Source organism: Micropterus dolomieu, linkage group LG01 (assembly GCF_021292245.1).
Source record: "Micropterus dolomieu isolate WLL.071019.BEF.003 ecotype Adirondacks linkage group LG01, ASM2129224v1, whole genome shotgun sequence".
NCBI lineage: Eukaryota > Metazoa > Chordata > Actinopteri > Centrarchiformes > Centrarchidae > Micropterus > Micropterus dolomieu.
The window spans coordinates 50,990,945-51,100,399 of record NC_060150.1 but is presented as its reverse complement, the minus strand read 5'-3'; the positions used below and the strand labels follow the sequence as shown (position 1 = coordinate 51,100,399).

General features: G+C 41.7%; 3 protein-coding genes and 1 long non-coding RNA gene across 11 annotated transcripts; 2 read left to right on the top strand and 2 right to left on the bottom strand.

Moving 5' to 3' along the window:
• Nucleotides 1-4,077: 4,077 nt before the first annotated feature.
• Nucleotides 4,078-25,963, top strand: gtpbp2b (GTP binding protein 2b). 3 transcript variants are annotated; one of them, XM_046046202.1, is made up of 13 exons: nucleotides 6,958-7,327; nucleotides 8,435-8,461; nucleotides 10,560-10,744; nucleotides 11,131-11,242; nucleotides 13,400-13,597; nucleotides 13,729-13,903; nucleotides 15,941-16,160; nucleotides 18,099-18,234; nucleotides 20,273-20,331; nucleotides 21,484-21,655; nucleotides 23,172-23,336; nucleotides 23,421-23,639; nucleotides 23,717-25,963. In XM_046046202.1, exons 1-12 carry the CDS (start codon nucleotides 7,142-7,144, stop codon nucleotides 23,613-23,615), a joined length of 1,830 nt encoding a protein of 609 aa, XP_045902158.1. In that variant the 5' UTR covers nucleotides 6,958-7,141; the 3' UTR covers nucleotides 23,616-23,639; nucleotides 23,717-25,963. The 3 variants fall into 3 exon arrangements, with proteins under 3 accessions (XP_045902167.1, XP_045902158.1, XP_045902148.1); XM_046046211.1 differs by lacking the exon at nucleotides 6,958-7,327 and adding an exon at nucleotides 4,078-4,107 and having other exon boundaries at nucleotides 23,421-25,963; XM_046046192.1 differs by having other exon boundaries at nucleotides 23,421-25,963.
• Nucleotides 25,964-27,710: 1,747 nt separating this feature from the next.
• Nucleotides 27,711-64,527, bottom strand: LOC123969086 (apoptosis-stimulating of p53 protein 2-like). Its single transcript, XM_046046186.1, has 18 exons — nucleotides 64,468-64,527; nucleotides 51,973-52,120; nucleotides 51,751-51,864; nucleotides 48,318-48,394; nucleotides 47,740-47,841; nucleotides 46,491-46,668; nucleotides 44,058-44,263; nucleotides 38,117-38,281; nucleotides 37,704-37,923; nucleotides 37,473-37,589; nucleotides 37,051-37,157; nucleotides 35,727-36,120; nucleotides 34,622-35,394; nucleotides 34,381-34,518; nucleotides 33,745-33,878; nucleotides 33,198-33,364; nucleotides 29,277-29,476; nucleotides 27,711-28,755 (listed from the first exon to the last, which is right to left on the bottom strand). Exons 1-18 carry the CDS (start codon nucleotides 64,474-64,476, stop codon nucleotides 28,714-28,716), a joined length of 3,291 nt encoding a protein of 1,096 aa, XP_045902142.1. The 5' UTR covers nucleotides 64,477-64,527; the 3' UTR covers nucleotides 27,711-28,713.
• Nucleotides 64,528-68,404: 3,877 nt separating this feature from the next.
• On the bottom strand, nucleotides 68,405-71,686 carry LOC123969013. Of its 2 annotated transcripts, none has more exons than XR_006824607.1 (2): nucleotides 71,508-71,686; nucleotides 68,405-70,400 (listed from the first exon to the last, which is right to left on the bottom strand). It is a non-coding gene; the product is annotated as an uncharacterized LOC123969013 (long non-coding RNA). The 2 variants fall into 2 exon arrangements; XR_006824609.1 differs by having other exon boundaries at nucleotides 68,405-69,690.
• rrp36 (ribosomal RNA processing 36) lies at nucleotides 70,377-78,009 on the top strand. Of its 5 annotated transcripts, none has more exons than XM_046046075.1 (8): nucleotides 70,377-70,684; nucleotides 72,155-72,648; nucleotides 73,599-73,731; nucleotides 73,815-73,881; nucleotides 73,967-74,071; nucleotides 74,162-74,239; nucleotides 75,655-75,772; nucleotides 76,869-78,009. In XM_046046075.1, the coding sequence occupies exons 2-8, from the start codon at nucleotides 72,210-72,212 to the stop codon at nucleotides 77,006-77,008; spliced, it is 1,080 nt and encodes a 359-aa protein (XP_045902031.1). In that variant the 5' UTR covers nucleotides 70,377-70,684; nucleotides 72,155-72,209; the 3' UTR covers nucleotides 77,009-78,009. The 5 variants fall into 5 exon arrangements, with proteins under 5 accessions (XP_045902031.1, XP_045902023.1, XP_045902039.1 ...); XM_046046067.1 differs by having other exon boundaries at nucleotides 70,378-70,684; nucleotides 72,178-72,648; XM_046046083.1 differs by lacking the exon at nucleotides 70,377-70,684 and adding an exon at nucleotides 70,706-70,846 and having other exon boundaries at nucleotides 72,178-72,648.
• The last annotated feature ends 31,446 nt before the right edge of the window (nucleotides 78,010-109,455 follow it).

The window sequence follows — 109,455 nt, the reverse complement described above, 5'->3', positions numbered from 1 at the left end:
CCATGGTTCTGCTCGAGGTTTCTGCCTCTTAAAAGGAAGTTTTTCCTTGCCTCTGTCGCCTAGTGCTGCTCTTGGTGGGAACTGTTGGGCTTCTGTAAGTAGCATCATAGAGTATGGTCTAGACCTGCTCTTTTATGAAAAGCGCTGTGAGATAACTGTTGTTGTGATTTGGTGCTATATAAATAAAATTGAATTGAAAATTGAAAGTGTGTGCTCGTACGCGTGCTCGCTTGAAATCATGAGCGAGCATAATCCGAAATACAACCGCTTTCATACAGAAATCCTGTACTAAATGCAGAAACACCTGCATGCAGGCTGTGGCTTTTCTCCAGACATGTTCAGGCTCTTTTACTTCAACGTTCCCGGCTCAGAGGCAGATCATCACCGGCGCTGTACCTCTCATTCAGCGCAGTGAGCCACATATTGGCACAATACTCCCGAAAAAAGGCAGAGTGACAGCGGCTATAGACAGACAGGGAGAACAGACAGAGCTAGAAAATCAGGTGAACTCCCACCGCAACGTTACAGTAATGTTTTTATCAGCTTGATGTTGAACTAATCCATGCTCGTTACATGATAATGGTACAGTGACTGCATTCAGCCGACGTGCTACATCGTTAGCTCGCCTGCTGCTTTCAGTAACTATCTTTACTATCTGTGTATCTTTTACCGGAGGCTCAGCAATGTCAGCACAAAATTATTGGGTGATAATGAAACGGTTAGTGAGCTGGACTGAATATTATAACGAGATTGTGTCACACTTTATAACAGTTAGACCGCAGTAAGTAACTTTACCGTTAACTAGTGTTAGTGGATGGCTCTTCCTCTGTGTTGTGTATTATGTGGGTCTGGTTAGTTACAGCGACTGAGAGGTGGAGAAGCTCTGTATCTGAGTATTGGTAAAAGGCAATAAAATCTAAATTGAACATTACGAAGCAAACAGCGGCAGGTCCGAGCTAATGTTGCATTAGCTGGCTGCTAACGTCATTTCTTGCAGGCTTTGACACTTTGACATAATACCAGTGGTACACAGGAAAGTAACATGGGTCGCGTTAGTTGGTGAAGTAATGTGGAAAGCGATACAACTTTGCACCGGATAACATTAGCAACTGCTCGGTGTTAGCCGGCGAGCTAACGTGACTTTCTCTGTGTTTCTCCAGCTTTACTAATGCTCACTTTGTTCTTACTGGACATCATCTGAACCTGTTTGGTCTGATGGGCTTCAGCACATAAACCTTTATTGTTGTTTTGTGGCCTTACGTGGAGCCCGTGTTTTACTGTGAGCCGGTTATGTTTATGCTGTTAGTGGACGTCATGTCTTTAGCTGCGTGTTGTCGCTGTAGCGTGAGAGGCTCGGGAGCGCGCACAGGGCTGAATCCGACCCGGTGTCCTCACATTAAAAGCAGAATAGTGGCTGATGTAGGCAACGGAGAAAACAGGCGTGCTTCATTACTCTTGATCCTGATACAGCACATCCTAAACTCATCCTGTCTGAAGATGAGAAAAAAGTGAATCATGATTATTTAAAGAAAAAGCTCCCAGAAAACCCAGAGAAATTTTCTGTTCTGTCCTGTATGTTTGGAAAGCAGAGTTTCTCTTCAGGCAGATTTTACTACGAGGTTCAGGTTAAAGACGAGACTGACTGGACTTTAGGAATGGCCACAGAGTCTGTAAAGAGGAAGGGATACACCCCACTAATCCCAGAGGAAGGTCACTGGACCATATGGTTGAGAAATTGAAAGGAGTATGAAGCTCCTGATGACCCTTCAGTCTGTCCTTCTCTGAAGTCTCGGCCTCAGAAGGTGGGGGTGTTTGTGGATTATGAGGAGGGCCTGGTCTCCTTTTATGTTGTAGATGCTGCAGCTCTTTTCTACTCCTTTACTGGCTGCTGCTTCACTGAGAAACTCTTACCGTACTTCTGTCCTGGTCTTCATTATGATCACCTTCACTCTGATCATCTCTCCTGTCAGTCACACTGAGTAGATCATGTTTTTAATGAAAAGGGTTTTTGTCATGAACAGAAACATATCTGGTAATCTACAGTGTAAACTGGTTTTCTGCAAAGTTTTTTCTTTTGTTTATGCTTTTATTATGTCATTGTTCCATTTTACGTTTCTCTTTACAGCAGCAACAAGTAAATTTCTGAATCATTAATCTCTTCCCCCCAGACCTGTGGATCCATCATAACAAACACTGAGATAGAACTGGTAAATATGTTTGTGTTAAAACACCAGAGCTGTGTTGGAACATTAACATACATAATGTATGCAATCTTTCCCTGTTATAAACGTTGAAACAGGTTTGTATCTTTTTACTTTAAGGCAACTTACAGTAAAGGTAAACTGTAAGAGGATAATCGGGGTTCATATCAAAGCTTCTGGCCATATTTTCCATTGCTTTGCCATTGCCATTTTACTGCCCATAAAACTTGCATCCTGCTCACCATCAATGTCCATGTTTTGTTTTGGCTTCCAAGCAAACACCTGATGTAAATCTGACCTCATAGGAAAATTATTAGGGGGTGAAGGAGGGTGAGAAAGTGGGGAGAGGTAGCCTATGTATTTGTTTTTGCTGAAGGGAGGATTTCTTTCCCAAATATTTCCTCCATTCTTCCCTTATAAGCTTTATTGAAAAAACAGAAAAGTATCAGAAAGGGTGCCGAGTGCACAGGCAGGAAACAGGTTTTGGACCAGTAATTAGTTAGCTAATGTATTCAAGCAAAAGACAAAATGAGCAACTTACGGTCAGTGTCCAAACACATCCACAGGATGCAGTCTGACAGAGGCAAAGAAAATCCAACAAAGGAAATGCAACAATCCAAAGTGGCAGTTAGGTGGGAAGTGGACAAACAGGCAGGACACAGAACGACACAAGACATGACTGGCAAACATGATAAACGACAGCGGACCCAACATTCAATTAATTGAATATTGTCAAACACACAAAATGAGTGTTTTTGTTTGCGTGAACAGAATCCTAAAAACATATTAAATCCATAATGCTAACTACCTTCTAGATACTTACCTAGAAAATGCTCTCAGACTGCAGCCAAGGAGGCAGTTTAGTGAGGAGTGATGGTTAAAATCTGTTACTGTAAATGGAACTCTGATTATCATGAAATATTAATCAACTGTTTTTTACACTATAATGCTTTTGCACTGTTTCTGTGCATGTGACACCTGTAGTTACTGGTGGTAACAGCAAATGCTGTTTAATACTGCAGGTCACAGAGGTTTGGGGCAGCTAAACAAGCTATTGTCAGGCAATTATTGGTCTATTCCCATAATTGTGTGAGCAGTCATGATCTGACTATATGCTGCACATGACATGAGTCTACGAACACCAAACGTGAAAGGAGCAGGTTACCTAGCTGAGAAGGTGGAGGTGTGCAGCCTGTCGCCTGTAGCTCTTCAACAACAAAGAAACAGGCTAAAGGCTTCATCAGAGAGCCGGAAAAGAAAATCTCTGAGCTTACGAAGAGTAGGACTCAGGTGGAGCAGCTCTCACACTCTGAAGACCACCTCCATCTTCTCCAGAGTGTCCAGTCCCTGAAGACCCACCATCCACCCACCAAGGACTGTAGAGAGGTCAGTGTCCGTCCATCATTGTATGATGAGACTGTGAGGAGAGCTGTGACTCAGCTGGAGGAGACATTCAGTAAAGAGATGAAAAAACTGCTCCCTGAGACTGAGCTGAAGAGGGTCCAGCTGTATGCAGTGGATTCTGATATAGCACATCCTGAACTCATCTGATGATGGGAAACATGTAAGTACTGTTAAAGTAAAGAAGAATCTTACAGACAACCTTTAGAGGTCAGGTAAAAGGTTAAAGAAAAGACTGAATGGACTTTAGGTGTGGCCAGAGAGTCAATCAACAGAAAGGGAGAAATCACACTGAGCTCACAGAATGGTTACTGAACTAAATACAGAAACTGTACATTGTATAAAAAGGTTCAGAGAACAATCACCTACAGAAAGAGTTTGATGTAACCATGGTAGCAGTTTGCCCCTGCTTCCAGTCTTTGTGTTAAGATGTGCTAAGCTATGCTAAGCAGCTCATTCGATACATTCTACACCGATCAGCCGTAACATTATGATCGCTGACAGGGTAAGTGAACAACACTGATTATATGTCATTACAATGGCACCTGTCAGTGAGTGGAATATATTAGGCAGCAAGTGAACATTGTGACTTCAAAGTTGATGCGTTAGAAGCAGGAAAAATGGGCAATCATAAGGATTTCAGCTACTTTGACCAAATTGACCCTTCGCTAAGCCACGCCCCGAATACAAAGCTGACCAATTACAGCGCAGTATAGGACTCGCTCTAACTGAGGTCCGACACTGCGCTCCATTGACTCTAATGCAAAAATAGTCGTTTTATAGGTTTTTTTTCGCTGTATTTTTCCAAGATATGAACACTGTTCCTGGGGCACTTGTAATATTACAGTCGCTACCCAGAGAACTTGATGGGAGAAGTACGATTTATTCTCTTTCCAAAACCTAAAATAAATCCAGAAAAATGGCGGCTGTGGGTTGTTCCTAATGTAATGTTAGTTAGCTAACTTCCTACTGAATGTAACGTTATAAAGCCCTACTGTTCTGCTTTTTAATGAATGTAATAATGAATAGAAGCCTACCCAGCTTTACAGGAACATTGTTGATCCTTAATATTGTTGTCTTTTGTCTCAATCGTAGGGGGATGTGGTGGTTCACTTGTACTGTGTGATTGGTAGGCTTTAGCTTCTATAATTTTTTTCACGCCTGTTTGAGTCAGTTTCACAGCCTGAATACAACCTTCAAATGTATAATGCAACTGCAAAAGTGTCGGCTTCTTTGTGAGATCGCTTTTTCCAACAAATCTGACAATATTTCTCAGGGGAGTGCTGTAATAGACAGTGGCAGCGGTGACAGTTTGTCGGCCTTAGTAACAGTAACTAAGGGCGGCGGGGCTTAGCGAAGGGTCAATTGTGATGGCTAGACGACTGGGTTGGAGCATCTTAAATAAAGTCTACGGTGGTCAGTACGTCTAAGGAAGGAAAAGCTGTGTGACTGGCGAGAGGGTCATGGATGCATGAGGGGAGCGAAGGCTGGCCGGTGTGGTCCAATCCAACAGACAAACTACTGTAGGTCAAAATGTTGATAAATTTGATGATTGTTCTGATAGTACGATGTCAGAACACACAGTGCATGATGAGTACAGTGCATGCCTCAATAGGTCAGGGCTGTTTTGGTGTGACTTTCGGTTTGGATGAAAGATTCATATTTCATCAATGTTAAATTGTAGTAGCAGAGGCTTAATTTACACTCAACAAAATTATAAAGGCAACACTTTTGTTATTGCCCCTGTTCATCATGAGCTGAACTCAAAGATCTAAGACTTTCTTTATGTACACAAAAGGCCTATTTCTCTCAAATATTGTTCACAAATCTGTCATCTTGATATCTGTGTGGCATATCAAGATGCTGATCAGACAGCATGGGTATTGCACTGGTGTGCCTTAGGCTGGCCACAATAAAAGGCCACTCCAAAATGTGCATTTGCAATTGGCATGCTGACTGCAGCAATGTCCACCAGCGCTGTTGCCTGTGAATTGAATGTTCATTTTTCATCTCCAATGGCGTTTCAGAGAATTTGGCAGTACATCCAACCGGCCTCACAACCGCAGGCCACGTGTAACCACACCAGCCCAGGACCTCCACATCCAGCATCTTCACAAACTGTCAGGAACCGTCAAAGGGAATCTCATCTGCATGCTCGTCTTCCTCATCGGGGTTCCCATGCTGTCTGATCAGCATCTTGATATGCCACACCTGTGAGCTGGATGGATTATCTCGGTAAAGGAGAAATGCTCACTAACACAGATTTTGACAGATTAGTGAACAACATTTGAGAGAAATAGGCCTTTTGTGTACATATAGAAAGTCTTAGATCTTTGAGTTCAGCTCATGATGAGTGAAGGCAAAAACAAAAGTGTTGCGTTTATAATTTTGTCCAGTGTATGTAAAGCGATCAGAAGCGCCAAAACTTTATTTGCAAGTCCAGGATTTGAACCCAGGATCTCTCTCTCCCTAATAAAGAATCAGATCCCTTGACCAACAAGCCACAGTGTGTAGATTTTAGTGGCATCTAGGTGTAAGGGTTGTGATTTGCAACCTTATTGAAACCAACTGCTCAGAAACCGCTCACCCTTGCCTTTACAAGCACGAAGGAGAAACTACAGTGGCCGACACACTCTGTCGGCTCTTGTACTTAATAATACGTGTGGTCCTCTATTTGTCCAAATTTTACATCTCGTCTTACTTATAACAAACCAGACGAGTACTACTACTACTACTACTACTACTACTACTACTTCTTCTTCTTCTTCTTCTTCTTCTTACGTATTCAATGTAATTATGAAAAGCGCTCTGTAGAGCAGTTTGTCTGTTTGTTCTACTATAAATGTCTCATTCTAAGGTAATCTAGTGGGTGAGGGTTGAAAATTTCAACCAGCGGCTCATTGTGCATTCAATTGCTCCTCGGAAGAAACAAGTACTTTATAATAAAATAATTAATTTTAATGGCAATTGTAAATTCAGCAGTAAAATACCTAACTTTGTACCTTTTCCATGAATTTGTACATTATTATCAAAGCTGTGAAAACTGTCAACATATGGTACTTCATAATAAATGTATGAATTGTAATGGCAATTGTAAATTCAGCAGTAAAAAACTTAACTTCGGACAGTTGGGGTTAAAATCCGAAAATTGTCAGATCTCTGTCAGTTAAAAAGATGAAATTAGTGGTCATAATTAAATGGGGCTGTAATGATTCAGTGTGCTTTCCACCACAGTACCACAGCAAACCAATCTCAGCGACTGATGTGCTTTTACTTTGAAATGTAAGCTCTTTTCCTATTTAATGAACCTGCTGGTGAAATTATTTTGAAAGTTGTATCCGGAAGCTGTGTTGACAGCGCTGGTGGTGCTGAGGAGAGAGCATCCTCCGCTGCAGGGCTTCACCCAGGCAGGCCGTTTGTTTCGGTAGACTGTGATGTTATTATTATTATTACATGTGATTTCATCACCGTGAGTCCAGACTCTGCTCCCGGTGATCTCACGGTTTCAAACGACCGGTGACTCTCGGAACTCGGCGGCGATGGTGGATTTATCCGACGGTGGTGCAGCGTCGCCTGGACACAGCAGACACGGACAGGGCTCCGGTAATAACGGGAAGAAAACGGCGAAAAAGTCGCGAACGAGAAGAGGCAAACGAGGCCGGAGAAGAAGGAATAAAAAGAACAACAGGAACAACAAAACACCGCCCCCGTATTTCCCACCGGAGGTAGCTTCCGTTCTTTAGCGCGGGGATTAACGGGATATCCTGCAACGCTAAACTAGCCAGCTAGCTAGTGGTACTGCCGCAAACCCTAGGTAGTTTCAGGCTAGTTACTGACAAATTAGTTCACACCACACCTATAAAAGATCTATAACACGGCGTGGAAATGCTGTTATTGGGATTCAGACTTTTATATAGGAGCCTCTCCCGCCAATATACTACTGTTCTCTCGTCTGGAGAAGGTAGTGATAACGCCACGCCAAACTGCACCCAAATATCTCACAATTTAAATTATTTTAACTGAAAGGCTAAAATAGAAAGGCGGTTGAAGTTGTCTCAATGTGTTTTCTGAAATAAAAAAGAACAATTAATAATTCGGCATATCCTCCAATAACAAGTAGTGGAGTTTGTTCTACTATTTTTAGCTTCCAACTTGAAGCTACCGCTGCTATAAAGTTATAAGTCATTCGGTGGGAGAAGCCAGGAATTGCAGGGGAAACAGTTCCGGCAATTTCAAATTCAGGCAAATTAACAGTATGCCGAATGAGGTAAGATTAGTCGTTATAGAAAATTGTGAGACTTAAGCAGTATATATTAAGTGCAGTTACGTTTATCTGAACAAACGTAAAGTTTAGAGAATAGTCAAGGAAAATTGGTTGATTTTATATCCTGAGCAGACAAGGGGCTGTGGTGTTAGCTAAAAACATATTCTCACTTAGTCTATCACCATGTCTCTGGCAACTGTCTAAAATATAAAAGAAGTTACTACAGCTGAATGTATCACATATTAAATGATACCCAGAATTAATAGAATTATAATTATTACTAGAAAATGTTCATAACATTTGAATCCAATACACATAATGTGTCTGACAATGATGTCATATATGAGCCAGCTTTTTATTTTTTGGGCGATTAAAAATGGGAATGTTAAAAAATCAGTTTCATCTGTGTCCAGTACAGACAGAAACAGAATCAGACAGAAAATACACTAAAGTATGTGATTAGTTACTACATACTTTTTGTCCATAGTGTATAAAATAATTAAACCTGTCTCTTTGACATTAATTGTGTTTAACTGTCCTCATCTGTCGTCTTTTCTTCTATTTCCAGGCAGAAGAAGGAAACATTGAGTACAAGGTAACTCTTCATTCCCTGCTCTGATTTAGCGAGGTGGAAAATAATCAGCAGATGAATTGATATTAAAAATAATTGATACAGTCCCCTCCAAAAGTATTGGGACGGTTAGGCAAATTCCTTTGTTTTTGTTGTTCACTGAAGACATTTGGGTTTAAGATCAAAAGTATGAGACGAGTTCAGAATTTCAGCTTTTATTTCCTGGAATTCTCATCTAGATGTGTTAAACAACTCAGGACATATCACCGTTTGTTTGAATCCACCCATTTCACATGTGAGCAAAACTATTGGAACATGTGACTGACTGATGTTTCTTGTTGCCCAGGTGTTGCCTTTTAGCTTGATTGTCCAAACATTAAATAGCTCTGCATGACTAGTCTAAGTTTTCTTGGTTCAAACCTATAAAGACTACATTTCCTGTTAAAGAGGATAAACCAACATGAAGACCAGAGAGCTGTCTGTGGGAGAAAAGCAAGCCAATGTCAAGCTGAGAAATGAAGGAAAATCGCATTGGACAAACATTGGACATAGCAAGCACAACAATTTGGAATGTCCCGAAAAAGAAAGAAACTACTGGTGTACTGAGCAACAGACGTCCATAAGGTCAGCCAAGGAAAACAACTGTAGCTGATGACAGAAATATCGTGAGAGCTGTGAAGAAAACCCCCAAAACATCAGGAAGTGACATCAGCAACAACCTCCGCAGTGCAGGGTGAAGATATCACAATCCACTGTTGGAAGAAGACTCAGAGAGCAGAAATATAGAGGCACACCACAAGATGCAAACCACTCATCAGCAGCAAGAATCGGAAGGCCAGTTTGAAATGTGCAAAGAAGTACAGAGATGAGCTGCAAAAGTTCTGGAACACAATCTTATGGACTGATGAGACCAAGATTAATCTCTAGCAAAGTGATGGAAAGGCCAAAGTGTGGAGAAAGAAAGGAACTGCTTATGATCCGAAGCATACAAGCTCATCTGTGAAGCCTGGTGGAGGTGATGTCATGGCTTGGGCGTGCATGGCTGCTTCTGGAACAGGCTCATTAATATTTATTGATGATGTAACTGATGATGGTAGCAGCAGAATGAATTCAGAAATGGACAGAAAAATTTTGTCTGGTAATTTACGGAGAAATGCATTGAAACTAATGGGGTGGAAGTTTATCATGCAGCAGGACAATGAGCCAAAGCACACTGCCAACAAAACAAAGAACTTCATTCAATTCTATTTATATAGCGCCAAATCACAACAACAGTTATCTCACAGCGCTTCATCAGGGGAAAAAGTGGAAGGTTTTAGACTGGCAAAGTCAATCAGCTGACCTTAACCCAATAGAGCATGCATTTCACCTCCTTAAGAGGAGACTGAGGGGAGAAACACCCTGAAACAAACAAGAAGTGAAAGAAGCTGCGCTAAAAGCCTGGAATAGCATCACAAATGAAGAATGCAACAGTTTGGTGATGTGGATGGGTCGCAGGCTTGAGGCAGTTATTGCAAGTTATTTACTTTAAGATTATTTATTCCATTACTTTTGCTCACCTAAGAATGCTGTGGTCTAATACAAACGGTGATATCTCCTGAGCTGTTTAACACATCTAGATGTGAATACCAGGAAATAAAAGCTGAAATTATGAACTCTTGTCTCATACTCATCTTTTGATCTTAAACCCAAATGTCTTAAGTGAACAACAAAAACAAAGGAATTTGCCTAACCGTTCCAGTACTTTTGGAGGGGACTTTAGTTGCAGCCATAATTATTATACTGCTGGGAAGATCTGACAAAAATGTGATATAAATTCCAGTACATTAATGCACTTTGTAAATCATTTAAGCCTCATAGTCCATACACTTGGTTCAGTATGACCATGAAACAGGTATTAACAGGTATACATAAGCCTGCAGGTATTTCATTCTGTTGGTTATTAAAATATCTTTTAAAGTCTTTAACTTATCTTTGTACCTTGCAGACACCATATTTTCTGTTTGGCCACCAGCCTAATGTTACTTTTAATAATTTGAGGTAAAGCGTTGTTTAAACTATGAGCTCTGTGGCTGTTTACCTCCTGTACCATTATGCATCTCTGTCTCTGCTGCTGTCGTAGCTGAAGCTGGTTAACCCCACTCAGTATCGCTTCGAGCATCTGGCCACGCAGCTCAAGTGGCGCCTGCAGGAGGGCCGCGGTGAGGCCGTCTACCAGATTGGCGTGGAAGACAACGGCCTGCTGGTCGGCCTGACCGAGGCTGACATGAAGGCCTCGCTCAAGACCTTAAAGAGGATGGCAGAGAAGTAGGTCACCTGATTAAAGAGTCTGTATCAACAATAAAATACATGAAACATGTGTGTTAGAGAAACACCTGGCCTCATGCAAGACCATTTCTGTATTCTTCTCCTAAACTTTCTTTTTTCTGAGGTTTGCCGGATTTACCGAACTCCCTGAACTGGACGAACTTGTTGTTTATTGCTTGTTTCAGCCTGATGAATGTCACCTGTTCACCATCAGCATTGAACAGTGTCATTTAATGCGGCCTGTTTCTTGGTAGTTTTATTTACATAAATATTACCAGAGAGTAAAAGCAGATAAAATGTTTATCAGTCAGTTTACGGGTCCCGAACCAATTAGAACACGTTTCGAGGATGTTGTGTAATCAGGCTTTAATTCATTGTCTCGTCAGAGTCGGTGCCGACATCACTCTCCTCAGAGAGAGGGAGGTGGACTACGACTCAGACAGAAACACCCGCAAAATTGCAGAAGTCCTGGTTCGAAAAGTTCCTGACGATCAGCAGGTGAGACTCTGTCCCCAGGTTCTGGTTTCCCTGCTGTGTGTATATAAAACCTTTAGTTTGTGTTCTCTGACCTGAATCAGGGGATGAGTCATTGCGTTTTCCTCTTGGTTCAGTTTCTGTTCACAGAGAACAAATAAAAGCAAAACGCAGGATACAGTAAACCCAAGAAGGAGGTCCTATCTGTCCAGCTGTCTGTCTAGGTCCAAAAGTCTCGTCCATGTCAGATACCAAATCATTCTGCGGTGAGCTGCTAGCAACTATTTATTTAATTTGAAATCATCCGGATCCCAACAGCGTTCTCTTCGTTCAGATCAGAATAAAAGAGTCGGACCATGAAGGAAAAAAATCAGACACAGGTTTGTAATGATATTTAAAATTACCCTAACATTTATTTATTTAGTTAACCAGGAGAGTCACATTGAGATTAAGAACCTCTTTTGCAAGGGTGACCTGGCCAAGACAGGCAGCAGCATATAACAAAATACAAACACAAGTACAGACAAATAACACAGGAGACTAGTAAGCTAACATTTCATTACAAGTCATTTTAAATCATTTTTACAATCTAAGAGCATTTACATATTAAGGCATCTGCCTCTAAGTCTTTCATTTTTGATTTGAATGTGTTTAGCGAGATTAATTCAGTGAGTTTCAAGTCCTTTTGCAACGTATTCCATGCTGAAGGTGCAGAATACAGAAATGCCTTCTTTCCCGTTTCCATACGGATCTTTGGCACAGAGAGCATAAAGAAGTCCTGAGAACGCAAAGAGTGTCGCCCATTGCTTTTCTGCATGATATGAACACATAGGTAGCTTGGCAGCAGACCCAGAATTGGCTTATATATGAAAGTGTACCAATGACATAGCCTTCGGGTGGCTAGAGGAGGCCATCCAACCTGAGAGTATAGCTCACAGTGGTGAGTCAGCGCTTTGCAATTTGAAATGAACCTCAAGGAAGCATGGCAAGCTGTATCAATCATATGAAGATTCTGTGCAGAGGTATGCATATATAAAAAATCACCACAGTCCAGAACAGATAAAAAGTGGTGGCCACAAGTAACTTTTTTACATTAAAAGAAAAACAACTTATTTCGAAAATAAAAAAACAGTTTTAGCCTCAGCTTTTTCACCAGGTACAGCACGTGGCTTAAAAGTCAGGGAGTCATCAATCAAAAGACCCAGGTATTTATAGGAGTTAACAACCTCTATTTCATTTCCCCCCAGAGTGATAACTGGAGGGATGCATTGTGGCCTGGTCCTGGATTAAATGACATGGCATTTAGCTCAGCTGCAGGCCCTGTAAACACATACATGCAAACATGTCACTTTTCGGTGAAATTCGCCATTTTCTATCAAAATATGTTATTCACATGAATCGTGTAGATCCGAGGAGTTTTTTATTTTGAGGGGGATGTCTAGAGGAGCGCCGCTACGTAAATTTCCCACGGTAACACTCGACGCTTGGCTAGCTTTCTCTCCTCATTCTTCAACGAATTTCTACCTGACAGGTGCTGTTATAAGAGCAGCGTAATTGCAAACGAGTCCTTTTAAGCTGATGAGGAGACGTTTCTTTTGGATTTTAATGTGCAAAATACAATGTTTGCTAATTTTACTGAAGGGAGTGAAGAAATATCCTTGGTATTACCTGTTGCCTATATTTTATATGAATTAGGCTATTACAGATAAATGCCAAAAGCTGTAAATTAAGACACAAAAGGCAAACTTGAACGGTCCTATCTAATGGCCGAGGTCATATTAACAGGGTTAATATAAAGTAATTGAGGAGAGCATCAAAACTAGCTAGATGCCTTTTCCCATATCTAATAGTTATAATTTCTCCCAGTATTCTTTCGAAAGTTTAGCTTTCTGGGTGTTATTTATGTACACATAGGGGAAACACTTGGGAAAATAGTAATTAAAATAAACACAATGTTGCAGCCATCTCGTCTTTGAAGTGGAAACAGTTAAAAAAAACAACATTATTCTCTTCTCAGAGGACCAGAATTCTTTGTTTACATGTTGAAATCACAAAGATTTTCTTTTTCAGAAGGGTCGCAAATACGTCACCTTTTTTATCTGAGTTTGCTTGTATGTAAACAGACTTATATTAGAGACTATGAGTCCTTCTCCTCCGTCATGTTGTTTTGGACTGGGACAGTTCCTGGATCTGCGGGTGGCGGTTCTGGGGAACGTGGACTCGGGGAAGTCGACGCTGCTGGGCGTCCTGACACAGGGCGAGCTAGACAACGGCCGAGGCCGAGCGCGGCTCAACCTCTTCAGACACCTGCACGAGATCCAGACGGGACGCACCTCCAGCATCAGCTTCGAGATCCTGGGCTTCAACAGCAAAGGGGAGGTGAGAAAGCCGAGGATGGAGAGAGGGAGATGATATTAGCTTTAGTGTTGAGTATGTGAAATCCAATGTAATTAAAATATCTTCAGAATTTTAAAAACCCGATGACAGTACGCGGGCTGATATCAATGCAGGTTGTGAACTACAGCGAGTCCCGGACAGCCGAGGAAATCTGCGAGAGCTCCTCCAAGATGATCACCTTCATCGATCTGGCCGGACACCACAAGTACCTGAAGACGACCATCTTCGGCCTCACCAGCTACTGCCCCGACTTCGCCATGCTGGTGGTGAGCGCCAACACCGGCATCGGTGAGCAGCAGCCGCGCTTCACGTACAGGAAGCAGCAACATCAGCACATTTATAACCGTGTGTGACGCGAGGCATTCTTCTACGGTGAAAACGCCTGTCAGTATAGTGGTGTACAGCAGGGTCAGACAGTGTGGCATAAAATCAGTGCCCTTTATCAAAATTCTTCAATAATCCTGTTTCGAGCTGCAGCTCATTTCTCAATTAGACAAAATAGTTGCGATTCATTTTCTGTCAATCAACTAATCAGTTAACAGAACTAAACCTGTGAATCCATCATTATCTATCTACATTATCTACATTATCTTTTTTGACTGTTGTCAACAGTCAGAACAGTCTGTAGCCCAGCTTTACACCACGTCAGCTCTCAGCTTTGTGTTTGACATCTTTCCATATATGGAACCATACAGTGTCTGCAGCTTTAGTTCTAAATGATTTCTTGAAGCAAAATGAGGAAGTCCCCCTCAGCTCTAGTGTTGGGTATTGTTTGTATTTTATCATTTCTGATTCCAGTTATTATATTACAACTTATGAAATCCGGTTCTTATTGAATCTCGGTTCTGAGACCAACTCTTTCACCACAGATCTTTTTGTCAGCGCTTGGTGACCTTCATCCTTCATCTTCTTCACTCATCTTCCCCTTTATGGCTAGTTAGGAACCGATAAGCAGAATCCAAACACACGGGTCTTATCGAATCTATGGTTCTTGGAATTTGGAACCGGTTCTCGATACCCAATCCTACTGTGCTCTCAGTAAAGAGGCCGAGCAGGTTCAGTTTAGTGATTTAATAATGTCTCATGGGGCAAAAGCAGCCCGAGATGAAAAACCAGGTAAGCAGTCCAACATAAGCAATCAAATCTGACAGGAAGGGGGAAAGAATCGAAATCTAAAATCCAAGCAAGTCCACATGAAACGAGGGGGGGATTGGCTGGAACGTAGTCAGACAGAAAGACTAAATACACCAGTGAGGATAAGATGATACGACACAGGTGAAACATATTAAACCATCAGGGAGCACACACACAGGAAGGAAAGAGGTTTACCAAAATAAAACAGGAAATACTTGCACAAAAACCCCAAAACCGTGAGACAGAGTGCAGGAGGAGAACAAAGAAAGTCACCACCAGAGGTCAGAAGCGATCAGTGTTTTAAGATGATTCAAAGCTGGTTCACACTGTGACTGCAGACTGTGCACGTTTTAAAGAGTTCACAAGTGTGATTCTAATTCTCATTCACACCTGCAAACTATCACATGGTTATTTCATATATGAGACACTTGAGGCAATTACGGTTGTAAATAACAGTGATATTTATTATTCTTTAATCTGCCAATAGTGACAAATAGAGACTAATTCACTAATTTGTCTAATCAACAGTCCAAAACCCAAAGATATTCATTTGAAAAGCTAGAGCCACGGCATTGTTTGCTGTCAAAGTACTTTCAGATTATTTTTTTGTCGATCTGCAAATCGATTAGTCATGTGATTCATGCAGCTCTGGTCTCTTTTTATTGAACAATAATTATTCTTTCTCCAGGGTATCTACAGCAAGGCTGCAAGTAACGATTATTTTCACTGTCGATTAAATCGATTAGTTGTTTGGTCTATAAAATATCACAAAAAAAGTGTTTCCTAAAGCCTTTGTCTTTGTTTTGACCACAACCCCAAGGTATTCACAGTTTGCTGTCACAGAGGAGGAAATAAAAAAAATATTCACATTTAAGAAGCAGGAATCAGAGAATTTATGTTATTATATTTTTTAACAAGAGAAGCAGTAAGCGACGGTTGTGACGGTGGATTGAGCTGCAGGAGGCTGTTCAGTCAGACTGCAGCTCCAGCAGGAGGTCATCAACTCAGAATAACTTAAATTAGCTTTAATTAATTAATCATTTAGAATCAGAGCGTCCATCCATTTTATGCTGCATAGCTTAGTCGCATTAACTTAATTAATTAAATCATAGATTATTAAAATTTTCTCCTATTGAAATGATTTATTTAGATGTCAGCATGTTCACAGTGTTCCTGCTTTCCTCCCTCCAGCCGGTACGACCCGGGAGCACCTGGGCCTGGCCATGGCGCTGAAAGTTCCCATCTTTATCGTGGTCAGTAAAGTGGACCTGTGCTCCCGCGGCACCGTGGAGCGAACCGTCCGGCAGCTGGAGCGAGTCCTGAAGCAGCCGGGCTGCAACAAGGTCCCCATGGTGGTGTCCAGCCCCGACGACGCTGTGACGGCCGCACAGCAGTTCACTCAGTCTGCATGGTGGGTACAAATACTACTGATACTACTACTACTACTGCAGTTCACTCTGTCTGCATGGTGGGTACAAATACTACTGATACTACTACTACTACTACTACTGCAGTTCACTCAGTCTGCATGGTGGGTACAAATACTACTGATACTACTACTACTACTGCAGTTCACTCTGTCTGCATGGTGGGTACAAATACTACTGATACTACTACTACTACTGCAGTTCACTCTGTCTGCATGGTGGGTACAAATACTACTGATACTACTACTACTACCACTACTGCAGTTCACTCAGTCTGCATGGTGGGTACAAATACTACTGATACTACTACTGCAGTTCACTCAGCCTGCATGGTGGGTGCAAATACTACTGATACTACTACTACTACTACTGCAGTTCACTCAGTCTGCATGGTGGGTACAAATACTACTGATACTACTACTACTACTGCAGTTCACTCAGTCTGCATGGTGGGTACAAATACTACTGATACTGCAGTTCACTCAGTCTGCATGGTGGGTACAAATACTACTGATACTACTACTACTACTGCAGTTCACTCAGTCTGCATGGTGGGTACAAATAGTACTGATACTACTACTACTACTACTACTACTGCAGTTCACTCAGTCTGCATGGTGAGTACAAATACTACTGATACTACTACTACTACTGCAGTTCACTCAGTCTGCATGGTGGGTACAAATACTACTGATACTACTACTACTACTACTACTACTGCAGTTCACTCAGTCTGCATGGTGGGTGCAAATACTACTGATACTACTACTACTACTGCAGTTCACTCAGTCTGCATGGTGGGTACAAATACTACTGATACTACTACTACTACTGCAGTTCACTCAGTCTGCATGGTGGGTACAAATACTACTGATACTACTACTGCAGTTCACTCAGTCTGCATGGTGGGTACAAATAGTACTGATACTACTACTACTACTACTACTGCAGTTCACTCAGTCTGCATGGTGAGTACAAATACTACTGATACTACTACTACTACTACTACTACTGCAGTTCACTCAGTTTGCATTGTGGGTGCAAATACTACTGATACTACTACTACTACTACTACTGCAGTTCACTCAGTCTGCATGGTGGGTACAAATACTACTGATACTACTACTACTACTGCAGTTCACTCAGTCTGCATGGTGGGTACAAATAGTACTAATACTACTACTACTACTACTGCAGTTCACTCAGTCTGCATGGTGAATACAAATACTACTGATACTGATTCAGTACAACTACTGCTGTTTCTTAAATACCGCTACAAATGCACCAGTGTTTTTCTAGCCATTCAAAGATGGCCTCTGTGTTGCCGTCCATCTTTATAAAAGCACAACCACGTCAGCAATAATAGCAACCTGGAAATGTGTCTGACAGTGACAACAATCTATAGCTTCTCATTCCTTCGTATGTGCCTCCTCATTGATAATAAAGGCCAGTTTATCATTTTGAACAGGAGGAACAACGGTGTGTAGAAGCTTTACTTCCAGTCATAAATCTTAATGCACTATTATAGACACTATCCAACAATGATTAACATCTGTCAGATGGATAATCTAAATACCCAGAAACACCTCCAGTATCAACAAAACCCGCATTCCTGACAAAGAAAAACTAAACACACAACAACACAAGTTAGATGAAGTACGGGAAATATACATGAGCTTAAACACGTGTCACTTGTGAGTCTTTGAACGCATCATCACTATCAGAGCACTCATTTACACGATCAGGGCCTGAGGATTCATCATCTTACAGAAATAATAGCTGGTCAGTTTTAGATGAACAGACACTGCTCATACAACAGTGGACAAAATATTAGAAACACCTGTCAGTATGATTAAGGTTTCCATTGTGTGTGTGTGTGTGTGTGTGTGTGTGTGTGTGTGTGTGTGTGTGTGTGTGTGCAGTATCACGCCGATCTTCACCCTGTCCAGCGTGTCTGGAGAGAGTCTGGACCTCCTGAAGGTTTTCCTGAACATCCTCCCTCCACTGAGCAACAGCAAGGACCAGGAGGAGCTGATGCAGCAGCTGACTGAGTTCCAGGTACGCACGCACGCACGCACGCACGCACGCACGCACGCACGCACGCACGCACTTGTACTTGCAACATAGTGAGGACCGGAACACGCGTTTAACCAACAGAGTGAGGACATTTTTGGGAAGTGAGGACAATTTGGCCGGTCCTCACAACTTCAAAGGGTTGTTTCAAGGTTAAGACTTGGTTTTAAGGGTGAGTTTAGAATTAGGTTTTGGTTAGGGTCAGCATTGTAGTTGTGATGGTTAGGGTAAGGGTCCAGGAAATGCACTAGCCAATGTCAGTGACAGTCCTCAGAAAGACAGAAGTACAAGTGTGTGTGTGTGTGTGTGTGTGTGTGTGTGTGTGTGTGTGTGTGTGTGTGTGTGTGTGTGTGTACGTGCACTCTCTCTCTCTCTCTGAACGTCCCTCTGTGGCGTGCTGCTGCTGGTTAACACCCGCAAATGAACTTGTAATGTGATTTAACTCACCATCTTTTACACTACAAGTCAGTATTTCTAACGTGTTCCATTTGCAGACGTAGTCATGAATGATAAGACTGGGAAAAGGTTTTTATAAAAAGTCTGCTGCTATGTGATTGTGTGAGCTTTGGTTGATTTATAATAATATCTTTACTTTTATTACACCTTTTTTTTTTAAATATTAACTACAACGTGTTTCACATAAAGGAAAAATTAATCAGTAGAAATAAAAGATTGAAAGACAACAAAAAGATAATTATTGTACATTATAGGGTTGGGCGATGTCTACAAAATTTCCATCGGATGATGTCTACATTGAAACATCGGGATGGACGAGGGGGAGGGATAGCGGTCGTCTTATGTGCATGTGTTCACTCGCAGACTTCACTCGGTTAAAAACTCGGTAGCCTACGTGTGTGTCTGTGTGTAGGGAGAAGAGAATTCCAAGGAAGGTGCGAAGCATATTTAAAATGTATAATAATATTTGTGGTGATTAAAACCTGCTTTCACGGTATTATGTGAAAAATAAAATGCCGGGGGGTGGGGTTTTACAATCACGATGCCTACTCAACCATTGACCATCTGTCAGCTATCTCCGATGGACGATGGCATCGTCTGTCGGCCCAACCCTAGTACATTAAAGAGGTGATATTCTGCTTTTTGGCTTTTTCCCTCTCCTTTATTGAGTATACCTTTTTTGTGCATGTAACAGGTTTGCAAAATGAAAAAGCCCAAATTCCAGCCCAAAGGGAGTTCCCATCTCCCACAGAAAACTCTGCTCTGAACTGCCTGAAAACAGCTTGTTTGTAGTCCAGCCGCTTCCCTTATATGAGGCGCATTAAGCTTTCATCCCTGTGACGTCACAGGGATGAAAGCTTAATGTGCCTCATAGAACACTCGCCAAGCGGCTACTCCGACACGCCCTCAGAAACAGGGAGCTGCAGCACACACCTCTGCTCTCCCTTCCAAACACTAGCTACCCTCCAGGCTGTCAGTGGACAGGAAGTTGTTACTGTGATGTAGAGACAGAGCTCAGTTAAAACTTTATGGATGAAAGATACTTTTGTTACAGATTAATAACTCACCACTCTGAAACTCTTGTTCCAGTCCATGTTGCCAAGCTGGTCGGCAACATGTACAGCTGAACCGAAGCTGTTTACAGTCTTCTCACTGACCCGCCCTTCTCTGCTTCTGATTGGCTAGTAGTCCTTAACTAGGAACTGCGCATGTGCAAGTCCCAACAAAGATCATTTAGAGACAAGATTTATCACTACATAGCTAAAACTAAGCCTTCAACACAAGTGAAAAGAGGAGCTGCAGCAATGTGCAGTATGACAAAAACTATGTGTAAACCTGTTCTGGTACAACCCCTAAATAGGATTATGAACCTTAAAATAAGCAGAATACCACCTCTTTAATAATAAAATTCAACTGAAATTCTCTGCAATAATAATGTTTGTGTTAAAAGATAAAACCCCAGAGCAGGTTTATAGAAGTGCAGCTTTGAGGAGACGTTGAAAGGAGATTATTGATCCGGCTGACCTGATAGGAGATTTCCTTTTCCTTTGTGTGTGTGTGTTTGCAGGTGGATGAGATCTACTCGGTTCCTGACGTCGGGACTGTGGTGGGAGGAACTCTATACAGGTGAGAAAACAACACACATCATATAAGGGTTTAGAAAGGTTTGATTAGTTTTTCAAGGTTTGGAAGATGTTAAAAAAAGTCTGAAATTTATTTAGTTTTTAATCCTGTCATTGACCTGGACGTATTTCACACATTCACACAGATCATATTATCTGTATACTTTAGTCAGCAGTCATGTGATAAACCTGCCAGTGTATATGTATTAAATCCAGGCAATATCCTCAAATCTCTGAATATTTAGCTAAATACAGAACAAAAACAACAAAAATGTCTTAAAGGATGAAATCATTATTTATTTATTTATTATTTATCTGAGTTTGTCTGATAATCAATCCGACAAATAATCTCTGTTATCAAAGAAATTCCCGTTGCAGTTTAGGATCCTTTCATAAGACTTACTTTGCACAGCAGAGCCACGGAGAGGGACACAATCTGAGATTCTGAGAATAAAAAAGTGAATATATTGAGAATGAAGTTATAATTGTTTGTAACATTTTTAATAAATAAAATAAAATAAAACAATATATACAGTTATTTATATACATATATACAGACACCCAGAACATTCTGCACTGCATTTTTTCAGTTTTCCTCTGGGGTGAATGTAAACAGCAGCAACCACATGATAATAAGAGTTTCATCTTCACAATAAACAGTCTGACATTTGGGAAACAGAGTCCATCTTGACTGGGTTTGATCACAAAGCATCATCCATGTGAAACGCAAAGCCCACCTCCTCTCATCTGGCCGGAGTCTTGTGCTGACAGCTCAGAACATGGACCACCTGCCGAGTGCTTGATCCTGGATGTTGATGGGGCAGGTCTCTGTAACGATTTGGGCACAACAGTCTCTGAATTCTGTTGTTTGGTCGATATGAGTCCCATTTTGTCCAGACCTTCAGGAGCAGAATTTAGTCCAAGCTGGGCCAGCGTGGCTCCTATCCCAGCTCAATTTACTCTCCTCTGAGCGATCGCCCCACCGGCCGTGGTGATCCTGGCACCCTCCGTGGTGCCTGATCCGGTTGATCAGGCCCAGTGGATCGTTTAAGGTCTTTGATCCAAAACTCCCTCCTCATTTTCCAATGACTGCAATTCTGCAATAAAGCCTGAAAAAACAGATGAAAAGCAGCTGCAGTAACTGTGTGTGTTTCAGCGGAGTGTGTCGGGAGGGCGAGCGGCTGGTGGTCGGTCCGACTGACGAGGGCCGTTTCCTGCGTCTGAAGGTGGGCAGCATCCAGAGGAACCGCTCGGCCTGCAGGGTGCTGAGGGCCGGCCAGGCCGCCACGCTGGCTCTGGGAAACTTTGACCGCTCGCTGCTGCGCAAGGTCAGAGGTCACATAGCCTAAAGACTTTGTGTAGGAGTAAGTCTTTATGAGAAGGTCTTTATGCTGTTAGAGTCCAAAGATCCTATTGTTCTGGTCCTGATCCAGGTTTCCATCCAGCACCTGTCACAGTCTGTCAGGTGACGTTTAAGCACTTTGTACAGAACCTGGTAAAAGAGGACGTTCTTTCTTCTTCTGTCTCTTAAATCATTTTGCTGCCGAAAGTTTCCTCTCTGGGAAAAATTTCAAACCCAAAGGTCAAAGGTCAAACCCAAATAAAATTAGAGTCCCCAGCCACGCTAGCTGCTCTGTGAGGCGTGCTGACGTGCTCATGATTAACAGGAATCTTTGTAACGCAGCAAAAGTTGGGACGTTAACATACAGTAAGCTCAGAGCACGGCTGAGACGGAGTCAGAGTTGTCCTAAAATGGCCACTGTACGGAGAATAAACAAGTTTGACAGGAACAGTTTACCTCCCTGCTGGTAAAGATCTAAGAAAAACAATATATATATTTCTTTATATTTTTCATCCATCCAACTTTTCTGTTTAGTGGGGCGGCTGTGTCTCAGGAGCACAGGCGTTTATTGCCTGTGGGCAATAAAATTTCTTAAGACCAGTTTTTGAAGGGGACACAAAAAATACAACCAAAATTGTACTTGTAATGGATATGTGGACACAGAGGAATGCATTACTACTATTATTAGTGCAGCATGGAGACTGTGATTTTACCACAGTACCAAAATATGAAGACTTTTTGTTCTTTGTGAGTTTTGATGCACTGACGAATGATCTTATGGCCGTTTTTCTTTTCTCTGTCAATTTATTTGACCAACAATACAAAGTGATTGTTTAATTAAGAGTCAGGTGCACTTAGAGAGGTCAGAAGACTAGAAAGGTGCCATGCCATGACTTCACAGCTGCGCCACTTTGACTTTAGACTTAGAAAATATAAAACCTACGCCTGCCTGTCAGCAGAGTTAAAGACTGCGGGTCAGTTTATTTATTTATTTTCATACTTTATTGATCCCCGAGGGGGAAATTTGTTCTTTGCATTTAACCCGTCCTTATTAGGAGCAGTGAGCAGCCATTGTGCATGGCGCCCAGGAGCAGTTAGATGCTGCTGCATCAGCTCCTCCTGGTCCTTTTACTTTTGTCCATGATGAACCTGAACTGGCTACTCTTCGGCTCCCGAGCCAAGGCCCAATCAATTTTGAATTGACAGTCAATAAGATAAGAGTATGTGTGCAACAGTACATAACGCAAAACACAAAACATCTACATCATACAATCGTTCTGATGTTTGTTTGCAATTGTTTCCCTTGAATTGTAATTCTTGGTCTTGTCTGTTTTAATTAAGTTTTGTATGTTTAAAGTATATTGTCGTTATTTGTGCGTCTACTGTACATGTTAACTTGGGGCACAGCCTAAAAAGAGACTCTGGTCTCTCAGTCTCTTCTCCTCGTTGAAATAAAATAAATTTCAGCGTGTGCTGACGGTGGTGTCTGATGGTTGTTGCAGGGCATGGTGATGGTCAGTCCCAAGATGAACCCGACCATCTGCTGTCAGTTTGAAGCCGCCATCGTCCTCCTCTTCCACGCTAAGACCTTTCGCCGGGGGTCACAGGTCACCGTGCATGTTGGCAACGTCAGGCAGACGGCCACCGTGGAGTGCCTTCACGGGAAGGTCGGTGTGTAGACAGTGTGAAGCGTGCGATCAGTTCACCATCTTGTGGCCACTTGTGTATAACTACAGCTCTCTCCGCTGCAGGACGAGCTGCGAACGGGCGAGAGAGCCGTGGTCCGCTTCCGCTTCATCAAACACCCAGAGTACCTGCGACTGGGCGCCAAGCTGCTCTTCAGGGAGGGTGTCACCAAAGGCATCGGCCATGTAACCCGCTTGCTGCCCCCCTCCCAGAACCACGATCAGAACCAGAACCATGACCAGAACCTGCAGGAGCATTAAAGACCTCCACTTCTTTGTCGGATGGTGAGCTCTGTGAGAAGACATCATCAAGCACCTCTGATCGGGTTTGTTGTATTAATCCGCCCGTCCCTGATCTATAGATCTGTCCTCATTCGCTCCTGCTGTGATGTCAGAGTCCACCATCATCTTCCTCCCAGCAGGCGTTCGTGTCTTCATTTAAAGCTGGCTGACCTCGGTGGACTTCAGCCCGGACAGTTAATCTGATGTCATCCCACAGTTCGATTTAAGAGGCTTCTTTTTCTCGGCTGTCATGAGACGACAGCAGGATTTATTTTTGAATTTTAAAGTGGCGCAGCACTTCCACCTAGAGCGACGAGGAGATGTAGCCCTAGTTCTCTGCTGCACAGGAAGGACTGACCTCTGTTCCACACAAGTTCTCCACACGCTCATACTGAATGTGACTTTTGAAGAAGATTATTTCCAGGAGGAGTTTTGGTTCCTGAGGTGGATTTCTTGGTGATATTTGTGTCGGCTCATCAAACATTTAGGACCATAATGTTGATTTTGCATGTTTCAGCACATAAACTTCAAGAGGCATTTTCTGTGGAGCACGGTGGGGGTCGGTTCATTTTGTGTGGACAGACGAGACGTACGTGCTGCTGAATCAGCACCAAGTTACTGTAGATGGAGGGATTATGGAGAGAGAGATGTGGAGACACTTTAGACCTAAACAATGTTGTTCTTTTAATTTTCACGTAAGAGTTGAAATTTGAGATATGAATTTGCGCTATAATAATAAATAAAAGTTCAGGAAACTAGAAGTTCCAGAGTGGACGACGCTTTTATATTAGCTGTTACACTATCGTTTTTTTTGCCCTGCTCTGCTGGAGGTCCAACTGCAGTCGATGCTACAAAGACGTCTCTTCATTAAACTGTGTTTACCAAGCTAACCGCTTTTTTGAAAGTGAGCTGTTGTGGCTAGCTAACACGTTACATTGCTTAGCTCTGCAGAAACAGTAGCCCAGCGAGTACTCAGTATGTTACGGGACACGTGGACGAATGTCACTGTGCTGCTTCCGGATTATTTTCACGATTAGTCTATAAAATGGCAAAAAACTGTGAAAAATACTTGTCACTATTTTCCAGAGCCCAAAGTGACGTCTACAAATCGTTTCTTTTGTCCAACCAACAGTCCAAAACTCAAAGGCTCTTCATTTACTGTCATAAATGACAAAGAAAAGCTACAAATCTTCACGTTTAAAAAGATGAAACTAGCAAATGTTTGACATAAAAGCTTTAAAAAATGACTGAAATGATTAATCAATTATCAAAATAGTTGACAATTTTGTTTCAATCGACTAATCGATTAATCGTTGCAGCTCTTGTGTGTGTGGCATTTGTTCATTGGTAACATAACTTACTTGTTTGTGCGCACAAGCCACCAGAGTTTAGACTGATTTGATTTGACGCTCCAGTTTTTATATTATTCTGTTCCTTTGCACTTAATTCACTTTTAATCATCATTACGAATCTCTTCTGTTCAGGCAGCATCGCTCTGTGTCACCTCCAGATTCTGAAACGGACACCAGCTGACACTTTCTCCTGTTGTTATTGATTAGCAGTCCAGCCAGCAGCCAGACGTTTTGTTGCATTTTGTTGGAGGCTGAAGTGTTGATGAATGATTGGAGGAAGCTGTTGGTTTCAGTTTGCATTATGTAAAAGTTTCATTCCATCTCTGAACAATGATTTTTGGACGGTTTTCTCACAGCCTCACATTCAGTCTGCTCAGCTCTTTAAACTCGAGTTGCTTTTGAACTGTTGATGCCTGTACGTTCAATAATCTGCATTTTCAAAAGACTTCAAAAGATATTTGCCTCTTCGTTTCCAGTTTGTTCCGACTCTCCGTTCATGTTTAATAACGATGATATTTTAAAAGTGTGTAGGTTCGATGTACCAGGCAGCTTTTTGCAGCTAAACATAACCTGCATGCTCTCTGACCGGCAGAAAAAAACTTCTCATTCAAAATATGAAATGTATATCCAGTGTTGAAACGTTTTTTTGAGGTTCTGTGCAATTGTAAACCTAAATATCGAATGTACTTTCCATGGATCCTGTGTAGCATTTTAAAATTACTGCTTACTGTTCAGATGGAGTTACTGTTGACTTTGCCTTTTGTATTCGGATTCTGCACGAGTGTTGATGCCAGCGAGCAGATCTGCTGATTCTGCAGAGGGACGAAGATGCTGAGCAGAGAGGTCGAAGGTTGAGACGACCGTCTGACTCAGAAATGCTCTGAACTTTTAAAGCGTTAAAGAGTGGATTTATCAGTTTGTTTCTCCTGACCGTCCCTCTAGCTAATCAATAAACTGTTAATGCGAAAACTCAAACAGCCTGACTGAAATAGATTCCTTCTGTTATTTCTGTCTTTACAGAAAGTGAACTCAAAGATCTAAGACTTTCTATATGTACACAAAAGGTCTATTTCTCTCAAATATTATTCACAAATCTGTCAAAATCTGTGTTAGTGAGCACTTCTCCTTTGCCGAGATAATCCATCCACCTCACAGGTGTGGCATATCAAAATGCTGATCAGACAGCATGGGTATTGCACAGGTGTGCCTTAGGCTGGCCACAATAAAAGGCCAATCCAACAGTTCCATCACACAGCACAATGCCACAGATGTCACAAGTTTTGAGGGAGCGTGCAGTTGGCATACTGACTGCAGGAATGTCCACCAGAGCTGTTGCCTGTGAATTGAATGTTCATTTCTCTACCATAAGCTGTCTCCAAAGGCGTTTCAGAGAATTTGGCAGTACATCCAACCGGCCTCACAACCACAGACCATGTGTAACCACACCAGCCCATGACCTCCACATCCAGCGTCTTTACCTCCAAGATCGTCTGAGACCAGCCACCCGGACGGTTGCTGCAACAATCGGTTTATAATAACCAAAGAATTCTCAGGGAAGCTCATCTGCATGCTCGTCGTCCTCATCAGGGTATCGACCTGACTGCAACTTCACACAGCCATTGAAGAGGAGTGGACCAACATTCCATAGGCCACAATCAACAATCTGATCAACTCTATGCGAAGGAGATGTGTTGCACTGCGTGAGGCAAATAGTGGTCACACCAGATACTGACTTGTTTCTGGACTACCCCAGACCCCCCCCAGTACAGTGAAACTGCACATTTTCGATTGGCCTTTTATTGTGGCCAGCCTAAGTCACACCTGTGCAATACCCATGCTGTCGGATCAGCATCTTGATATGCTTGATTATCTCTGCAAAGGAGAAGTGCTCACTAACACAGATTTGACAGATTTGTGAACAATATTTGAGAGAAATAGGCCTTTTGTGTACATAGAGAAAGTCTTTGAGTTCAGCTCATGATGAATGGCGCCAAAAACAAAATTTTGTTCAGTATATTTATAATTGGTGTGAATTGATTAAAAAATGTAATCAAGTCAATCATAATAATAGGCTAACTTTAAATGAATTTAAAATACTAGTATTTACCTGTATTTTGTGGGGGTAAAACCAGTGGTGGACGAAGTATTCAGACAAAGGGTCTGAATACTTCGTCCAACTTAAGTTAAAGTACTAATACCAAATGTGCTGCTTTGGAAATATTACCTAAGTAAAACTCAGTAAGTATAATCATGAAAATTTTCTTAAAGTATTAAAAGTAAAAGTACTCTTATCTTTCTGTCCCGAGAGGATTAGTGAAATTGACTCCCATCCCACTGGAATCCCGAACAAGCCGTATTTAGCCTAGCTTAGCACAAAGACTGGTAGCAGGTGGAAACTGCTAGCCTATCTACCTCCATTAAAAATTAAAAAATACACCTTGAATAAGTTTTGGAATTTCAGCTGATCAGGCTTTTATTTTAGAAAATGTAATTATCTTATAAATTTAACCTCCAATAGGAAAGAGTTTCCACATTTTAGGGTTTTTGTAATGGACTTGGGGTTTCAGCACAGGGCAGTCCAATATGGGATTCAGAATTAAACTGTTTACCAGACAATAACCTGCTGATCTGAGGAATTTAATGAAAACACATAAAATTGGTTTCTGAATTTACTTTTTAACCTTTTAAAAAAATGACAGACTGTCTGCTGTAGCACACCATAAATTTTGTAAATAAAATTTTATAACAAAAAATTTCAACAACTCTCTCAAAACAAGTGCTAATCCTGTAGGAGTTTGGGTAACATAAGAACATTAATAGCATAAGTATCAAACTGATATTAACAAATGGCCGAGCCTGTCTGCAAACGTGCACAACAAAAACAAGCTGAAATTTATTTAAAAAAAAAAAAAACTCCAGGTAAACCTTAATCTGGAGCCCGCAGAGAAACAAAAAGATATTTCACCAACGTGGTGCCATAAATTACAATCATGTTCACACATGTTATTATCTAATTTGCCAACTTATTATCTTGTTCACATTAGTTACTATCTTCTACACACAAATAATATTTTTGGTGGCTTTGCCAAGTACACAAAAAAATTACTTTAAGATACACTCCAAATTTGGTATAAAACCTTCTAGATTTGTGTTTTGTTGTAATTGCATTATTTTCTAAATTTTTTGGTAGCTGTAATAAATCATGGGATTGTACTTTTAAATACTTTAAAAATGACAAAACAAAAAGATAGTGGGCTCGTAGTTAGAACACATTGTCCCCAGTTTGATTCCAACCTTTGGGATGCATGTCTACTCTCTTTCTCTCCCCAAATTTCTTGCCTTTACATCAAATGTCCCTGTTCAGTAAAATAAAATAAAATCTTAAAAAAGAATATTAAAAAGGACCCCAAATAATTGTCACATTTTGTTTTTGAGGCTCTCAAAGGAACAAAAATCATCTGCAAAAGTCAAATATCTGCTGATACATTTTGGTAAAGTGAGAATCTGTTCATTTTACCGTCTCTCCAGCAGTTCATTGTGACATTCTTTGTGCTGAGGTTGAAAAACCAATCAAGTCCACAGGCAGTTCAGAAAACATCTGTCTCTTTTTTTTTCAGCCTCTGATATTTTGTGTCCGTGCAGCACGAGTCCAGAGGTTTATTCATCTGCTCCTCCTCCTCCTCCTAAGAACTCTACGGTCTTTTGAAGGATTTGTAAGCCGTCGGTTAAGCCAGGCTTCTCTGCCGTGGCTTGATCCTCAGATACAGCTGGGAAATAAAACAGAAGAGTTTCTCATTAAGATACCACTGAAGTACTGACACTTCTTACATAAGATTGTTGAGTAACAGGATTCTCACAGCCGCTTTTAAACGCGATTAAAAAACATTGCGATTTACTGGAAGAAAGAGAAGATTGACGCCGGCAAGGTCGACGGATCAATTCCCTGTGAAGCTCAAAGAACAGAGCCGGACGTCATACTGTATCTTCCCTCAATCTGTATACATGAGGTCTGTTGCAGCTATTCAAACACTTTATTTTAGGGTCCCACTGTTTTTTAAATCATTTCCTACAACGGAACAGTTGTAATCAGTAACGTGAAGTTCCTAGAAAAAACTGTAATTTGGTAATGACTACAGGGTATACTGGAGAAAGGGTTCAACTGTTGCACGTCATATTAAATTAATTTTAATTGGTAGTGTAACCTTTATCATACATACAATTCAACAAATATGGAGCCCTAGTTGGTCAGCGGCTCTGTGAGAAGATAAACTTGGCATAGTCAGCTCACCCCCAGCAGGTTGCGGGGGATGTAGCCCTCACGGTCACCACATCTTGCCCACCACCACTCTGTCTCCACCTCGTCCTCCCGTCTCAGCACCGTCATGCAGTCGCCCTCGCTGAAGCCGAGCTCGTCGTCGCTCTGAGGCTCATAGTCCCACAGGGCGTAAACCACGCCACGGTTCATCACGCCCATCTTCTCCTGAACACCTGTCAGAACCCAAACGGAGAGGAAGAACCCTTTAAAACTGTATATTTGGAAAGCTGTTCCTACTGTAATCAAACAGTCTGAGTCTTGCTTCAGAACAGACGTGAGACTTTATGGCTCGTTGGTCTAGGGCTATGATTCTCGCTTCGGGTATGAGAGGTTCCAGGTTCAAATCCCAGGCAAGTCCGTACCAAGAAGGGGTTGTGGTTTGTTTACGCAGCTCACACGCCACACCTTGTATTTCTCACACTGAGAAGTAAGTTAAGAGATAACGCCCTCAAAGTTGTTCCGCTATATTCAATTAATGGACAGTAATTTTTCTGCCAAGTTCATAGCTTTCTCTGTAATGAATGCCAGAGCCGTTAAGCTAATCAGAAATTAAAATGTGTTCTTTCCGGGTAAATTCCGTGATTCCGCTGAAAGCACGTTCGTTACTAGGCAACATGGATGCGTGTGCACACACGGAGTGAAAATTGGACGCACAAGACCCGATGAATGCGGTAACTGCAGGTTGTTTTTTTTTTTTAGTATTTTGATTTTATGATTCCTGGAGGAAATCGCTTGCCTGTGATCAAAGGTAGTGAGAGCGGCTGATGTTGGGTAGTACATAATTGATGCAGTCAAAAACTCTCCAACCTCTTTGCAACCAGAAGCTTTGGCTTTTTTAGCCAGTGGTGAACAAAGTAACTTAGGTCTGTTCAGAAAATTACTAATACCTCACTGAAACAATACTCTGCAAGTACTGCATTGAAAAAATTAAGTAAAAGTATGTAAGTGGGCTATAAGCAGGAAAATGTAGAAGTAGGCTATTAAAAATAAAAGTAGCCTACTCAAAGCAGAAAGAAAAATGTCCAATATGACTATTATCTATTATATTATTAGATTATTTTTCCTCATGCATTAATGTAGTTGGTTGAGGTACTACTATTTTGTATCAAACTTCAATTACACATTATTTTTAATAAGTATTAATCAGCTGATTATTTTCTATTTTAATCGTAATACATTATGAAAATAGTGAGAAATGTCACAGTTACGCAGTGGCTTAAGTGAAACCTTCACAATGCTTGTTTTGTTAGTGTGAACCTCAAAATGATGGAAAATACTAGGGCTGACCCCCAATAGTCGAAGATTCGATACTTGGATGGGCTGAGGCTGATTCGACTGTCAATCTCACAGTCGAAGCATCGCAGTGAAAAAAAGGATCATGCCATTTAGGCGATATGGGGGTGCTCAACATCTGATTTTACATAGAACTACCAGTTTTCTCCCAATAAGTTAATATACAGCCTATTACAATATACATTTCAATGCTTAATGCGTAAAAAGAATAAAACTTTCAATAAATGTTTTTGAAGTGTGTGAATAAATCCAAAATTGTAACCCTAACCCTGGGTCGTCAGTGGGCATGTGTAAGCGTAGCGTGTATGTGTGCAGTGGCAGTGGAGGAACGCTTGCTGAAGAGACGGAGCCCCAGCTTCCCTGGTGTTGTGCCGAGTTGTCCACACAGTGCGGGACTTTTGGATAAGTTATCACCATTGATGAACCACATAAAGAATATTTTATCGTTTTTAAATAGCCAGCTACTTGAAATAGACCCGCGGGGAACTGCGACGCGCATGCAGTTGTCGGCAGCAGTAATGCACGTAAAAGTCTGCACAAGACCGGTGAATGACAGGCGAGAGAGAGAGAATGAAAAAAGGGTCTTCAAAAAGCCTCAGTTTAGCTGGAAATTTACAGTGTAAGTTGAATGAAAAGAGACTGTAGCTCTGCAGCTTCTCAAGCGGAGCTACCGTGTGTAACACACCCCCCCGCTTGCAATTGCCGCGCACAGAAACACACACATGATTCCACTATCGGTCGACTATAGGCATGACTTCACAATTCTGATTCGACTATGTAAATCCTTAGTCGGGGACAGCCCTAGAAAATACATTAAAATAACCAAGTAAAAGCAGCAAATCTTCATGTTTGTGAAGAATGACTAATACCAAAAAAGTTGCCAATTAGCCTAACTGATGTAGTTCTACTAGGTGGACTTCTATAAACTGTTAAGTAATTTAATTTATATAAAAACATCCTATTTTTTAAAGTCTTCATACGTTTCTCTGAACATTTGTATTGAATGTATCGGATATGTCTGGGAGCTATTTAGCTTAGCACAGAGACTGGAAGCAGGGGGAAAAATCTAGCATGTTTCTAGCAAAGTGATGGAAAAAGGAGCACTTCCTTTTGCGTTTTTTTATGCAAAGCTTTTACAACTATAACGCAAAAGTTAATAAAATTGAATCTCTCTCTTCGAAACACAAGATAAATTTTGTGGCTTGCTGGTCTAGGTGTATGAGTCTAGCTTTGGGTGTGAGAGGTCCCGTATTCAAATCCTGGATGAGCCCTTGCCAAAAACATTTTGTGGTTGGTAACACTGTTACTGCTACCAATAAGAGCTTAACAGAAAGTCTGGAAGCGACTGCTAACATGGTTCCCGCAAAGTGATAAGAAAGGACCACTATATTCAAAGCTATTCCTATTATTATTAAACAGTGATGAAATCTGAGTGTTATTCACAACGCAGACAGATTCTTGTGGCACATTGGTCTAGGGGTATGATTCTAGTTTAGGGTGCGAGAAGTCTGGCTTCAAATCCCGGACGAGCCCATGCCAAGTAGTGTTTCCGGTTTGTTTACAGAAATATACATTCTTGGTATATGAGAGACTGGTTCTTTGAAATTTATGTGTATCATATCGGATGCGGATCGGACTGGTAGTGGGCAGGGACCTGCTAGCAACCAACAAAATCATTAAAAATTGGAAAGCTGCTAATACTGTAATCAAGCAGTGATGAAATCTGAGCCATACTTTAGAAAAGTAACAGGATTTTGTGGCCTGTGGGCAGTGATCATCCACTGGTGGCCCATGGGCCACATCCAGACCACCAAAGTTTTCAAAGTATTGCAATATTTATATATTTGCAGTATTATGAACTGTGCATCTGTGGCAAAACTCACAGAAAAAATGCTGTATTAAGTTATTGCTAATGCAATCTGAACATTTCCTGCTGCTGCAGCTTCACATTAAAAGCATTTAAATGGTGAAACACAAATTAAATGATATTACGGAGTAGTCACAGGAAATGCAGTGTGTTTGTCTGTGAGATTAGCAGTGACTGCTCTCGTTCATGAAAATTTGTCTTTTTCAACATTTGACATTGACAGCGGACCACTTTGAAATATTGCAGCGAGTAATGCATCAGCTGTTAGGTGAAGACAGGCGACAGGCCGCACACCTTTACCTTGTCAGCCGGGTAACGTTAACCAACTCCTTTCACTTTTGTGGTTTGAAGACGTATGTCTTGTGCAGCATAAAGTCAGATCATGACTGCTCACATAATTATGGGAAAATATCAATTACTCCCTGATAATAGTTTGTTTAGCTGCCCCAGACTTCTGTCACCTGTAATATTAAACTGCATTGCTGTTACTATCAGGTAACTATAGGTGTCACATAATTTCATAATGCATAATTATATAATATAATAATTGCGACAAACTAGGCCTACTCTTGCTCTTCCTGAACTCTTTCAATGACCTCCAGAGATCATGTAACCTCTGGAATCCTCAAAACCCCATCAGGGATCACCTTTTCTAGAGTGAGGTTTGATGTTAACATGCTACATGACCAATGCTAAGGAAATCTACAGTGCGACACATTATGTTTTTGTCTCACCGTAGAGGAACTGGGAGCACTGGGCGTAGCCTTCCTCCATCTCCTCACATTTGTCGGCAGCTGTCTGCATATCGCTGTATGTGGTGGCGAACACCGCCGCTCCCGACTCCACCAGGAACTTACAGACCTGAACGTTGTTACAGGAGGCAGCACAGTGGAGGGGAGTCCTGGAGACGAAGAGAGAGGGAGGAAGAAAGATTTGAAAGAATGGTCCAGACTGATTAGCCTGATCCCAGATGTCTGTTTCGCCTTCCACATCTCAGCTTTGCTCAATGATTGAAATAGGTCCGTTGTTGTGCTAACTGAAACCTGTTTTCTCGGGGGGAGAAACAATCAAGCCAATCGAGAGTTTTGTGGGAGGGATTAAAAAATGGGGACGCCATCTTCCTACATTGCTACCTACCTAGCTATATCCATGAAAATCAGCGACAGAAAGATGGATGAATATGGTCACAGCCAGTAAGTCTTACAAAAATAACAAAACCTTTAAATAAAGATGGGTGGGTCAGCGGGCCTGTTGCGTGATGATATTCTGGTTCAAACTCACCAGCCATCGCTGTCAGCAGCGTTGGCGTTGACACCGAACTGAACTAGAAACTTTACGATCTCAGTGTGGCCGGCGCAGACGGCGTTGTGCAGCGCCGTGATGCCCTCATCGTTCGGCATGCTGGGGTCGTCCACCTGCAGAATTCACATGCGATCATGTATTTTTCATGTAATCTGGAGTCAATCTGTTGATTTCAAGCATTTTAGGGCTTTTAGGATGAAAAATGTTGAGCTCAAAACTTTCCATATACTGTACACACATTAATCTCACTTACAAGGCTAACACTGAAAATCTAAATTGACATAATAGCAGATTTGAAATTTCACATTATGAAAGAAGTACCTGAAAAACAGTGACAACATTAACAGCACATTTAAATACAGAATAAATGCACCGACCAAAACCCTTCATACCTCTCACATTCTATCCACTTTTTTTATCTGTCGTTCAAGAGCTGTAGCACTTTTTATATAACTTATCAAATCTAAGATGTAAGGAACATTTTACAGTAGCACTTTGTAGAGATCACTTGTTCTTCTGCGTTTGTGAAAATGTGAGTACATTTGTCTCTGAGTTGTATCAAACTAGGCGACTCTCTCTCTCTCTAGTGGATCTACAGAGTAAGACCAGACTCACATCATAGATGACCCTCTGGACGAGGTCGTACTCGCCCTCCAGTGACGAGTCCAGCAGCAGAGCCAGAGGGTTAAACTTGACCCGCACGCTCCGGTCAATCCGCTCCAAGCCAGCTTTACGAAGGATCGACCTCTTACCCTGAGAGGCCGAAGAGAAGGAGACAGAGGAAATAAGAAGTGAGCCTTTAATAAGCAAAGCTGTAATCAGAATCTAAATGTTGTTGTAAACTGTTGACCCTCACCGGGGGCGCTGTGACCTGTCCTGTGACCTCTGGCGGCTGCAGGTTGGGGGCATCATCTCCTTGCTCCCCGTCACCACAGGTAGGGTAAGGTGGGGGCGGGTAGGGCGGGAACTCGTCTGCAAAGTAGTCCTGGAGGGACGAGGCGGACGGACGCACCTCTTCCTCCTCCTCTTCCTCCTCTTTGTCCTCCAGAGGGGGGGGCAGTAAGCGACAGGAGGCGGGGTCTGCGATGGGTGAGCGTGGGGGCAGAGGGGGCGGAGTCAGGCTGTCCTCTGGGCTCTCAGCGAGCGGCTGGTTGAAGCCCGCTCTGGTGTTGTCCTCGACTCTGGACGCTACATCTGCACCGCCCATCCTGTCCTCGTGAACGCCACGAGGACCACCTGTCTCCATGGGGATGGTCTCCATCGCAGCCAGAGTGGTTTTCTGATACAGCAGCTTCTGGATGTTTGGTCCAGCAGGGCCTTCCGGCTCCGTGATGGAGTTGCGTTTCTTCAGGGGCCGGGGAGCGTGGTGCAGCCGGCGGCGCAGGGCCTCCAGGTCGGCGTCACTGGGGTTCCTGTGGGGGTTGGACAGGAAGGGGAGGAGCTTGGTGGGGCTGAGTGGTCGCGGGGTGGCTCGTTCCGCCGTCTCTGCTCCGAAACCTTCGCCGTTACCCAGGCAACCGCTGTCAACCTCACTCCCGCCCACCACGCAAGACCCAGAATTCATGATTGGGCCATCTGAGCCGATAGACTGCTGCCCCCCGCTAGCTGGGAGAACTGGTTTGCCATACACTGTGAGGGGGTGGAGACAGCAACACCAACATCTGTTTTAAAGTTGAATCGATTACTAAATTTATCGATTAGTCAATAATCGTTTGGGTCAAATATACTCTGCTTCCAGCTTCTCCCGATTTTCTCTTTTGTTAATCTTATATGAAATCACTTCACATTATTATATTTCTTGATTTTTGCCTCAGACCAGATTCTAAATACTAAATGTATTTATAATGAAATAATAAATAAATTATTTAACACAGGGTGTACTGAACCAAAGTGGTGCCACATGTTAATAATAACCAACAGTGATGTCATTGCTGTAAGTATCAACCGTATTAGTGCATCACCTCTGGGCTGGCTGCGAGGCAGCGTTCCCTGCCCGCTCGGCTGGTAGCCCTTCCCCGGCGTGGCATGCTGGGTGTACATGGAGTAGATGGACGAAGCCGCCAGAGTCTGAGGCTTCTGCAGCACAGGGGGCGGGGGCTCTGAGAGGTCGGGGGTGTATGGTCGTACGGCGGCGGCTGGCGGACTCTCCTGCTTGTTGGGCAGAGGGAGGGTGTGGCTGTGGCTGGAGAGGACTCCCAGAGCCCTGAGGTGGCCCCCGACTGGCCGCACCTTGCCAGGAAAGGTCCCAGTGCTGTAGAGGGGCTTGGAGAAAGTTGGTGGGCCAGTGGAGATCGGTTTGGGCTTACTGGGAACTGGAGGTGGCGCCGCCATCTTGGACTGACCTTTACCTGAGACCTAAAGGTGAAACACAGAGTACACAGAAATAAAGACCATTATACTCAGTGGAAATGAATAAAATAACTTCTATAAATCAGCTAAATGTAATATTGTAATGTAGATACCACGGCCTACTGCTACATACAGAATTTGTTTGTTTTTTTAATTATGAACTGAAATGCTATATAGGCTTAGGTAGAAACAAAGATGAGAATTCAACAGCTAAATACCATTTTGATAAATTGCACATCACCTTGCACCAGAGCTGCTTTTAAAGTCTGATTATACTTGACTAGCTGCCTGACATGCACACTCAACACAGCACAGCCTGGTTCTGTTTGAGGTTTCTGCCGGTTAATGGAGGTTTCCCTTGCCACTGTGGAAAAGTGGTTGCTCATGGTGGGAATTGTTCGGTCTTTGTTAATAATATTAAAAAGAGTATGGTCTAGACCAGGGGTTGGCAAGTACGTTTGGCTTCGGGACAATTTTTTTAACCCATTAGATAGCGGGTCTGTAGAGTGTGGGACGCTTAACCTCAGATTTGTGTGTTTGATCCCCACACAAGCAAATATCTTTCCTCTTCAACAAAGTAATTATGAAGAGACTGTTTCACATGCTCACAATAAAGCATGTGTTGGAGTGTGGGCGTCCAGTTGATTGGTCCACATCAACCTCTGGATGCTTATTTTCATTTCCCCATCATCTCCAGGCAGAGGAAATTCATTCAGGGGAATCCAATCCCACATTTCAGAGGTGTCAAGCGAGCCACAGACTCTTTTGAATGTCCTTCAGAACTTTTCCATCATTCAGGTCATTGGAGCTGTTGGTTCACTATATTTCAACACATCCACAATACTGATAATTCTTTAGATTTCACCTCACTAAAGGTTTAATGAACTTGATGTTTGTTGTTGTTTAGTAAGGAATGGGCGTGGGAGTCTTTGATACCTGATTGTCCCTGAGCAGGTTGTCAGTGATGTGATTGGTCCGTGAGGGTACAGTGGGTGGGATGTCAGACCCAGAGAGGCTCTTCTGGTCCGTGAGGGTCTTACCACCTACAAGAGGGGCAATCATCATCATCATAACACAAACGTCTTCTCCTCTGTGGCATTTCTTTTAATCTTGAAGAACGAACATTGCTTTATTCCTTTTCTTCTGGGTTTGATCTTTTAATAAAAATCGCTTGTGAATGCATTCCTTTCAAGCAGCCAAATCAGGAGTGTCTTTGAATGCATCAACAGAGACACTTATGAGATTGATAATTCAACCGTGACAAAATATAATAATAAAAAGGCAAAGAAATGTTATATCCTTCTTACTGGTACCTAAAAACAACTTCATATGTTCTGGACTCTATAGAAATGACTGACCTGAGTTGTGGCAGCTGAGGCCGGACATGCGAGGCAGGGTAGAGGCGTGGCCGTTACCTCTACTGGATTCAGAAAATGAGCTGCTCCAGTCAGAGAGTTTGGTTATTTTGGTGAAACCTATAAAGAGCAGAGAAATGGACGGAGCGTCAAAGACATTATGTTTGAGATTAAATAAGTTAAAACTTAAAAATATTGTTCTTTTTCTTTCAATTGTAGCTTTGCATTGAGCACCTGAGGCTGGTTTGGCCGGTCTGGGAGGTGGCTTCAGGGACGAGTCGGGCATGGGCAGGGTGGCAGTGCCATCCGGGTACGCCGGCTTCACCAGAACATCCTGGCGGGCCGGCACCTGAGGCCCTTGAGAGCATGTTGTGGAAGATGACTGGATGTACGGCCCCACTGCCGCCACTCTGGAGCCCACGCCATGGTGAGGGGCCATGCTGTCTGAAGCCACCTGGAGGGAATGGTGAATGTTAAGTTTAATGTCTGCAGGTAGATGCTAGTTTCTAGAGGTTACTTGGAGGTAATTCAGTAAATAAGGCTTTTTCTGATTTTCTGCTCATTACAAGTTGCTCCAGTATAAAGGGTCAAACTCCCTTTAGAACTAAACATGTTTCTGATTTATTCTTTTGATTTTGTGCACTCACTGGCAGGTTCTCCTTCTGCTGCAGGGCCGCCTTCTTCTTCCAGAGCCGCTGCCGAAGCTCGGCCAGCCGTCGGTCCATCGCCGCCACCTCTAGGTTCCTCTTGTTCAGGCTGTCTCTCTGCTGCTGCAGCCTGCCGCTCTGATCCTGGTTCAGCTTGTTCCTCAGCTAGGAGGTCAAAGATGAAGAACAGGTGAGAATATGTAAGACATGAGGACGGTGATATTGTAAAGTCTATGTTAGCCAGTTAGCCTAGCCTTCCTGATGACTAAAACTACCCACACTAGCTTGTTGTGGTTTAAGAAGCTAGTTAGCCTGATGAAAGACCTAATTGATTGGCTTTTTCTGAAATTTGCACTCCACAGGTGACGTTGGTATAGCCTCGTGCCCATGAAGGGATTTTTACCACTGTTCAGTCTGATAGCGAAGTTTCTTTTAAATGTTCAGTGTTCCCAAATACACAAAGTCTTCTGGGTAATTAATCGTGCTTCATGAAATCATGTTTTTCACCTCAATTTGGTGTTTGTAATGGCTCTAAAGACTGTGAGCTGTTGCTATAAAGACTGTTTTAGCCGTAGCTTACGGAGGCTAATGTTAGCTAATGTTAGCAAACTCTGATAGATATTGCTGTGTAGCTGATTTCACGGCAGACATGGGGACTTGAGTTTAAGACTGGGACTCGAGTCCGACTTAAGTCACACACACAGTGACTTCAGACTCAACTTGAGTCCTCAAAACTTCAGACTTGACTCGGACTCGATGTGTGTGTTCGTTATAAAAAGATGAATGAGCACTTGTTTACTTGCCAAACTTGTGGTGGTTGATTAAGGTAATCATTTACGTCGATATAATGTTACACTGGGTTTGAGAGTCTGGGGGGTGTGTTGACTTACAGTAGCATTGTACATTAGGCTACATGGTTGTGCTCTGTAAGCGAAAAACAGGTTACAGGTTTATTGTTGATCATGTAACGTTACAGTTTAATTTAGTTAACGTTACACTGGTTTGAGATGACTTACAGTAGTTAATAAGCTGTCTGTCACGAGGCCCCAGCTGTGAGCCTGTTCTGGGAGCTGGGGGCGTGCCTGCTGCGGGCTCTGCACTCACCTGAAACCCATCCGCAATCAGCACACCTGCTCTGTTTCCCGCCATCAGCCACCGCCTAAATAGGAGGCCCAGACATCCAGTCCTCGCCAGATCGTTGAATCTCCACACGTATGTCGTGACGACCTTTGTAACGCCTACTACCTGGTCAGGATTCGTCAGGGGGACGAATGGAAAACGGCGTTTAACACCTCCTTGGGCCATTTCGAATACTTAGTTATGCCCTTCGGTCTAACGCCCCAGCTGTGTTTCAGTGCCTCATTATTATAATAATAATAATAATAATCTTTATTTGTAGAGCACTTTTCAAAAACAAGTTACAAAGTGCTTTAACAAGTGTAAAGACAATAATACCCAAGAGACAATAATGACAATTATACAATAATAACAATTAATGACGTTTTAAGGGATATGCTGGGGCACTTTGTTTTTGTGTACCTCAATGACATCTTGATTTTTTCCAAGGACGACACTGAACATGTCCAGCTTGTCCGCCAGGTCCTGCAGAGGTTACTGGAGAACCGTCTGTTCGCCAAGCCGGAGAAGTGTGAGTTTCACGTTTCCACGGTCACCTTCCTGGGCTACATTGTCTCCAAGGGGTGGGTCATGATGGACTCGTCCAAGGTAAAAGCGGTGCAAGAGTGGCCCAGCCCTACAACCAGAAAACAACTCCAGAGGTTCCTTGGGTTTGCTAACTTTTACCGGAGGTTTACCCGGAACTACAGTCGTGTGGCTGCTCCTCTTACCTCTCTCACTTCTCCCAACAGACCCTTCTCCTGGATTTAACTTCTCTCTGACTTACAGACCCGGCTCTCAAAACATTAAACCCGACGCCCTATCCAGAGCCTTCAACGAGGAGGTAAATGTGACCCCAGTTCCAGACACACATCCTGCCCGACTCCTGCATCATCGGAGCAATCACTTGGGACATCGAAAACAAGGTGAGAGAGGCTCTCCGTAATGACCCTGGTCCTGGTAATACTCCACCCCGCACCTTATTTGTTCCACCTTCTGTCAGATCAGCAGTTTTAACATGGGCGCATTCCTCCAAACTAACCTGCCATCCCGGAGTTTCTCGCACCCTTTCTTTCTCCACAGGCATTTCTGGTGGCCCACTATGGAGGCAGACACAAAATCGTTTGTTTCTGCGAGTTCCATCTGCACCCAGAATAAGGGGTTGAACCAACCCAGCACCAGACTGCTCCTCCCCCTCCCAGTTCCTCGACGCCCCTGGTCTCACATTGCTCTAGATTTCGTCACTGGCCTACCTCCTTCTGATGGTAACACTGTCATTCTCACCGTGGTTGATCGATTTACTAAATTTGCTCATTTTCTGCCCCTACCTAACCTTCCCTCTGCTAAAGCTACTGCCGAGGTCCTGGCAAAAGAGATTTTCTGTGTCCATGGTTTGCCCTGTGACATTGTCTCTGATCGTGGCCATCAGTTCACCTCAGCTCTTTGGAAGTCCTTGTGCCTCGCCATCGGTGCCACGGTGAGCCTAACTTCCGGTTTCCATCCTCAGTCCAACGGTCAAGCCGAGCGTGCCAACCAGGAGTTGGAAAAGACCCTTCGCTGCCTGGTCTCCTCCAATCCCTCCTCCTGGGCCTCCCAACTCCACTGGGTCGAATATGCCCACAACACCCTGCCCACCTCGGCCACAGGTCTGTCCCCCTTTCAGTGCTTATATGGTATTCAACCTCCTCTGTTTCCCTCTCAGGAAAGGGACGTCATGGTACCGTCAGGCCGGGGGCCGGGGCTTCCAGTACCTTGTGGACTGGGAGGGGTACGGACCGGAGGAGAGGTGCTGGGTCCCTCGACGCCGGATTCTGGACCCTGGTCTGTTGAGGGAGTTCCATCGGAGGTACCCAGGGAAGCCTGGTGAGCCGCCAGGTGGCGCCGTCGGGGGAGGGGCCCCAGCCAATCTTAGAATCAGTTTGCATGGTGATTATTGTCTGCTCCAGTCTAACCTGTGTTTCTCTCTGTCCCAGAAGACCTCCACCGCCTCAGCAGACAACCTGCCAGTAAGCTCTCGGTCCAGCCCGCAGCCTGGACACTTCCCCGCTCACGGATTTCCCTCATCCTCCTTTGAATAAAATATCTAAACTCATATCTGCGTTTGGGTCCTCTCTGCCTGAAAACCCTGACACTGTCATTAGTTGCATTGCACGTTACATGGTTGTGCTCTGACTTGACTTGGACACTAGCTCAGAGACTTGAGATTTGGACACTAGCTCAAAGACTTGAGACTTGGACCCTAGCTGAAAGACTTGTGAGCATCTCTGTGTCACGGTCAGTGTTGGGGTAGTTACTCAAAAAAGGTAATGGATTACACATTACTAGTTACTTTTTTTAAAGTAATGCCTTACTTTACTAGATTACTCACTGCTGAAAGTAACTAGTTACACTACTAGTTAAATTACTTTTGGATTACTGCTTAACATCACCTGTGATGCACAATAACAATAAAGTTACACCTCATATATGCACAAATCAACACAAATTCTTATTATAATGCGGACATACACAGGATCTCTCTTTTATGCTCTTTAATACTACAAAGCTGCGAACATCAACCAACCTTTGTCAAGAGAAGAACAAGGCTAGAGTGCAGTACTATAATACTTAGAACTTCAATTGATTAATTTAATTTCATTGGAAAATTTATTTTTTAAATATTGAATTTCATTACTATACAACATAACTTAAAATAGGTTGTCCTTCCAACCATCTAGTGCAAATATTAATTTGTTGAAAATAATATCAATAAAAACACTGGCCCTCATCAAAATATCAGATGATGCTGAGACTTCAAAGGAAAACAGTGAGAGGGAAGAATTTAGAAAGTTGTGTGACGCTGTGGAAACCCCCCAGATGCAGTAGTTCACACGCTGGGCAGGAGTCTCTCAAATCGTTTGTCAGACAACCTGTTCCTCCTCGGAGTCAGCACAGCACTGCCCAGGCTAAAGAGCCTCGCCACAGGCGCGCTAGAGGGTTAAGTAGGCTAATACCTCCGCCCATCAAAATCTTTAGCAGCTCTGCAATTTCTGCAGCCTCATGAACTGGCACTAAAGTCAAAAGTGAGGTTGGAAAAGTGTTATGCAAACACGCACGAAAAGGAACGTTTTATATATTTTTCTCCTCCCGTTATGCAGATAGTCTAAGAACCAGTTCGGAAGTAACATGATGTTATTAGTAACTGTAATGTGATTACTGAAGTTACAGTAATGCATTACATTACTGCGTTACAGACAAAAGTAATCTGATTACAGTAATGCGTTACTTTGTAACTTTATCAAAAGTACACAGGCTCAGTTTAACGTTCAGGACTGATATGTCACACTGTGGGCGTGTCTGTTCTGTTTTGGTCTGTTGGTTGTCTTCAGTCAGTCATGTTATTTATAGTCTGTTTAGTATCTGTCTTATAGTATGTTGAGTTTTGGGTTCTGTACTGTCTAGTATCCAGTATCTGTTATATAGTTTGTCTGTGTTTTGAGTTTCAGTTATTTCTTGTGTCCAGTTACTCTGTGTGCTTGTGCTGGTTGGTCTGTGTGTCTGGTTGTGGGGTTATTATCTGTCAGCTGGTGTTTAGTGGTGGTTTGGTATTTTCCTGATTTCAGTTCTGTTCCTGTCTCATGTATTAGTTCCGTACCTTCATGCTTGAGTTCTGCCTGCTTGTCTATTTATGTTCTCTGCCAGTTTCAGTAATCTGATTTTGTTCATTCAGCTCTAGTCTCTGTTTAGCCTTTATTATTATTCATCCACATCTTACTTAGTATCTTTCTTGTCTCGCATCTTAGTTCTTAGTCCTGTACCTTAGTTCTTAGTATTCACTCCTAGTTCTTGTTTACATTATTTTGGTTTAGTCTGCTCTGTACTCTGTGTTCTAGTTCTGTGTTCTCGTTTAGGTTCTGGTACTTTGTAATATGTGTGTGTTTCTCTCTTTGTTGTTTATTAATTTTGCCCATGTCTGCCTGTGAAGTGTTTTCTGTTTTCCCCTGCTCTCTCTCTCTGCCTGCCTGTGCCTCATTAACCTTGATCTCTGTCACCTATGTTGCTCACGTCCTGCTCGTTAGTCCTTGTGTGTGTGTGTGTGTGTGTATACCTGGTGTTTCTGTTTAGTCTTTGTCCGGTCATTACCTTGCGTTACCTTGTGCTACAGTGTGCATTTTGCTCGTCTGCTCAGTCTCATTTTGCTTGTCCCCCATCAGTCGTTTGGATTTTGGATTTTGACCTGTTTCTGGATTTTTCTGTTGGATTACCCTGTTTGTGTTGGATTGTGTAATTTTGAATTTCCTGAACTCAGCCGCTCTTGTAAGTGTGCTCGCCCTTTGTTTATTAAATCATTGAACTATACCTGCTCCGCTCTGTGTCCTGCGTTTGGGTCCTACAACCTGCTTCACCACACACAAACCCTGACAAGATACCATCTACGGTCAGGACCTTCAAGACGGTATGCTACTGGTTGGTCAAGTTCACCAAATAGAGCTCCAACAATTAGTTATTTTATTGATTAGTCAATCTCTAGAAAATAATTTAGCAACTATTTTAATATGCAATTATTATTTATCCAAAAAAACCCTGAACAAACGTAATTTGCAGTTTCCAGCTTCTAAAATGTGACGTTATGCTGACTGACTATTGTAGATGGAATATATTTTGGGATTTGGACAGTTTGAAGACCACAGATTAATCAATTAATCATGAAAATAAATTATATCATCTTCAGTTGCAGCCCTAATGCTCTTATTTTTCAGGTCCGTGTGTTGTTTGTTTTGATGCTTGAACCAGGAGAGTTTCATGGTGACAATTTGCTAATGCAGATACTCTACGGAGATCTCACCTGCAGCTCTTTGTAGAGGCGCTCCAGCTCTGCTGTGGAGGAGGAGGAAGAGGAGGAGTTGTGGTGATGAGGAGGAGGAGGAGGCTCCAGCCTGCTGCTCCTCAGCGCCTCCAGCTGGTCGCTCAGCTCCTCCACCCTCGACACAGCGACCAGCAGCTCCCTCTGCTTCTGCTGGAACAGGCCGGTCATCTGCTCAATCTCCTCCACTGACACACAGACGCAACACGATCAATACGAGTGCCAATACCTGGGCTTCAAAAATAAGCTTGTCCTTTCTGTTGCTTTTCATTTTTAAAAAAAATTACTTTAGGGTATTTTATTTCCATTTTATTCATGTATTAGAGTGTTTGTCTGATCTTATGTCATTGCAGACCTGAAATGTTTTTGTTCCTGGTTCAACGTTGTAACTTTGTTTTGAAAAATGCTGTATAAATAAAGTTTATTATTATAAAATATAAGAAAACAAAAGTATATCTGAAGCTACGTGGTAAAAGACAAAGTCCCTGAACACACATGCAGCTCAGCAGATGAAATAATCACACTTACATTTCACATAGAAAGCAGATCCTTAATTTCCATAATGATGACCCTGAGTCCGGGTCAGATCTGTTTAATCTGATTTGGTCCATGCTGGTCTGTCGGCACACATGGCTGTGGAATGATTTCTGCTGACTGGGCAGATGTACACTGATTTTACACAGTTAGCTGCTGCGATGACCCAGTTTAATTACAAACTGCAAGTGGTAACCCAAAATTCATTACCCAGAAATCCCGTGAGGTGAAGTTCAGTGAAGTTGTGTGAGCCAATGATCACAGCTGACCGAAGTCAAAGCCAGAGTACACATCTTTTATTAGCTTGTAAAACTCATTTGTTTTCTTTGGCTTCCTCCTGATTTTACACCATTCAGTTTGCGGGTTGTAAAATTAATTCTGCTTTTGTTTTGTTCTGAAAAGCAAAACCAACAAGATTCATTGAAACCATTTTTCTTTTCACTGAATATGCAGGCAACAATGGAGTGGATCCAGTGCCTGATTTACAAAGGCAGCAGCTCATCGGACTTGGTATCGAGAACCGTTTCCAAGTTGGACTTGGACTGGACTGTCCAAGACCCGTGCGTTTGGATTCTGCTTCTCGGTTCCCAACTTCCTACATATCTCAGCTCCTGGCTGAACTGCAGTGAGCATTTTACAGTCCATCAAAGTGTCTCTTATCTGCCAGGAGCTGCTACGCCGACCTAACGTCACCTCATTTGTTACGTCAAAGCATGAAGAAGAGATTCCTTCCGTTTCCAGTCCTGTTTCCAGTCCAACACGGCGTGAATCTGAAGGAACGCATCGTGTTCAACGTGTCGCACTCTCCCAGCTACAATGACGCCCCAGATCCAGCTAACGCTAACAGCAGCAATGTCTCAGGTACACAGGTGAGCTGACGTTCACCTTTTATACTGAAGGGAAACCAACGATGGCTACAAATGATTCAATAGATATTTTTCTTAGAGACGAGTCCCCAGAGATGCCCCTATAAGTTGGATTTCTGACTCGGAAAGTCAGGAGAACCTCACCAAACCCGACCTCAAAATCCAAGAAGGCTGCTCCTGGAATCACATCAGTGAAAACTGTAGTAACTTACTGTTCATTGCCCATCTGTCTTATTTGTGTTTCATTAAACACAGTTCAGTCCATCTTATGTCTGTAGACATGATGCTACGATGTTTGTATGTGTAAAATACGACATGATGCCTTGTTATGAGCTGGTTTTGCTATCAGTGGCCAGAGGCATCAATATTGGTTTGACTTAAATCTGTTGTTCCAAAGGAACGCCACCAACTCAGATCAGGTGACGTCATTCCCAGCTCTGACCTCCGACTTCCGAGATAAATTGAACGCACCATAACTCTGATGTCGTTGGGACTTCTCTAGAATAATGACAGTCTTCTTTCCTTACATTCCCCTTCTGGCAGAGTTAAATCTCCTTTGCACTGTGTTTACTGCTGCTTTTCAGAGGCAGAACATTTTCCTCGCAAAACGGTCACACAAATCACATTTCAATCACATCAATCCAGTGAACTGTAATGAGGAGCGAGACGCACCGTGCAAACACACACAAATGACTCAAACTGTGACTCCGGTGTGGAGCGCCTTGTTAATAAAAATGGTGAATGTTTCTAGGGCAGAAATCATCACCGCTGCTCCTGAAAAACAGACTCAAGTCTTACTAAAAATGGCCTAGTGTGTCTCAGGATGCCGTTCCCCTAAAAGCCACAAGATGCTGCTCTAAGAAAAGTGCATTGAAGTGAATGGAGAAAACCCGAACTTCAGGCTACATCAGGATGCTGTCGATGCTGCAGCCACACTTTAAACCAATAAAACCAAGCTTTTAACAGAAAAAATTCCACCAACACATCCAGCCACCCAGACCTCCGTCACACTGACCTAGTTTGCTGTTGCTGAGGCGTTTCTGCTCCACCTGGCCCCTGAGGGCCCGGACCCGACGCAGTTTGGCCTCCTGGTTGTGCGCGTTCTCTCTGAGCTGCTGCAGTCGCTCCTGCTCAGACACCTCCTGCTGCTGCTGCCGCTGATCCTGTAGCTTCAGGTATCGCAGCTGTTGCTCCTGCAACATCCAGTCACCCGGAAAACACTCAGTCAGTCGATTCGTACATCTGTGTCAGCTCAGAGCGAGCTGCAGCCTGCAGGGCAAGGCACTAACGTCTGGGGTGAGATTGAACACCAGTAGAAAGAAGTGGAGGGAGGGAGTTTCAGACTCTGCTAGTCCACAGGTAACAGAGAGAACAGGGGGGTCTGTAAGGGCCCCACAGATCATTTTGGCAGGTTAAAAACAAACAGTAGGAGCCATAATGTAATACTGGTTTGCTAGTAGAAATATAGATAGATTGTTTTCAGAAAATCTGTAGTGGCTGAATTTGATGGGTTTTGTGAATTTGTAGACCGGGGTGCGTTTAGCCAGTTTTTACTTGAGCCGTATTTAAAGTGAGGACATGAAAGTAATGTCTCTAACTAAAATATGTACAGGATGTGATGCGTCCCTGGGAATAATCACTTTGGATCTAAAATAAACAGTTTTCAAAATATGACTGTCCATGAGAAAGTGGGCCCTCTAAGGAGTAAGTTGAGCCACATGGGTGTTTGTAGACGTCAGTGTAATTGTGTCTCACAAACTCAAATGCCAGTTCACAACATTTCATTAAACTTCGATAGTGAAACGTTGCAGCTCCCAAGTTATTTCATATTGGTGGATCACTGAAAAGTCATCCTGTTGACATATGGACTTCCTATTCTATACCACTCCCACCGAGCTGTCCAAATCCACTAGAGGAGTTGAAGCCCTGTCTGTCTTCCATTTATAGAAGCATGACATGATGGTTTCTGGTCTAAAATTCATAACGTCACATCATTTTGGTGATGCGTAAGAATGCAATGTAGAATTACAGTCAAACAGCTGCCTCAACTTACCCCATGTATTTTGGCTCAAATTATCCCGTCCCTGCCATTTTAACAAACTTGTGTCATCCAACAGTTTAGAGCTAATGTCATGCTAATAGTATAGCCACATGTTGTAACTTCCTAAAGCACATGCGTGAGAATTTTTCAAACTTGTCTGTAATTGTTTAGACGCACAAATCAGGACTCCTTGAACTCCTTGAACTCCTTGGGCGTGTTGTACCTTGGAGGCCAACAGCTGCTGCTGGGCATTGATCTGCTGCTGCTGTCGGGCTGCCAGATCCTGCAGGTCGCTCAGCGTCACGTCCAGACGAGCAGCTGAGACCTGCAACACACACAGTCAGAGTTCACCTTCAAGTGGACGTGAACAACCTTTAAGAGATACACACAGTGCAGCCTTCACACCACCGCAGGATTTAAAGCTGCAATACTCAACTTTCTCTACATTCAAATTACAGCACAGGTAACAGAGGCTCTAGTTGGCTGTTTGTAAAGTTGTTTCCCTTGTTTTACTAGTGAAAAGTGCAGTGAAAATTTTACCTTACTAGTCACCAATTCATCCAACAATAACTCCAAGGCTAACTGATGCTAAATCCACCATGTGTCCTTTTCTATTTCCACACCTGTTCAACATACAACATGTAAATCAGAACAACTTTAAGGTTTTGATTTAGTTGATTTCCCCCTGCTTCCAGTCTTTCTGCTAAGCTAGGCTAACCATGTTCTGGACTTCTTTCTTTATTGTATTACAGAGACTGCTATCTATCTTCTCATACGTTTCTCAGACAAAACGTCTCTCACCCCATTCTCCACAGATCTCTCCACAGAAGCTTTCACCTGGTCCCTCTTCATCATCTGTTCTGCAGCTCTGGATCCACCTGGACAAGAAAACAAAGTTAGTGTTGATGCTAATTTATACAGTTTTAGCCATGATAGTGGCTCTAATGTTAACTGGTCCAATGCTGATGGAACTTTCTGAACAACTTTTTAATGGATTGGATCAAGGAGCTGCAGAGTTAAATGTTTAGTTTAGAGAATGTAACACAGTCTTGTCTGAACATCTCTCTAACACCATTTTGGTCTTTGGAGATGGTCACTGTGTCAGTGAAGGCAATCATAGTCATGGACTCCTGCCATGACGTGGCTGATGGAAATTGCAGACTACATGTTTGACCTCAACCAACTGGCTCAACTTGCTCCTGATGAGGGCTAAGGACTTCCTATTCAGAATCAGAAGGAGCTTTATTGCCAAGTACTGTTTTACACATACAAGGGATTTGTTTTGGTGATGAGGTGCTACACGTAGACAAACATACAGATGACATAAATAAATGTAGAAATATATAAATATGGAATAGACAATGCAAGTTATATAAGAATAATTAAAAGAATAGAGAAAAATGAGTGTCAGTGAGGGTCCCGTGTCTTGCTGATGAGTCTAGCTGCAGATGGGAAGAAACTGTTTTTGTGGCCTTTTGTTTTTGGGTCCTGATGGACCGCAGTCTCCTGCCAGAGGGGAGAGTCTGAAACAGTTTGTGTCCGGGGTGGGAGGGGTCAGCTGCAATCTTTCCTGCTCGCCTCAGAGTCCTGGAGGCGTGCAGGTCCTGAAGAGAAGGAAGATTGCAGCCAATCACCTTCTCTGCAGAGCGAATGATAGGCTGCAGCCTGCCCTTGTCCCTGGCAGTGGCAGCAGTGTACCAGATGGTGATGTTGTTCCTCTTTGTCCAAATCCACAAGAGGAGTTGAAGGCCAGTCTGTCTTCCGTTTATATGGCATGATGGTTTAGGGTCTAAAATTAATTTTGGTGATGCATAAGAATGTAATGTGGAATTACAGTAAAATAGCTGGCTTAACTTCCCCCATGTATTTTAGCTGGAATGCACCATCATCAGTTACACATTTAAAATTGTCCAATGATTTGGTTTCTGATCAAATACCGGCAAATCTGATGACACTAATTGCAATGCTGCTAAAAGTCTGTGGCAAGTAATGCCTGTTTTTTGGAAAGCACCACACATGCTGAACTGTGAGACCTTTTATCAGATCACAAAAAGCTCAGAGGGGATTTCCTTGTTTTTAGGACAAAAATCACAACAAATCACAATCCATGGTAAAACCCCACAGTCCTGCAGCTGCACACTCGACTCTGATAGAGTCATAAGCTGATTACAGTTTGTCATCCACTGTAGTTACACACAGCTCCTTCGTTACTGTACAGACGATCCTGCTGGTGGTGGTGTTGATCTGCACCACGTGGTACTTCGACATGCACAAAAAATAACTGGATTACCTTGAATATATATAGTTTAAAGTATTTTTACTCAGTGTTCTGAGTGATCTGAGTGTTCACAGTTTGTTTGGAGGGAGATTCTCACACTTCTAACAATGTTTGTTCGCTCTGCATCCGTGACAAGTATTTTAATACTAATTAAGACAAGTTTGCAGTTTCTCAGCTACAACTTAAATAAAATGTACCAGAGTCTTGTTGTTTAACATTCATGTCAATAAAGCTGAATTGAATTGAATTGAATGTAACAAAGTCTTGCCTGAACATCTCTAAAACGCCATTTTTGTTCTTCGAAATGGTCACTGTGTCAGAGAAGGCGATCATAGTCATGACTTGGCTAAGAGAAATGGCAGACTACGTACTGGCCTTGACCAATCAAGTTATTTGGGAAGAAGGTGCCAGAGACTGACTTCCCTGATCCACCTGACAGCACCAACATCATAATCCCTTTCTTACTTTGTCACGTTTAGAGTTGTGCAGTGAACGCTGCCTGGACGTCCGGAGATTCAGCATTGTTGTCTTGAAGCAGGAACTTCCTGGTCTGAAAGTGAAGCCACTGCTGAAGCGCCTTAAACCTGCATCCTCTCTAGCAGCCAGCAGGGGGCGACTCCACTGGCTGCAGAAAGAAGTTTGATTGTATAGAAGTCTATGGTAAAATGTTTCTACTTCTCAGCTGATTTATTCCCTCAGTAAACACTTTCCTGATGAGTTTATGGTCCCATTTAGAGGAACATAGACCAGAAAGCAGGGGAGGCTTTAGTGAGGGGCTACCTTCTGGATAGAGCCATCACATGCTCTGTGTACATTTACCGAGCCGTGAACTTTGGGTGCTGTCGGTGCTTTCGTCTCAGAGCTTTGACCCTTTCACAGAGTGTTTTCACTTCAGGAAAGTTAACTGGAACATTTAGGTCCTACAAATGTCTTCTTGTTCAGCGTATGGTTTTAATAAAAGACACTAAGAAGGTTGTACATTTTATTTTAAGCCTGTTTGTCACTAGCCAAAATGTTAACGTGAATCACGGATGCATCTTGCTAACCAAGCTAGCTAGCTCCACCATCTCATCAGTCTGGCTCCAAAAAAACAAGATGGTGACGGGCAAAATGCCAAACACGAGGCTTCAAAGCAGCAGTCCCCAAACCAATGTTAGTGTTGTGGTGGCAGCCTGGCTGACGGTGAGTGTCCTGTTTTTTTTTCTCCTTTTTATCAGTTATTCTGATTTTTCCTTGGTTTTCCCTGTCCTCTGCCTGCCTCCCTGTGTGTGTGCGCTCTCTCTCTCTCTCTCTCTCTCTCTCTCTCTCTCTCTCTCTCTCTCTCTCTCTCTCTCTCTCTCTCTCTCTCTCTCTCTGCTCCTGAGCCCAGCCAACGACCCACACCTGCACCTCATCAGCCACCTCGTCAGCCTGCCACACCTGCCAGTAGTCAACCTCATCCCTGCCTGTATTTCAACCCCGGTTCTCCACACCACTCTTGCTTGATTGTCGTTGCTCCATACCCGGTGCCACCTCCACGTTCAGGCTCTCGTGGTTTTTTGTTTTCTCACATTTTCCCTGTGCTTTGTCTCCGTGATCTCTAACCCTGTCTCTCTTCCTCCCAGGTTCACTCACCCTCGTCCTCCGTTCAGTCGGCTGGGCTCATCCACCGGTCCTCTCCTCCTCGGACTTCCCCCACGGCGTCCTCCCTGTTCTGCCTCGCCTCTTCAGCCCCAGTGTTCCCTGGTCCCCAGTCCCCTTGGTTCCCCGTGCCTGAGTTTCCCCGGCATCCACCTCACCTTCACCAGTCACACACTGAGCCTAAGTGCTCAAACAAACTAACATTCACACACATTCGGTGACTGAACTGCTGACCTTCTGAATAACAGGCAACCCGCTCTACATCCTGAGCCACAGCCGCCCCAGAAGTAATGGGTGTTTTTAAAATCTGGTCTATAACATGAGTGTGTTTCTTACCTGACTCTTGTCCTGGTGCTCTCTGGTGACGCAGGAGGTACCGAACCTCCCCCCTCTGCTGCCCCCATCGCTGCAACACCTCCAACATCGGCTCCCCTTCTCCAACGACACGATCTGATTAGTTTAAAAGACAGAACATAGACTGTTAATTTTGACTAAACTGTGATTATGAGGGGGAAAAAAGTTTGTTAGCCTGATAAGATAATAAGATCTCAAGGTGACCTGAGCCTCTCCACGTCTCGGACAGGTAGCAGTCGCCCTCGCCGGGCTCCTTGCAGAGCTCCACAACATCTCTGCACAGCGTCTCCGGCGTGATGGGAACCTCGCTGAAGTGCTGCTCGTTGTTGCTGAGGTACACGGTGAGGAACATCTACAAAAGAGCAGAAACACCAGAAACGATAAGGGTGGAGTTATATTCATTTCCTCCGTAAATAATGTCAGGTGAATGTCTCACGGAGCAACACTGGCTTCAGATGAACTGGGGATTTTATTGGCTGATTTCACTTTCTCAGACTCTGCTTTTACTTCTTTGTCACGTGGAATCAACTCTGGAAGTTTTATGGTGAGAAATCCACCCAATGTGCATGTTTCAGCTTTAATAGTCCGATGACTGTCAATCACACATCAAAGGAGGTGCCCAGGTCTTAAAACCAGCGTCTGGACGAGGAAACCGGACCATTGCTGAGCTTTTCTAAGAGCTGATGGCAAGATCCAGGATTAACACTTATTCAGCTACTAATTTCTGATTTTGTGCTTCCTGCGCCTTTAAAACATAAAATACACATTGATTGTGTTGATAAATGAGTTTGTGAAGTGATGCACTCAACCCACAGACAAGCTAAAAACAACTTCACCTTCACGGCAGCATCCTGTGCTATTTAAGACAAAATCAGATATTTGTGGACATACTGTAACTCCCATGATGCACTGGGCCATCTGTTACTCCAGCAGGGTATCTGCTGTCGGGCCCAGAGCCAGATCGCCTCCCACAGCCCGCCAACCTTCATGGCAGCAGCGTTTTCCAGCCTTTATTTATCTTGGTTGGGTGGTGCTGAGCGAGGACTTGCTCAAAGGCCCGTCGGAGGCCACTGAGCTTCATGCTCTCTGAGGATCTGAACCTTCAACCTGACATCAGCCCTCTACTTCTCTTCTTCCACTCTGCCTGATGTGAAAAATGAGCTGCCTTCTTTGACCTTTCTGTTGGGTTTTCATAAACAGAGCTGCATTGTGTTGTTGGCTGTTACTGAGGCTGGAGTGAAGCTCAAGTGGGAACAACACAAAGCAGGTTGTTCGGATTCCCGGGTAAATAAATACAAGACAAAAGGGGGAATGGAAATCTCCGGAAAATTAAGTCACACTGCACCTTCTTGGTAGAAGACAGATAAAAAGCCTTCCTGTGATGATCATAAAGAAGCCTCTGGTGTTCCCCGGGGTCAGTAAACTGTTCTTCATGGTTTCTAAAAATGTGAAAGTGACACTGTGTGTTTGCACATTCTTCTGTCCTCATTCTGTCTTTGAGCTGCTTCCACCTACGAGCCTAAAAAAGTCCTTTCAACACAAAAACACGGATCTACAGAAAGTCTTGCTTGGAGCCAACAGCAGTCAAGAGAAGAAATCCAGGACAGCTGAGATGAAACCTTCATCAATTTAAAACTAATTTCAGACCTACACAGAGCTCTGTTTCTGCCTTACTGACAAGGTGAGTCTGGATGTTTTATTATCAAGGGGCAGACAGCAAGATGCCGCCTGGAGGATTTCAAGTACAGTCACACATCTGAGCCCAGAAAACTTATATAAACTTGTACAGCACAACAACTAAATTAAAGAGCAACTTAAAGTTGTTATTATGCCTCATCAACATCTTCACACTTCCAATGTGTTTTCAAATAACAACCCCAATCTTATGATGGTAAAAAAAAATGAAAGGGTAAATGGTCACATTTAAGTAGAACTTTCATCCAAAGCACTTTATTATTTAACCTCTCTTTCACCCATTCACACACACACAGTCACACACCGACGGCAGTGAGCTACAACACAGAGTGCTGGCCAACCATCAGGAGCAAAGTGACTGTGTTGGCGTACTTTGTGTCTTGTGCCAATTAAATATTAGCATGCTAATGTGCTAAACTATGATTGTGAACGTGATAGACATTATACCTGCAAGCATGGATGCAGAATCTTGCAACTTAACAGCACAGTCACTTTGCAAGATTCTGCACAGATCGTTCACAATCATAGTTTAGCACATTAGCATGCTAATATTTAATTAGCACAAGACACAAAGTACGCCAAGGCTCATGGGAACTAGTTCTGCAGGTACTTGGTCGTAAAGCAAAGTGTTGACCTGATGATGGCGCTAGATGAGAAGTGAGAGGATCAGAAAAATTATTACAGTTCATCCTGACAGGAACACGAAGGGCTGAACCACATTTCATCACAATCTATCTATTCTTTGTCGAGATATTTCAAAACCACAAATATGAATCTCATGGTGGCGCTTAGAGGAAAAGTCAAGGGATCACCGAGTTCAGTATTATTCGTCCTGTGGGGAACATGGATGTTTGCACAAAATGTAACACTGCCTTCTACGTAGCTATGCTGACAGACTGACATCCAGTTACGAATCCTAAAATGTTTTTGGTTGATTCTTTGAAGTCATGTTGACGCTGCTTCATTATGACAAAAGTCTGAAATTCATTTTTTTAGGAAGAGGATGCATGATGATGGATTTGGAGCAGATTTGTTGTTTATTTCTGAGAATAAAATTTCTCACTTGGAGGAAGCAGATAAAGTGTGAACCTGGCAGAGAGAGAGATCTGTTCTTCAGGCTTTGGAACAAGTACACAGAGTACACAGTCACAATAGCTTAAACTGCGAGCTGAAAGCTTTCTGCTGCCAGTTTTTAAACACCAGGTCACACATCAGTGGGGATTCTGGGTAAAATGATTAATGTTTTGCTCTTCAAATATCTCTGGGAAAGGTTTGGAGGTAATATTCACTTTGCCAGCTCTGTCCTGGTTCACATCCAAACTAAAAGCTTACAGCCACAGTGGACTAGCTCAGAGGAGGTTCACATTCAGCACTGCAGCCCATTAGCTGGTCTGCAGAGGTGGATCATGGTTCAAGCCTCTCCTCTCATCAGCCAATGTTCTTGTCAACAGAAAATCAAAGTAATCTTTCAGTGTGTCCGACATTAATGAAACCAACAGAGGCTGGAGCTGAACCAGAATCAGCCTCTGTGAGAAGCAGCTGTCCTGCTGTCCTAAATGCAGCTCTGAAGGAAAACTGGAGCGCCGCCGTTTTCCTTCAGGTTCATGCAGATGAAGTGGGTCACTGCCGTCAGTCAGAGAACCAAGGTCGACTAGCAAACGCCACAGCCAATCAGAGCCTGGAGAGGAGGGGCCGTCTGTCCCTCAGGACGACAACAGGGAGGGGGAGTGAGACCTCCTGTCGTCAGCGAGCATCATTAAAGAATCTCAATACGTTGTGAGTACAGACTGAAGGCGTCAAAGTTGAGAAGAATCACAGTTCAAATATTAGAAATGGTCTCAAATGCATCCCGAGTGGGCACTAACGATCATTTAAAGTGGAGCTGCTGGAGGACTGTGGCGACTGTCTTTAAAGGTTTTTCTTTGTGATTTCAAAAATGTAGATGAGATCAGATGTTCCTTTATTAATGTTAAGAAAGAGGAACAAAATACAATAAAAGTAGAATATACATCCATCCATCCTCAACCGCTTTTCCTGCGTACAGGGTCGCAGGAAGTAGAATATACACACTTTATAAAATCAAATATAATAACAGAAATATAATTAAGATAGAGTCTGAAGATATCAAAGTCTGAACATAACTTCTTCATGTCGGATTTGAGACATCATCATCCAGAAAGAAGTTAGCTTCATGTTAATGTGCACATTTTATTCATGCTGTTAATCACTGTAAAGCTACTGACATAAACTATTGCATATTATGTGTTTATAATGTTATGGTGCAAACGTAGCCTGAACGACAGCTTTGTTTCATTCTGTCAGTCTGACAGCGCGAGAGCCTGATTTACATGTAGCCGAGAAAACAAAGACGGACTGTTCGTTCTGAGATCCTCTTATCTACAACATATACAGAGTCATTTCCATACCGTCATAAACACCCAGAACAGGTGCCAGACTCTGCAAACTAAACAGGAAGCTGCAATAAAAGTCAGAAGACAGTCCGCCTGTCAACAGGCCTCGTTAAACTCCTGAGGCTGCAGCTCTTAATCCAACCAGGAATTAGCACAGCATCACGCTGCTTAATACCTCCAACCAGCCCACAACCCCCCACTGCAGAGATGGAGCAAATGAGCTGTCTGAAAGACATCAACAGCTTCTTCAAAACAATGAAGATTCACCAACATGAAACCGACCAGTCGGCCACAGCGACAGCTAAACAGAGACGTTCTTCTATTTAAAGTTTATGGCAAACTCTTCTGTGACAGCTGCCTCTTTTTATTTAGAGGGGCATTTTTTATTAACATCTGCTGTTTTATTATTGTTTTATAGTCTTTGAAGCTCCAATTTATGGAAAATATAATCAAAATGACATTATATATAACTAACTTGTTGACACTGAGAATTTGGACTGGGGGGGATTCAAACCTCTGAAATCAGACAGCAGCCCCCAAACACTGTACTAACGTAACATATGTAGTAAGAAACCAGGGTTCCCACTCTCTCCTAGAGATCATTTTACAAGACTTTTTCAGAGATGATCTAGCTGGTATGACTTACTAACATCCCTGTGGTCCTGAGCCCAGATGCAGTATAACGGTGTCAGACATGTTGCTCTGCACGTGCGTCAGACCGCTGTGAACTTGGAGTATAGATATGCAAGCGTAATACGATCAAAAAAATGGGACTACTTTATAGGTGTACAAATATCAAAAGTTAATTGATGGTAATTGTTAACCAAGTTGAGCAATAAAAAACAATAACGATAATTATCACAATATAATTTTCCTCACTGACAATATGACAAATGTTCAGTAAGATTTAATTCATTTGAATCACGAACGAATCAGCACTTAACTTTTTCTATTAAGATATTTATTTTGTTGAGGAAAAGGGACAGAAAAAGACTTTAATTAATTTAACTTGTGCATATTTGTTGAAAACAGATTTTATCAGAATAGTTCTGAATGTTCTGCCTCAGATCTGTGAAGTGATACTCTGTTTGGCATCAAGTGTTTGTTCTGACCAGAAAGAAAAGTTTAAAACCACAATTAACTTTCAGTCAGTAGCAAAACTCAGCCTTTAAACCTGAAAGAAACAACGATTTGGCTTTTATCCTGATAATTATCGATATCGAATTATCAACCCGAAGTAACGTCTTTAGGATCTGTCATGCTGACTTTTTTGAATTGAATCTGATCCCAGACCAGACAGGAAACAATAAAAATGTGAAAAGAAGATTGTTGTTGTAGTGAGGAGGCAACACGTGAAGCAATGCTGGACTAACTGAAGTGAAAATATAAACTCTGCTGTTAATCAGTGCGATGAAGGATTTAACGTCTTCCCTTGGTGCTGCCCGGTCTGCTTCTGCTTGGGGGAAACATGGTGGCAGCTGGCACGCTGCAGGTCACATCCCAAATGTTTTGTAGGCGGTGTGGACGGCTGGAGCCATATGGTCGACAGCGTCACGTGGCACACCAATATTGGATTAACGAGGCACGCACACACACACAAACAGCCCAAACCCTGCCGGCTGTTCAGGATCCTTCCATCGTCAGCTACACCTGAAAGAAGGACCCTTTTCTGATTGGCTGCCTGCATATTTCCTCGCCCCTAATTGGCCAGTCCTGCATGTCACTGTGGGCTGTGGACAAACGTTGACCAGGAGGTCAATGATGAAGACAATGAACCAGCAGTCAATAAAGCAGTCGACCCTGCTGCCTCGTCCAAGTCTTCAGTTCATAATGAGATCCCTCTAACCCCACCAGACAAAGTCCCGTCATCATTACCATATCACACGCACATGCTAAATCAGGGGTGCCCAAACAACAAACTGTGGCCCACTGCCTGATTTAAAATGTAAACTAGAATATGGATAGTTTGAACATCTACTTGACCAAAAATGATGGATTACTATTCAATGAAAACTTTTACCTGAGCTGATTAAATTTCAGAATTTGACCCCTGACTATTTTTCAGTAAATGGACCACAAACAAAAAAGTTTGGCAACCCCTGTGCTAGTATGTTATCATTTAACGTAATCATGCTGAGCAGATTAAAGCTGCATGTCTGCAGAACGTCCCATAATTCTGACACATTAATCCAGTTAATCCAGTTTGGTACAGTGGTAGCCTTTAACCTGAAAACCAGATACATGAATCCTAAATTAGCGTCTAGTAAAACCAGATACAGTTGCAGTGTCTCAACTGGCCCTCAGTACTCACACTTGCTATTTCGAGTGTATCAAGTACGTTCACACTGAGAAGAATGGTCAAAAGGTCAAGTGTGGAACGCAGGACACTTCTCACCCTCAACGGTCACTTTCAGCTACGTAGCAGAAGGGGAGGGATCACCGCAAAGTAGAAGTACGTTCATTTTTATTTATTTTTAATCAAACTGAAGTCAAATGACCTGACAGGTTACATTACACGAAGAAGAAGAAGGAGGAGGAGAAGAAGCATTTCCACTTTGTATTTAAGACGCCACTCCCCTGTTGAAATATATTTGCACTACGCTAGTAAGTACATGTGTACACAGTGTACTGCATGTTAGTGTACTAACTGAATGAATATGATTCTCTAAATCAGCTGTTTTAGGGTTTATTTTTGATGCTTCTGTGACAGTTTTGTTTCCCACCAGTTTGTGAAGAGTTTGTTTTGTCACAAGTGAAAGAGATAAGAGATCATTTTAAATTCTCATTTTCATTGAAAAACATATTAAAATGATTTCCGGTGTGATTATTGTAAAGATCTGAACCAAACAGAGATGTTTCCCCTGAGTCTGGAGAATGTGATGTGTAGGCCAGAACGTCTCTGCAGAACCACAATATTTAATTTAAAATGATGTTTTGACACAAATATTGCCTTCAACAGATATTGCACCTCCTGCGGTCTGAAAATTGCAGTAGGCCAGATAATGATTTTGATATGATTTCAATGAATTTTTCAGCCCAATGCCAAGTGAAAGATATCGCAGCTGTCAGAAATTTTATTTAAACACGACCAGAACAACAAAGTATTTATCGTCAGGCCGGGGTTGTAAATGAACATGAAGGTTAGAACTTCCCTGCTTTAGTTCCTCGTTGCCTGAGGAATACTAAAACAATGCTGATCCCATGTGACCTTGAACGTGTGTGTGTGTGTGTGTGTGTGCGTGTGTGTGTGTGTTTCTGGTTACTGTGGAAACAGTTACCAGGCAGCATGATGAGGACGTAGTATAATGATCAGGCTGCGTTTTAAAGGAAGCATGAGTGAAACATTTAGGGATATTTTTACGTTTCAAATCACACACAAGCTGAAAAAACCCTGGTAAGGCTCGTCTTTATTCTGAGGTAGGAATCATTTGTTCATCTTCTCAAAGCACCCTGAGTGGATGTTACACACTACTGTCTGAATAATAATAATAATACAGCGATGCTTGTCAGAGAAGTTCAGCTCACTGTTTCCTCAAACAGACCTTCCTCCTCTTCATCATCATGTTCCTATTTTATTTATCATTTAATGAGCAAAAGGGGAAGACAGCAGATCTTATATGCAGATTTTTAAATGTTAACTGTTGACATTAGGATTCACTGGACAGCTCACACCTCTCTGGTTTAATTTGCTGCCACGACTGAATCCCAACAACTCAAATATAAACAGACTGTAGTGGTGAAATTGTGTTTAATAAATGTTAGCATGCCCAAACTAAGAAGGACATTCGGTTTGAAATATAACGTAGGTCTACATTCCAGGGCGTCCAACACAGGCGCTTTGAGAAAGCCGGTCGGTATCTGAAACGTCTGAACGAGACGCTCTGGACTTTCAAGTAACTTTAATGTTACCCATCCACCGTCACGTAATGTCCTTATTTCAACCATGATGTTTTCCTAAACCTAATAAAGAACTTTTTCATTCCTAAACCTAATAAAGAACTTTTTCATTCCTAAACCTAACCAAACTGCATATATACCACATATTAAAAAGGGTTTCTTGTGCGTCTATATTTTGTGTTAGGCTTTTTCAAAGTGTCGGTCTCTGAGAGAAGAAGGTTGAGTTCTCGGAAACTGGAAAATCCAACTGTGTATTTTTTGTTTTTACATGCGGTGTGGTGGAGAAACCAGCCTCAGTCCTATCTGAATAAAAATAAAGTGTGATTTTTCAAAATAAAGTAAGTCTGTTGATGCCATGACTTTGACATGACATTGTTAGCAAGGAGTGTCAGCTGGAGGAATCTGCACAATACTAACTACTAAACACGGATTCTGACAAGCACATGTAGCCAGACCTTCATCCTGATCTGCTTCCCTTCCTGAGCAAAATCCTGGAAAGAGTAGTCGCTGCCCAACTTCACCTACACGTGTCCCACTATGATCTCTATGAACCCCTTCAATCTAGCTTCAGAGCGCACCACAGCACTGAGACTCCCCTCGTTAAAATCACTAATGACCTCCTCATCGCAGCTGATTCTGGCCATATCATCATCCTCAGTCTTCTAGATCTCTCAGCAGCCTTTGACACTGTTTCCCATACCATCCTTCTCAACCGTATATCTGAATGTGTAGGCCTCACCAGTTGAGCACATTCTAATAGGGAACAGTTCGTCACTTACAGAGATTCTAGCTCCTCCGGGCCCCAGTTAAACAAGTTGTGCCTCAAGGTTCTGTGCTTCGACCCCTCCTTTTCACCATTTAAATTCTCCCCCTTGACCAGATAATCTGCCACCATGGTCTCAGTTTCCACTGTTACGCTGATGACACACAGCTGTATCTTGGGACCAAACCATCCACTCAGCTGCCCCCACTGTCACTTCTCCACCCCTACACCCCCTCACGGAACCTGATGTCCACCAACAAGGGCTTGCTTTCTGTCCCCCACACCAGACTGCAGACTTTTGGGGACAGAGCTTTCAGCGTCGCAGCCCCCACCCTTTGGAACTCCATCCCCTCAGAGATCTGCAAAGCTTCCTCCTTGGACACTTTTAAAAATCTGCTAAAACCCTACCTCTTCCAGGCATTCAATCCAGAACGACCTTTTGTTGTTCTGTTGTTTGTTGTGTCTCTGTAGTTATGTGTAAAGCGTCCTTGGGTCCTTTGAATGGCATTATAAAAATATAAGTTATTATTATTATTATCTTCCGAAGCTCACTGAGCTCTGTGCAAAGAGCTGTACAAAAGAGAATAGGATGATTATCTCTGGACTGGGACTTGAACTTCAGTCTCTTCAGGGAAAGTCCTGAGTTTACTTGACTCATCCATCCACCACCTCCTCACACAGACTTTGTCGCTCTTTATACCACGTCACCTGACTTCTTCTGCCACTAGAGGTCACGGCCTAAACAACAAACCTAAATATGGGTCGTAATAAGCTGCTGCATGATCCACCTGTACGGCTGTTTCTCTGCTGGGGATGGGCCGCCTGGTCAGGTGTTGCAGACATAATCGAGTACTAATTATGGAAACAGACTTTAAATCAACATCCCTGATTTCAAAATGAATCAATGATGCTTTTGAGTGGAGTTTTATTGTTTTCACGCAGCCAAAAAGATTCACGAGCCAGAACAAACAAGCTGTTTTGCTAGGATGGTACACAGAGGAGCACCAGACGCCATTTTTCCCACCACACATGCTTAGTTAAATCAGGGTATTACAAAATGGGAACTTATTCTCCAGCCATGTTTTTGGCCTCATTAGAGACCCTCGGCAGTGAGAGGCAGGACAGACCAGCCCTGAGAACCTGGTCCAGAACAGAACAGAACTCAACATGTCCAACCTGTTCAGAAGCAGTAAAACTGAGGACAGCACTGCAGTGTGGATGAAAAGGTCAAAGCTTGTTTTTCCCTTATAAACCAGGTGAGGACCAGCATTCAAAATGAAGACAATGGCACAATGGTGGTGTTCTATAATTAGAGCTGATCTCAGAGCTTTGTTCGTATGACGATGAGGTTCACTTTGTTTCTGCCAAAGTTTCCTCTGACCATCCTATGATCTGTTGCTAATGTCACTGATCTTCATATCCATGTGTTCACTTCGAATGTTCCACGAGTTGTTGATTTTTCTGTTGATCGACAAACTGATGAATCTACTAACTGATTCGGCACTAAACTTTAAAGTTCCTCCACCTGGCGTCATGTTTTTAGGAGACTGTCCTTACAGAAAAACACCAATATAGGTTGTTTGTGCAGAACATTCTTAGGACCCATATTTACGTTTATTGTTGCAGCAACTTCTAGTGGCTGGACAACGGCACCAAAAAAGGAAGTCGGGTGACGTATTTTAGTAAGAAAGTTTATTTAAGTAGGTTGGATAAGTCAAACCGTGGACTTAAACTCAGGAGAATGGTGTTCTAGGCCCGTTTGAAACCAAGTAAATGTTGAGTTATTTTGAGTTTTAACTTAAATAGAGTTACTGACAAGTTTAACCCAAACTACAACGTTTTCCTAAACCTAACCAAGTAGTTGTCGCCTAAAGCATAATTTATACTTCTGCGTTGAATCAACAGTGCGTAGCCCCGTACCCTACACAGTATCCAATGCCGTCGCCTGACGTGCATCTCCTCATAAATGTAACTAAATGTCGGGGCGACACGGACGGTAAGGACTGTGATTGGTTGGCTGGGTAATAATAATGCATTATAATAATGCATTACATTTATATAGCGCTTTATCATGGAAACTCAAAGCACTTCACAGTGAGGTGGGGGGGACTCACCTCAACCATCACCAATGTGTAGCCCCCACCTTGGTTATGCACGGCAGCCATTTAGCGCCAGAACGCTGACCACACATCAGCTAGAGGCAGAGAGGGAGGGAAACGTTGAGCCAATTACTATGGGGGATCATTAGATGGCCAGATGGTGAAAGCCAGGTTGGAAATTTTTACCATGACACCGGGGTACCTACTCTTTACGACAAGTGCCGTGGGATTTTTAATGACCACAGTGAGTTAGGACCTCGGTTTAACGTCTCATCCGAAGGACGTTATCTCCTACAGCACGGTGTCCTGCCGGCGGGTAGTCTCGCAATGCCTCTGAGCCGACAGGAAGTGCTCCGGGCTTTGAAGTACATTTTACTAGTGGCCAATCTAGCGGCTATAACACAGTGGATCAATATATTTGAGCATCACAACCCGAGCAAAATCACTCGTTTCACTATCAGAATGTGATCCATTCTGTCGATAACATTTGAGAAACAGTCACACGTATACAATTTTACCCCCATTCACGTTAGCGAAGGGCTAAACTGTAAACTAGCCTGCTCAGCCAGCAAAAGTCAACACAGTGGACGCTGTAGCGCTACCGCCAATAGTTGGCGGTGTAACTGCAGAACGACGCAGACACCGATACACAAGTATGAATGTATGGCTATGTGCGTAGCTACACACATAGCCCCAACGCAGGAGTATAAATCACGTTTAAGGCTCCATCCACACTCCTACGTCTTGGATTTAAAACTCAGACCTTCTGCTACGTTTCCTCCTTCAGACTAAAATGTTGAAGTTTAAAAACGCTGCTGACCCTGTTTTGGTTTTAAACTCTGGGGTAGCGTGTTAGTGCTGACAGGTGAAAACGATGTTTAATGTCATGTGACGTAGGTTAACGCTCATATGTCATTTTGGGAGGCATGGATAAGTGACCTCTGTTGCCGCTTAGGTTGGAGGACTTGTAGATTTTTGGACACCTGAACGCTGCCAGAATTTAAAAGGACCATATCTGTGGGTTTCATGTTTTAGCTCATCAGTTAGTCAGAGCTGAAGCTTTCATCTCCTCCTGGGTGATTTCATTTCTCCTTTGCTTGATTTTAATTGCAACTTAGATCTTTTTTTTTGTGGTGTTGGCGTTCTCCACTTGTGTGTCACATTGTACACTTATGTTTCTACTACTGAGTCCGTGTATTTAATTATTCATGAGAACTGTGAACAACGCAGGACCATAGATACCAGTTTTTATGCTCCATGTATCTGCTGCAACTCTCAGTACTTTTGAATCAAGGCTGAAGACTTTTCTTTTAGCCTTTTATTAGATCAAATTTAAGGCTTTTGATTAATGTTTTATCTTGTTTTAATTTTCTATTTAACTATTTTTAAAATTGTATTTCTATGTCTTTTTATATCGCCCTGTGTAATTGAATTTGCCCCTTTGTTGTAATGTGCCATAAAAATACTTGCCTTGCATTAAAAGTAGTCCACCATGTGCGTTTCATCATTAAAATTCTTTCTCAGCTGCAGACCTGAAGCATCTCCATAACAGACCTTTTGTTTTTCAGTAATATGAAGACAATGGAAATAAAATAAAACTGTCTTGCAGCCCCAGAAGCCTCCCCTGATTTAATCCCGTTAATCACCCCCCTCAGTCTGCACACAGAGGAGCAGGAACTAACCTGGACAGAACTGTATGACGGTAAAGAGTCTGCTTTTATTAATATATTTCACCCTAACTCGTCAGGTTTGGGGTTTTTAACAAAATAAAAGCTGCAGCTTAATTATTAATGATGGAAACTAAATGATTGGATAAAAATGTTTTTACACTCACCGGCATCATGTTGGCAGGTTTCTTCTCTGTCGCATCCAGACTGCAGCTCAAACCATCACCCCGTCCTCCTCCTCCTCTTCCTCCTCTGGTCTGCTGGTCTCAGTCCGCTGGATCCACATCCGCTTTATTATAATTAATATTAATATTTCAGCTGCTTCTCGACCTGTTGCCGGGAGCCAGCGGGCCTTTTCTACCTGTCTGCGGTCCGATCCCTCAGGAGAGAAGAGGAAACAGACTGGTTTCTGCAGAAGATGCGGTTCGGGGATAAAAAAAAAACTGAGGTGGGTTTGATGATCGGAGCAGGAAAAGGGGGCAAGGCGCGGCGGGCGGAGCTGCAGCGGCTCTCCTGCTGAGCTCTGATTCTGCTCAGCATCCAAGACCCGTCTGACTGCGAGTGTGTCTGGATCACAACCATTCAATCAACACACGCACCGGTCAGCAGCCGCTCCGCTGGAGAGGACAACGGCACGTCCGGTACGAGTTTTCAGAATAAAAGCGTCATTTAGCACCCTGGTTCCTGAATCATCTCTGATGTGACAGATAAATAAACAGATAAACACATAATAATTATATTTATATTAATGAATAGGTAATGATAACATAAAATAGATCCATTCATTCATAAATTATTGATAACTTAAAGACAGTGGTGGAGGAAGTTTTCCATCTTAGGTAAAAGTAGTAATACCACAGTGCAGAAACACTCTGCTTTACATTCATTTACTTACTTAAGGAAAAGTGCAAAAGTATCGGCATCAAATTATACTCAAAGTGCTAAAGGTAAAAGTACTTATTATGTAGAATGGCCCATTTCAGAATAATATCTTATTGGGTTATAATTATTGATCAATATGTAAGCATCATTAATGCTACAGCTGCTAAAGGTGGGGCTAATATGAACTACTACATATATATATATATATATATATTGTTTTGTTTTAATTAGGGTTATTGGTTGCATTTGAAGCAATACGTTTTACATCCAAACAAAGTTAGGATGTTAACAAATAAATCAGACAATGCAAAAGCAATTTATTGATATTCCAAAGTTATGGTCTTGACTGGTCTTGAAATAAAATCCCGAGTCCTTAATGTCCGAGACCAAGACAAGTACGAGTACAAATGCGGAGACGAGACCAAGACCATCAAAAAGTGGTCTTAAGACCGGTCTTGAGTACTAAAACACTACCTCACACTGCCCATTTTTCTGTTTCATGCATCCTACGCACTGACAAGTGCCATGGTGACAAGATAATCAGTGTTGTCACTTCACCTGTCTGTGATCTTAATGTTATGGCTGATTGGTGTATCTTTATTTATTAGCTGATTATATAGTTTATATTCATCTGACTGCAAAGTAAAGCTCCCAGTTAAAGTTACTGTAGTACATGTTTGAAGTAGCATAAAGTAGAAATGCTGTACTAGTAGCTACTTCAGGAAAGTAGGCTACTTAAGTAAATGTACTTAGTTACATTCCACTATAAAAGCAGGTAGTCAAACCACTTCTACACCTCAGAGCCATTTTTTAAGTCTAGCCTACTTTGTACTCAAACAACAAAACATGTGACATATAAAATACGATGCTGCATTATAGATTTAACTTTCCAAAGTGTTTTTAAAAGCATCCCATTTTACATGTTAATTCATCAGTAATAATGATCCAGTACTAATATAACACTGACAAACAAGTACTTTGAGTACCTATATTTTCCTGATGTTGTACTTTCACTTAAATTTATTTTTAATGCAAGACTTTTACTCGCAATTGAGTTTTTCTTTCAGGTGGTATCACAACTTTTCCTAGAGTGAACAATTTAAAAATAGTTTTCCCACCACTGTTTATTTTGAAGGACGGTTCATCCACTTCTGGGTTGAATACGTCCGAGTTGACGGAGCTCTTCACCGGGATCTCCTGGCAACGGGAATAAACTCCTCCTCCTGCTTGTTTGTGTGAATAAAAATTTTCTACAAATTCACAGCTGTTCATCCTCAGGCCGAAACTAAACGAGCTGATCTGCATTATTATTATTAAAGAACTAAACCTGCTGACTTTATTATAGCCTATCTCCGCCACTTACAGCTGCTTTCAGGCTTTTATATTTTACTCTTTAGCAAATTGGGACTTTTTCTTGCACACTTGAATTTCTCACAAGCTGCCCGTCTCACAAGCTGCCTGTACACTTCTCTGCTGGCGGAGACAGAGTTGGGAAAAGATCGAGTGCCGATACATACACAAAATACGGCAACTACATGTGAATGGGGAGTACTGGTCACAGTGCTGACAACTGAATGTAGGAAACTCTGGAGTTCAGGCTGGGTGGGCCCAGACTGCAAAGGGCACTGACGAAATCATGAAAATCCCTAGTTGTTTGTTTTGCACTTTTTAAAGAAATGTTACAACCCACCCCACCCCTGTCAGCCAATGTTTAGTTAGTTGTATTAACATAGTGGTTTGAAATTAGAAAGAAAAAATGCATCACATGTTGCCTAAGAAACTACATTTCAATCTAAGTCAAACAATTTTATCTGCAATAGCATAGAAGCTAAAAAAAATATAGTCTTGGTCAAAAAATGACTATTACCATAAAATCATATTTTTCTCTACATAACACTGAAATGATCACCTAACTCCTATCTTATCTCTTATTGGTGGAATTGGTGTTGTTACAACTCTCCCCATGTTACAACCATACCTGGTCTCCCCTACTTCTATAAATGGACACACTGACTCTTTAGTCTTTAAACTGGACCTTAAACAGAGCAATATTCTGGTTTATTCTGTCCCAATATGAGTGAATTCAGGTATAATGGGACAGTTTTTGTAATTCTATCTTGTGGTCTTGTTCTTTTCATGGATTTAAAAAAGTAAGCCAACATGTGATTTATCTCTGAATTCCTCAAGATGTCTGCTTTGGGAGCTGGGTCTATAAGGGACAGCCGGGACTACTGAAACGCGGGACGAATGAAACAGCGATTTTCTTGGAGCCCATACAAGTCTGATATGCCAAACTACCTCAGCACATACAGAACACAGTACTCAACAGAACAGGGAAAATCAGGTGGATAGGTAACACTTTCACAGAGTTATATGAAAGAAGCTGTTTTCAATCACAGAAAGTAAATTCACTCAAGTGACTTTTTTTTTTTGAATGACGAGTTGTGTTTATTGTTCCATGTGCCATGGTCGTGATCACATAAAAGATTAGTTAGTACTTTAACACATGCTGAAGTTTTAAATGTCAAAGTTTTACAGTTTAGAAGCCAGTGAAGTCTAAACGTCAAGAGTCACTGTCGGGACGATTGAAACGCAGCCATTCTATCTTATTTAGATACGGCGGGAGGGGGGCAGAGTCCACTAGGCTGCAGGCTGGACCACCAGGATGCTCACAGCCAGGACCTTCACAGTAGAGCAGGAAAACAGACTGCGGATGTAGGCCTACTACGCAAGCTATGATGACTTTCACCTTGATATTTTAGCGCAGATGTATACCTGGCCGAATTGCACTGTAGGGGGCGAGAACGACTACTGTGAAATTACCACATCAAACGTGACGTGCTAACATGGATGCAGCTATGAAGCCGCCGGGTTTGCTTCAAGGAAATTTTATTTTTAAGAAGCTTCCCAATGGTTTTCTCAAGCAGTTTGTGATGCATTTTGGAAACAGGAGATGAGCCCCTGGTCTAATGAGCCACCTGGCTTGATAAACCCGTTCTCAAAGACTTATTTTTATTTATTTAGGTAGCACACATATTCTGAAGGCCTTCGGCAGAATTCAAACGAGACATTTTAATCTAGATTAATTCCAAGATTACAGTGAGATTAATCTAGATTAAAAAAATTATTCTATGCCCACCACTAATTTTGACAGAGTTTAGTTCACCATTTTGTTGTAGCTGACTATTGATTAAGATGTTAAAATGATTAAAGACTCCAACATGTTGTCAAAAATGTTCATTTTATTTATTTATCTGTTTCTTGGTGCCATTCTATTCTGCAACAGAACTTAAGCTTATCATGGATAAGAATAAAACCATAGATTGAACAAAGAGAGTAGCAAAACGGCTACATGCATCAGCATTGCTTCTTGATAAGACTTAATTACATGTTAGAGTACTACCCCATTAAACATACTAAACATTTGCTTCTTTGTTTACCATTGTCAGAAGATTGTTGAAATAGGCGAATCTGACCAAATGATTAAGGCCTTCTACAGACAATACGCAGGATTAGCATCACTAGCATCGTTATCGATGTTCTTAAAACTTGCCTGTGGGTTACAGCTCTCTGGTTCTGTGTTGACATACACGTGAGGTCCCTCTGTATGAATCCACCTTAGTGATAAATTTCATTTTAAAACAGCCTTTTAACACAGATTACCACACCACATTTAGTCATTTGGAACAGCAAGACAATGTTCAAATTTAAAAAATGTAAACATCATTTCCAAACAATATTATATTTGTATTTTGGTACACTATTACACCATACATGTTTTGTATATCATTTAAATCTACAGTATATTAGTCATCAAATGTTATACCCTTATAATAAAATCAATGTCATTAACTCCTCTTTTTTGGGGATCAACTCCCTGTTTCATGCAAATTTTACAGATTTAAATCAAATCCAGCTCTCAACATTATCTGTCCTCATAGTTATTAATACTTAACTCATTACACTTCTGCAACATCCTGAACACTGTTGACTACATTTGTATATTGTCTTTATTCGATTTCCTACTTACCAATGTTTTCATTATTATTTCTGTTTTCTTTAATGCCTTGATTGGCACCATGTGAAACTGGAACAAAACAATTTCCCCTCTAGGATAAAGTATTTCAGGTTACTACTAAAAGCCCTGTATTGAAAGTGTATGTTGCTCACAATGCAGACCTTCCATGTGACCCTTACTATAGAATTAGATTGTATTACTAAGCAGCATTTGGCTGTTGTAGATGGTCAAAATGGAGCTAAAGTAAAATATTTCATATCACGAGAAGGCATCGAGGCATCTGTCCCTCTTCTGCAGACCCGAATCTGTGTTGGGAGAAGGTGCTGCCTGCCAACATCAAGCACATACTAGTGGGTTGCAGCAGCAGCCTCACAGAGGGCACGTCCACCTGCAGGTACAACAAAATCCTGAGATGCCTGGCAGCCAAACTGGACGCCAGATGAAGAAATCTCAGAGCCCCACAATGTCCAGCCAACACTCCTACACCTGACTGTTTAAAGAAATTGAAAATGGGAGGAAATGTTTGCCAGGATAAGGCTGGTTCTTTGTGCTTCACTCACAATGAAGACAGCTCATTAAGGACAAATCACATTTACTGTACAGGTGACCGAAGAACTCTGTGCTGCTGCTTGAATCTTGCTGCTGATAAATAACTCTTCAGTCGACATCAAGTCTGCTGTCAGAGCACTTTTACCTGACAACAACCAATTAATTAAAAACACCTGTTCTGACTGAACGGTGAAAGGAACACTAACCAGTCTGCTGATAAGATGTTCTTATCTTATTCAGAGGGGTTGTCTTCATGCGGGTCGAAAGTAACTAAATAAATATATGCATTTATTAATTTCTTAGTACATTTAGGATTGGTTTTTTTTTAACCTGCAGTACTATTAATTTATATTCAATTAAACTCAGACACAGTGAAATAAACATTTAATAAAAACACACCCACACTTGATAAAGTTAAGGAATATTAATGCATTTTTCTGATGAGATGATCGCTGGAAAAACTCACGTAGAAAAAAAAAAAAAAAAAAAAAAAAAGAGTTACATTTAAGTATAATTGGAGCAGGCTGTGTGTGTGGCCAGCAGAGGGCAGCACTGCGCATGACAGGTCTGTCCATGAGCGGAAGTAGCAGCGTGGTAATGTGAAGCTAACATGTTGCAGCGCCGCCAAAACAGGAAGTTAGTATTTTCAGCCTACAAAACAAAAGAGTCAGACAAACATCCACTGGTGTAGAAATGTTGCTTAATTTGAGGCATGTCAGTAATAAACAACAACAGGCTCCGATGTTAAACGTGTCTGCATGAAATCGGAACACATTCACTCCTTAATCTCGTCCAAAACCGTCTAAGAATTTAGTGAAACTTTTGTTTTGAAACCGGAACTGCTTTCTTCCTGGAGCGATACTTGCTGCCGCCAAGCACACACGTGGATAATGGAGCTCAGTAAAACAGGACTTTAACAACAACTTGATATTGAGGTAAGTTATATAAACCTTTATTTTTAACTCAACCCCCGCAGACTGGATCTGTAATGACCCCTCTGCTGTGTGGACTTCTTAGCTCGCTCTGGGTCACGTTACGTTTTCTGATCTCCAGCTACTGAAGAGAACGTCATGTCAAACTCAATTGGAAATCTGCCGGTTTGAAACTTATTTGTTTTTCAATGAAGGCATGTTGTTACAAAAAAATTGTAATGACACATTTATATTTACCTTACGATCAATCTGTTAATTCGGCATAGAAGTGATTGACAGAAGGACAGTATCTCCCCCCCAAAGAATACTGAGGTTAACTTCTTAGCGTTACACGAGTTAATGTTTATTGTTAATGCAAGCAAACAAAGTTAGTGAGATTATGAAAAACAAGCTAACAAATAAACAAACACCTACATTTTCGTTAAATAATCTGCGTAATCACTTTGGATAGCCCGAATCCAAGTGTTGGCTCTTATCGATACCATAAAATATCAAACGCTCCCCTTTTCAACCTATTAATGCTGTAAACCAGAAATTCACAAAATGCCAGATATTTTGCATGGAGTTCAGTTTACAGTTATTAGCTCTACGAGACCTGCCGTTATTGTGATTAGGTTAGTACAAGTATACAAGTGAAATAACAGACGATTAATCAGCAGTAGAATAAACAATATGCTTGAATTTAAATTGGGAGTTTGGAGATAACTAAGCACAGACCATTAGCACTGATGGTGGTGACGTGTAGGTGGCAATCAGAGTAGTCACTTCAGACTTTTCCGTGCTAATTAAGTAGCTTATCAGACCTAGGCTGAACATACAAACCCACCTGGAGGACAGGTGAACTTCTCTGCAACAGTTCAGGATAATCCATGTCGATTTCAGGCGCTTGTAAATAACAAAAACTCTGTTTACACCGATGGAGCGCCAGCGAATTTCATCAAATTCAAAACAACTAATGTGAAATCCAAGATGGCGCGAAAGCTTCCTCTCTGACGGACTGATGCATTGTGGTCAGTGCTGCCCATGGCGGCCAGCTTTATTGCAGCCATTGATGCGCGGACATCAGTAGAGTTCGTCAAAACCTTTTTAAATCCGGTCTATGGTTAAAACTTGTTGTCTGACTGTTCTCCTAATTATACTTATTAAACACGAATCCCCCTGAAACTATCCTAAGAAGCTCAGGTCTGCCCTGACTCTGTGGGGTTCAACAGCCATCAGATAAGCAGTATTCAGATCCTTTACTTCAGTAAAAGTACTAATAACACACTATAACGTGAATATACTCCACAACAGTTAAAAGTCTTGCATTCAAAACCTTACTTAAGCAAAAGTATGTATTTATTATCAGCTAAATGTACTTAAAGTATGAAAGTAAAAGTACTCATAGTACTGTAAAATGTTCCTGTCTGTGTTTCACAATTATATCTGATGTTTCTGTATTAATATTCCTGCTGCATTTATGTGTATTTTAAGGTTGGTCCTTTTGTTCTCTACAGCCGTCTGCATCTTCCAGAACCATAAAAAAAATATGATGGCGGCGAAGGAGAAGCAGCGGCGGGAGCTGGCGGTCTCAAAGAAGAAAAACATGGTGGCGAGCAGCAGTGATGATGAAGACTCTGACGTGGAGAAGAACTTCGCTCTGCTCACGAAGAGAGGAGGGACTGAGGAGGGAGAGCAGTACCATGGAGGAGAGGAAGAATTCAGTGATGATGATGATGAAGAAGAAGAAGAAGAAGACGGGTCCGATGGCGGTAATGAAGATGACGAAAATGAGGAGGATCTTGGTGAGGAAGCGTCTGATGATGGTGAAGTAGAGGAGGAGGTTGAGGGGGGTGAAGAAGAGGACGGAGGCAGGGAAGCCTCTGAGGAGGAGGAGGAGGAGGAGGAGGAGGAGGATGAAGAAGATGAAGATGGAGAAGATGCTGGTGGTAGCGGTGGCATCCAGACAAGAGAAGACATTAAAAACGGTGAGTTTGTCTGCAAAATATTAAATAATGACTAATTGGGACAACATCATTTTTATTTAACCAGAAACAGCCACTATATCACCCTCGTCACCAGACTCCATTAATAAAAAACAGTAATTTTACCTCTCTGTTCTACCACTGCCTCCATATGTTAGTTGGTGTTTTAAAACACCAAAATCACGCAGTAACACAAACGAACAAAAACTAACAAACCGACTGAGGCAGAAGTAGACCAGAGAGCTAAAATGACTGTTTTTATCAATGAAGTCTGGTGGATTTGACAAGAGTGAAAAAGCGACTCCAAGTTTTTGTGTCCTTTAAAAAAAATAAAAATAAAGTCAAATCGTTTTCGTTAATCCAGAAACATGCACTATAACGCCCTCCTCAAAGTCTCCAGATTCCATTGATAAAAACAGTAATTTTACCATGCATAACACTGGAGTTGGTGGTGTACTGTTTGCTTGTGTTATTGTGTGACTTAGATGTTTTTGATTGTTTGTTTGTGTTTTTTTTTTTTTTTTTAAAGGGATAAAAATGGCAAAGAATACACACAGAATAACCCAAGTTAACTAACCCCTTGAGGCAGCGGTAGACCAGCAGCTCCCCTGTTATGTGAGGTAAAATCACTGTTTTTATCAATGGAGTCTGGTGGTTCTGACATAGCAATATAGCGGCTGTTTCTGGTTAGAGAAAAAGGATCTTACTCTTTAAAAAAGGTCTCTCTCTGTAGGGATCCTTTCAAGATTGTTGTCTGACACTTATATTAACAATCTGAGCATGTCAGCGGTAAAAACAAGCTCTGTAGTGGATGTCCTTTGACGGGGTGCAGTTGTGCATCATTTTCCACCATCATTCACTGCCTGTAGTGGAGAGAAGAGGCCTCATCCTGTTAAATGACAGCGCAGATTTCCATCATAACCAACTGAGTCTCTGTTCTGTAACCCTGCTAGAACTTTCCAACATGTCCTTTGAGGACATCATGAAGCTGCAGAACAAAGTAGGAACCAAAGTTTACAACGAGGTCGCGTACGGCAGCAGCAAGAGCGGAGAGAGCCGCAAAAAGAAACGACTGAACAAGAACAGGTGAACCATCGCAGCCTGCTCACACAGCTGCCTCGTTACATTTCCCCTTTAAGGGTTTTTAGAGCGTGTGCTTGTGTTTTCAGGCCGATGGAGATTTCAGCTAAGAGGCCGGTGCCGTTCCTCCGTCAGGTCGTCCCCGTCAGGAAACCAGTGAGTGAAGGAAACCTGCAGATTAAACTCAGTCTGTGTTTGTCTCCTCTGCCTCAAATACTTTTAAACTGTATTTTTCACTCAGACGTTGAGAGATCCTCGCTTTGACGACCTGTCTGGAGAATACAATCCAGAGATTTTTGAGAAGACCTATAAATTCATTGATGAGATCAAACACAGAGAGAAACAGGTGAGAGATCGCTGGATCGAACCTGCCAGCTGAGCTTTAAAGTCAGGACGTTGGACTGAGAATGAACGTTATTGAGTTGTTTGTCTGCAGATCATCCAGAAGCAGCTGAAGAAGACGAAGAAGAACAACCAGAGGAAAGAGAAGCTGCAGTTCCTTCTGAAGAGGATGGTGAGTCTGAGCTTCACCGAAAGTGACGTCCCCTTGTTAACTTGCTATACACAGCGTGCTAGCCTCGAAAACCCAGCTGTTTTCTAACATTAACTTAGCTCTCCTTATTAGCTAGGCTCCTTACATGCTTGCTAATAACGTTTAAAGCTGGGTCTCCGACATTGACAGCGTTGTGTTGGATAGATTTGTGCAGCTGTGTTCATGAGGGAGAGAGAGGATGTGCTGCGCGAATGCGTTACGCCACTCTGATTTTAAATGGGCCTAGTTAAAAAAAAAACGGCCGCCACAAATACATGAACGAATGGGGAAACACTGGAAATAGTGTTTTAAAGATAACTCCCACACGTTTAAACTCAACATTTAAACAGTAAATATTGCCAAAAAATTGTGTAATAACTGTTTATTATTATTTTAGTTTATTTTCATCAAATTTACAGTTACAATTGCAATTGTGTATTAGAAAATATTCAGCTCCATTATAATCTGTCTGATGATGGTTTATTGCAGTGGTTCTTAACCCCCAGGTTAAGAACCACTGCAAATATTTATAATATTTTCAACCTCAGAAAGGGGTCGGATTGCCAGAAAGGTTAAGAACCACTGGTTTACTGTATTAAATATAGCTTTTTTACCAAGCGAGGATGAAAATTTGATATTTTTCTTTATTGCGTCTCCATTTAGTCTGTAATGGTAAAATAAATATGTTAATTTACAATGGATTCATATTCCTTAGCTTCAGAGCAGGAGTTATTCCTGATTCATTTTGGGTATGTTATTTTAGGCGTTTTTCCTGGAAATAGGGGCTTCCCATGTTTTTGTGTTTATTTTTTAAAGAGTAAGATAAAATTACTGTTTTTAACAATGGAGTCTGGTGGTATTGACGGGCTGTTTCTGACAACAAAAAAATCTCAATCTTTAAAAAAAAAAAAGGTCTCTCTCTGTAGGGATCCTTTCCATTGTTATTACAATCTGAGCCAGCGGTAAAAACAAGAACTGTAGTGGATGTACTTTGGCGGTGTGCAAGGATTACATTGCAGCCCTGTTTCACTGCAGCGTGCTCGCTCAATACTGGACCGTTTTCGAAATATGATGTTCCAAATAGTCACGTAGACACAAAAACATAAGGTTCAGGTTACAAAATAAGTTGCCCTTTAAGATGAGCCACTGTCCTAAAAGAGAATCTACTGACCAACTTCTGACTGACAAGGTAAAGTGAAATGTTATGGTTCAGTTTGATCAGGCTCGTTTAATATTTACTTTGGCTCCAATCAGTTCTTCTCCTAGCTGATGTTTGACGATGTTAATTTGCTGGTAAAGAAATGCGACACTGACAGCATTTGTTCCTGCATGTGTTTCAGTTTGTGTGGAGGCGTGTTTGCGGGCTTTAAAGGTGTGAACTGTGCCCTTTTCTGCAGGAGAACCAGGAGCGAGCGAAGAAGAGCCGAGAGCAGCAGAGAGAGAGAGAGCTACAGTTCAAGAGGCAGCAGAGAGAACGAGCCAATCAGGGCACAGGACCGTTCTTCCTCAAGAACTGTAAGAACACCTTTTCTGTTTCTGGTTACACACCTGGGCTCTTTATTTTCAGCACTGAGAGCGGTGGCCTGTACTGCGAAGCGAGGTCACTGGCTTATCCAGGTAACTTCAGGAGTGACTTTGTGACGTCGGGTGTAACTTCCAGATTTACCCGTACTATGAAAGGTGGACAGGTGTTACCCGAGGTCTGTTGCCATGGCAATTTACGCTGCATCTCTAAACCGTTCCGTGCAGGTTCTGTTTGTGGTTAACTAGAGGTTACCCTGTATACGTGAGCTCCACACCACATCTGTACTCAGTGTTAATGATGAGAAGTAGGATATTATTAAACACCACTTGATTAAATATTTAGATTTCATCCCAACTTGTTCCACTGTGGTCGCAGCTGAAATGAAGTTATTTACGTTCAGACAGCAAGCACTGTAGCCTCTCTGATTTTACAGAGCAGATCATAATTAATTAACTGGCCAGTTTCTGAGATGTAGCCCATCTGTGGTCTTTGAATTGAATTCTCCTAAGTGTTTTCACATATTTAGATAGACTATTTTACGTGTCCAAAAATACAGAGCCAGGGTGGGGGTTAAATGAGAAAAAAATCCTAGATGAAAGTGTCAAATTTGCAAGAACAAAAATCCCTGAAATTAAAGTCACAAAAAATCAAAAATCACTCTGGAGTCTCTAAGGTGCATGATAATATAGTGATTGATATAGTGCCCTGTCTTTAACAGACTGTGATTAAATAAAAAGTCTGAGAGTCCAAGAGTTCTTAAATTATACTTAAAACGAAAGAGAGAGCAAACATCGGAGGCAGTGAGAGAGATAAAAAGCTTAAAGATGTAAAAGAATTAGTGAAGTTTAAAGATGAAAAGCTAAAATGAACACAATAAAAATAAAAGACAGAATAATGGAGAAGAGCGAAAAAGTTATTAAAAGTATGAAGAATGTCCTCTTGTAAGCGTGAAGACGTGTATCATCTATATCATATATATATATTATTGTTTTATTTAAATAAACTGAAAAAGCTGGAAACCACTTTTTAAGGGAGACCCTTTTTAAAATGCATCTCTCTCAACTCCTGGTTGTTGTTTTTTTGCAGCTGAGAAGAAGAAGCTGCAGCTGGCTGAGAAATACCAGGAGCTGAAGAAGAGCGGCAAACTGGAGAACTTCCTGAGCAAGAAGAGGAAGAGGAACGCCGGGAAGGACCGCAGGAAGCTGCCCGACACAAAGGCTGCGTGACACAACAAACCCTGAAGAAGAACCTGCTGAGAGCTGAAATCTACAGACTGCTGATCCTTCAGTGTGACATCTGATGGAGCAGCCTGTAATGAGCTGCAGGAGGTTTGACTTCACTGTCAAAGTGGCATTATTTTAATCTTAACCCTATCCTAAGCCCCTCCCCTTCCAGTGGACCACCCTGGGACCTTATTTCAGAAAAAATATGTACGGCAAGAGACGACTAATGTTTGAATTGAGCCCTAAATTACACAAGATGTTTGTTATTTTAAAAGATAATTTAAGTCAAAGTCGCAGTTTGTTGTAAAACAGAGAACTAAGTTTTGTGTGAAACTACTTAAGGAGCTACATCTCTCGTCTGATTTAATTAGTAGTCGTCTGTTGCTGCACATATTTTTGTCCCCTGTGGCGGAGGGTGGAGGGAGGGAAGTTGTCTCTATTGGATCATATCTTAGATGCATTCAACAACCCAACATTCAAATGTTCAAAAGCATCGTTTTGTCTTGAGCGTGAAACTTATTTATTGGAGAACGGAACAAAATAAGGTCTGCTTCCTTTTCTGGGACTTTCAACTTCATCTCACGGTCTTCATAAGGGAATAGTGTTTGTCTTCACGTGTAACCTAAATGTGTGACTTGTTTCTACAAATAGATACAGAAAGCTCGGATGATAGAGAGTCCATGAATGCACCGTCAGTGAGAGCCACTGGGGTCTGAACAAAATGTAACTTTGACTAAATAAAGTTCACTAAACATCGACTTAACTTTGATTTTTACAGAGATGAAGTGAAACCAGTTGGAAGAAAATTAAATGATGGTTGTTTTGCTGCAGACAAATCATTTTCTGTTTTATACTGAAATATCGGTATATCCGTGTCCAGCAGTCGGTACAATCTCAGCTGTACAGATGTTATGTGATCAGAAACTGATTAATGTTGAACTTTCAAAATGTTCACTTTTACTAAATTGGTTTGTTTTGTTTTTTTAATTAAAATTATATCTGTCTGTTTTTGTGTGTGTTTGTACCTGAAGTGTTTAAAAAGTAAATTTATCATCATGTCATTTCTAACACATGGATATAATTGATCAGGGTGGCTCACACATCTGTGCATTGAAGCTAAAAATGTGTTCAAGTAGTCTGAAGTCATTAAAAGAAACGCTTGGCTGTGATGCACTTTGTCTGACTCTGAGCACACGGCTAACAGAGGGTAAAGCTCAGCATACAGAGAAATATCTTTAGATGTAATGTTAATTTTATTTTTGTGTACAGACAGATGGGTAAAATTACTAAGGCTCAGAAGGTAGAGCGGGTTGCCTGTTAATCGGAAGGTCGCCGGTTCAATCCCGGCTCCTCCAGGCTGCATGTTGAAGTGTCCTTGGGCAAGATACTGAACCCCAAATTGCCGCTGGTGTTTGTTCCACCAGTGTAGGAATGTTAGTTTCTGTTTCAGCACTTAGGCTCAGTGTGTGGATGTAGTGTAAAAGCGCTTTGAGTGGTCGAAAAGACGTAATGGAGCATTACATTTACTTCAGTCTTTGACTAAAACCCGCAGGTCTGCAAACTGTGCTGAGAACATGGATGCAAAAAACACTGCTGTCGTGAAAATTGGTGGGAATAAACCCAAACATCAGGTATTTTGCCTGAGTTAGAATAAATGTTTGGGTCACAACCGGGATTTGAACCAACACCTGGAATGAAGACACAGCATCACACAGTACAGAATTATGTAAGTTCATATCATAACACATTCCACCATAATTAAGGTTGCTTTCACACCTGTAGTTCGGTTCATTTGGTCAGGACCAAGTGAAAAGACTGATCCACTGTTGCATTTTAGTTCTGGTCCGGTTCGTGTTGACGCTGCAGTTTTAACCATTACGTCACACAGACGTACAGGTAACTTGTTGATTGGACAGCTTTGGCGATTGTCATCCTGCATCATCGGGACCCACGTGGAGAAATCAAACTCCGGTGACTGACTTTAACGCTTCTGATCTGAATCGCAAAGAGTTCACGAAGCAAAAATTTACTTAAAGCATGATTAGTAGACTGTTTTGAATAATAACGTAAAAACAGGACATTCGCAGTAATAATTCGGGGCTTATTAGCCTGTAGTATACTGTGGTGTCACTGTCACACATTTTTTATGGACTTAATGAACTGACGGAGTAAACGGAATACTACTTGCCCTCTTTTTAAAAACAGATTTAAACCTATTAATCAGGGAAATAATCGCGCTGACAATAAGGCTATACCTTATAAAATGATTTTCATAAACACAGCATGTCTTATACAGATACGCATTATACGCATTTCGCGGTCAGACGATGGATTTATTAGTGGTGGTTTAGCTTTGGAAATAATGTTCAGATCACATCTCTGCTATGATAAAATCCTGTGTTTGGTTCGTTTGCTTTCACACCACAAGCGAACCGCACCAGAGTTCGTTTGAAAGCGTACCGAGTCTCGGTGCGCACCCGAGTGCGACTGCTGCGTTCACAGCTGCCCAAACGAGCCGCAAAATTTATAATTACTTTTAAATAAATAAAACAGACACAATAACTCCACATACACATATAAACAGTCATACATGAGGGCAAAACAAGGCCAAACACTGCATATACTGGGTTACATGAGAGTTAATAGGGGGTGTTATGAGCTGATGTAGGAGGTATGAGGTCAGAGATGATGAGCTAAAGAGGGTGAAATTTTGTCAGGATTTTAAAGTGTGTGTGTGCATTAGTGGCGTTGGTTAACAGGCAGGTTAAATGAGATGATGAGGTTTGGTCCTATAATTTGTTCCAAGTCTGTCAGTGAGTCTTTGAGGCTGTATAGGGACATGGTGCAGTGTGGTTAAATCAACAGCAGAGAGAGCTACAGGGCAGAAAACTGCTTAACACACACTTCACAATCAGAGGGTGTGTGTCTCATATCACTGCAGTGAGAAGCTCGTTTAGAAACAGATTCTGTTCACTGTCCACATCCACTTCTCAAAACCACAAATATCAACCTCATGGTGGCGCTGGAGGGGAAAAGTCAACAGATCCCCAAAGTCAGCTGGACTCTGTGGATGATGAATGTTTGTACACATTTCATGACAACAGTTGTAGAAATATTTGAGTCTGGGCCAAAGAGGTGGACCGACATGCTGCTGCTAACGTGGCTAAAAAAAACCCCGAAAGACAGGAGAACACGTGAGAGAAAACAATAAAGTAAACAAACAAACATCACATGGCCATACACATGCACATAGAGACAACAAACACCCACACAGGCTTCAGAGGGAGATACAGGAGCAGGTCTGACACAGTTGACTGAGTAGTTTTCACTTGGCTCCTGAAATCATTACAGAAGGATAATAAATGTTGGGCACTGAAGGAAGGGAATAGTTATAACTTCAGGAATTACGTTAGTGTGTGTGAACCCAGACTTTCCAGAACCAAACAGCAGTTTAATTCTGGACGGTGGACTGTAAACACAGAACAGAAACAGCCACATTTTCACAGTAAAACCAGTAAAGAGACTCGGATAGAAAACAAGCCTTTAAAACAACAGAAGTTAACAGAGCGAAGTTGTGGCGGAGGGTTGTTATGGTTCTTACAGCGGTTATGAGTAGAAACAATGGCTCACTAGACCATAAATGACAACAATAGAAATGTCTTTAACACAGTCTGAGGTAGCCACTATTTTACAAAAATAGATAATAAATAGAGTATAATTTATTTGTCCCTTTCCTCTAACATACCCAGATGTTTCTCCCTCCCATAGTCTTGTTTTCTTCCTCTGTACCTACCTTAACGTAGCAGCGAGAATGGGTAAGTATCTTACTTGTAACTAATTCATACAACACATTTATACTGTAAATCACAGGCTGTGAGTGTTTAGTAGGTTTCAAGCATAAAAAAGCTGCTTTCAAACTCCACGTCCAAACTGATGCATGTAACAAATCTGGGGAATGCCCGTAACGTTTTCTAGTGTCGACACAGACTCGAAATTTTTATGAAAAGAAAAAAAAAAAAAAATCTGAAAATGTGTCATATTTATATTTATATGTCATGTTTATATTTAAAAATCTGATCAAAAACATGTTTACTACAAAAATCCAGTGAAAATTTAACAACAATAATAAATCATATTAAACATTCTGTTGCTCTTACTCTTTAACTGACCATTTAACTGCTTTTAGTAATCACTGCTTTCAACTCCTGTATATTAACGGACACCTTTCAGTGCTAAAACTTCAATTCACATATCAAAATCTTGGTGTTTATATTGTGTGTAACTCCCTACAATATATCACATGCAAAGAATTGACATTTAAATCCTATAAATGTTTTTACACCTGCAGTTTTCACACTTTTAAATGTTATTTGTTAGAAATGTTTCTGTCATCTCTCATCTCTCGTTTCCCAGCTGAGTATAACTTTCAAATCCAGCTCAGAATTATATTAAATTTGTTTGCTTTGAAGACTTCTCTGTGAGAACAGGCAAATTAAAAATAGGTAGGATGAAGAAGAAATAGTTAACTGAAAACATGAGACAAATAACAGACTATAAAGGAAAGAACAACCGTTAAAAAATCACTCCAAACTGGTTGATTTTACAAGCAACAAGTTTCATCAGCTCTGCAGTCTTGTTTAGGTCTAAGCAGAGAACCAGTGCACCAAGCTTTTCTTTCTCTCTCTCTCTCTCATCCTGAGGCCCCTGATGTCTCTAAAGTCAATTAGCGATGTATAACAAGAACACAGAGCTTTTCTCCATGCTGACTGAATCCTGTTTTCATGCTCTCTGACAGGTGGCATTCAGCCCATCAGAGCACTGCTCTCCCCACAATCCCCTCTGTCTAACAATACAGGACAAGGTGGGGACCCACACATGGGGTGGTGTGGTGGATGGGGTCAAAGGGGGCATATTATAAGGGGGGGGCAATTACACAGGGCCCTATATTCATGAGCTAATACAACCCATTCAACCCCCGAATCATCCATCACCCTCCAACGTCTCTTTTGTGTGGCTGCTGTTATAAAAGTTGAGTTGCTGCTTGTGGAGGGTTGTGTGTGTGTGTGTGTGTGTGTGTGTGTGTGTGTGACATTTACTTTTTAGGTGGTAGCAGCAGTTCTAGAGGATCTTCTTATATAATTTAATTGATTTAAGGTTTCTGATTTTCATCATAATAATTATAAAATAAAATAACCAAAGACATGTTACATATTTCCCAGAAAGGCAGACAAAACATGCTGTTAAAACCAATAAAACAACACAAAGTCCTTCACATACAGAGTGTATTTAAAGCCTACTCAACAGGTTTATACCACTCTTTGGTTATTTGTTTTATCTCCAAAAGTCGCATGAGTGTCGCTTTCATTTTCATTTTAGTATGTACAGAAATATTAGCCGGGACATCTCACAGCCAAAGCTAGATTCATTCCCCTTGACCAACGAGCCAAGACAAACCTGAGGGCGAAATAACATGACCTCGGGTATCTTATTTGTGTCTGATCCAAAAATGTTTTTGAGTCTTGTGGAACTTGCAGTCCATCGCGGGTCTGGGAGAACATTCCCACTCTTATAAAGGTGCAGCATTGAACAGCACTTCCCTGAAACCTTGTAAGCTAAAATTATCAGCATACTGTTTTGGTGAAAGAGAGAGGTACTAAGATCTTTTTCCAACAATCCTATAAATGATGAAGTGTCAGTTTTTTATTTGACACCTGATACTTTGACAGTTTGAATGTTTCTACATAGGCTGCAATTCATCATCAACAACATCTCTGGATCAGACCCAAATGTCCTTTCAGGTTTTCTGCTCAAACAGGATGGATTTTATCGTTTACAATGAAGGATATCATTGTTCTTCACTTGAAATGGCCATCAACAGACTCTTTGCCTCCTCCCCGTCCCAGCCCTCCTCCCCAGGTGAACACGCCCTTCATGGTTTTCATTCTCCATTCTCTTCAGTTTCAAGCGTAACGGACGCCGTGACCGAACCCAGACCTCCGCTCTCTTTTCGATTCATAGCTGCTCTGGTCCGCCATTGTTCCCACTGAGACCCTGCGCGTCATGAATAGCTAATAAAAAGCCCATCGCTCCTGAAGAAAAGGTGCTCGGAGAGGCAGTGATGGCCTCCATACAGCTCTCAGTGTGGAAACCATCTGTTCGCTCGGCCCCCTGCTCGCCATGTGAAAGGGATAATTGAGTGTTATAGAGAGCTGAGAATAGATCCCTCTGCTGCTGATTTTAATTCTTTAGAAAGAGCCAGGGGTTTCACACCACATCTGCCCCTCAGTTCCATTCAGACCCATTCACTGTCCTGTCAATTAGCACACTCAATTAAGCCCTCATAATCCTTTTATCAACTCACAAGGGATCCATCGAATGCCACGCCTGCCATGGAGAAGCAGCAACAAATGAGACTTTAGTGACTGTTTTCTTTGGAAAGAGGAGGCAAACAATGCGGACTGATGGCAGTGTGAGTCTTTCAACACTTCATAAGAAGAGCTGATGGTTGAAAAGCTGAGGGCCGCTGCAGCTGGCAGCGAGCCGCTGAAGGCGGTGGCTGCTGGCAGCAGGAACAAGCTCCCTGCTCTATTTGTCGGCCATTGTTCACCAGATTATGAGCTGCCTTTTCTCTGGAGTGTAACAATTCATTAGAGGAGGTTTGAATAGAGAGGCAGTCAGTCAGGCACATGCTGGCAGGAGGAGGTCGGTATGTATTGGAACTGTGAAAACAGACTAAATGCCCAAGGTGTCAGTTCTGTTGCTGTTGATGAAAAGATTTAATCCCAGTTTAATCCCATCAGTGCTGCGTGAGCCGGGACTGATACACAACAGGTTTAATCTGAGACTCAGCATGGATGCACTGTAAAACATCATACAGGAATGTAATGAAATCAGCTAATATGTTATTAACTTGCAATTTTTAAACCCTATTTTGACCCTATTTTCCAATGTTTTCGTGTGTAAATGACAGACTGGGTCAACATCGCTGCAGTTGGCAGCAGTGAAACAGGGCTGTAACATAATCCTTGCAGGGAATTGAGCCCCGTCAGAGTACTTCTACTAAAGTTCTGGTTTTTGCCGCTGACTGGTTTAGATTATCGGACAAATTATGTCGGACAAAATTGTGGAAAGGATCCCTACAGAGATGGACCTTTTTTTAAAAGAGTAAGATCATTTTTGTTTAAGCAGAAACAGTCACTATATCGATCTCTTCAAATCCACCAGTCTCCTTGACAAATGTAGTAATTTTACCTCTCTGGTCTACCACTGCCTCGATTGGTTTCAAAGGTTCATCCTGTTAGCCCAGAACCACACTCCATTATAGTTTGTTCAAAATAAGCTTATTTGATTCACTTTAAAAATGTTTGTTTTAACAAGGAGCTTATTGAGAGATAGGGTTCCTTGCATTGAAGTAAATGGTAAATTTCAAGCTACCAGAATGAATTGTTTGTTTGAGTGTAGATCATGTAAGACCAATCTCACCTAACAGGTCCATTTAGTAACTGTTGTAGATGGTTTGATCAATATTGAATGAGCTTCATCGGATACATATATTTTCAGGAATTTACCACAGCTTACATACTGTAAACTATCAAAAAAGGCACAAAAGCAAAGTGGACGCAGCTGGTTCTGGAGGTAACAGCCCTGTTCATTTTTCCCATTGATAATATTAGGTGACTCACATTTGGAGCTCTTCATGGCTTGGATGGATGTGAAACTCTGCTAGGCCGCTCTCTGTTATGCAACCATGTAGGGTGTCGGAGTTCAAAGTTCCCTTAATTTGGAAAACGACAACATTAAGAACTCAGAGGTCTGTTAAAGTTAAATAGAGAGTAGAATTTTTCAGATGAAACTCATTTCCTCCCCCCTTCACATAGACAGACAGACAGACAGACAAGATGCTTCTCAATCAGAAGACTTCCTCCTCTGAGGAGTTCAGCTGTTAAAACTGTTGAGACAGCAGCAAAAAGAAAAAATAGTTAAGAAGAGTCCTCAGGGCAGACTGACACCAGCTTTACTAGCTGTTGATCCTACTATTATTTCAGACAGGCCACCATTCTGCTGTTACAGGAAACAGATATTAAATTTTTGTGCTTTCAAGTGAGCTTTTATAAATAAACATAATTTATGTTCCACAAGACTAATCTCAACACACAGGTCCATTTAGTAACTGCTCTAGAGCTTAGGTCATATACAGCATGAGCTTCATCAGCTACACATATTTTCAGTGATTTAAAAAGGCTTAGCTACTGTGGACTTAAAAAAACAATTATCACAAAAACAAGAAAACAAACAAAGAAAAACTGACATATAAATAACCAACTTTTAACATGGACATACAGAAACACAAAACCATCAAAATAAAACAAACAGGTGTAATGCATCAAAATTGAAGCTCAGTCATGGTAGGATGTCCCTAAATTGTCCCAAACCGTGCTCGGGGGACTCCCGGGGGCCCCTGTGGGATTTCTTGGGGGCCCAGAATAATCAGTACTGCTGTAATACCATTCCCTGGAGGTTTGATTACATCTCTGCCAGGCTAAATTCTAGGAATATGTTCATAAAATGAAGCATAAAACATGTACATCCTGTAGAATGTGTGTCTTTGATTAAATAATGAAACAGAAGGAGAAAGACAAAGAAAAAGAAAGACATGTTGGGTCACGAGAGGATGAGGCCATCTTTTAAAGTGTTGTGGCTCAACACACACAAACACACTAATCCCTGGGAAAAGACTTAAACACGTCGTTTTAAAGCTGTATAATTGTTTTTTATGGATTGCTTCTTGTAGCCATAATTGTTCACGACTCCATAAACGAGAAACAGTCCAGATGGTTCATTAGAGTGCTGAAACCTCGTTTGAGTGTCTCGCTCGCGTCTCAACACGTCGTGTAAAAAAAGGAAAGAAGCTGTTAAAGACATTTCACTGAGAAAAGGGTTGAAATAAAAAACACATGCTGCCCGAGAGAGTTTGGTTCTGCGCTGCATTGGTGGGCAGGGACTGTGATGTCTGCTCACATTTTATGCTGATGTAGTTTGTGTTTCTGTAGGTGGCACTTTCAAATGATTCAGGTAAGTTAGTTTATTTAGAAAACTTTAGTAGGCTCGTGCTGCTCATCCTGATATACATTGTTTTGTCAGAGTTTGCTTTCCTCAAACCTCTACAGCGGAGGTAGTGAGTGCAAAATTAGCATGACTCATAGTCCAACCCGTTCTCCCCCCAGGGCGCCACATGTGGACGCTTGGTCAAGACCCCTTGGCGTTGCTTTTTAAAGCCATGGGTACCCTTTAGAGTAGTTTTTGCACACGTTAGGCTCCGTGGTCAAGTTAGCAAGAATAAATATGCAATGAAGGCTGCCATGTGCGTTGATTCCAGACACCGAAGGACATGACAAAGTGTAGGTTTTTGACCCCTGGGAATTAAAACAGTCTGCAAGTCAGCATGGCCAGACTATGAGATTAAACCCCAATGGCTGAGGCACCTGTCACATTGCCTGCAGTATCCCTGGTTTGGATCTACCTTTGCTGCACTCTGCTGTTTGTCTTGCAATAAAGACAAAAGAAAAACACAAGAATTGTCCTTTAATAGAGGCTTAAGCAGAGGCCGAATGGCTTTTCTGCTGTTTGGGTTGCAGTGGGTCTGGGCCTCCGACCTCAGCCAGTGTTCGTGCCTCGCTCAAACCACTGAGAGACCACATTCATGTTTCTGTGGGATTCTGACCACAGCAGGATGTCAACATACATCCACACTTTCCTCTCTAGCACCTGACACAGTTCTTCTCTTTACCAGGAGAGTACGCTCTGTAGCACTCTGTGCTGAGTGGAAACTGGGTGTGTCATTATTACATGTAAGTGAATGCTCTGTTTTGGCAGCACTGAGGGTAAAAGACATTTCTGGACATTTACAGAGTCATTGGGAAACCCCTGGTCTCCCTCCAGTTGTTACTTTATATGCAGCTGGAGAGTCAAAGCTGATAAAGTCTCCAAGACTGTCAACCTTGATTTAATCTTTCTGCAGCTACTACTAATATTAGAATTCCAAATAATTACATGTAAATTAAATGAAGGCAATAATCCAGCTAAATGAGGTGATAATCTGATTGCAGTCAAATCAAATGTTTGAAATAAAGACTCAATTATAAGACTTGTATTCTTGTATAGACTTGTAAAGCCTTTAGTTTTTGGTTTTGTGTTACATTTACTGTATGGTTCATTCAACAAACTGACAATTAGAAAGCTAACTAAATGAAATTTAACTCAGCTAATGTATCTAACTAGGACTAGTATGTTTCTGGCTAGCTACTGTGTTAGCAATCAGCTCTTCTATTATTGTCCTGTGTTGGCTCAGATATAAGACTTCATGTGTTCAGTCTTCTTATAGCCTAGGCCATCTTTATGTAGAGCAACCATTCTTTTATTCATATCCTCAGAGTTCTTTGCCATGAGGTGCCATGTTGAACTTCCAGTGAGCAGTATGAGGGAGTCTGAGAGCAATAACACCAAATTTAACACTCATGCTCCCCATTCACACCTGAGACCTTGTAACACTAACGAGTCACATGACACCGGGAGGGAAAATGGCAAATTGGGCCCAATTTGGACATTTACACTTAGGGGTGTACTCACTTTTGTTGCCAGCGGTTTAGACATTAATGACTGTGTGATGTGTTATTTTGAGGGGACAGCAAATTTACACTGTTATACAAGCTGTACACTCACTACTTTACACTGTAGCAAAGTGTCAAGATATAATCAAATATTTACAACAATGTGAGGGGTGTACTCACTTTTGTGAGATACAATATAACTGTTTCAGAATAGCCTTGTTGGGAAAGTTTCCCAGAGATACTAACAGAGAGTCCTTGTTGTAAAAGTAAAACATGAAATAACGCTCCTTCCATTGAGTTGCAACGTGGGAGAAGCTGGTTCTGGAGGTAACAGCCCTGTTCATTTTTCCCATTGATAATATTAGGTTACTCACATTTGGAGCTCTTCACTCTTGCTTGGATGGATGTGAAACTCTGCTGAGCCACTTTTATGTGCAACCATACAGAGCTTAAATCTCAGAGTTCCTTAAACTTGGAAAATAACAACATGAAAAGATTCAGAGATCTCAAAGAATTAAACAGATAAAGAGTAGAATTTTTCAGGTGAAACTGAGCAGAAACTGTGGCTCATTTTCCTCCTCTGACAAACAGACATGATGCTTCTTGACACCAAATTGGAAGAAGTCCTCCATCTGAGGAGTTCAGCTGTTAAAACTGTTTTTGACAGCAGCAAAAAAAATACATGTTAAGAAAGGTCCTGAGGGCACACAAGCTTTATTAACCATTCATCCAACAAATATTTCAGACAGGCCACTGTTCGGTGTCCGCCTCAAGGCTTGGAGTTATTTTACAGTGATGCTGTGAACATTAACAACAGGAGTCTGTTGTTAATTCAGGAAACAGAGTTTCCATTTCGGGGCTTTTAACTGAGCTTTTAAAAAAAAAAACATAAACTGCAGATGCAAAACACAAGAGTTTATCTCAGAATCTTCTCTTTGTCTTTTAGGTCTGCAGTTGAAAGTAGAAAGTAGCATAGAAGGAGCTGAGCAGGGAAGGTGGACTTCCAACTCTGAAATATAGACACAAACACATTCATCACTAAGGTGGTTGAGAGTCACTATACACTATACAGAGAGCTTTATAACGATTTCTGATGCTTACATATAGGGGACAAAGCGTATCGCTATGGGTAGGGCAGTTAATACTATACAAGAACATATTAAAACTTATACATAAATAATTCAGTCAACGAGGCACCCCGGGTAACTCATTTCTATATAATGTGTCACAAAATTGTGAGAAAAGGTCAAATCTATCCTGATATTTCTGTAAAGACACTGCTCCTCCTTCACCTCCGCCTTTAGACTCACGTTTATCCAAGCCCCCCATACATGACCCACCACTGCACGCTACATTCCTCTGTTAACTGGTCACCCTTGCACACTTAATAGAGAATCCACTAGCTTGTTCAAATTTACAAATCCTTGCTTGGGCTGGCCCATCCTCACCTCCTCAGCTTGTTACTTACATCATCCTTCTTTAACACACGCTCCTCCCGCCTTATTCTGTTAAATGTCCCTAAGGCAAACTCGGACCTTGATTGCTCCTCTTTCTAGCATGCTGCAGCCATGGACTGGAATTACCTAGAAAACATTTCAGACACTTAGAAATGCCTGCAGTTGTTTTACAACCTAATCCCTTTAGAAACTTGTGCCATGTGTTTAAATTTTTTTTAAAACTCATTGTGGCCTGTTTATTGTGTTCCATACTGCTTCCACCGTGGTCCTGTTTGATTATATGTTACCTTGCTGCCCTGTGTTTGTGTGGTGTAATGCTTCTTGTATCGTTTCATATGTTATGTCTCTTTAATCTAATTGTCCCTGTTCCCTTTATTCCCGTCTGTCCCTCCCTTCAAGAGGACGTCTACCTCTTGCCTGGTTGTAAATTTCTTGTAACTAACTTGCCTGGTTAAATAAATATATACAGTATATTTACATATATCCATTGCGCCATCACCACCCCAAAGCTAATTCAAGGCTAATTCCTTCCGCACTGGCTAGGGTTTCTTTGTATGGCTAGAGCCCTTTGCTGCACCTGACAGAAACAAGTATCCAAACCTCAAAGGACACACAGCATCAAAGAGGCCGACTTGACGTAAAAGGCTGACCTGAATTCTGTGATAAGGCAGAGCAGTGGGAGACTGTGGTCTACAGACTCATAAAAGGCCTTTATGAGTCCAGTAGAAGGTTTTTATTCTCCTGAGTCAGTCATCTGCTGCTGCGTTCACATGACACACTTAAAATAAAACTTCTTCTTATCTGCGGCCGTCTGAGTCGAGGTGAGAGTGAGTCAGTGCAGCGGTGAACGTCATGATGTTACAATCAGCACCTGCTCATTGTCCCTTCACATCTACTGACATCAGCGGCTCCTAAGCCTCTTCTGTCTTGAAGCTTAAATTTTTCTTTTATGGTTCTCACAAGTAGGCCACTGAACCACTGCACAAGATTAGAGCTCTAAATTTTGTTGAAACAAGAAGGTTCTGGGTTGTACAAGTAACAGCATTTGAAAGACCGTATTTCAGTGTGAAGAAGCATCTAAATACAATATTTTTGATGAAAAGGCTGCTGAGACGCAGTTAGATGCTTAATTAAGCTTCAACTTTTGTCCAATTTTAGCAAAGATTTAGCCTAAAAAACCCAAGATGTTGTTTGACCAACATTTTAAAATAAAGATTTTAGAACATTATTGTGACATTTTTACCTTTTTTTTTTGACAGCATTGTTTTCACAAACCCTTAATTTGATAGTGCCCTGACGCACAAAATGACCATAATCTAATCTTTCTGAAGGTGTTAAGTAATATCCATGACTCAGGAATGACAGCTGCTGAGACTTTGAAAACCTTTTTTAGCACCAGTTTCAACAGTAAGGGTTCAAATCTGTGGAAGTAAGTCAGTGTGTTGTTGGTTAAGAGACATGTTGACAGCTGACACAGGAGTTTGTCTTCCAGCTGCCTCTAACTTCAACTCGTCAGTCTCTGTATCTATACTGTGATAACCACAACCCATCAGGCACCACACTACTAGTGAGGGGGAATGTAAGAATGGACTGCAGCTACTGATAACCACCATGAATTGCATCACTTGCAACTCTCAAGTTCTGGTTCACAAAAGATATTGCGCTAATGATATTACAGCAAAAACACACCCATAAAGATGTCTGTGAAGATTCCCAGTCATCAAGGTCATAGTTTTCCAAAGTGAGTTAAAATTAAGGGCAACTAGATTTGGTTGAAGATACCCAAAGACTCTATTTAACCTCAGGTATTTAACCTCTGTTGGGTCATTATCAAGGTGGTGGATACCGCTTGGTTGTAGTGCTCCAGGCTGTTCTAATAACATCATTGTCATTATGGTTTGTGGAGTCACCTGAGGCCAAGTCTGAACGACCGTCGTTGGCACTGTCACATGAGGCCATATGTGAGTGTTCAGTCTCCTGGGAAGGGCTGAAAGGACAGTATCGTATCGTAAGTGGGAGTTAAGTGGTGTCTCAGCCCTCCTCCCCCATTTGAGAGATGGTCTCTCTACTCTGGTGTAAATGTCTTCTTTCACTCCTCTTTCAAACCATCTGTCCTCCCGGTCCAAATATGTCCATTGTTGTCATTGAAGGGTGTCAGTGTCCTTCAGATGTAGCTAAACTGCTAAGTCTTGACCAGAGGAGTAGCATATCACACGACATGGTTAAGCAACATTTGAGTAAAAAAGTGTTCGAAATGCAGCTGCAAGAACAAAACCTCCCAGTCAAATCTAAAAATGTTTTATTTGAATTAGACCAAATCTAAATAATTCATTAATTCTAACCAATTTACTATCATATAACTATTCTGATTGCCTTTTAACTCCCCCATGCTCTTTCGTTTGTTTCTATCTGCTGGACGTGTTTTGTCGCAGTGATTATTTGGGGTGCTTTAACTGTGTGCATTTCATTAACATAATGGAGTAAAAATCTATGAAAATTATAGGAATCATCAGCTTGGTTATAATATGTTTGCCATTCATTAAACAAACTGAAGGAATGATCAGGTTACAGGCCTGTGAGCTGAGCAGAACTTATTAATAATTGACAGCGTCCTCTGATGGATTTCCATCACACCGCAGCTGTCACCTTTTAACCTTCAGAAATCAATAACTAGCTCCTCTGCTGCTTTTCATCCTTCCGGGAGGGCTGCTCTATTGTCAGCAGCATGCCTTTTCATTAAGATCAAGCGTTGCCATCTGCCTGGTTGACTTATGTCTGAAACCAAACATATACCGATATTCGTAAACTAACGCTCTAGTGGTTTTTGAGTTTTGTTCTCTTCTTCACTTCCTGTTTTAGTTTGTAGCATTCTGCCTCTTGTGTCTCGTCTAGATTTGCTTCCTGTCAGTGTTGATTTTCCCTGATTGTGCCCACCTGTGGATCATTGTATCACCCCTGTCTTGGGTATTAGGTTTGCATGTTCTCTTTGTCGGACTGTTTACTTATCTCCTGAAGTGTCTCTGTCAGTTCCCGGTTATATTCTGTCGTGTTGTGGATTTACTTTTTGATGTTGTTCTTCCTGGATTTCTGTTTATACCTTTTTATTGGATTTATTTATTGCTTGGACGGCTTGCCTTTTCTGTTGCTGTAAGTTTTTGTTCAGCCTTTTAAAAATCAAACTGTACCTGGTCGTTCATAGTGTCTGCATTTGGGTTCAGATCCTGTTTTATGTGACTGCGCTTGACCTGCACTAACACCTAATGACTCAAGCAATACTTCTTGGGTTAGTAGTTAAAGCTTATAAAGTTAGCATGCTAACAATCAGTGTTCCATTCCATAAATAGTCAAAAAACACAATGACAGACCTGCTGACTGTTTGAAAAATGTTAATGAATGTGATTTTTACAAAACATCAACAAATATTAGCTAGCTAACTTTTAAGATTTTCAATAACTGTGCCTTAACCTGGTTATATGTTTTTAGCACTGACCATGTTGTGACCATAGCACTGAGTTTCAAAATCTATCATGAAAGCCAATGTTGAATATCTGTCATATTTTATATTTTGTTGGAGAAATTTGGTTTCTTTTGTTAAATTACAAATACGATTTTGTAGGAAAGGAGGTTTAATTTTATTTCACAAAGTAAAGTATCTAAATAATGTTGGTAATGGAACCAAAACTAAGGCGATATAGTACTAAAATGTTCAAACAGTATCCAGCTCGACCCACTGCTGGCCTGTGCAGTGTTTGATGCCAAAGTAATAAAAACAGAAATTAGCTCACTTGATCCCATGTGCAGACCAAAGCCAACCAACATATCTCCTACAGAGTCCTGTGTGTCTCACAGCCTGATGTCTCCTCTTCCACTGAGCCATAGAGCTCCATTGTTGTCCAGAAACTTCGAAAACCCATCGGTGAACCTCACTGCTGCACTGGGTGACATGTCCCTTCATCACCATGAAGACACACAGTCCCGCATTCACCGTCCTGCTGCCCCAAATACTCACCGCAGCACCACATGTGGATTCATCCCCTGCTGAACATAGTGCTAACAAATGCACTATTTCATCCTGTTTGTTTGTTAGAAGCTACAGCAGAGCCTTTTTTGACAGGGCTGAGAGCCACAGACAGCATTGTAACTGTGTAGTAGTGATGGACTAACATGTTAACATGACTAAAATGTAAAATCAGCCTTGCATACTTTTTATATCATTTCCTCCACCCCATTCAGTGTTTTGCAGGACAAAGTTGTTTTTTAGGGCTCAAACCTGTGACTCTGTGGTTACAAAGACTAGCTGTCTTACCTCCTGGACCTTCCTGTCAACAGCGTAAACAGAGTAGAGGAAAAACTTTAATTTCCTCTCTGCTCTGACCTCACCATCTCTATAACTCTCTCCTCAGCGGTTAACATGGAAACCGCTGTTGTAAACAATATCAGATACTCCTTTTTCCTCCGTTATTCAACACAAGAAGTGTGTTGCTATATTACATACAGTACCTCAACCTCGTCCTCCCTTTTTGTGAACTCTGGTAATCAGTGAGGCTTGACACTCAAAAACTCACCCGTCTTACTAAATGTTATTCTGGTAAACCTCAGTTCTCTTTCCACGACCTCCCTGGTTCACCAACACAAATCCTCTCAGTCTGAAAGCCCAGAGGTGACGGGAGCTTTGGTTAAAGCTCATAATGGGTCACAGATTTTGGTTCCTCTGAAAGGAGAGCAGAAATACTCGAATACCAACTAAGGGAGTCTTTCTTGCCTTTATAGTAGCAGGTCCTACAGTCTGTCCTTCACATTATTTTTTTTTATTACTTGATTTATTTGACAGGGACAATGCATACTGATAACCCTATATATGCCAGAGATAGCCAAATTGTCATCTGTAGTCCACGGGCAGGCAATAGTTAAAAACACAAACGTTCAGAATAAAAGCATTCAATATACAACAATAAAAGCAGTGAACATATACAGATACAGAGCCTGCACTACATAAAGTGTAGAGACAACAGCTTTTATGACGCACAAAATCAATAATGGCTTGACAGCACAATATTAGACCTGGTGAAGTGTGGATATTATGTACGTGGCCTGCAGGAGCAGCTCTTAGACTAAAGCTCCTTTCCCACCTCATGGTACCAGCGTGACTCACCTCGCCTTGGTTTTCCAATGGGGAATGGGCAATGTACTACCTGCAACATTGGCTGAATTTAGGTGCTCAGTTTGTTTTTGGTTTACGATTTCTTCAGAAGGTTTCTACCGCGGGCCGAAATACCACCGTGCTCGTCTCCTCTCCAAAACAAACAGACCCGCTCACTGAAATTAGTAAAAACACTGAATAAAGCAGTTTCATCCTAAATAATAGTGTCTTTTCTGTGGACACTGGCCGTAAGCAAGCCGACCTCTTGACAGGGTAAGAGCTGTTGGCTGGAAATGTTTTACCATCAGTCTTCGCTTATGTCAAACGGGTAGAACACAATGTAACTTTTAATTTGTATTTATAGGGCCGTGCCGTTGGACCAGATTTACCAAACTGTTGCTTGTTCCTTTCTCTGTGCTGGAGTTCTTTAAGAACTTGATGGCTTTATCCAGTTTGTTTGTAAACTTGTTATAAACTTGAATCGTGTGTCTGTCTGACTTATAGGGGTGGCGATGGGACAGTGGATAAGACACATTCCTTTGGTGTGGAGAGCCGGGTTCAATCCCCCACTGTGACACATCTACCATTCTGTCCCTGAGCAATAAACTCCAGAGGTGTGCAACCTCTGACTAATATAGCAATTGTAAGTCGCTTTGGATAAAAGCGTCAGCTGTGTGGCTTGATTATTATTGCTGAACCAGTCCATAAAGCCTGCTCCACTACCGCCAATCCCTGCTGTAAATGAGCCGTTCGAGCATCTCATTGTGGATTGTGTGGGCCTATTGCCGTGTTCGAAGTCTGGATGTAAGTATCTTCTGACGGTGATGTGTCAGAGCACTTGGTATCCTGCTGCTTATGCGCTGAGGTCCATAACTACTAAAGCAGTGGTAAAAGCATTAACTATTTCAGTGTTTGGCATACCGAAAGTCATCCGGAGTGACCAGGGGTCCAACTTTTCATCGCACATGTTTGGACAGGTGTTAAAGCTGTTACGTGTGCAGCATAATCAGCCATCGGCCTACCATGCCCTGGGGAGATTCCACCAGACTCTGAAGTCACTCCTGCGTGTGTATTGCACAGAGTTGGATAAAGACTGGGAGGAGGGTCTTCCATGGCTAATGTTGGGTGCTAGAGAAGCTGTGCAGGAGAGTATGGGGTTTAGTCCGAATGAGCTGGTTTTTGGACATACAGTGCGGGGGCCCTTGGCAGTGCTGATGGATGGCTGGGTGGATGCTGAACCGCCTAAAAAAATTAGTTTGACTTTGTAAACAGATTTAGACATTAGTTGTTTGTAGCAGGTGCGATGGCAAGGGAGAAGTTGCAGATGTTGCAGAGCAGAATGAAAAAGCTGAATGATCAGCATACGGGACTACCAGGAGTTTAGGTCTGGAGACCAGGTTCTAGCTCTTATGCCAATTGTGGGCTCTCCATTTCAGGCCAAGTATACCGGTCCTTACACAGTCGCTGAGAAAATGTCTGATTTGAATTATGTCATTGCAACAACAGGATGGAAAAAAATCAACACAACTGTGTCATGTTAACCTTATAAAACCCTATTACAATCATGATGCTGAGGTCAACCAGGCAGTTAAAGATGAGGTGTGTCCTGCTCTCCTGGTCAGCTCAGTATCGGGGTCGCAGGGGGGAGATGGGCTGCTGGAGCATGATGATAGTTTATTATATGGTCAGTTGAATAATTCTGAGTCGCTCAGAAAATTGGTCAAACTGTTATCTCATTTATCTGAGTCCAAACGTGGTGAGCTGTCAGATTTGGTGCAGAAATATCCCTATCTGTTTGGTGATGTTCTTACTTGCACGGACTGGATTGAACATGATATTGATGTCGGAGACACGCAGCCAATTAAACAGCGGTTTTATCGCATGTCCCCAGAGAAACTCAAACATTTAGACTCTGAAATTGATTACATGCTTAAAAACAGCATTGCTGTACCGTCATCCTTGAGTTGGTCATCTCCTCGCATTTTGGTCCCCAAAGCAGATAAAACACCTAGGTTTTGTACGGATTTTAGAAAAGTAAATTCTGTTACAAAACCAGACATGACCTGGGATCCGCCAGGTTCGTCAGCAAGTTTGATCTACATAAGGATATTGGCAGGTGCCTTTGTCTCAGCGTGCTCAGGAAATGTCTACATTTGTTACGCTGTCTGGTCTCTCTTCCTATAGAGTGATGACATTTGGTTTAATAAACACACCCGCACGTTCAAGCGCCTGATGAATCGTGTTGTCTGGTTTGGAGGGTTGTGCTGTTTATCTGCATGACCTGGTCATCTACAATGACACATGGCACTCTCACATTCAGCGCACGCCTTACCATCAACTTGGCTGTGTGACTTTGCTAGGGCTACTGTAACATATTTAGGCCGTGTAGTGGGACAGGGCGGGGTGGCTCCAGTTCAGGACAAGGTGAGGGCAGTAGAGAGGTATCCTCAGCCTACAACAAAAAAGGAATTGCAGCATTTTCTGGGTCTGGAAGGTTATTATAGGAGTTTTTGTAAGAACTTTTTGACTGTGGTGTTTCCTTTGACTGAGCTGCTGAAGGCCAAAGATATAATGTGTTTGGTGCATGTCAGCAAGCCTTTGATAGTATCAAGTCTCTGTTATGCTCATCTCCCATGTAGCCCCACGTTTTGATAAAACCTTTGTGCTCCAAGTAGATGTAAGCCAGGTGGGAGCAGGTGTGGTCTTGCTTCAGGGGGTGGTAAGAACAGTTATTTTTTTTGCTAAGAAGTTCAACCGTTACCAGTGTAATTACTGGTAACGGTCACTGGCACTTATTTGGGCGCTGCAGCATTTTGAAGTGTACATAGGAGGCGTGCCACTTATTGTGTACACAGATCATAACCCTTTAACATTTTTACAGTCATTTAAGTGTCCAAATCAGACTAATGAGGTGGTCCTTGTTTTTGCAGGCCTATGACCTCGAGATATTATACATATATATACATATTAAAGGAGCAGACAACGTCATAGCAGATGCGCTGTCACGTGCCCCTCTTACCTGAATGTACAATGACATTTCGTACTGCCTTGTGACTTGCACTTGCTCTGCCTGTTTTTCTTAATTTGCTTCCTAGGTTCCAGGTTGCTGAAGATTGGGTGAGAGACATGCACACAGCAGGCCAAGCGCAGTGGGAAGGTCAGGTGTATGTTTTCACATTTGTTTGTTTTGTTGTTGTACTAAGAAATTGTTGAATTAAGTGAAATACATGGTGTAGTAGGCTAATGGGGGAAAGCTAGTGGGCCGGTGATTCTCTTTGGGGCACTGACTTTCGAGGAGCTGATTGCAGTGGTCCCTCCCGGATCGGGAACACCTGGTTCCAGTGCTCCACAGGAGATAAAAGTTCCACCTCCCAAGATCATCTCTCTCTCTCTCACATCCTCCCTGCCAGCAGCTACACATTTTGATTTTCGTTACGTTTGTTTTATTTGAGCACCTCTACATCACAATCACCCATCCACACTTACACTACTGATGGCGCTGACTAACCCATCTCATAAATTAAGCATTATTTTGGTTATCTTATGTTGCAATAAACCTTGTTAATTGAATCGCTGTGTCTATCCCAGTTTTTGTCATGGCCTTCGAGCTTGGTCATGACTACATCACAGAAGTTTCTTTTTTTTCTTATTTTTAGCATTTACCTGTTTTTATTCTGTAGCACTATGGGATTTCTTTAAATATAAAGTGCATTACAAATGTATTAATTATAATAATATTACTAATATTATCGAGTCAAATTCAGTCAAGTTGAACTGGTACCTGCAATGGAAAATCGCCATATGTACAACAAACAACACACAAATGCCTCACTGTCGCAGTGTTTACAATAGTCCTCCTTAGGTATCTCAAATCTTGTGAAATTTGCAGAAAATATTTATGACCCCAAAAGATTTCCTAATGATTACGTGACCTTTCCTCTTGCACCACCCTCAGGACAAATTTTACATGTTTAGCTCCACAAGTGGAGTGATGTCAATGTGGGCCAGTTGGTCGGTCCACCACTTTGGTAGAGATTGAGATACAGCTGTTGTATTACTTTGAAATTCACAGTCTCCAGAGAATTAATCCTACTGACTTTGGTCATCCCCTGACTGTTCCTCTAATGCCACCATCAGGTCAAATTATCATCATCACATGTTTATTTGTCCAGTATTTTGGTTCATGATCAAACTCGATACATTCCCATCAGCCTCTGTATTTTGTGTTCTGCATTGGTATGTTGACATTACCATTTGGCTTAAAGATGCCAGTGTTGGGGTGGATCCACTGGGGTGGCTAAAAATGCCTTGCCACCATTTTTGTATAATCTAATTCCAAAATAAATATAGCCATGAGTGGCAATAATCGGGATGCAAGCAAGTTGTAAAAAAATGCAACATTTGACATTTTCCGAGAAGAACAGATGCAGACAACTTAAAGTGATGAAAGAATTTTGGCTTTGAGATAATTGGGGACACGCAAACTTGATTTTTACAGCATCACCTTGAGATCACAGAGTGTCATATGTACCTTACTCTGGGTGAAAGGTTCAACCCACCTGCAACATCTTGTGTTTCAAAGGTTTAAAGTTTAAGTTGCATAAACTAATAAGAAAGTGCCATGGGATCCAAATACAGGTACAGGCCGTGGTTATTTCTCGCATCGACTATTGCAGTGCCCTCCTAGCAGGTCTTCCAGCTTGTGCGGTGAAACCCTTACAAATGGTTCAGAACGCAGCAGCGCGTCTGGTTTTTGATCAGCCCGAGAAGACTCATGTCACTCCATTACTCAGTGACCTCCACTGGCTCCCCGTGGCCTCCAGAATCATATTCAAGTCACTATTGCTTGCATACAGAGTGACTACCGGGTCTGCACCCATCTACCTAAACTCCATAATACAAACTTACGTTCCTTCTCGGCCGCTACGCTCCTCCAGCGAACGCCGCCTGGCTCTGCCATCCCTTCACACAAAGCAATCCCAGTCCCGGCTGTTCTCATCTGTGACACCACGATGGTGGAACGAGCTACCATACGCCATAAGAGCAGAGGCGTCCCTCTCTAACTTCAAGAAGCTCTTGAAAACTCATCTCTTCCAAGAACACTTCCTCTTAGAACACCTCTAACTCCTAACCTCTAACATGCACTTCCTGTGCTCTTCTTCTTCTTCTATCTCCTACAATGATCTTGTATTGATTGCACTTTTTGTTAACTCTTACTTCCTTCCCTAGGTATCTACCCCATTGATGTGATATGTACTGTGAGCTCTTACTAGTATGTATTGTCAGTTGTAGTTGATGCTCTGTTGATGCTTGTATGTTGTTCCTCAAATGTAAGTCGCTTTGGATAAAAGCGTCTGCCAAATGAGTAAATGTAAATAAAATAAAGAAATTATACTCACTATGATCTGAACAACCCGATTGTCAGGAAGTCTGACTTGATCACCTAGGGATTTAAACCCTGGACCTACAGATCAGCGGAGTAGGTGACTTACTGACTGAACTACTGGTGAGAGGCTTCCACATACCTTTTCACAAGTTGAGGTAGTGATGTCACATGTCCCAGACCTGACTTAAAACAAACAAAATGTTGGTGAGAAAATGCTGATTAAAAATTACACATCATTCTGTTGGTTTTGGGTGTGTTGTTAATTATTTTGGTGGCACTTGATCGAAAACTGAGCAAAAAAGAAAATGTGTATTCTGCACAAGCAAGATACTGAATTTCACTGCAGACTCACCGCTTGACCGATTTGAAAACCCTTTGAAACAATTGATATCGGCAATCTGGAGAATGTCTGCGTTGAATTTGGTAGTGTTTGAAGAAAGACTTGTGGAGATATAGATGTTAATTGATTTAGCATATTATGAAAAATATAGAGTTACTGACTTCTGAATTGACCATAGATTGCAGTGAGGCAAATGTTAATGTAAAAAAATTTCAGCTATCTAGGACAAACAGGCGATTTTCTTAGAATTTTTGAAGTTTGAAATGAGAAATGTCTAGAAGTTTACATTTCTTAATAAGCCACGCCCACTTTGAGCAATCATTACCAAATTTTATGCATCAACTGAGTAGTGACCCAATGGATTGTATGAATCCATTCAGCGAATTATGAGGTATAACCTTTTTGCAAGTGTAGCGCCCCTTGTGGAAGATTATCCCAGGACTGCTCAGTGAAACTCGGACCGAGCACCTGAACAGACGCATCTAGTTTGGTAACAATAGCTTAAGCAAATTTTGATTTACATTTATGTAAAATTGTACGTGAATACACAAAAGCAACATCCGTGGATAATCCTGTCTAAGTTTCAGGTCAATTGGTGAAGCTGTCTGGGACGAGTTCGCAAAAATAGGAGCGAAGAAGCAGACAAATCCAGAGATTAAAATGGTGGAAGAAGCTTGACTCTTAACAAAGCCGTTTTTGAGATAATTGCAAAAACGCAAAGTTGATTGTTATAGCGGCACCATGAGGTCTATGAGGGCCATTTTTTTGCCTAGTTGCCTAGAGTAATAGGTGGAATTTGCAACCCACCTGCCAATTTTGGAGAGTTTTCATCCAACAGTTTTTGCTGCCCAAGCACTTTTATGGGGTGGTGATGGCTCATAAATGAGATGCTTTCCTTTGGTGTGGGAGACCTGGGTTCGATTCCGACTGTGAGACATCCACCATTGTGTCCCTGAGCATTTAACCCCTAGTTGCTCCAGACCTCTGATATGTACAGCAATTGTAAGTCGCTTTGGATAAAAGCGTCAGCTAAATGAATAAATGTAAATGTAGCAGAAAGAAGAACAAAAACAATAGGGATCCCTAAATATGTGAAATGTTGTGTCTAGTCAGAAATTGACAAGATACCTGACTGACTAATTTTGTCAGTCAGGTATCTGCAGTGATCAAACAGCTTTTAAAAGCAGTGCTTTGTAATTACATTGCTGGTTGTGCTGGCAGCTCTTTGAAGCCCACGGTCCGTTATGCTGCTTATTGTTCCCCCCAGGGCATCTTGGACGGACTGTAAACTTCAGCTGCACAGTTTTATGGTTCTGTGACAAAGTGATCTGAGCAGGAGAGGAGACGAGGCAGATGGTATGAGTTATAGCTGAGGGGTTAAATTCAAATAACGATTATTATTAAAAATGTAGAACATCATCCGTGCTTCTAGGAAAAGACATGAGGAGAGATGAGTTGAGGCAACAGACACTTAACAAAATTAGACTTTCTTGCTTCGGAGCCACCATTTTTAAGCAGTGTCAATTAAATACGACGTGTGGAAAAGGTGTATCATCTGTCCATTGTTTTGTTATAACCTACCACTGTAGGTCAGTCAGATTATCTAACAACATGGCATTAAGTGACAAAAATGTAGGGACGTCATACAAAAAACAGAATATAGCATTCATTCAATGATAAAACACTGATTTCAAGGTGAAATGTCATTAAAGAATGAAGTTAAAACAACGTATTATTTATTTATTGTCCATTATAATCTTCAACAACAAAGTTTGATCAGGCATTTGATGGTAAATATCTTATTAAACTTATTAACACAAAAGCAATACTTACATTTGAATGTTCTTGCAATAGCTGTTATATTCCAGCGGTGTCACACCTCTATAATTCATTAAAGGTACCAAAAAGATGCCTCGAAAAGATAGTCATAACCTTTCTTATAACTCCTCTGGCAGGCCTTCCTCTTCTTTCTTCAGGGTGCATTTTATATAAGCTCAACACCTCCCAGACAAATCTAATACATTCTATACAAATGTTCAAAGAACCATCATTGTCATATTAGAAGAAAGGCTCAGATTTCATACATTTTGAATTATAGCTGTAACAGCTTTGCATACAAAAAGGAAAAAGAAGTGCTCCTTTTCCCATCACATTACTGCAACCATGCTTGCAGTTTTCCCCCGTTTTCAGTCTTGGTGCTAAGCTAAACAGCTCCCAATACATAGACATATCCGATACATTCTTTAGAAATGTTCAGAGAACCATCATCCTCTTTGTCAAAGAATGGCTCAGATTTCATCAGTGTTGAATTACACAGCTTTTCAAATTTCACCATTTTTACCATTTAGGAGGTTACTACTGAGAGTTCTTCTCAGTACATTTCATTGCTGTCTGTCTACTGGATTCAACTGTTTTCCAATTTGTACTTTCTGGTCTATGTGGGTCAAAGGAAGACTTCTTCCTGTCGGTTGACGTTACGTCCCCTGAGGATCTTTGACCTTTTTTGAATGAAACATTATTCTGCTGTAGACTCTAAATGTGAAGGTTTGAATATAACTGGTTGCTTTTATTGCCTTAGAGATCAGAAATAATGAAAATCTTGAGGATGTGGAAAGTATTCCACTATCCTCATTTTGTATGGTTAGTTTATAAAATGTTATTTTGAGTTTATTGTGTAGAGTCCCAGATTAACAGTAAATAGTAGTACGTTTTTGTGACGACCAAAAGGACTAAAGGCTGCTCTGGTCTGTGCTCATGTAGGTGGAAAGTGTGAAAGCAACATAAAGAGTGAATGTTTCCAGTTGAGGAAGAGTGGTCATAGTCACTTAAAAAATCAGGGCAACTTGCTCTTTTATAAAGTTGGGCAATAGAGAAGACAGATTCAAAAAGAATGGTCAAATTGAAGCAGCAGAGGTTGAGGTATCCTGATTTTTAGTCTATAGTTTGGTCGATCCTCAAAACCACTGGATTCCACATTTCCCATGATGCAATTCAATAGTCTCTTCATTAAATACTCCCAGCTTGTACAGGACATTTCAAACTCCATGCAGTTTGTAACACAGGTCCAAAGAAGACATTATGTCAGTAGTGTCAAACAATATTTGCATTTTCTTTCAACAGCGCAAACTGATAAATTGGTCATTCAAATTTTTGAGAAGAAGCTGGATCATGATCCCTGTGTAAGATCACTTTAGTTTTTCGCTGTGCTTTATGCATGCAATTTAGCCAATAAAGCCACAGCAATACAGTTGCACTTAACCTGCCAGTGTAGTCAGACAACATCTGGATTTTGGATGGTCGAACACCCCCCACCACACACATATTTTTCAGTTAGATTATGATATATTATGTGTTGAATATTAACATTATGTCCTTAAGTTACTAGAATCAAAAGCCCTGGGAACATGTGTGCACTCAGTAAATTTCATGACAATCTGACCGTGAGATTTTCACATTTTGAGTTAATGGTTGCAGTAATGGAAAGGTTGACATTTAGGAAAATACGCGTATTAGCCTTCTTGCTAAATGTTAGATGAGAAGATTGATTTGACTCTCTTGTCTGTACGCTACATATGAAGCCGTCAAAAGCCGACTCACTTAACGTAGCATAAAGACTGGAAACGGGGAAACAGCCAACCTGCCTCTGTCAAAATGTAACATAACCCACCATCCAGCACCGCTAAAGGTCTCCGATTAACATGCTATATCTTGTTAGTTTCATCTGTACAAAAACCAAAGTGAAAAATTGACAAATCAACTTTTTACAAGGGGGTTCCACCTTTAGCAGGGCAAAAAAGTACAGTTAAAAATGTACAACAAAATGCACAAAAAAAGAAAGAAATCTGTGATGAGATGTTGAGGAATGGGGCGGGGGTCTTTGCAGCCTCATGGATCAGCTTGAGGAATAATTTAAAGTCTCTTCAGACAATAATGACTCTATTCTCCTCCCTGGGGATCGGTGATATGATGCCAGGCTCCCAACCCTCTGCTATTACACTGTTTGTTGTTGTGGAAAAACCACCTAACTGCAATATTGTGGTTTCACTTTTTCCCTCCTCAAAATAAAAGCTGACATGATGTGTTGACTGAGTTGTATGAAACTTATCGTGCCCATTGCATAATGATTCAAAAATTTGTTAAAAGTCAATGAGAAAATACATATTAGATCCTTCATTCTTTGCTAATTGTACTGTGAACACACTGCATATGAGGTGTTTGTCTGACAGCAGTGCTTTGTCATTGTGCAGCTGTTTGAAGTTATGTGGGGGCTCTGGGCTCTGTTTGAGAAGACTGAACATGTTAAAATGAACAAATATGGTTTAGTTGGGCTTACTGCCAGCCTTCCCCCTCCCCCTTCTTCATCACCACAAGAACCACCCAAAACATTTGGCTGTATTCCCAAACCTTGTCCCAGCCATGCAATACATTTCTATCATGTAGGAATGCCACAAAGTCCCCCAGCAATCTCCTCCAATTAGAGTTAGATATTGGATGTGGTACAATACAGGGATGCTAAAAGAAAAATGTGATCAAGATGTGCAGCTGTACAGTAAAGATTCATGAGTGGAAAATCAGTCAAGTGTAGAAAAGACTTTTGTCATGTGAGATAGAGTCGCCTTTGAACAGTGTTGTTTGGCTGTGTGCTAAAAACTCTGTATGCTAAGATGCAGAAAATGATTTATGTTGTGACACAATCTGCAATAATATAGTTTAAAGAGCTTGGGAATGGTTGAAGATTGTGGTCATGCTATCGATTTGTTTTTCTTTCCTCACATATTGCAGAAACCAGTCCACTGTGCGTGCCTTGTTGTTCTGTTCTTTACTAATCGAGAGACATGTAGGAGCTTGTTAAATGTCTGCCAAAAAAGATTATTTTCATACAGGGAGTGAATCATTGCACATACAAGAGGATGTGTCCAAAATGGAAAAATTATACCCACAAAATGTTTTGCTTTCTAATGTGGCCTTGTGATTGAGGACTTTTCAGGACAAGAGACGAGCGGCCGTTTGTCTTTTCTGCTTTTCTGTTCTCTGAAGCTCACGGCTCTGAAATACTGTCTGAGCTGAGCTTTAAATCTTAATATACACAGTGTCATGTTTTAGCAATCTGACTTACTGCCTCACTCAACCAGGCCAACCAGGAAACACCTGTGTGTGTTCCCCTGGTTTTTAGGGTGTTGGCTAAACAGCTAAAATGTTATTTTAACTCATTCTTCATGTTCTAACATAGCTTATTTTACACAGACAGTGAATGAGTGATATGATCAGTGTATGTAATGGGCTCATAAATTAAAATATTATATCAGTACTACAAGTTGTACCTGGATTATTTTTATGATTTGTCTTGTTTCTTCCTGTATGGAGGACTGATCCTGACAAATTCAGAAATAAATACAGAAATAAATAAATGCTCAATAAATAAATAAGCATCCGATTAAATGCACAAAAAATTAGGTAAATAAATAAATGTTGGCAGTAATTAAATTATACAAGGAGACATACATGTATATATCTATTTTAATTAGCTTCTTTACTTATTCACCTTTGTAATACTTACCTTATTTATTTATTGTCCATTATAATCTTCAACTTTATTTATTAATTATGTTTAATGAATATATAAATATATGTTTTATTCTTCCGTTGCATTTTCTACCCTATTTATTTCCCCAATTGAATTTATTACTGCCTGTCCTTTTTACATTTCTCTATGCATTTCTGCCTCATTATGTAAATGAGAAGGGGCTGTGTCTCAAGGGGTCATCTACTCTGCTATTGGTGGACCAGTCAGATGGGAGAGCTCTAGGCCTACTCTACCTGCACACATCAACAAGCTGCCCCTCACAGTCAGATGGCTTCCTTCAGTGCGCTGAGGTGTTTAGAAACTCTGAAGATAATACTACCAGCCATGTCTTCCTTCCCTTTTCGTGTGGACGACCACTCACACCCACACCTAAGGACAATTTTGGGTCACCAATTACCCTAGTCTGCATGTCTTTGGATGGTGGGAGGAAGCCGGAGCACCCAGAAAGAACCCACGCAGACACGGGGAGAACATGCAAACTCCACACAGAAAGGCTGGGTCAAGCGGGGTTTGAATCCGAGACCTTCTTGCTGTGAGGTGCTAACCACTGCACCACCGCGCCGCCCCAGGTGAATAAGTAAAGAAACTAATTTAAATAGATGTATACATGTATGTCTCCTTGTATAATTTAATTAATTACTGCCTACATTTATTTATTTACTTTATTTTTTTGTGCATTTAATCAGATGCTTATTTATTTATTGAGCATTTATTTCTTTCAGTATTTCTTTCTGAATTTGTCAGGATCAGTCCTCCATATCCCTGCACTCTGCACACTAAACTATAGCAACGTCACGCCATGGTGCTGAGCACCTGCAGTCAGTTTTAAAAGAGTAGATTTGTAAGTTCAGAAAGTTTATCTGAAGCTGACAGGAAGCTGTTTGTGGGCACTTGCCATCAGATACACTGAAAGACTAATCACTGAGACACTCCAATACCAAGATGATGATATGATTTTGACAACGTCAAAATGATGGTTTGGATTTCTACATCTTGAAACAAGGGTGGAATTGAAATCCAGACACATTTTATCCTCTTTCTTTCTTGTTTAATTGCTCATTTTTAGCAATTCAGAAATGTCATAAGAAATCTGAGAAAAATAATTATGTAAATTGACTTTTTCTTTCATTACATCTTTTGTTCTTATGACACACTGGATGTTCCCCTCTTCATACCTCTACAAATCCTGTCAATGAGACAATCGTCGAAGGGACACTCTCACGTCTGAGGCCATAATCTGTGATGAGGAGTCACAAGATGGGTAAAATCATTGAGAACAACTGATCCGTCCAGTTCAGATTTTTAACCCAGGCGAGTCCAATTCCTTGACCCAAATAAAAATGGCAGTCAAACAAGTAAGCAGCCTTCCTTCTCCTCTTGTTACACTGTGGCATTTACAAAACTGATGTCTTTGCCTCTGAGTTTTCTTTTCCTGGATGTGAACACAGTTGCCTGCTGAGATTGTCTGTGACACATTTTTTAGAGTGTGTTCGTGTGTGAGTTGTGCAGATTCCAGAAGCCAAACATCTGGTGGTAATTAGCAGAACTCGCTGCAGACGATCATGTTCATTCTACAGAGTCTCAGTGGAAAACAGGAAAACTAAGTGTTTTCTGCTGGAAAGAGGGACTCACGTTTCTAATAGCATCAGGAGTGATGGAGGATGGACGGATCGGATGGTTGAAAATGGTAAGGTGCCTGGAGGTTTTAAGTAGGTCATTAATTTTGAAATCTTAAACTTAAAGTAGATTCAATTTAACTCATTAAAGCTTTTTGAAGTCTAAAATAATTTGTAGTCCGAGTAATATTGACAAATCAAGTTAGGCAGGCTATGGTTGCATGCCAACCTGTTCTTACTCCCAAGTCGTTACATATGGACGCAATGTCAGACCCTTTGGCGTCAGTTTGTATCGCACTGGGTATACACTTAGTGCCATAGTTTAATGCATTCGGGAAAGTCCTGTAGCCTTGTTTTGAACGCTAAATGTATGTGTATAATATATAACAGTAAAGACCAATCCAAGTAAGGAGGTGGTTTGGGTGGATGGGTAGGCCAGAAACTGGACTTTCATGCAAGAGACTGGTTTTGGTTTCCTTTCTGACACAAAAGTCAAAATTTATTGTTTTTATTTGTTACTAACATTGTTATTTTAAGCCAGACCATTTTGTTTTTCTAAACCTAACCAACTAGCTACTTTTGGTGCCTAAACCTAACCAACTGTGACATTTGACTTATGTTTCATAACAATAACAACATTCCCTTTCACAACATTAACCACTAGTTTTATTTTAAAAGGCTTAACAGAGGTAGCATATTTATTATAAGTAACTTGACCATGGAGCCCTACACATGCAAAAACAACACTAAAGGGGCACCCAGGGTGTTAAAAAGCGACGCCAAGGGGTCTTGACCAAGGCCCTGCCTACACGAATACGGGTTTTTTCAAAACCTTGACTTTTTCTATGCGGTTTGGCCGTTCATCCACACGGAAATACAGTATCGGGTCACTGAAACTGAATTTTTGAAAACTCCTGCCAGGGTGAAGATTTTAAGAAACTCCGGTTGCAGTGATGTCGTGTAGACAGTAAAACCGGAGTTTTTGACTTGCGACGTTGTCTGCTGTGTTTACAATTTTAGTAGGCTCTGATTGGCCAACGTGGCTTCCTGGTTAGGGTCATACCGCCGCCTGGTGGTTTGGTTGCTTGATAGCATGTTTTTGTGTTTTCACACAGACAGAGCTCTATGTCCAGTTATAAAAATACCCGTGTCCGTGTGGACTAGGTGTCTATATGTGAAGAGTTGGGAGTATCTTTTTTAACATTCATCTGCATAATAATGCTTTTAAACACTATAATATCCTTTGTGGGGTTCATAAATGGTGATAAATGAATCGAAGTATGTATTTTATGAATTTTTAGATTTGTTAATATTTTATTAAACTCAGTAGAAGTAGTCTAGCATTCATTGAGATTCAGCAAAAATATGCGTGATAACCCCGTTTGATCAGTGTGCAGAGCAAAGTATCTGAAAAGAACCTTTAAGAGGTGAATGCATAATTCAGCATAACAGATGATGAAGGCTACCTGCCGAGATTTGAATCCACCTCTTTTCTCAGCACAAATGCGCGTTACCAGCTGCGAGGAACATGAAATTCTTGGCCGGCATGCTTTTTTTTTGCCTTTTTCGACAAAGGCACAAACCACCTCAAGCAAGCGTAAAAACTTTTTTGCGAAATTAAGGATTTTTTTTTAGAATTTTGCCACTTTTCTAATGCGCATTAAAAAACGTTGATGCAAACACGGCTATGGTTTCTCTTACGGTTTTTCACTGGTACTCCCTCTATTGTTCTTACTCACCTGTTCTCACTCTACATATTTCTCCTGGTTCTTTCACAGTTGTCACTCTGTTTTGTCTCATGTTGTTTTCATTCACTGGTTCAATCTTTGGTTCTCTCTCTGGTTGTCTCACTGATTCTCTCACTGGTTCTCATTCTGGTTCTTGCTCCCTGTAGTTCTTGTTCTCATTCTAACTAAATTACTCTTGGTTTTCTTATTAGTTCTTTAGTCTCTCTTTTTCTATGGTTCTAATTAACCGGTTATCCCTTTGGTCCTCACTCCCTGGTTCTCCCTCTGCTTCTCTCACTCTCTTTTGTTCTCAGTCACTGGTTCTGTCTTGCTCTTGTTCTGACTCTTGCAGGTTCCCTCACTTGTTCTCTCTATAGTGTTCTGTCTGGCATTTCGCTCTCTCTTCAGCTAGAAGAATCATGTCCTCAAGATCCGGAGAGAATCAGATGGTGGCCTGGTGGTTACAGAGTCAAACATGTAAGCGGACTACAACAAGTTCCCCTTCGAGGGAACTCGAACTGCGTCGGTTACGACGCTATGGGAACGCCTCTAGGCGAAGCAGGTCTGAACGTGAATGAAATCACTCCAATCCT

What these genes read in the sequence shown, in the direction of transcription:
- gtpbp2b (XM_046046202.1), top strand. Translation starts at nt 7,142, where the DNA reads ATGGTGGATTTATCCGACGGTGGTGCAGCGTCGCCTGGACACAGCAGA. An exon ending in GCTTCAACAGCAAAGGGGAG is followed by an intron (nt 13,598 to 13,728) that starts GTGAGAAAGCCG and finishes ATATCAATGCAG; the next exon opens with GTTGTGAACTACAGCGAGTC. An exon ending in AGCAGCTGACTGAGTTCCAG is followed by an intron (nt 18,235 to 20,272) that starts GTACGCACGCAC and finishes GTGTGTTTGCAG; the next exon opens with GTGGATGAGATCTACTCGGT.
- LOC123969086 (XM_046046186.1), bottom strand. An exon ending in CCTCAGCTGCCACAACTCAG is followed by an intron (nt 37,158 to 37,472) that starts GTCAGTCATTTC and finishes CCCCTCTTGTAG; the next exon opens with GTGGTAAGACCCTCACGGAC. An exon ending in GCCTCGCAGCCAGCCCAGAG is followed by an intron (nt 35,395 to 35,726) that starts GTGATGCACTAA and finishes ACCCCCTCACAG; the next exon opens with TGTATGGCAAACCAGTTCTC.
- rrp36 (XM_046046075.1), top strand. Translation starts at nt 72,210, where the DNA reads ATGATGGCGGCGAAGGAGAAGCAGCGGCGGGAGCTGGCGGTCTCAAAG. An exon ending in AGTTCCTTCTGAAGAGGATG is followed by an intron (nt 74,240 to 75,654) that starts GTGAGTCTGAGC and finishes CCTTTTCTGCAG; the next exon opens with GAGAACCAGGAGCGAGCGAA. An exon ending in ACCGTTCTTCCTCAAGAACT is followed by an intron (nt 75,773 to 76,868) that starts GTAAGAACACCT and finishes GTTTTTTTGCAG; the next exon opens with CTGAGAAGAAGAAGCTGCAG.